A 144179-nucleotide genomic window follows, 5' to 3' on the forward strand; every position below is an offset into this window, starting at 1 on the left:
TACCATTGTTTCAGCAATCACTAAGAAGATATATTGAGGCTGGCAATAGAGAATCAGGGTTGTCCACGGTAAAAAGCAATCGTGAGTGTGTGGTAGGCAGCAAGGAAAGTTATAATGTCATATAAACCTTGTAGCTCTAGTGAATCCATGCTTTTCAAGTAGCCAGTAGAACAATGAATTTTTATTTCCAGGCCTGTGTTGAATGATGATGTCTCTCTTGAGCAACAGTATTAAGAGACCAAAAGTGTTCTCCTACTGGTATCTGAATGTTAGTGTCCTGTATTGTTTTACTTCTGAGTTTGCTCTAGGGAACAGTGATTACTTGGTTTCAGTGAGGGGAGAAGATGTGTTCCATGGTAATACACCTCCTAGGGTCTCTGTTTGTGGGATCCACACTGGTGGTTGTGGAGATGTGCTGTCCGGTCCTGCATTTATTCCTCAGGCATGGTCAGGTTCCTGGTTTGTAGAAGTTTACATCTGAGATGACTTTAACAAAGTTAAAGTCCCCACTGCTGGGCGGGGAAGTTAGAGAAATTTTCGTTAGAATAGGGTTGTTTTACAGCTAGTTATCAGTATTGGTCTTAAGTTAAAATGAGAAGTAAGCTTTCAGAGTAATGTTTTGGCAACGTTCAAAGTCTTTTTGAGTTCATTAATGTGTATATTTTGACTGTTGTCTTTAGAAAATAATGGAAGAGAATTGGGTATGGCTGTACATAATTTTTTTCTCATGTGTCTGCTAATTTTGTTTGGGTGGGTTTAGTGCTCTACTAATATTTTTTTTCCTAACATGAAGGAGTTTGTAGGCTACCACTCCTTATGATGATTATATGAAGACTTAGAGATTTAGAGACAGTTCTATGAAGAATGCTATTTAATTAAAGTTTGTTGGGAGCTAAATCACATGGAAAAGCTGAAATTCTGGTTAGTGGTTATGTTCTCTTGGCATAGTAGAAGAGGCTATGATGCCGCCTTGGGGAGGGGTACAGGCATATAGACTGGTGACATCCAGGTGGCAAGGATGACATTAATGTGAACGTGAATTAACTAAAATATCATGCAGATTTGCCTACACAATTAATAGGTGAGGCAAAATGGTACTTTTTAAAACTGGTAAGTCATCTGCAGTTGGATAGCAAAGTTTGAAAAACCTTTTTGGTCATATTGTTAAAAAAAAGCCTCACCCAACTGGAATTGCCTTGGTTAGTCATTTAATGATCAGACCCTACAGATTGAAGAACAAAAATTTTTCTGCTTTTATGAAAATTATTTGGATTTTAAAAAAATTCCTGTTATTTTATAGTGAAATTAAAGGTTTTATTTGTTTAGCTCTTTGTATAAGATGAATTGGCACTTACTGATAACAAAAAATTTAGTGAAAACCCAGAGGGTCAAATGAAACCCTGATGTAAAGAGAGGAGGAGGAGGAAGATGAGCACTTGCTTTAACGCTTCAGGTAATATGGAAGCATGTAGGGTGACTGGTACTTAGCAAAGGAATTAAAGTATTTTTACAGACCTGGGTAAATCCATTGCTGTACCATAGCTGATATACACAGAAGAATGAACCTGCTACCAAACATGCGAAAAGTTTAGTTTTGTACCCATAGGCAAGGAGGTGTGCTGGCTGTATTTTCAGGGCCTGACTAGAATGACAGTAGCAATTATTTCTCAGGGATTGTTTTACAGAGAATTTAAGATGTATGGTATGTGTATCATATAATTGGCATCTGTATTGCCTCAGGACTGAATCAATGTAATCCAAGACTGCAGCTACATAAACTTCCCCTCTTATATAAGGAAAAGTTTTCTTTGGGTGATGGTAGTCTGTAGAGTCAGGATGAATTGGATAAATATCAATTTAACTGTTTCCAGGCTGAACTGGATAAGAAAAACTTCATTAATTTCAAAGGTATTTTAAAAATTTTCTTTATTTTGTATTGGACATAAAGATGGAAAGAATGAGAAGAAAAATAGGTGTTCCACTGATTTCTGTATCACTCTGGTACTAAGAGATGTTTTTATAGCAGTACTTCATCTGTTTCTCTCAGATGCAGATTTACAAGGCATCAGGACCGAAAAAGTGGGAAAAAAATGTTGTAGGCACAGCCTTGTGCAACCTGTGTGCCCTACATCACATGAGGCAGTACTTGTCACAGGCATGTCCCTACTGCTGTTTCCTCATTATCAAAATAGCTCGAGAAAGTAAAATAGCTGGAGAAAGTATAAGATTGCTGGATTCACACCAGAAGAATATTTTCCAATTTTTCCTGTCTATTAGGGAAAAAACAGCAGATTTTAAGTAGACAGTGAGGAAGGAATATTTGAATAGGGCTTGAACGTCCATTGCATAAGAGTGAACTTAAAGAACATCCCTGAAGCCAGTGCCTTGAAAGCACTCTTGCCACAGCCAGACATGCATTGTGACTTTCAGAGTTAGCATCTTCCGCATTTCACGTGATGTCGACCTGCCCCTTCCTGCTTGGTGTAATACTTCTGACTCCATTCTGCTGGTTTTCTACACCCATGTCAGTGCTCTTGTTCTACCCCATCTGTAGTCCCTTGGCTTCCGTAGAGCCAAACACTTTGGTATGCTTTGTTCTCCCTCCTGTTAACCTGGGAACAAGCTCCACCAAAGCTGGCCTGGTCCACTGCTGAATACCTTCCAGTGAGTGGTTGCAGCACCTGTTGAGCCAAGCTTGCTCATGATGTCTGTATTCAGAACCTGCCTCTCTCCCAGGCATGATTACCCTGATCTCTGTGCTATTTCTAACTGCAGAAATCTTTTCTCCCTCATAAACCAGCTTCTCAAATTTAGGTCTAAAAATGGCCTCACCTGAGCTGATGGGCCTGGACAACTGCACAAAGAGGAAAAGCAGACTTTTCTGCAATTCTGGTATGGTTGCACAAATTCAGCTGCTCGCAACGGTTCAGCTGACCATTGCCCAGGCATGAGGAATGGAATTAATCAAATCAATCAGATAGCTGTCACCATGCAAGCAGATATTGCCTTTCGACCCTTTCCCATCTACCCATCTCATCTCCATGTACCTACTGACATAAAATAAACACCACTCTTCTCCCATGGCTATCAGAATGGAGAAAGCATTCAACAGTGGAGATGAACAAGGTGGCAACAGTGTTTCTGAGGCTTCTCTTCTTCTCTAAGAGGTATTAGCCTGCATTGTTAGGGACTGAGAGTCGCTGCTCTAAGATGAGTTGAAATATATTCAGTCTTGCTTATTGCCTTATTTTGATTCCAAAATACTAATATCAAAATATGGCTTAAACACCAGCAAAGCAGAACACAAATCCATGGATGACTTAATCTGTTGTACAAGTGTTGGTTCATTTCTGTTTCACAGATTTCAGTTACTGAAATAGGGACAAGAAAGATTTAGTGGTGAACAACTCTTGAGAGCATGTGTATATTAAAGTTAGTTATTCCAGTAGCATCTTATACTAGAAGAATAACAGTAAATTTGATTTAACAGCAGAGATAAAAGAGGCAGGTGACTACTCTGAATGTGGATTGCTGAAGGAGGAGAGCTGAATTTTCTCCCCTCTGGTTGCTGAAGGTTGCCATGTTGAATGCTAGGTACGTTGAGGTCTTGGTAGTAATTTTGCTCATTTCGGTCCATGATGTCCCTGACTTATGTCTCAAATTTGAAGATTTCTAGAAAGTCTTCATTAGGCTTGCAGGTGTTGCCAATCAGGAGAGTCCTGGGCACAAGCATATGGCAGATGTTAAAGAAAAATTAAGAGGATAATTTTTAAAGTTCCATTAAACCTCTGAGAAGCCAAAGATACATCAACATTCAAAGGTTGGAGGAAAAGGCAGGATGCACAGCCTCTTTACGGTGATTACATGATAACTCATCAATAAAAGCCTCCTATTAGGTCCTTGACACTGGTTTTGTTCTGTGCTGTAAGATAATCCCAAAACTAACTCAGTTTTAATCGTAAATCAAAGGAGAACACTTGGGGAGATGGAGAGGAGGAGTAATAGTTCAAGGAAACAGAATTCTACAAAAAAACAATTGTTAGCTTGCATGAAGAATCTGTATGCACAGACATCTTCTTTGAGTCCAGAAGCATCTTGCAAGAATCTGCACACTTTTTTTTCCTTAAATTTGAAAAATACTGGTGTCTTTTTATAAAAAAATTCTTTATGTGGATGATCTTAAAAGAGGGATCTGATCATTTGGACTCAGAAACAAGCTTCCTAGGTCAGAGAGGGTTTTTAATTAACCTGATGTTCCAGTTATTTTAACTACCTTTGTAGTTCCAGGTAAAGGCTATATTCACTGCTTCCCAGCTTCAATTTAAAAGCACTGATGCTTTGCACATTACACCACAATGCTTCTGTTATTCCCATGGCTCAGGAACATATTAAAAAAAATTACTGTAAACATATGTTTAAACTGGGAAGTATTTTGGCATTAAAAACAGTATGGAAGAGGAAAGTGTGGTATTGATCTTCCTCTCAGGAAAAAGGAGAAGTACCCAAACCCTAAAATAAAGTATCAGTGAGTATTACCAGAAGTCCAGCTTTACCACTAAATGCAGCCTTTATAATTGCTTGCTGAATGGGAGCAGGACATCAGCACTCCATCCTATATAAAGGGGATGTCTGTGCACATCGTTTGCCTTTATTTCAAAATGGAGAGTCTGAATGCAATTTGAGACAATCTGAGCCAAATAGGAGGGTCAATGGCTCAGATGACAGTCTGGGCTCAGCATAGCTGGCCTGGGTGGGGTCCCTCTCTGAGCAGGGAGCTGCCAAGCGAGATCACTGAGTAAGCAAGCCACGTTGTGAAATAAGTCTTCCAGGCCTTCATAGGCCATATACTCTCTTCCATTAAATAACATACTGAATTGTCCCTAAGCCAGTCCTAGAGGGTTAGTGGTTTGGTAGCCAGCCAGCATCTTGTTATAAACTTTCTGGCACCAACTAGTAATATTTGTAACAAATTCTATGGATGTGTTAACGTAAGGAATTTGGAAACATTCACTTAGATATCCCAAAAGAGGATGAATTCCAGTACTTTCATGACTTATTTCAAAGAAGATCTTTACCAAAAAAACATCAAGTCAAGTCTCGTGCTCAAGAAATAAACCAGAAAATTGTATGTTTGATTAATGCTGCATGTTGTCTTTTTTTCCAGCTAGTGGGATATCCATAAGCAGGTCACGAATGTCCCTTGTGTATATATGATAAATACTTTTCCTCTGGTTTGATGATAAAAGTTTGCACTCAGCATAGCAAAATTCAAAGATTGTTGCTTAATAGCAAATTGTAATGTAAGTCACAGGGTGCTTTTTTCTACATATTTTCTGTAATTGCATGGATAAAGAAGAAATTTTGAAATGGCCATTTCTAGACTAGAAACAGGCTTTCTATCCATAAACAGATGCCTTACTGGATGCCATGGTGTCCTTATAACTCCTTAGTGGAGTTCAAGAGGCTCTATACAGTGGTAAAATCCATACTAAGGCATACAGCTGTATTCTAGTGCCATTGTCTTGAAAGCTTGGTTTGGCAAATTCTTGTAGATATGACTGAAATTTGGGGGTTGTGCCCCTAAAGCACCGGTGGCTGTGTTTCCCCAAAAGAGGAGAGAATTTTCCTGAAATGAAGGCATATTATAAAGTGTTCTCTGGGATTCTTGGTACAGTAATTTCTTATGATTAAGTAGGACAATTATTCATGTGGTGTTTGGAGGCCACCATGAACATTTGAGCTCAGGTGTGTTCTAAAAGAGTCAGGATCTGAGGTTTTGACTTCTTTATTTGACTAGAGACCTGGCAGGTGTCTAGGCTCATTGTACTTTGTAAAAGAAGGCTCTACAAACCCAAATATTTTGCTTTAGAAATAGTGTAGTAAGGGTATCCAGAATATCTCATGGTACATTCTGAGGCAGCTGGAGAGCTTCAGAAGGGTTCTTATGGACTTATACAAATCAAACAAGGCTCAAATATAACACATAGAAATGTGGTAGCATTTGCTAACATATATTAAGTGTACTGATTTATTCCACAGCAAAGACAGGCAGTTCTCTTTGTCATCCTGTTAGTCAGTTATGGTTAATTCTTGATATGGTGGAACTTTATACGATTTATATATTTATATAGTTTTGTTGTTGTTGTTGTTGTTGTTTTTTTTTTGTGTGTTTTTTTTTTTTTTGTGTGTTTTTTTTTTTCTTATAGAGGTCATTAGATGAAATTATTTGTGTGGTTAATTAATGAGTAATTTTTTAAGAGTCAAGGATGATGGTTCACTTTGACGAAAGTTATTAATAAAATAAAATTGGTGCCCAGCACCATATTTTAAGGTCCTGGAAGAATCAACCTCCTTCCACAAGGAAATGTAATGTGGTAAGTCCTTTCCTAGGTTAGCTGTTATGCCAGAAGAACATCATTCATAGAATTACCCTCTATGAACAAGTTAATGTATGAAGTAAGAGAAAGCTTTAAATAAGAGCTGACTTACACGATACATGCCGAGGGATGCCTGACCTAGTGACGGTGTCTGGAAATAGTCTTCTCTCTATTTTTTTTCCTTGTTTAGCCTTTTCCCCCTCCCCCCTGCATTGCACATGGGCTGCTTATAGTCTCAGGCTCTGGTTATGACTATTCAGAGTATGGACAAATGCAAGTGCCTCTCCTTGGACCTGAGGGCAAGCAAGGCAGCTTTCAACTGGCTAAGAGTTTCATTAGTGCAATGCTTCTGATGGAATGATTCATTCTTTCTCCCCATGGGATTTATTTGTATGGGGTATGCTGTTGCCCCTGGGATGAAGCAGGGATCAGTCTGGAGCGGTCAGACTTTGGACAAAGTCTGTGCTAGTCCATATAGGTCAACTTTCTGGGCTCTTGTGTGCAGGGACTGGGTCGTGTGCTGGAGGTGAGTGCCTGTGGGTGCCTGGGTGCAGCCCACTGAGGAGCTGCACAGACCTGCCTGCCAACTAAAACTGGAGGGACATCTGGAGTGGACCTACTACACTCCTGCTTTGTGATGGCCAGGCCAACATCAATACCAGCTCAGATATCTCAGAACCTGTCCACCAAAGTGCTGCATTGTAACCTTCTAAACCCAGAGCATCTCTGTGAAGCTGCACGGGCAGAAGTACAGCCAGCGGCCCACAGGATGTGATCACTTCCTGTAACTTGGTACTGGGCAGAGGTCAGTTGGAGCACTGAATCCAATTCTGTTTTTCTCAGCACAAGAAAAACACCAACCACCTGGAGCAAGTCCAGTGGAGGGGCCATCAGAATGGGGGTTGGACTGAAGCAAGTGATGTAGAAGGAGAAGCTGAGGCAGCTGGTTTATTTTAGCCCAGAGAAGGAACAGATGAAAGGAGGTCTCCTGGTTGCCTGCAGCTACCTATTGTGAGGCTGTAGAGAAGATGAATCCAGCTCTTATGAGAGATGCACAGTGAAAAGGCAAAAGGCAACACACACGGCTTGGAAGATGGGAAGTTCCAGTTAGCTATTAAGAAATTTTTTCACTTTAAGAGCAGGAAAAGGTGGAGCAGATTGGCTGGTAGAGGTGCCAGAGCCTCCGTCCTTGGAGATGCTCAGAACTCAAGAGGACAAGTCCAGCGTAAGCCGATTTAGTGCAACTGATCTTGGTGATATTGGATTAGATGAACTACTCCAGTTCTTTCCAACATAAGTTATTTTGTAATTCTATTTGTGGTCTACTGTAATTCTCACAGTAGATCAACATTGTCTCAAAAACAGCCTTGTACTGCATAGACAAAGGTGTATGACTACTACTGCCTTCTCAGAGACCACTGAAAAAGTAGGAGAGGCAAAATATTAAGGTAGATCTACTCAAACTCTTTCTTTAATGGAAAATCCTAAACTAACAAACAAAGAGAACTCTAAAAGAAAAAAACTTCCAAAAGGAAGATAAAGGAAAAATACTTTAAATTGATCAACATTTTGTACAATTCAGTATAGAACTTGTTAGTCTCAGGTTATGTTACCTTTTTCTGACCTTTTTAATTACCAAACATAGAACCAGTTTCCTACATTAAAAATGCCATTTAATGCGAATACAGAAATGTACTGACATGAAAATATTGAAATAAATATTTTACTTTATATTTCTATACCTGTTTTAGGATCACTGTGATGGAAGCTTAGGCAGGACTTTGAGACATTATCTAAGCCATCCTCTGAGGCTGATTTAAACTGTTTCAGCAAATGTTCTTCTCCCTGGTAAGTTTTTGTCAGAAATCTGCACGGAGTTCTCTAATTCTCCTCATGACACAGTAAACTTTAGTGAAGTCAATAGCTACTCTGGCAGCAAAGTAGAAATGAATGAGACTCTCTATTTTCAGAGCTCTAAAATAGCCACTGAGCCATCCTTTGGAAAACACCACTGTCAGGGAGGTCTGGTGAAGTGATGTTGGATTTCCAAAGGGACAGAGAAACAGACAACTGTATTCTTGAGCATTTCATGCTGACTTTCTGTGAAGTGACAAGGACGGCTTCCCTGGAGGGCCGGCTAGCTTTAGGGGTGAGATTAAATAGCTGACTTTACCCTTCCTAAGTAATGTGCCAAAGATATTACTACTTCTCCTGTTTCAGTGCCCAGTCATTGGAACTTCTGCTGGCACCAAGGTCTGGTTAATGTGGTAGCAAGCCCTATCACCAGGGTCCCCTGCCACTTGAAAGTACATATTTAAAGGCAATTTTGAATCCGGAAGGGAAGAAGGAAGAGAGTGTAATGCTGTGCTGTTTCAGCTGCTAATTGTGCCCAGATTAGTTAATTAGATAATTAACATAAGAATGCTCTCTTTTCATATTAGAGCATCATACATTTACAATAGAGCTGTTCATAAGTAGAGCGCTATGCTGTGGGAAACACTAATTAATTTTGCAAATTTGGACCTTTAATTGCTAAAGTGCTCTGCTTTCTCAATGTTTGTTTTAGGGTAATGTTAACTGATTAATGCCTGTTTGGAGAAGTATTTATTCTCCCTGCCAGTTGGACACATTCCTCTTGCTGTGCGACCAGAATTCCAGTTTATTTGCAATATTAACTGCACTGCACTTCAGAGGAGCCTGCAAGAGATGAAATTGCCTATAGGCCCAGATGACATTGGATCCACTACTTGCAGAAAGCAATGCAGCCCATCATTTCCAGTTAGGACTCATCCTAGTCAGATATCTCTGCTGCCTGCATACTCGATTATTGGAACAACATTCATCCTGGCTTGAAAGCAGAATCTGGAAAAGCTGCAGCTGGCAAATGCAGCACCTGCTTCCTTAGCAGTAGTTCTCAGAAAACATCAATCCATGTACCAGGTACTTTGCTGGCTCCCTAATGATCTCTGAGTCAATTTTCAGGGCCTTGTGCTGGGTTCTCAGAAGCACTTATGTAAGTTGGGGAAGCGTCAGCAATGTCTGCACGGTCTTGATGGTCTCCTCCTTGGACTCCAGCTCCTGCCACCTTGAGAGGAATAGATCTATGGGTAACTCTGCAGCACTGGCATCATCCCCACCTCTTTTGGAAGCTGTGCCACTGCTCAAGGATTAATTCAACAGTTATTGAACCAAAAAGAAAGCAAGCCTCAGCGTGATTCTCTTGCGCAAGACTTACATTTGTTTGGGTGAAGGGACACACGGGCTTGCTTCCTGCTTCTTTATGCAACACTTGAAAAATTTTGAGTTAGGAAATTGGAGCATAGATCTTCAGTATCCTTGGTGGATAATTCTGCCACCAAGCTAGGTCACCAGTTGTGGTTGTTTTTCTTCTAGTGTGTCTACGGAAGTGACGGGGCATTCCCACCTGCGTCTATCTGCACAAGGAAACAGAAAAATATCTAAATTAATAAAATGTCTATGATGCTCTGTCTGTCATGAGCACCTTAAAGGTGAGATTTAAGACATATTTTTAACTTTTTCTTCTGGCTGACAACTGCAGTAGAGCTGTGGATGCCAGTCCAAAGTACTTACCATATTGCACCAAGGGCTTAGCTGCCTAGCTCAGGGATGTTGGGTCTAATCTGAACACAAGATGTCTGTGTTACTTTCTAAGCACAGCTCATAGTTCTTACTTCAAATCTTTTGGTAAGTGAAAGCTGACTTAACTGTATAAAAGTCTTACCTGTGACTAATCAGTAGCTGAAAAGCTTCAATTTAGCCACTCAATGAGCAAACCTGAGTCAGCAAAACTGAGATACAAAGGCTGAATACAGAGATGAACTTTAAAGAAATACTTTCAATCTTTTCCACTTGTTCAACTAACTTTTTCAGTACCTCAACCAGCTTCAACAGGGGAAATAGAACAGAAAACAATAGAAATATAGGCTAAATAGATGCATGTGAGGATATTTTTAATATGAGCTCGGTCATTTTGAGAAATAAGTGAAAATCTTTCCACTGTGATATTGCTGTCCCCAAAAGCACCTTGAACCTTAGCTGCATTCCTCGAAGAAGGAGAAATAAGAAGAAAATACCTCATTAATTGTGGGATGAAGGGTGTGGAAAAGGGCCTTTAGTAAGGGAGGGGCAATATGGCAGTAGAAATTACATGATACATTTATTCGTTACTGGTATTTTGCTTTCTGCTGCTGTGTTCATTGCAGGCTTTAAGTTGCTGCAATCATTCATTGAGGCAACAGAACAAAGCTGCCAATTTGAACACAAGACTTTGCTTAGTAGCAGAAAAAAAATGAAAAATTCAAGGGTAAGTCGGAAGATTACAAGGACCTTGAAAATCATACAGAAAATAAACCTTTTAATTTAAGTAAGAAAAGAAATTAAGGTACAGATTTTGCTCTCTGCCTGCTGGGTTAGTCCTATTGATTCCAGGTAGGCCACACATTATTAAGTACCATAACAGGTTTTAGATAATTACAGTATTCATCCCTTGGGTAGCATACTTTTTAGGGTTTATGTGTTCAATTTTATCCCCTAGATTATTTCTAGTGGTAGGAATTTTTTAAAGCATGAAAAGACTGTATGAAATGTTTCAAAGAAGCATCTTCAATGCTTTTTTCGAGTATAATTATTTGGTCTTATATACCTCCTTCATCCAGTGAGATCCTCCAATTCCTTCTAAGCCTTTATATTTCTGAAACAAGGTTCACGTTTGCTCAAGTGAGGTGCAGGATGTAGGACTTATGTACTTGTTTCATTACATTCTGAAGATATGTCTGCATCTAATAATGCAGTTTCTAAATGACTGCTTTCTTCTGACTTTTCTTTTACAATATTTTCCCTGAAGCAAAGCTCTTCACTTATTCCAGCTCAGTGTTTACTGTGCTGCCCAGTAATATTTTCCAGCGTTTGTTAGGATTACTGTGCTCATTTTGTTTCTCTGAAAATATCCTCCATAATCTTTGGAAGCTTGTGCTGGCTGTGGTAAAGTCATCTTTACCCACAGAGGTCAGAAAGAAGCAATGTGCAGAAGACAGCCCTTCTATTTGTATAGCAGTCCCACCAGGCAGCAGATGAGGGAGGTTTCTCCATCTGGGGATGTCCAGCTGGATTCCAGTGCTTCAACCTCTGCAGTACTTACTGCCTGACTGCAGTAAGGCTCGAAGAGAGGATATTTTCTCCCTCGTGCTTTCTCTCTCTCTGTTTCTTGCAGGTACACACACATGTGCACTTTCTGTTGAAGCAGGTAGTTCAGCTGGTATATGTGCAAAAGGACCAGCCTTCTCTGTCCTGAGATTGTTTCCTCATGTGCATAGGCTGTTGTGCGTAGCAAACGATACTACAAGGTGCCCTATTTGTATTGATGCTCATAGGAGACATTTTTTGTGTTTACCATCAAGGGTGCCTGGGAGAGAGAAGCAGAATTAAAGCTGCTGCTTAACTGAGGCCATGAAGTCCCTGCTTGTGTTGAACTACTGGGTTTGGGTGTAAGTATTTTTCCTCTCCACCATTTCAATACTGTCAAAAGTACTAGTGTGGACTCATTTTAAACTAGCAAAAAAGTCTTTGCTGTTGTAGTTTAACTTTTGGGGAGGAACAGGCAGAAGCACATCTCTGTCAACAGGAGCTACATCACTACAAAGAATTTCCCATCTGGTAAGAGTGTTTTCCACTTCCTGGTGTCAGTGAAACTTGAGTGGGAGTCCTGCCATTACTGTGAGAGTACGGGGAAAGATGTAGCCATGGAATTAATAAGGTGTTAAGATGGAAAGCGTGTTCTAGCAAAGGATTGTCAAAAGTATTGATGACTGAAGGTGAAAATATAAGACGACTCTGAGTTAATATTTTGGCAGAACATTTCTGTATGAGATGCAGGCTATTTATGGCAGCTTCTCAAGGAATTAGTGACCTTTGAAATGGTGCTGAAGTGGCAGAAACAGCAGAGTAACATTTGTTTTCTGTAGTACTAATTTAGACATGCAATGTTGACTTTATCAAGACAATCTCTTTCAGTCTAGATTACTTGATCACGAGAGTGCCCAGGCAAAAATATATATATATTATATATATAAGCATGATAAAGAAATGCTTTGAGAAGCATTGTTTCCTAGCCAAATATTGGACATGAGTTAGATTCTACTTTTTTAATTCTGGGAATCTCTTTGACTTGAGTGGGCTTTGGCTCAGATGCTGAAGAAATGAAAAGAAGCCCACTTTGGTACAAATGTGTTGATGGAAAAAATTGCCACTCTTGTGTAGTCGCCACTGACTGCAGTGGTGATTACTGTCACCAGCAATTTCCCAGTTAAAGTCACTTAGGCTATCTTAATTGATTTTTCCTGAAGTAAATTAGAGTGCTCTGACAGCCTGCTTTGCCAGCCCTCTGGTGGAGGCTGTAGCTTCCAGAAGAGGGGTGATTGAGCAGGCACATATGGGTCTATAAGAGGACTACTATCTGTCCCCTGCAGAAAGGAAGGAAGTTTGCTGTTTGTCTAGACTGTATCAGACAGTAATTTTGCCTGGGAATAGCTTGCATTGGACTTCTAGATTTTTTTAAAAACTTTGTTGTTATCTCCAGATTATAAACAACATAATGCACTATGCTTACTGTGGTTTTTTTTTAATGCTATGTCCACTTTCAGCTAAAGCAAGAAATAATTAATATGGTAACACTTTTTTTTTTTTTTTTTTAATACTTGTCCTCTGGAAATTGCTGTGATGCTGAAATCAAAATGTCCTTCAAGACAATATTGATTTGAATGAGACCTGGCTGTGAAAAATGACTTAAATAGAGTTGGTATAATGTGTTATGAATTTTCTGGAATAGAATAATGTAATTTATCATTTTAATATCACTTTTTGAAGTTTACTTTCATATTTGTGCTGGAAGAAAACATTTTGATTAAGGAGATGTGGGTTGACCCAAAATGCCTTTTTTTGATTAAGAAGTTTCAAGTAACAAAATGGCTTTTTGCTGATTTGCTGTTGGACCAGTATTACAAATTACAGACTTACCATACTTCTGTAGCAATGTATCAGAGTAGGTAGATAGTGTAGGTGACCTCTCTAGGCAATCTTGAGTTTCAAGTCCCAAAAATGAATACATTAATTTATCAGGATGGATACTTTGATAAAAATTCTTACATGGATTCTGTTGTGCAAGCATTTTTACGCTGTGATGTCATTAAATTACTTTCTTGTCATCATAGTTCCATTAGTAACTTGAATAAAGGGGCCTACAAGAAAGCCAGAGAGGGACTTTTTACAAGAGCGTGTAGTGATAGGACAAGGGGTGACGGCTTTAAACCGAAAGAGAACAGGTTTAGATTAGATAGAAGGAAGAAATTTTTAACAATGGGGGTAATGAGGCCCTGGAAGAGGTTCCCCAGAGAGGTGGTAGATGCCTCATCCCTGGAAGAGTTCAAGGCCAGATTGGATAGGGCTTGGAGCAACCTGGTCTAGTGGAAGATGTCCCTGCCCAGGGCTGGGTGTTGGAACTAGGTCCAAATAGGTTTTTAAGGTCCCTTCCAATCCAAATTATTCTATGAATTTACTCCATCAGTAAAATCCACTGATAAACCTTCCTAAGTGTACCCAAAGCCTATGTGCCTGAACAAGGACAGAAAGTTTGATTCTGGTTCCATTTTTTGGGGTGAAAATATAAATTAATGCAGTTTTGCTCACTTTTTAGCCTTATTCCCTTGTAACATGATAAAGTGAAAGACAATGAAGTTCAGATGCAGTAAAGTTTCTTTTACAGAGACTGAAAGAAAAGCCCATATCATTTCAAGTCCTCCAAAGGCACAAACTGCTGCTCTGAACATGTTGAACCCTTGTTTATTGTGAACTTCTCATAAAAGGGAAAGGAGTGTGGGACTGGGGATCCTGCTGTGTGAAAGGACAACACAAATGACTACAATACTGAGAAAACAAATGAGCATACAGAAGGGCATATCAGTAATTGTGACCTCTCATTATTAGGCACCGTCCTATTCAGTACCATAATTTTGGTAGTAATTGCTACTAATTGTTTTAATTTCTCCCTCCTGAACTTTCTTAGAGCTCATACCATGAGGTCAGTTTTCCTTGGCTGTCTTCAAATATGATAAATGTAAATTTTATTTTTATACCTGAGTCAGGACTTTGCGGAAATGCCTTCTTCCTCTGTGTGTCAGTACAGAAAGGAAGCAGGAGAAAATGCTAGAGGGTCCACTGCTTTGCTTTTATTTTCTTTCTCAGAGTTATTAAAAGTGAAGCCTTTAAGTAAACAACTGTGAAAATTAAACCACTACATGGGGCTTATAGGAACTTCAGGGTCCACTGTAGCAGCTGTCTGACATAGTGGTGTTAACTTCATCCTCAGGTTAGGGCAGGAGGAACAGCAATTTCATCTGCACAGTGTTGTGATGGGACACATTAGCTCTATCCTGTGCCTGAGTGACGCCAGGCACGTGCTGTGCAATGATGCTATTGCCATATCACTTCTCAAGTCCTGACTGGCATGGAGCTCCAGCTCTCCTCATTTGAGTATGGAATCTGGGGGAAGGACATACACTGCTACCAGGGGATGGTTGGCAGCAACCTGCTGAGGATGAAGATGGATCCTTCATTCCTAGGTGTCCTCCTGTCAAGGTGAAGGACTTTCTGAAATGCATTAATCAACTAAGATGAACAAAGCCAGGAAAGCAAGTGTTTCTGGCCCTCAATTTAATAATTCATGGGGGGGGAGGGGAAAGGGAGCTAGATGAAACTGCAGAAAACTTCTGAATCTTATTGGTAAGTTTCTCTATAAAGGAAGCTTAGAAAGAGACTTTGTCTTTGTGTTTCTCCATATCCACAGTTAAATTGGATGTTTCTATGACATTCTTTTTCACTACAAAGTAACTTTAATTAGCTCTCCTATGGTGTAAACCTTTTGAGTTTAAAAAAATAGAGTTACATTAAATGTCTGTGTTCTCAGACTTGCAGCTGCCCCACTTGTGAAGCAGTCATGGAAAAAGAAAAACACAAAATTGAGGTGGGAGGAAGGTTTTGATTTGAATCCTTCCTGGTGGGAACAAGTCATAAAACAAATGTTCAGTTTCCAGATTTGGAAGAATTGCAGAGTATTTTTTGCAGAGTTGCTTTAGAAGCAACTGAGTAAGAGCATAGTATCTCACCAATAGGCACTGCCTTTGAATTTTAGAAGAGGAAACAGTAGACTATGACTTTGAGAAAGTCAGATAAAGGCCAAAGGCAGGTTTTGGCTTGCCAAAGAAAAATAACTCCAATCTAAATGGCATGGAGTCCTTTGAGTTTTTGTTTTATGTTCTCTTTTCATTTTTATTCTTTGAAACAGAAATGAAGAAAATCCCTAAATCTGTGGACTGGCAGAAAAACAGCACTTGCAGGCAAAGGAATGATATTAGTACATATGGGTACTGCTGATTTGAGTATGACTGTTTGGTTCAAACAAGGACAAATTAATATCATCAGTTTTTATCTTTGGTGCAACTAGGAACTCCTGGCCATCTGATTATGGGCTGGCAACACTTTTATTGAAATTTATCAGCTTGCTTTGAAGTTTTCTAAGCTTCCACTTGCATAGTGAACATATTGATAAGAGGCCTCATGGTACTATGTTCACATATCAAAATTATGCTCACTGTCAGAGCAGTGAGGCTGCAGTTTAAAAATTGTGATAACGCAGCTTCAACCTGAGCTCCTTCCCCTCACCACATTAGGGCTTCTATGAGACACTTTGTGTTTCCCAGGTGTCTGGCAGTTGCTAGCAAGATCAGAGCTCTACTGGATATCCTTTAATGCATGAGTACCCATAGGCAAGCCCAAATAAATGAAAATGAAAAAATATAATGAAAAAATACAAGAAAAGGGTAGTCTTTGCCATTTATACTCCTTTTCAAAATCCCGAGTTCCACAAAGGGTTTCTCTTGCCTCAGAGACAATGTACTTCCGAATTTCCTGAAAGGTTAGTTTTATAACCATGTAGCTGAAACAGAAAACCATCACAACAGAAGGTTTGCTTTTACTTTTGATGGTCACTGCCTTCAAAATCAGCGTTGTTTTTATAGAGGAGGACACACAAATGCCTGGAGTATGGAAGGGATCATAACTGTTCAGTAGTATTGGGGACATTAGTAGAAATGTATATATTTAGAAGACAGATGTTATCTTATGATGCTGACAACATGAACTTTACTGTTATTAACAAAGGATCTTTTTGGAGGCGAAACAGAAAGCTTTCCTAAACTAACACAGATATTGGCATCTTAGTCCATTAATATCCCAGGAGTATCCCTCTAATTTACTGTGATATAGCTATTCCTATTATCCTGATTCTAAACTATATCTTAGATTGCCTAATTAACCAAAACTCTGTGAGAGTGAACAAACACATCATTCTACTGAAGTCTGCGCAGCTGACGCCTGTAACTTCTAACCCAAGCAAACCGGAGTTAGGGCAAATTTGGACATTGCTTTTTAGGGTAAAGCTCGCCACAATGGAAATAAATTTCTCACTTAAAGTTAAGGTCAGTCTAGTGTGTTCTATACTGGGTTTTAAAATCACAGAATCACAGAATATGCCATGTTGGAAGGGACCCACAAGGATCATTGAGTCCAACTCCTGGCCCTGCACCAATTCCCAAGAGTCACACCATGTGCCCAAGAGTACTGCCCAAACGTTTCTTGTTGGCTGGGGGGAAGGATTTCTTTTCCTTCCCTTTGCATATGCTCCCAAGGCACTACATGGGGTCACTTGGAGCCCAGGAAAGTCCCTGCAGAGGCCAGCACAGGCTGCTGGCAGCACCAGCTCGCACCAGCCCTTGGGACCACAGCAGGCATTGCTGACCATGGGGATGAGCAATCTGTACTGAATAGTGATTGAGTCATAAACATGAAACAACACTCAACACACAGGTGGGAATGAAAAAAATGGCTTTGTTGTTATTGCCCTATTCAAATGTACTGGCTTGGATTTTGGGTTGTGTTTTGGCTGCAAAGCTTTGTAACTGAGGAAGGCACTCGGCAAGAGCTGGTGTTAAGATATCTTTAAGCCCTATCAGTTCTGCCTGGCCAGTCTCTCTTCCAGCATTAGACCAGTGTCAAGAAATCCTGCTTTCCAGCTCATCCTGGCCCTGGAGAGCAGTTCTGGGAACTGTAATCTGCTATGCTGTGGGCAGAGAGCCAGGCAGAAGAGGAGCCCAGGCATCTGCGGGGTGTGTACAGCAAGTAACGTGGCAGGACTGGAGCAGAGAGAAGCAGTGTTGAGGGCAAGAGGGGTGTACGGGGGGGGGGGGGTTTGGTCTCTCCTCCTGAGGGGACAAAATGCTGGTTGGTGGGGGAGCCCATTGTTCTGCTTCACTGCACAGCATGCAGCTCCCCCATGACCAAACCTGCCCTGCTGGGTGCTACCGAGAGACCTTCTGACAAATCTCTGCCCCTGGTCTCAGCTGCAGATTGATGGAGGCTCCCCAGGATGCTTTGGGACCAGATCTGCCACCATTCAGGGTTTGGTTTCGGGGTTTGGTTTCTGCTCTCTGTCAGAGGCATGGAAAGCTGCTGGGGAGAGGAAGGTTGGTTCTCATTTCTCGGTTGCCAGTCCTCCGATTTCTCCTCATACATTGAAAAAGTAAACCCACTGTGATATAGACTATTGTTATTCATCCAAAAATGTGATTGGAAATGGTACATCTTTGTTTAATTTGAAAAAGTACCAACATTTATATCTTGAGACATTTATCAACTTCTCAATCAGACAGCTATCTGCATGGCTTTACTTCCAAGAAGTCATGAAATATTACATCTTAGAAAAATCCTGTAAGCCTGACTTCTGTTATTTTATTCCTAGATAAAGGAAATAACTTCTGATTCTCTTTAGATTATCCCAGTTGACAGTATATCAATGAACATGTCATTATCAGATTATAAATGTTGTGATTTTTGTGACTCTTGCAGTCCTGTTTCTGCCAACCAGCACTGCCTGTATCTCAACTTACATCTCTGCATTAGCTCTGTGCCTTCCTTACCAGTACACTAGATGCAAAGTTTTGTAAGTGCCTTTGCTACAGCAGCTGTTACCAGGTTTATTGCCCATATGAAATGATACTCTAGGATGTATTTCTTTACCCCGCTGCAGAGATGTCTGCACATGATGACTACTTGGAGACAAAGAATCACGTCAAAAATGAAGAAGCAGCTTCAGAAATTTGTGGAAAAATGCAACTTTGCTCTCAGCAAAGACTGAGTTTAAAATATCTAACTGCTCCATGTTGAATACAAGATAGGACTGCTTCTGGAGAGGAAAAACAGTTTAGTCCATACAGTAGATACACAAGCCCTTAAGGTAAGTAGACAGCTTATGGATCTGACTCTAAGGAACCAGAAAACCCACAGCAATCACACACAAGATTTCTGTAAGGTTTTCCATCTTTTTGGAATACACAGTCTCTACTATCCCTTTAGTATAAAGAGAGATCGAGCTTATATTTCAGAATGCACCAGAAACACCAAAGTTCACAGATATTAAAAAAAAAATATAGAAGCAAATATATATATACATATATAATATTTATAAATTAAAAAAATCTTTGTAACCCTAGCCAGCATTTAGAGTAGATTGTCCATCTTGACATTTGAGCTCCTGAGCACCTGTGCTTTACAAAGAACAATTCCCTGTTTCCATGCGTCGACCCCTTCTTTGGTCTCTTGCCAGGATGGCAACCTTTAGAAATTGCACAGCTGGTTTTCCACACTTTATGTGAAACATTTTACACTTGAAGAAAGAAATTATCTTGTACATCACTGGGATGTAAAGCAAACGTTGCAGCCATGTTACTGGTATAGGTGAAAGGGAAATGTTATTTGGAGTCCAGAAGCGAGGGAGAGAAAGGAAGGGAAGGAGCTTGTGTCAGGCACTGGCTGCATTAGAAAGGCATTAGTGACAGGTGGGGACAGCATGCACAGCAAAGAGAAAGAATATAAAATAGCTAGTCACTAGTTTTACCACAAAGGCCAGGCCTTGGCAGTTTCTGCCAATGAAGAGAATTAGACAGAAACAGTCTCCCCAAGCATCCTATGATGCCATCTGGCTTATTACAGAGGAAATCCCCATTGGCAGTCTGGATTTTTTTTCCCTTTTTCTTCACAACAACCTGAACAAGTGCCAAGATTATTTCTCTCTCTCATGCTCCCTCTCTTTGGCATCAAAACATCATTCTGTAGAAGGGGGAAATATGCACTGCATTGGCTCAGATGAAGGCAGCAATTTAAGGAGCAGGAGCTTTTGCAAGCCTGAGAGGGAAGCAGGGCTGATAAAGGAGATTAAACAAGCTGAGACCCTTTTGATGAACGAACTGAACCATCTTGCTGCTGAAAAAGTAGAGATATAGTCAATAGCTCTGATACACTGTTGCTTGCCAGTAGAGCTATCTATTTGCATTATTAGTCTAAAGGGTGGTATAGGCAATGACGTGAGTCACTGAATAGGAGTTCAGGTGAGATGAAGGTGGCATGAGCAGGGAACGCCTCTTTATTACAACTCTTCGAATCACCCACTGCGGGAAATTACTTTGTCACCTCCATGTCTTTTCTGCAAGGTTTCCTTTTCTGAGATTAGCAATGTGCATGCACAACAGTGGTCTGTGTCTGACAGGCAAAGAGTGGCAAGAAGTGTGGTTAGTTTTAATTATTTTTCAGTGAAACATCCACATTAGGTGCAGAATCGAGCTGATTTAAATTACAGCTTGCCTGAAAACTGTGATTGACCTGCAAAAAGGTCCTACCATGTTTAAAAAGATGATTACACTGGAGGAAAATGTTGAATATTTTCCCAGACACTGAATATTAATTTCTTATCCTAAATACATAGTTTTATGTGTGTAGTCACACATGTATATACACAGAGCTAGATTTTGTATATAATGTATTTTTTTAACTGTTAAATGTCTTTTTTTCTAGATGAATAATTACTTTTTGAGTTCCTCATAATCTCAGTAGTCTTTTGAATGCCAAAATCTTTGTGAAGAGCAGCAAACTGATATTTTTCTCAACCTAATAATTTTCATTTCAGCTTGAAATGTTAATGAATATTTTGTAAATAACATAATATAAATATAGGACATGTATATATCATGCATGGAAGTCTGGCCCTTATTTTTATATTGTGGTGAGGTAGGATACTTGCTCAGTTCTGGCCCTGGTATGATATATCTCTCCTCAATCTTTGTTATTATCAAATCATATTTAATCTGTGGGATAGAAATGGGACAGTCACATGTCCCCCTCTCATTCTGTTGTTTGTCCAGTCATAAAATTGGAGTTCTGTCTCTCAGCCACTCTGCTTTTTAAGATTATAGTTCAATTGCATCATTGTTGAGTTTTCTCCCCTCTGTCTTGCAGTATGAAAGACACTGAAGTATTTGCTCTAAAAATATAGAACTTGTTCAAAGTGGTTATGTTGTGGGTAAAATGACCTATCAATACTGATATATCCGGGGAAGGAGGTGTTTTACAAATATAGGAAAAAAAGCAGTACAGTCAGCAGGTTTGGAAAAACTGTATCAAATGTTTGCAAAGCAACTGTTCTTATGTTAACACTAGTGCTTCCTGGCTTTGAAGTGTACTGGAAGAGCATGAAGTTTATTGCCTAAAATCTAAGGGTTTTTTGCACTTTCTAATTCACAGTGAAAAATTCTGTTATTATTTTTATCATATAGCCATTTAGCCACATCTAAATTCAGAAAACATTATAAACAGTTCTGCAAAGAAAAATCTATATTTTCTTAAAGAAAAGAGAGAGAGACTTTCAGGTATTACCAAGAGCATCCTACTGCTCCATGGAAAGAAAAGCAGTAGAAAGGGGAAGAAATTAAAACGAGAATTCGGAATTGTGTGTAAATAAGGAAAGATGAGTTATGTTGCCTCCTGACAGATTTGGGGTTTGATTTAGGTTCCACCTACTTTGTGTATTAAGAGTGTTTCCTACTGTTCTAAAGGTTTCTGGCAGTGGATTTCAGCTCTACACTGAGAAACTTCACCTGCCTGTGAGGGGCCTGGCTATACGCACATAGTAAATACCTCAGGCTGAAGGTATTCAGCTTTACTGAAGTCGGCTGAGTGGTACTGGCATGCAAGTGGTACACCACCACAGAACTGAGTGAAACCTGAAACTATTTCCAGGCAGAGAAACTGAGGTCAGGATCCAGAGGTGTCCTTGAGGAGATACCCTCTATGGCCTTTGTGCAACATAACCTCACAGAGAAGGGACTGACATCTCCTTACTGAGACCTGCCCTGTGCAAATCTCAGCAAATTGTGATTTAGTGATCTCAGCAAATAATGACTTTGTCTGCGGTGTGTGATTTTCCACCCTCTGTGTGGTGTACGTTGCCACTATAAATGGCACTGACTGCCTTGGGTTTGTGCTGCTCAGAGCCAGACCCTCCAATCTGCATGTCCAGGTGTGCAGCTGGAGGGCATGGAAGGGAAAAAGGTGTGGGCAGAGAGCACTGGGGAAAGACCAGGGTTTTTGAAATAAAATCCTCTGCAGCCTGGCCATTCAGCTTTATGAGGGTGGCCTCTGGAAGGGACTGTTCCCCTAGACCTCATCCTCAGTTTTTCAAAGGGAAATTCCCCAGGCAGAGCTTGTGAGCAAACCTTCCACTGATGAAACAGGGATGATCAGTCACCAAGATCTGGAAGCCAACTGAGGAGCTGTACTAGTTGATGGTAGAGGTGTACCTAATAGCAATAAAGACTCAAGACCTTTATTAGAGATTTGTTACTGTTTGATCACAGCTAGTCAATGTACCAGTCTTTATCTGAGTAACTCTTTCCAAGAAGTCTGAAAAATGAAAAAATAAAGTAGCCAGAATCTAACCTGACAAACAGTAGGTCCAAAGCTAACCCAACAGTTAGCTTATTCAAATCTAATGAACTGCCTAGTTGTTTGAACAGTGCTGATAAGTTTTTGATAAAAGGCCTTGTATTATTGCTTTTGCACAGTTACATCACCCTTGTAAAAGACAAATGGGTCTAAACAGAGGACAAATGTACTTTCTTAGATGTGTCTTCACAGAAAATGTGTACAAAATTAATGAAATAAATGAAAAAGAAACATAAAATAAACAAAAGAATGACATTTATGTGCAGAGGCATGTAAAAATTGCCTTTGCAACAGAAAAGACATCTTGATTGTGAAATTGGCTGCAGTTGGAGTAGCACAATTTTAGTAATCTCTCTATCCCAAGCACAATATTTTACTTCTATTTTCCTTCAAATCCATCACTCAGTTTTCTTGACTATAGGAGTTTCCATCAACAAACATTGTACCAAACGTATCAGTAATTTATATCTGATAAGAAATGAAAATATTCATGGATTTCTATGCGCAAACTATGTGCTGGAAGTGTGGCACAGAATGATGAATAGCCCTGAATATCTGAAGGTATTTATGTCTTCTGTTATCTTTAAAAAGACAGGTTTTGGAAACACGTGAGATCCAAATTTTTTACTCTGTTACAGTAGTCTTAAGTAGTGCAGTTCATCTTTAGGAAATAAAAAAAATATTCAGATGCCAGCAGCAGCACAAACTCATGTTGTCCCATTCTCCTCTCCTGTAGAATAGGAGGTCTTCAGGATACGTTTGCTCGAATTAGTGAGTTTCAGGAGTAGTTTTGCATTTTCATTCAAATACTGGGCCTGGAAAATAGGTGGAGAAATTAGGGACTTCTTGGTCACTGGAGTTCTCCTCAGAACAGACACATATACCTTATTTTCATATGTAAGTCTGACCCATGCCGTAGCCAAATCCCCTCACAAGCTGTGCAAACTGCATCATCATCTCTGCCCCTGTAAAAATGCTAAATGCCATGGTTTAGCTTGCTGTAGTTTCTAGTGCAGAATTTGCACTGGAGTAGGGCAGGCCAGAATGCATTTGGTCACTTTGCAATGGCAAATGGACAGATAATTTTTTTTCTCAGAGGAAAAACAAATTGGCATATGTGCATTTCTTAACCTAAAGGTTGGATGTTGACAGAGGGATGGATGATACCAAGATCTGATATGCTGCTGGGTCCTTCCCTGCACTGCTTATTCCAGGAAACACTAAAGGTAGACCAGCTCTTGGTGTCTTCTGCAAATCCAGCTGGCTGGAAAAAAAACCCGTTGTGCTTCGTTGTAGCTGCTGCTGAATGGGGAGTTCCAGGACAGTTCTCATCCTTCTGAGTGCAATCACATTAAGAATAGTTCAAATCTTTCTCAGCAGTCCGTGTCCAAATATTTTGTATGTACTGTAGCTTAGCAATGCCTCCCAGGAAATATTACTCTGTCAGTAGGCAAACAATTGCTTAGCTTGAAAGAAGTGTAATTATTTAAGGCATGCACAAATGTTTTTGGCTGCATGGTGCTGTAACATTATTAACTGTGGGGGAAAAGCAAGCTAGCTCTATTTTAGAAACTATATTCCCATTGTCCTAAAATGCAAAATAGCTGTAAGTCCTATCCTGACCAGAATTCCACATTTGCTCTTGATAGTAGATTGGATTTCAGAGTAGGATTAAGTAAATAAGTCATATTAAAATGACAAAATGGGTAAATAGAATATAATGTGAAATGAAATGTAAATTGGATTTAGGCAAACACTTTTATACAGACCTCCCGTCAAACCCTATCACACTGCTTCAAATTCCTACTGTGATTTCTGCTCGCAGTTCTATTACATGTTGCCACTCAAGGGCATTTGATGTTTTCTCTCTCTGGAAATTCATTTGCATTTAAATGATTTGAAATAATCATAAAAGCCAAGTGCTATGAAGTTTGAAATTAGTTACTGTCTATAAATTGCGATGCCATTAAAAGATGATTTTGAAGAGCTTTGCTGTCTCAAATGTATGCAGATTAAAATCTAACAAAGTACACCTTGTTACAAAACTGTAAAGAATGGTGTGACATGGACTTAAATTGATTTATTCTCCTACCAGTGCCTATAAACTTTACATACTTGGATTTCTTCTGAAAGTGGAAAAAACCCTTTCATTTGCCTGCTGAATCTGAGCCAAATTCTGTTCTCAGATGGGGTTTCATTGGGTGTATCTGACACCAGCGCTTGGCCCTCAGAGTTTAATCTATACGGTCTATTAAATTTCTGGAAATGCTGTATGAATAGCTGGGTCTCATAATTTTTTTATAGAGGGAATAAAGGAGTGGGATCAGGAACAATGGAGGCCATTTACAGTTGGCAGTGTGTGTATGCGCATTTATACCTATATCTGTTCAGTTTTACCCCATCTCCCTTGAATTCCAATGTTCTCCTGGTAGGTGTTTCTACAGGGTCTTCTCTCTGAGGCAGCTAATGCTCCTTACTCTGGAGCCAGCCTTGCCTTCTTGACAATGGAAAGGTAAAACCCAGTTAGGAGCACAAACACATTTCGAAATACTGAAGCCTCCTTTGAAAGAGAGCTCTTTTTTCCATTCACCTCTAGAGGAGCTTAGGCAAAATAGAGCCATCACCTCATAAACTCGTCTTCCACCTCGCCTACCCTAGCACTATTCCCCTTTTAACCTACTCCTGCTCTTTGCCTGTGAGACCTTGTTGCAGTATACTGCCTTATATAAATTCCTACTCTCTGTTTATACCATTGGGATATTGTAACTTTACATTTTTGGATACCAGCAGTACATTCCAAATATATTTTCCTATACCCAAATAATTTTAAATGGACTTAACCACAAATATATGTTCAACTATGTCTAGTTGTATAATTTGATCTTAAGATATTTGTAGCCAGGAAAGAAGAGTTGCCTTGTTTTATAGATCTCAGAACCCAGGGATGGAATTACCTCCTTATGAACATATTTATGTGTGGATTTTTATTATTCAAAAGAATTAAAGAAGTGTGGACAAAATATCTTAAAGAGCAAGAAAAATGTTTCATTTTTGTATTCCCAGTGGTTCAAAAATTCCTAATATAGTTTCCTTGAAGATAACATTAGCTCTAAAATTCTTACAGTTTCTATTACAATAAAGACTCCTATATTTGTTTGTGTATGAATCATAAAGCAAAGCAGCTGTTTTAACTACCTCTTTAATAAAGAGCCTTTTTTTCTGAAGTTGTCTCAGTAGCTACTGCAAACTACCAGTAAATCCTTTCTTAATTGCAGTGTTCATATTCAATGTATACACATTAGTGTGGAGACAACACCTAGTCTCTTGAGTAGGGTTCAGGGTTGCTGTAGTGTCAGATTAGTGATGGGGAGTGGGGGAAGTGAGACAGGAGTGAACTGACAAATTGAACACATTATTGTTATTCTAGCACGCCACAGGCCTCTTATGCTGGTGTTCTGGTAGAGTCCTGACTGACTTATCAGAAGAAAAATCCTGATAGGTTCACTCTGTAGCTCAGGCTAAATAGCTCCAAATAAAGGATGAATCTGTCCAGTTCTGAGCATTCCCTGGAAGTTCAGCCTAAAGACAGTGGATTTTGCTCAGGAAATGAGAGGTGGGCTCCTTGCCCTGGGCAGGTTTTCATTGCAAAACCAACTTTGCTTCTACAGTTTTTGCTGAAAGTTGCATTGCCCGAAGTATTGATCCAAGAGCAAGCATTCTTTTAGTCCCAGATGGTTTCATCCAAGCAGAACTAAAGACTACCAGCATCTCTTTCTTTCATGGAAATGACTTGGCCACTTTGCTAACAACCATTGACTTCAGCCACTTTTCACAGTCTGCTTCAGGAGCTCAGAAGAACAGATGAATTTCTCCCAAATCCATCAAGGAAGAGCAAAGCCCTGGAGCAGCAACACAGAGAAACAAGGGATAGTCCCTGATCAGTGGATGAAAGTGAGAGAAATTGCTGAGATACAGCAGTAATTTGGACAGGGATGAAGGATTCACCTACTCACTGTTGAACTGACTCAAGTGGTTAGGTACCTGCTTTTTCCTTGAGAGAGAAGCAAATGCTCCTGAGAACAATGGATAGGCTATCTTTCAGTAGGAAATCCTTTTTAGCACACTGTGTAGAAAAGTTGGAAAAGCTTTTGTTTGAGCATAGTCCTCCATCATGGCAAGATTTACTTAAATAAATTAAAAGCTTATGAAAAGACCGTTTGTCTTGATGCCTCTTTTATATATGCCTTTTTAAGAAAGATGCCCAATAAATGAGCCATGGTCATTGATTCTGTCCTGCTTTAAACCCATATACACAGACAACTGGAAAGTTTTGCAAATCATCTGGCTTTGAGAACTCTTACTACTCAAAACAAGATCTGGCAAGATAGATAAAAAATTACTCATAACTGCAGATGAAATTGTGGCAGGAGATTTAACTGAAAAGTATAACATTTTATGAACTCAGGGCAAAACAATATCTCCCAGAACATATTGCAATCCGATCTTTGCAGATGTTATTAAAATAATGCAGGGTTTGATAAAAATGCATAAATTATACTTTATTGTTGTGGATTATAAAATGTATTCTGAAAGGGATGGTAAGCACAGCAGGCATTTTGCTTTATCTAGTTTGACAGCATTTCTTTGCCATTAAATGAGAAGGCATAGCTTTACAACATTTGCAAAAGGCAGAGGAGGAAAGGGCCCAGACCAAAAACTTTCCAAAGATGGGACTGTCTTCTTGTGTGCTTACACAGTGCTCAACACAAAGACCCTTGAGTGCTCAGTGCTCTCCCTGGCACAGACACTAACATAAATAGCAGGAAAAACCTTCTTCTTTGTTCTAAAATGATAATGTTTTCTTTACACTTTCAAAGCCTCATGTTCTCTCACAGAGCTTAAGTGCCCTTTTGCTTTCATCTGCCCTTTTTTCCTAACCACTCCCTACAGGTATCTTTTTTAGCTGTGCTCTGACCTATGCTGGGGAAAGTAAAGTTTTGGCTCCCCAAACCTATGTTAAGTTCAGTATTGCAGCTCAGACCTGTCACTGCACAAGATGGGTTTGAGGGCCAGAACTGCAGCACTGAATTTAAAACATAGTGGGAGGTAAGCCCATCTCCTACTAGTGCAATGACATTTTTAGTTTTAGGGGTTTTTCCCCTCGGGCAAGCATTTCTGAATGTTCTGGAGTGGAAACTAACAGATGGATTTCTTTAAGAAGATACAAACCGCAGCTTAGGGTTTCAATCTGATTTTTTTTTTTTTTTTTCTACCAGAAGGTAGGTAATTAATGATTCAGTGTGCAGGCACCATACACTGGAATTTAAGCTGCTGGAAATCTCATTTATAACCATAAGAATGCAAAGGGACACAAAAGGCTTGATGTGTTTTTGTGGCTTTCCTGAGTTAAAATTAAACCTATTACCAAGAGCTGACAATGTCATATTGTTGCATTAAAGCTATGTTTATACTTTTTCATGCAGAATGTTTCCTGTGAATAACAAAATACAGAATTTGTGGTATTTTTTGAAGGCAGAGGTTAAAGTTATTATTCTAGTGTTGTAATATCTTTTTGTAGCCACACATGCTGTGCCTACTGCCTGCATATTGTCTCTACTGCCTGCAGATTTTGCAACCCTGATCACTGCTGTTAGTAGGGATATTAGACATTCACTAGACAATATAGTTCCTGTTAGCTATCCAGCAGGAGACTGCATTTTGTGAACATACTGATTGTGTCCCACATTTATCTTGCTTTAAGTCCGCTCTCTTTGGAGCTGGTGGGTTGCTCATTGCACCTCTGTTCTTCTCATCCATTTTTGAAGATGTTGTGTTACGGAGTTCCCAGTTCCCATTTAGGCAGCTGTAAACAGGAGGCAACTGCTCCAGAGGAAAGCAGTTGTGTAATTAACACATTGATTTAAATTTGTTTAATATAAACATGGGAATAAATGTAAATAAAGGTGAAATACAGAATACTTGGTTTGTCCTCTGGAACTTGCTTAACACAGTGGAGAAGTGCACTGGGGCAAAGACGTATCGTTTCCTTGCAGAGACAAGAGCCTTGTGCTTCTTTTTACACTACCTCCAAGGAATGAAATGGCCTCCAAGAACACAGCACTAGTCAGAAAGGCAGTAATAGCTTAAGTCTAGAAAGCATTTAACAATTTGCTTAACTTTAAGCATTTTTTTTTGTTTCCATCAGCCTCAACAGGCTTTAACAAGGTACTTAACATCCTTTCTGAACAAGGATACTTTCCTGGAGTTGGCCTTAACGAGGGAACTCACTGCTTCCTTTTGCTATGCATTCTAATGCTCTTTGAGTTCTACCTTTTCTGCAACACTTCTAAGGAGCTGACTCCGCTTTAGACAGGAAAAGAATAAAGGTAAAGGGCTAAGTAATTGGTTGGCATCATATCTTTGCATGCCACCCTTATTGTCCCATGGCTGGTGGTTTCTCTCATTCATCTTCCCTTGGATCTTGCCTGGTAAATGATGCAGAAGGTCACACTTGGGGTCCAAGCACCTGCACCAGAGACTGACCACACATAACATACCGCAGAAAAAAGGAAACGAGCAGGGAGGGGTCAGGTAAAAGGTAATTCAGAGTTGCTAACTGCTTCCCTGCATAATTTTGGCCAGTTATTTGTCCATCTCTAATTACGCTTTTACTGTTGATTTAAATTGTAACACTACCAATATTTTTGCATGGTCTTTGCTTGGGTGGAAAGTAAGCAGAAAACTGAACACTGATTAAAGGAAATGAAAGCAAATCTGTTTAGTGATAATGTATGTAGCAACACTGAGACAGGTAAATGGTACTCAGAGATTGATTTCTCCTCATGTTTATGATCTTCAATATATTTGTGCATTTCTTATTTGCTGCCCAGGCAAAGTTTGCATTTTGAAATTACAGATGTATCATGAAAATTTTTGACACAACAAGGTACCAAATTCTTTCATTCAGCAGACCTATGCTGTTACTTAGTAATACTTCTGAATGTGATTTTACTGGCCTCTGTTCTCATTGGAGAATATACTAAAATTCAGATTAAAGATGAATGCCTTCTTTATGCACTGGAGTTTTTCATAGATCTTCCTCAGAGAAGCTTTTCTTTCCCTCATTTCATCTTGAAAGGTCATTTTAGGAACTAAAAAGCCCTGTTGCCGACTTTTAAAATAATTATGATCTCCAATAAAATGCCATCTATTTTTAACATTGTACTTTTTAATGTGTCTTTTTTAAAGACACAAGTAGATGACTTTTTCCATGAATAATGTATGACTTCAGAGACTTTGAATGCTATGACATAAATTATCAACTACTTTTCCACTATTTGCTGATAAAGTGGGGGTGTTTTCCGCGTACTCTGTAGTTAGCTCATGTTTGGAGTCAGCTTCGTTTTGTTGCTGTATTTGAATGATGGCATTTCATCATAGTTTATACCACTTGATTGCATAAAATGTCAGGAGGAAATTATCATAACACTTCTGCAGGTGATAAGTATTCCCTGCCTGTACTCCCTGAAGTAAACCATGGTGCACTATGTAAAGTAAAAGCAGACACCGTGGCAAAGGTACTGGGATTAGGAACACAGAGTGTGACTGCTCTAGCAGAGGAAACATCTAGAAAACACCTTGTAAAAAACGTCTGTTGTCTCTTAAAGATTTCCAGGGATGGGCAATATCAATAAAAGTCAGAGACAGCCCTGTAAGCTGTGTGCAGGGTCTGGTGGAGTACAGAGGTTGGACTTCATGATTGCTGGATGAGTGACCAGGGCAGAGCATCCAAGGGCAATGCAGAAGGGTTTCAATATTCCTGTTTGCCAGGGTCAACAGTAGTTGCAGTGTATTTAAACTGGTAATTCAGACTTGAAGTAGAAAAACACTGGAAGGTTTGAAAAAGGGAAAAAGAAAAATTAAGTATATGGGTGAGGCTGTGCTGTGGCAGTTAAATATTCAGCTGGCTTAATGTGATTCAGGAAATAGTGATGTTTAGGATGAAGAGAAGAAGAAAATTAGTGGGAGTAGAGAAAACCAGATAACATTTTTTCAGGCAAGGAGCATATTAAAGCAAATAAAACACTGGAGGGGGAGAGTCTGCTGGGACCTGGAGCTTAGCAGAGAAGTGGTAAAGCAAATAGTGGGAGTTAGAGAGAATAAGAGAGATGGAAACTGAAAGGTGAAAATAGCCTCACAGCACATGGAAGCAAAATATCTGGAGGAGACCCTGGGGGACACTACTGTGGATTTATGTCCTGCAATTATAATTAGTGAAAATGAGGGGATAAAATGAGATTTTGAATTTTCAGGAGCACAGAACTATTTCCAAGTTTTACAGTAAGTTGTATGTTGTCCTTGTCTGCTAGTGTCTCTCTGAAAATTCTCATCCATTGCTAGTCTTCCCAGAAAGCACCTTGTCTGTGATGCACCCTGGGATGAACTGTAGTCATTGGTGGAAGACACAGCAGAAAGAAAATTCTGGAGAAATTGCAAGATCCATTTGTAACAGACATAATACAATATTAATAAATTGCATGGTCAGAAACAACCAACATATAAATAGGATGTGTCAACTGGAATGAGTTTATTACACAATGCTCATCAAATGCTCTGATTTGCAGTGGAACGAGAGTATTTATATTTTCAAAAATGCTTTATGGCTGTCAGCTCCCTTGAAGAAGGTTCTGGTTTGCACTGAAACTTCATGAAGGAATTGGACAGGCAGAACAGTGAACCACTCTCATACTTCAAAATCTAGAAATTTATGAATCCGCTGGCAGGCTCTGGATGCTGAGAAACAATAAAGCAACACTTGTTACATCTATGTGCCTTTTGGTGAGGAAGCTAATAGAAATGTGAAGAATTCCTATCTCTGAGTCCACACGTCTTATGGATGTTTATAAGATCAAACACTTATTAATTTAGAATGGCTGAGTTTTAGACTTTTGTTGTTTCTTGTTTCTTTGGAAATCACCCAGTCAAAATCATCAGGAATTTTTCAACACCGAGTAATTGGATATTCTGAAAAAAAAATCTGAGTAACTTTGAGGCATGGACAGTCTTGGATAATTCAGAAAAGGTGGCTGAGTATTTCAAATATTTTATTACAAATAATTCATTGTAGTCTAGCAGCAATAATGTCAAATCTGGCTAATAGCACAATAACTGAGGATTCATAAAGTGTTTCTGGGAATCACCATGTAATTACCATTGTCTCCAGTGGTGGTACAGGAAAATAATAGCAATATTTCAAGATATTTAATTAAGTAATGTCAGTGAGTTACCTTGAAGATAACTTCTATCACCCCCATATGACAGACTTGTGGATGACTAGCTGATGGATGAGTCCCCTCAGTATGGAAGACAGGTGAACTGAGGAACATCAGCGTGATATGCAGAACTCAGGACGATAAAGTACGTATAATTGTTATTTACTCTTTAAAGGAGACCTACATATACAATGCTTTAGGGGAATTTTTTTGTTGTCTTCTTAAAATGTAGTAAAAGAGTCTACAAAGTTCTTCTGTAGAAACTGTAGATTTTTTCTTTCCATAGAAATTCTTGTCCACTTTGTTTTTCCCCAAAGGCCTCTGATCCATGAGGTAAATAACAAGTTTATGGTATCAGATAACAAAGAAAAAAAGATGTTTGTGTGAGGGTAATTTCTTATGTGGTCTGCTTTGGATGTGGGAGCTGTTATGAATTCATGTGTGGTTCACTAGTAATGTCAACAGCAAAACCCATCATCCCTGTCTTGAGAATTGTAGAAAAACTTGTAGCTTTCATGACAAAAATGTAATATGAGGTCAGTGGAAAGACAGAAAAGAGATGAAGTTAAAGAAAGATGGGTCTCCTAATAGTTATTCCTGTCAAAGTAGTTAAGGAACTACCAGTTTCTATTTATGTTTTTTAGCATAAATAGGGGACTTTGTGTTCCTTATTCAAGTAACTGCTCTCTTACAATCTGTGGGATGCATTACCTTATATTTTGACTAACTGCACTTTTTCTCACTGTTACCAGACAGCTGAGCCGATCACAGCTTTCAGTTTGGAAATCCTTGCTTTTTACTCTGATCCTTGCTTACTAGCCCATTTGTCTTCTACTCTATCGGTGCACTTCTCTGTGGACCCTAAGGTGATAATTACATTAGCTGTACTTCATCACAAGCTTGTTAGGGCCTGACAGTTGATTTTGGCTGACTATAATCGGCCTTGTCCCCACTTGTCATTGTCCCTTTGTGCAGTGGCTGAACATGACTCTTTATACATTAGCAAGTAGTGTGCTCCATTAGGAGTGGATCTGCTGAGTGAAATAACCTGCCCTGACCTCTGCACTACGTGTGTTTTTGGGGACTTCGTGCTAGCTACATTCTGGTCCTGTAGACTGAGTGCTCGTTAGTGGCCGAAGCACATCTTTGGGTTTATCTTCAGCTGAAAGAGGTCTGGTTTGTGTGCTCTGAGACACGCCTGTTGTGCGAATCAAAGCACAGTGAGGGGGAGATAGTTGGGAGATTTAAAACTGCTGATGAAAGTGCCTTTGCTGCTTGCTGATGTAACCAGTGTAGTACTGCCTCAGCTGGTCTAAAGCAAGACAGGATCCCTAAGGTTTCCCTGGGTTCTGGATCAAAAGGTAAGAGAAATTATTTTTGTAATTTTTCTACAAATAAATTCTGTGCTCACTTAGCAGAGGACAAATGCTCTTTTTCTCATTGTGTGCATCCTGACAAAGGCTAATCTTGGCTTATTCCTGTGGAAGTATCTCAGTGTGATATGCAGCTGACTTCAGCTGATCATCTCAAAACTAGAACAGGTGGGTCCTCTTGTCCCTTCTACCTCTTCAAGATGTTTGGGCCCTTTTTTATTTCCTTAGCCTTAAATTTGGACATGAAAAAGTGAATAATTACATGCACCTACACTTCCTCTCCCTCTACTTTTTTGTATATATCAAAGAACTTGTTCTGTGTTGCTGAAGTCCATGGATCTCTCATCTTGGACTGTGCATTTAATTAATTAATTATTAATAATAAAAATAACTAATAATAAGAAAAAAGTAGGATTTAATTAAATTCTGTCAGTGAGTGTAAATTTAAAATAGATGACTGGAGTTTATTGAAAGATCCTACACATTATCAAGATTAGGTGTGGCTGAGACAGTTGACAAGTAATATTGTATTTGAAGAAATGCTTCACTTATTTGACAGGAATAATTATTTAAAATAAGATTGAAAGCAAGGGCAGAGTCTACTTTTTGCAGTTGTTGCACCCACCAAATGCTGGAAGTAAGGCAGGAAGTGTAGGAGTTGAGAAAACTTCTTGTGGTGGATTTTGCATCCATCAGCCATGATTCATATGCTGGGAGTAGTGGTGTGTCCATTCTGACTCTTTCACTGCAAAACCCCTGGTGAGGGGTCGTTGTTATACAGCATTTGGTTCAGTGGGGCCTTAATTCATATCAGAGATACCATAAACCTGCTCAGTACACAGTGCTACTATTACTACTACTGTAAGAGAGAAGGCTCTCACAGATGCAGTATTTGCTCATTTTTCTGTGATTCTGAATGTGACCTTGCGCAAAACACATGCAAGTTGACTTTGAGTAAATGATTATTTTATGAAATTGTGGCGTCATTGTCCTAAACTCTTTCTTTTACATTTTTTTTTCCCCTTCCCTTTTCTTCCAACCAGAACTTCCATGGAAGATCTATTATCTGATTTACTAAATTCTGCCTTTTTTCCCCCCAAATTTTTCTTAAATAAAACTCTTCTCTTTTTTTTCTGCATTGTAGGTCAAGACTAGATGCAACGATGATGCTCCTTTTTTTTTTTAATGCAAGCCTATGCTTGCGAAGACTCATAAATAATTTTAATGCCAATAAGGACTGTTCGAAACTTGTTGACTGCACAGGAGACATACTTGCAGACAGAGTGAAAGCATAAACAATGTGTTATCATTCTTTCAATTTAAAAGAAAGTCAACACTAGGTGAAAGGTTTATGAGCATCACCAATCACAGAAGTATCTTGAGAAGTTAGAAGCTAACAGCCAGATCTTCAGCTACGAAAAATGGGCACAACACTGCTGAAGATTCTGGAGCTATGGCAATTTATACCAGCCTGTCCTGGCCTTCTGATTTTTATTCTGCATTTTGCACATAATTTTTGTCATTAATCTCCATTAATGTCAATGACAAATGCATATTTCAGGCAGTCAGAAGAAGACAAAGAGGAGCATTCCTTGTTATAACCAATATATTAGTGTCTTTGTTCAAACAACTAGCATTTACATTCACTGTTAGAGAAGGAAAAGCTTCTTAAAAATTTATAAGCTGACTATGCAGGTTAACTTAAATGTGCAGCCGTACAGTGTTGACTCAGAGTTAAATTTAGGTGCACTTTGCAAAACTAGTGGAAAGTAGAGCATTTGTTCAACATCACAGACTTGCAAATGGTTGAGCTAAATATATGGTGAGCATTCAGTCACAGGTCAGGTTCAAACAGTGTGCTCAGAGTGCTTTCCGTGCATCGATTGGTCTAATTTTAGAGATCATTTTGTGTTTTATTCAAAACTAGACAAGGCTGTGAGGAAAACATGGACCTATGGGATACAGAAAAAGACTGAAACATAGAGCAAACCTGATGCTCTGCTTCTCTTTGTGTGCCTTATGCAGTCAATGTTGGGAACAGTACTCGGCTATCTGGGGCCAGGTCCTCTCTGAGCTGCCTGTGAGTTATGCAGGGCATTCCCAGCCCATCTGACATCAAAAGGATTTTAGTTTATCAATTGTTTGTTCAGAGGCCTCCCCCAGTTCTTTGTAAACTTGGACCTGGGCTTTCAAACCCAGACGTGTACCATGTGAGCAAATGTGTAATATATATGTGTAAATGCACATTGTGACCACATAAATCAGTTGCTCTCATCCACGGCTGACCAGGTTGCTGCCCAATTGGCCATGTTCCCATAAAAATACCTTATTTAGAGACAAGCATTAGGCATCCATGATATGTGGATGTAACTGTATGCCCTTAAACAGATTAATGGGAAAAATTTTTTTTCACCCTTTATTTGTTTCACATTCTCCCATCTCCCTCCAGCCTCTCTCAGGACATAAAACACTTTGACAGATCCACCCAATCTTTTAGATTATAAATTCCTCTGGGTAGGAGGTTTGCTTTACATGTTTTCTCATATGAGCCTGGTGTACTCTCAGGCATTAGAGAGGTGCTTGAGCACATGCCTCTACTTCTAAGCAAGGCCAGGGTCCAGGGGCCATGAACTTCACGTGCCAGCCCATCACCTGTCTCCAGGGTTGCCATAGAGTCAGCCTGCACACAGCCTGCTGGTGCCTGGAGGTGTCCCAAGAAGCTTTGTCCTCAGAGGGTGTGCAGAGGTTGTAATCCCACATGTTGAGCTGTGCTTCCATGTCCCCTCTCTGAACTGCTTACGTGACTGGTTGGCCTCAGAACCACTGGTAGCTTGCTCTACCAATGTAGATACCATGCCCAAAGTGCCTTCAAGAGGAATGAGAAGAATCTCTGCTGGTCTATCTGTTTGAATTTTCTGGCCAAAATTTTGCTTCATTTACGCTATTTGTTGTTTATCATGGGGAGAAGACATTGAGGATTACTGGGTATTGACTGTTATAATGGATGTAGAAAAGAGGAAGTCATTTGTGAACTGAGAAGCCACTCCAAGGAGGTTCACAGGCTGAGATTAGTTTAGATTAGGTTTGTTGAAAAAAATAAATAAAAAAAAAACAAAATGAAGACAATACCTGAAGACTCCTTTTCCCTCCTTAAGAAGGGACTTTTTGACACAGTGTGCTGTTGGGATAGAGTTCCATGTATTCTTAAGTTGAATGATTTCAGCTCGGAATAACAATAAATCAGATTTAGACTTTTTTTTAAATAGAACATGATCATCTAATACCTGTGCATTTGGAACATCAAGTATCTTTAAAGTCATTAAAGAATGAGACGAGTTCAGCTGCAAATGTTACTTGAAAAGGAATGATCACTCCTCTCTGGGTGTAGGAAGCCTCTGATATGCTACGAGAATGGCTGCAGAGTCCTTTTCGAATTTGTTATTTAGCCAATGACTTGATGACATCTGAATCTGCATGATTTACTATGAATAATTTAAACCATAGGGAGCAGAAAGTGTGACTGAATTAAAAGACTGAAAAATGCTTGAAAATGCTTTCATGATTCTTTTTCTTGCTTAAAACTTGAAGATCAAACGAGAAAAAAATTGCAGTTTAGGATTACTTCACACTGTACAAGAAACCAGCAGAGTTGCAGAGTTGAGCTCATTGGGTATATCTACTTTAAAAGGCATCTCTTTGTAGTCAGTCAGGAAAAAGCTGTAGACATTAATAAGGAAATATTAAACATTTATTTTGAGTGTTTTGGCTTGTCTTCAGAGGATCATTTTGTAAGCAAATTATGTTACCAGATAGGCTTTATTCCACTATTGTGTACAAATTACCTGTTGCTCACTTATTAATACTGCTTTTCTGTTTCCCTTTCAAGCCAGTGTCAGAGGTTCAGAGCTTGAAAGAGTCCAGAGCAATGTTGGAATATGTATTTTCTGAAGTTTATTGTGTATATCACTGCTAGAGCTCTTATGCTAAATTAGGAAAGTTTGAGATTCTTGCAGCAAGCTTTGTTGTGATGAGGATTGCCAAACTTGGGGTTTAGATTGCAAGTTAATAAGCAGTGGGGGGCAAAGAAGAACAGTGTCTCTCTCCTCTCTGAAGCACCGTACCCTGGTGGCAGCAGATGGTTGGATGCTGGGATCAAAGAAATTATGTTCTCTTTCACTGTGATAATTGCAACACTCCTTGCTGATTTCCATGTTTATGATCACGGATAAATTTGATATATTTCAATAGAAAAAGGTCCAGGAAGGTGTATTTCCTGTACAGTAATCAAGACAACTATAATCCTGGCTAAAATACATGCACACAAGGTGGTTAACAGTGAACAAGTGCAATGACTGCAGGGCTGGATGAGGCTGTCATTGCTCTTAGCTTTGAGAAGATGTTCCTTTGCTGATGTTGTGGGTGAGTGAGTGGAGTTTGTACAACCCATCCCTTCAGGAGTCAAGAGGTTACTCTCATCCAGGTGAAGAGAGCTTTGCTTGTGCCTTGTGGTGAAGGATAAGCAGCTGGGAACACTCTACATAGGCAAGTGTTTTTCTGTTAGCTGGCTATTTGCACTTATCCAGCCTTTTCTAACTACCTTATAGGTGTTTTGCAGGTCGATTTTTATGGCCTGCTTTGATGTATGAGGAGGGAGACTGTATGAGCTGAATATTTACTCCCATATTTTCTTGGGACAGTCAGTACTTAACAGTTGAACTGTGCAACAATGTGTATTTAATCCCACCCAAAGGCCATTCAGTCATAAATATCTTTAGATTTTTGAGTACATAATTTGAAATATGAAGTCACTAGAGTCCATATTCCACATGTGGATGCAGGAAGTAGCCAGGACACATTTCTTGAGCATGCCATGCTCACATAGAGGTCATACAGCCAAATGACCATGACTCAGCTAGCAGTGAATTAAACAGCTCCCAGAGAGCACTTATCCTCCAGAAATAGAGAACTGGGCCAAGCCGTGATTGCGAAAGTGTGTAAACAGCACTTATTTCACTCCACCACTGTTATTCCAGGACCAAGAAAGACAATAAATGAGGGTGCTTGTACAGCAATAAAATTTCCTATTTGTCGACTTCATGTTCTGCAGTAGCATTTCATTTCATTTTGGTTTGGTTTGGTCTTGGTTTTTTGTTGGTTTTGGGTTTTGGGTTTTTTTTCATTCCCCAGGAATTTATTGTTTTTAAAATTCTCTGTGTAACTATGATTTCTTCTAGAGGATCATCAGGAAGACCTGTAAGCTCCTTCCTAACAGGAGATTGAGAGAGAAGAGAAAACTGTTAGCAAGAATGCTGTCTGCTGTCTGCTGTCTGAATTGCCCTAATTCATGAAGGGACATAAAGCTTAGACAAAAATTTATGGTGCCTTAACCCTGGGAATGACTCGGTTGTTTAACAGCATGTTTGTGTTCACACAAGCATAGATCTGGGCTGAACCAGAGTGTCAGGCTGGAGTGCTGCCATGGATGGATAGGGGTTCTTCAGGAAGGACCATCCAGGGGAATGCAAGGAGTGCTATCTGAGAGCAGCACGGATGCTTGGAGCTCTGCCCTGGGATGGATGATGAGACAGTTCAAAACTTGCAGGTTGGGATTAAGGGAAGTAACAATGTGGGTGACTTTGTACTGGGTGCCTGGTACTGACAGTTTAATCAGGAAGAAGTAGACGAACCCTTCTGCAGACAGCTGGAAGCCTCCTGTTTGGAAGCCCTGGTCCACATGGGTGGCTCCAACCACCCCGATATTTGCTGGATGTGACAGAGCAGGACACCAGTGATCTAGAAGGTTTCTGGAGCATGCTGATGGTAACTTCCTGACACAGGTGATAGAAGAGCCAACAAAGGGAGACACTCAGGCAGACCCAATACTTATGGTCCAGGCTGTGAAGGTTGTGGGCAGTCTTGGCTTCAGTGACCATGAGAAGTAGAGTTCAGGTGGGAGCAGCACAAAGATCAGTGTCATAGTTCTGAACTTCAGAACAGATTTTGTCTTGTTCAAAGGCCTGTTTGGAAGAATCCCATCGGACCTAGCCCTGAATAGATGAGCAGTCCCTGACAGAGGGCTGATTTTCAAGATTCTCTTCTCCAAGTTCAAGAATGGTCCATCCTGACAAGTAGGAAAGCAAGTAAAAGTGGCAGAAGGCCTGCATGGATGAACAAGAAGAGCAAGGAAACTTTATCCTCTGAAAGAGGAGTAGGGCAGAGAATATTTAAACAAATTGGGCACACACTAATCCTTGGACCTGAAGGAATTTGAAGGAATTTGCACAGACAAAGAGGATTCTATGGTCTAAGCAGCTCTTCCACCTTTCTGTGACATATGAATTTAGTTTTGTTCTTCTGAAAAAAATCCACTGGAAGCTGATTTACTTTTCTCAATATAACCACTTCTCTAACCTTGAAAACTTACTTCATAGCTGCAAGGTGATAATAAAACTGTACAATGCTCAGTTTAAAACAAACAAACAAACAAGCAAACAGTTATCAGGGCAAGAAATAGAAACAATAATTGTAAACAACTTAATACATCAAGTGATCTAACTACAAAATAAATAGTTTATGAAATGTACATAGTCAACCACTATCTACTAAAACTACTATCAAGAGTAAACCACAAACAGGAAAAAAGGGCAATAAACAAGGTAGTATATCCTAGGAATGAGTGCAGGCCTAAGAGTTGGACTCGATGATCCTTATGGGTCCCTTTCAATTCGGTATATACTGTAATTCTGTGATCCTCATTAATAATTTGACAAGCTCTAGAGTTCAGCATTTCTTAGGGCCATATTGACATATTTATATATTAAAAAAGCTCTGAAAGTTGCCCTGAAATTGTATTATTTGTCATGCCTGTTAATTTTTTTTGTGTCAGAATCTGTTAATTAACTATGATGTTATATTTTGTTGAGAGATATCAATTTCTCCAAGCTGCTGTTCCATTTCAAAAGATTTCAGAATAAGATCCTTCACCTATTCAGCTGAAAGCTAGCTATCCCACAGAGCCATTCTTTAATCACTTCAATGCATGCCTTCATAGAGAGCAGAAAGGGTTCTTGACTTTATTAAAATACATTTCTTCTTCCAAACTGAACGCTAATCCAAATTCAGAGTCAAAAGATCATCTGGCTCAGTTCTGAAAGGTTTTTTAATTTTTTGTTTCTGATGTTAATAAGCCTTAAAAGTTTGAATATTGTTGGTGGTGTATACTTTGATCAGTGGATTTGAAATGTAAGCTCTTTGGCCACGGCCCTTATTTTCATTATGTTCAGGCAGTGCTGAGTACAATGGAGACCAAACTCATTTGGAGGCCTCTTAATGCCAATAGCATTACATAGTAATTATAGAAAGAATATTTATAAGCACATAAGTTTTAGTGAGACGGGAGATATTTTTGATTTCTGTCTCTTACTTGTTCTGTGATTTTTGACCTGAAGTCCTCTGTAAGAACCAAACAGGATTTCCTAAGAATTAGTGTGTTTGTCCTCCTGCAAAATGTGTTTCTAAGCTGAGTTGGGGGAGATAAATGTCCTCTTCCCAGCTGCAGATATATCTGTGGGTCCAGTGACTTTTGCTTTTCATGTTCCAATAAGATAGCTTTTCCCATATGTCTGAGCAGGTCTGTGAGCAGCACAGTCAAACAGATGAGGGTGCTGCAGCTGGCCATAACCCTCTCCTCTCCCAGCCTCTGTTAGATGCTTTTGAATACATTCAACACAGCTTTACTTCTGGATCTGCTGTAAGAGTACGTTTGGAAAAAAAACTTGAAAAAAACAAAAGCAAACTTGAAAAATCTTGTAAAGACAAGTCTTCATGCCACTCTTCCTCCACACAGTAGGGTGCTTCAAAATGTGAAGACGTCTGGTTAGGAAGTGATCAGCCACTGGCAAGTGGCATTGGTGATTGCTTTGTTAAATTCAGGACAACAAAATGCAGAACAAGAGTGCTCTGAGCATGCATAGCCTGCATGCTTCCAGCTTTGACAGATACAGAGCTCCCCATGTAGCTGTAGGAGATGTAGCAGCTGTAGCAGCTGCAGGATCCAGCAGCTAGGAAGCTGAGTAGCAGTTATGCAAGCTAAAGACCACTTTACTGGCTTGGCTCATAATTTGTTTTCAAACCCTACAAATGTATATTATAACTTCAGAAACTATAGTAATTGATTTGGGTTCTGGTTTTGTTTTCTTGCGGACTACAAAGAGCATTATTTTAATAGAGTTCTGCTTTACATTAAAACTTCATTATAAAGCATTTTTTCTATCCTCGCACACTGCTTCCGATCACCAACATCCAAAAATTCACCTCACCTAGATGAAAGATTGATCTGCTTCATATTTTCAGGAAAAGATATAATGAATGATTGGTTGTGGCTTGAAAACTTGGATAGCAGGTTCCAAAATGAACAGCATTTATGGCTGATTTATAAGCACTTAAAACATAGAATGGAAATACCAATACAGCCTTGACTACCAAAGAGACTTTATAAAATCTCCCTTTAAATTATAATGTCTTGACTTTAATGCATTTTAATGTTCTTAATTTTGAATTAGAAAGGAAAAGGAATTAATGACATTTGCACTATGTGGCTCTGCTATGGAAAGTCATAGCATCTCATAATGGCTTAGATGGCAATAATAAATAAACAAAATGGTTGTTAAAGCAATTTTTTTTCTCATTTGTATGCACAAAGATGTCACAAAAGTTGCCTGTTTTCTCTTTGTAATGGTAACACAGTCCTTGTTTAAAATATAGTTGTCATAAAAGTCAGTTGTTATCATCTTCCTAATATTTTTTATTATATGGTTGCACTGCTGAATCCACAGTATCTCTTGTGCTTGCTGTTGAGATGTAGTTGAAAATTTAGACAGAAGTGTGTATCTACCCATCTAATGAATCAACACATTAAAAAAAAAAAAACCCTATAGTTTTAGCCATTCTGTACTGCCCTTTGGTTTTCAATGTCATAAAAGACCCCACTGATGGAAGCACAGTGAACAGGGGTGTCTGAGTGGGATTTGGCCTTGGTAGAGGATAAAGAAGTTGTATTTTGGGGCTAAGTTAACTGGCCTTTTTTGTTGGTTAGTGGTTTATTACGTTGCACTTAATCACTTGTAGGTACACTGGTTTGATTGCAGTTCTTAATGAGAAGTTCTAGTTGTCATTTGTGGTTTAAATGTAGTTTTGTATTTGTGTGGGTTGAGAGGTCAAAAGCCTTGTAGCTCAGGGAGTTAGGTTTCCTGTCTTTAATTGCTGCTAATGAATATTCAACTGCTGAAAGGGACAGAAAAGCATTAGAAATCCAAGTGACTAGTGAATGAGAGAGTCCAAAGAGTAGCAAGCTACCGAACTTATCTGGAGACCTACGTGCTTGGGTTTTTATATATCAGCCATGTGAATAAGCAGCAGACTTGTGATGTTCATGAAGGGTTACCTGAGGAAATAACTTTTTTTCGTGAAATGATATCTGAAATAGTTACAGAATCACAGAATCAATTAGGTTGGAAAAGACCTCTGAGATAATCGAGTCCAAAATATGTCTGAACACCACCATGTCAACTAGAACATGGCACTAAGTGCCACATTCAGTCTTTCCTTAAACATCTTAAACACATCCAGGGAAGGTGACTCTACCACTTCCCTGGGCAGTCACCTTTTCTGTGAAGAAATTCTTCCTTATGTTTGAGCTAAACCTCCCCTGGCCCAGATTAAGGCTACGTTTTCTTGTCCTGTTGCTGGTTGCCACCTGGCTCCAACCTCCATTCAGGTAGTTGTAGAGAGTGATAAGGTCTCCCCTGAGCCTCCTTTTATTTAGGCTAAACACCTCCAGCTCCCTCAGCTGCTCCTCATCAGACTTGTGCTCCAGACCCTTCACCAGCTCCATTGCCCTTCTCTGGACACATTACAGCACCTCAATATCCTTCTTACAGTGAGGAGCACAGAACTGGACACAGGACTCAAGGTGTGGCCTCAGCACACCTTGTACACCCCCTGAGTACAGGGGGACAATCACTGCCCTAGTCCTGCTGGCCACACTGTTTCTGATACAGACCAGGATGCCATTGGCCTTCTTTGCCACCTGGGCACACACTGGCTCACGTTAAGCTGCTGTCGACCAGCACCCTCAGATCCTTTTCCACTGGGCCATTTCCAGTCACTCTTCCCCCAGCCTGTAGCGCTGAGAAAATTCAAGACTATGGATAACAATGTAAATCAAAAGAGTTTGGAAACAGCAAGGAGAAAAATGTAGAGGAAAACTGCAAAGCAGGTCGAAATTTGTGGGTATGTAGTGTGCTGGACAGCCAAATGCCCCCTGAAGAGATGCTTCATAGAAGTACTTACCCTTAAGGCCGAGGAAGAAATAGAGCTTGGAAGAAGTAGGATAAGGAAGCAGAAAGAGAAAACAACATGGCAGGAGAGAAAACAAGAATAGAATCCAGTTTCAAAAGGAGAGAGGAAAAGAAAATAGAAATAACTAGGGATAAAGACTCCAGGAGAGAACAAGATGACTGAACAAAAAGCAGAGAGTACAAACAGATGAATGGGTGAAGAGAGCATAGTGAATCAGTACAAAGGAAGGTAAGTGATGTGACACTTGCTCAGTGTTCAATAAAATTAAGTTTTCTTTGAAGGTGGCAGCTCCCTGAGGTCCAGAGCTATAGACTAAAGCTCAGGAGCGTGCAAGGGAATTGGAACAATTCATGGCTCACCTTTACATCAGGACAGATAATATTACCAGATGATCTTGGGACCAAGAAAGTGATGCCTCAGGTCACTTTTAGCCCTGGGAAGGGGGTGAGGTTGTGAGAAGATAATGCAGTTAAACAGGTAGCCCAAGGCAGATGCTACAAGGTCTTGGGATATTTGGTCATTGCAATATTAGATTGAAGTGGACCTTTGGATCAACAAATCCAATCCCTGCTACTGTAGAGAAACATATTTTGTATTCTTTGTGGAATCACAGAAAACAGACTTTCCATTCCTTAAAAGTCTGATTAAAGTATATCCCAGTATCAAGACTCCTGCAGCTGACAAGAAAAATGTAGATAACTAGGAAGCAGGAGGAAACAAAGCTGGAAGAGGTTCATAGTCACCCCTCATGAAGCTTCTACAGGAGGACAGGAAAATGGCAACTGTAAGGGCGTGTAACTGCTCTCTAGCAGGTAGAAATGTTACTTGGTGTGAATTGTTGGGAATGGTGAGTCCCAGCTACATCTCAAGGTAAGGCGAAATGCCAGAGTCTGGAAAAAAAAAGGGAGGGACTCACACTGCTGTGCAGTATGGGACATTGAAGGTTCAGAGGCTACAGAAACCTGCTGGCATAGCAGTCATGTGTGAAGTACTAGAATTGATGTGCATTATTGTTCAGAGAGGACAGATATTGAAATAACTAATCTTAACTACTCTGTCTGTGATGGACTGGAAAGTCTCAGGAGCAGCTTTGGTCAAAATCCTTCAGACATAAACAAAGAAAGTGGTGCAAAGGTAACTTTCTGGCCAAGATTCCAAATTTCAAGAGAGAACTCAACATACTAAAGGAGTAAGTGAATGTAGTCAGCCCAGACTGAGGAACTTGGGAACTAAATGCAAAGGGCTCTGGGAATTTCTTTCTGTCAGAAGAATGCAAACTATCTAAGCTAGACTCAGTCCCTACAGATCAGTAAAAAGATTAGAAATAAATGGAGAACGTATATTGAGGAAGAAAACTAATGAGTAAATAAAGCTAGCTTTTGCAAAGTTAGAACTGGGAAAGGGTATTAAAATGAATAGAGGAAAAAGGTTTGCTTAGCTATAGGAAACTTAGGTCAAGGAACTTTTGTCTAAAATGATCCTCCCGGTGTGATCAAAAAATATTATTTTGCACTGGTAGAGCTAGGATTATTTAATTTGACACAATGAAAACCGAGAAGGGATTTATGAACACTGTCTGCAAATACATCTGGGTGGGAAGGCACTGCGGAGGAATAAAAGTTCAATCTGGAAACTGGAAGAAAGTTTCTGACCATGAGAACTGTGAGGTTGTGGAAAACCCTTCAAGTAAGAATAAGGTGGAGCTGTCACAGTTTGTGCTTGAGATTATCAGACAATTATCTATGACAGCAGGAATTTTCACTGGGTCATCTGGGAGTCTCCTTCCACTGCAATGTTACTCCTAATTTTGGGGCAAGCATAGCAAGTCCTTCTGCTGAGCAAGGGAAAGACATTGCTACAAAAAAAAGTTTAAAGGAGATGTTAGTTTGCATAATGACAGAGATGGGAAGTGTGACAGCAGTTTTAATCATCTGAGTATATACTTATTATATGTGGCTTATTATTAGCCAGTATTTTTGGGGTCCATGTAGTTTTAGAACTCCCTTCTTTAATTATGATTCATCTGTGGCTCATGGTATAATATTTCTTTGGATAGAAATGAAAATAGAAAGGTCTCAAGAAAACAATGAGTATTTTTCCTTCATGATATGAAAATACTTAGTTTAAGAATGGACAAAGCAAAATTATTTAAATATAATCTCTTCTAATAACCTACCAAACCTTTTTCCCGAAATTGAATTGAATTCAATTACCTTTCTCCTTTCCCTTTACTGAAAGCTTTTCAGGAGACTCTTAGAAGAGCACTGGTCTGCAGTTCCTTTTCTTGCTTCCCTTGTTCTTTCTGCATGTCACTTTTTGCAGTGAAAATAGTACAATGATTGGAAGACATATCTTGTTGTTTCAGCTGTGGGAAATATCAGTAAGGATTTCTTACTAATGATTATAACATAGAATAGACATATGTTTTGAAAATACATTGTTATGGCCCTCAAGCTATATGGGATAAGAATAAAGAAGATTTTAACTAGAGCTATGGTGTGAAGAAGCAGCTCTATTAGCATTTGAAGAGAATATTTTTAAAGTAATTTGTGAATAAATAGGTGGAGAGATTTGCAATCTCCTCTGGAAGAAATAGGATGAAATAGATCTTGCCAAGATTCCTCAGCAACCTTCAATAGCAGTCAGTTGTTAACAGGCTACATCAACATTTTGCAGCTATTTAGAGATGCAGCACTGCATACCCAAAGGGTAGGAATATGTGGTTTGTAGTAGAACAGCTGCTGCTAATAATGCAAGTGATGAACTGAAATGAGCAATGGATATTAAGTTTTTAAAGTTTCTCTAGTATCCTCTGGCTGTGCTACCTATTACAGGCATTCTTTGATTTCATACCATAGTATATCATGATTCAATGGGAACCATACGAGTCAAACGAAAATGAAATTCAAATTTCATTGTTTCAATTTCATTGTTTGTGGGAACAAATGGAATAGGATCTAAATCTTTTGTTCATGTGTTCTAGTTTTCTTTGCAATTAAGGTTTTTTTGATGCATGAATAAAAATAATAAAATTTTTTAAAAAATAGATAATCTGGGAAAAACTGTTTTGCCAATTAGAAGAACCCCAGATCTTTCTTGCATGTTTTATGACAATATTAGGTTTAAATTGAGGGTTGCCAATGCTGAAATAGGTGATTGAGAAATATGTGAGACTGCACAGAAATGCATAGTTTGTTTTATGCAATAATAATTCACTCAGTTATGAAACAAATTCCTAAAGCACTTCAATTGCATTTGTGAGAAAACTGTTATTACTGAAGGCAGAGGTTGTTAGGAGCCAGAAATAAAGCATAGAGGTCAAATTCAGAGATGTTCAGTCATGATGAGGTTCACCTTGTTCCCTTACTTGACCTATTGATTTTACATAAGGTAAATCTGAATTTAGCTCAGTTGTCAGATCTGGACTGAATGAAGCAGGACTGAGGAAATGCCGTAGCCTAGTTTTTTGCAATGCATCTCTTAAATTTTGTCTTTTTACTTTTATCCATTTTGTTCCTCCTGAAATATTTGCAGTTTTTGTGGCAACTTGTTAACTTTCCTGTGTGCCAAGTGTTGCTTGCCTACAGCTCACAGGAGCTTGAGAAACATCTTTTCTGGAGAACAGAGGCTAATTCGGATTGCCACTATTCTGTTTTGCGTTTAATTCCAGTTTTTCAGTTCCATTTGTCTTTTAAATAGTAACCAAAAATTTTATTCTTATAGTGCTCTATATTATTGTCGTTTGCTTCCTTTTGATCTTTCTTCTCTAAGGAGTTACCGTTTGCCTCATCTTTTATTTTATACACACCTGTAGATTTATTATGTTGTGTCTAACCTTCCTGCTAAAATTGTACCAGAAAGAGGGAATGAGCTCCCTCCCATGCCAATTATCCCTGGAATCTTATGCATCTCTACTTTAGTATCTGCTTCAGTATGCAAAATAATTCAATAAATTGGTTTTTAGTGTAATTGATTAGAAGATCAAATCCCATTTTTTCTCTGAGAACTCTTCTTTGTCCACTTCCACGTGAATTTTTTTATGATGTGTGATATGTCCCCACTGAAGTGAAAGGTCTGTGTTGTGCCACTACAATGTACTCTGCAGAAGTGATAATGCAGTTCTGACTCAATCTGTGGACATTTCAGTATGTTTAGCAGTGTTTATAAGAAGTATAAGAAGTCACTTTTCCAAATGCAGCAGAATCTTAAACCTCTCCAAAAATAGAGTTAACTAGTTGGATTCAAATGCAAGACATATTTAATTTCTTTTTAATTCCATGTCTTCTCTGCAACAAAGTGAATGTTTAATTATTGCAGGATATTTTGTATTTTATCTTCTTTTTTCCATCCTTCTCCTTGCCATGGCTATTTCTTTAATGGCTTGTTATTGAGAATTAAAATCCAGAAATGTTTTTATCTTGGGTGACAGCTATTGAGCTGGTGGCATCTGCAAAGAACAATTATAAAGGAATGAGTCAAAGGTAGGGTACTGCAAGTCCTTTTGAACATATGCAGGAAAGAAGTGCAAAAGATGGAAAAAGGGACTGTTTGGCTTGATTAAATGCAGGTGTTATGAACATGGAGCAGAAGAAAAGACTTTATTAAGCTCAGGGGTTATTTAAAAATTTATGAGCCTATGAAAAATACCAGTTCTTTCCCAATTAAAAGAAAACCACTACCAACAAAAAAGGATCCTACTAGCTGTGAAAGAGCAAGAGGTAGCACACTAAGAAAATCTTTTTTTGCTTTACTTGTTTCCTTAAAGGGATCTGGGAGTTGACTCAGCCTTATGGCAGCCTCAGTCGTTCCCCCGAAACCCGGGGTCCATCTTGTTTGAGGCATCGCTGCTGCTGCAGTGTCTGTGTGATCTCAAAGCAGCCTTCTTGTCCCAGTCACGTTCCCATGATGCTCTGAAGCTGAAAGGTGATTTATTAGTACTCATCACAGCAGTTGTCTGGCTTGAAAATTCCTTGGAGGGGGGTCACATCTTCAATTCTGGGTGGCCTCACAGAGTTTCGGTCACTTTTTATAACCTTTGTGATAAAAAAATGCATTGAGTTAGCAGCATGATCTGTTGATGGGAGCATACCTAGGAGTTGTTTCTGCTTGCAGGGAAGTGGCTGCTGGATTTCCTCCTGTTCCAAGTGCTCTGTCATTTGTGACTACAGCACAGAAAGGCAGTACACTGCCCACTCACCTCATTGTAGCCTTGGTGGCTGCTGTTGTCACACTGGCCCTTTCCACAGCATGACTGTGTTCCTCAGGCATGATGTAACAGGGTTTCTAAATTCCCATACTCAATCTTCAAGGTTGGGGATGTTGTTCTCTGCCTATACTACTCACTGCCTGCCTGCCAGAGGAAGTGATCCTGCCTGGTCCATTGGCAATGGAGCATGGTTTACAACTTCAAACTGTGGAGACCCGTTCCTCTCAGACTCCAGTCTCTGGGGGTATCCAGTTTGATATCAGTGCACAAACTGATGCTGTTTTTCCAGCATCATGGAAGGGATTGAGACACCATCTAAAAATATCAATTCCATGATATAATTTAATAATTTTTTGGCGAAAGAGAGACTTCTGAGGGTGGTAAAAGTACTAGTTACAGGTGGCAACAGTGCTACCTCTAAAACTAACAGTTTATTACTCTTCTCCAGAGTAAGAACATGGCCATGTCAGAGCTCAGCTGCCCTCTCATTTCTTGTCCATCCAGCAGAGCAGGTTTTGAGAACTCTGCAAGTGTTTTCCAGGCATATCTACGATGTGCAGTGAAGTCTGGTATGAAGAAACTTGAAGAAAGACTGTCCTGAGATGTTAATTCACGGCCAGAAATCTGAGATAATTGTGGGATCCAGGACACACTGGGATCAGCTCTTATTTCAATAGAATGGTATGTGCTGAGAGTTTTATGAGTCTCTACTCTTTCTTACAGCTATTTATGGAAGAAATTTAGGAACTCTTTTTGTGTCTGCATGAAGTGATAATTGTAATATTTTCCTTAAAAACACCAGGTGAAAGATTGCCCCTGTCCAGTTCTGTATTCTTGAAGTGCATGGAAATGAATTGCCTTGAAATTGAACATGGAGTAAAAATTGGCTAAAAAAAGAAAACTGAACAACATTGAAACAGTCCCACTTACAAAAAAAAAAAAAATCTTTTAATCCCTCTTACACATTTAATGTGGAATTAGCTGCTCATTCTCAGCACTTACCCAATCTGTGTGTCTCATGTTGCAGAGTATGATTGCAGGATATTTATTTTCTAGGGAGTTAGCAGTGTTAAATATTGATATTACAGTGTTAAATCCATAGCAGCAGCAGTAACATTCAAGAAAATTCTTGCTGACTTTCGGCAAAGATTGAAGAGCTTGCACAGAATTTGTCCAAATCATGCTGCAAATCCATGTCTCCCAGAGTAAATGGCACTTCTTAGTACTTGGAAATTACATCTGGAAGTACTATTTTCTATACAGCCTAGAAAATCTAGTCTCTCAGCTCCTCTGGCTCTCCAGTCTCCAGAATTGCTGCTTGAATGGATATATTGTGCAAAATCAGATTGATTTGGCATACAACAGGGTGCTCTCATCTCGTCGCACAGAAAGCCAAATGCTTCATTAAATATTTTGCCACTTCTACTTTTCAGAAACAGCACTTAACTGCACAGTTACTACAGCCATTACAATCCATCGAAGTGCTGCAATAAATTGCCTGTCACACAAATGGAAAAGTTTACATAATAAAACAAAATACAAGATTTTATGCTATTTGCCATTGGAAAAAAAATACATTTATACAGTTTGGACATTAGATAAAAACTGCTGGCATCACAGTGCTACAGCCAGGACCGCAGAAAGAAAGTAATATTAATACTCCCTGTCTTTCTCAAAAAGGGTGCTTTTAATTTTTGTTTTAAAAATGAATATTGCTACTTCTGAATCTGAGTACTTCAGTGAAAATGACAGGGTCCAGTTCCTTTTCCCACTGTCCTAGGAAGTAGACACTAAAGTAGTGTAGACACTTCTATCTAAATATTTAGATAGAAGCCCAGAGCCTGACCTCTGCTGCTGCTGATTTTTACCCATTCTTCTCACCCCAGTGGTCTTTACATGGACCTTCTTCTGAAAATGCACAGTGTGGAAAAGGGCTCAGGAATTAATTAGAGACACCAACGTTTTCTTATTGCAGAGAGGTATGTCTGGTGTCTATATATGAAAAACATTGCATTCTAGAATACATAATGGAAATAATGAGGCTGAAGCAGTGTTTTTTTCTTTTTTTTTGTTGGAGAGAGGTGATTTTCACAGCAGACAGGTAACAAAGTAATTAGAGCTTCACAGGTCAAAGGTAATGCATTCAGAAAAGCCATGTCTGCTCACAGGGCACAAGTACTGCATTTTCGTGGTGAGGTACTGACCAGTGGAGGTGATGCTGAGAAAGAGCTCCTTTCCAGCAGGTTATAGCTGGAACATGGGCACTGCAGCTTTCAGGTGGCGAAGGCTGCAGCTGTGGAGGCAGAGTCTGCAGGCAAGAAAAATGCCCACCTGCCTCCTGGCCAAGCAGGCAGTTTCAAAAGCAATCCAGGTTATGATGCTGTTCACTGGAGATGTAGAAAAAGTTGGGATGCTTTGGGATGCAAAGAGTGGGAAGGCGATGTCAGTGGGTAGATGCTGCCCCTGAGTGGGATAACTATGGCCTCTAAAATTCAAAGACTGGTGATAAATAGAATTTAACAATTTTCTTCAAATATAGATTTTAAAAATATGCATATATTTATACAAAGACAACTTCTGTCATGGAAAGTATTTCTTCATATTCATTTCTAGAAGTTCTTTTGTTGTCTGAAGTGTCTGACAGGACAGTGGTCTGGGCAGGTCCTTATAAGTCTTGCAAAGAAAGGCTAGGCACAGTACCCTTTAATTTTCATGAACAAGCTTGGCTGAGTCACTGGAGAAGCCATCAGCGAGCTATTCATAAACAGGGACTTTTAATGTATTATGCTCTTCATCTATATTATGAACTTGTGTAGCCCTCTAATTACCATCCAATCATCAGAGCGTCAAAGTGTCTTACTTTATTTACAGTCCTGAAAAACCAGAGTCAGGTTTTATGAGCCTGACAATATATCAGGAAGCATCCTTTTTTGTTTATATTAAATGATTTTTTTTTTAATCACATGAGAAGAAACTTTCTACCTAATCATTGCAATAAACCTTTTGTGAGACTTTCAGAAAATTATTTTGTACTTGCCCTGCTGAAAATGGATGCTGGGTCCTATTTATATGTTCAAAAATAAGTCCTTAAATCTTTTAAAGTACAGAGAGCTTGGGGGACCTCCCTGTAGGTGCCCCTGTTTATATTGCCAAAGTTTAGCGAGCGGTTGCAAAAAAACAGCAGCCAACTTACTAATGAGCTTGCTTTGACAGGACTGCATAGGTCATTGCTTATTAATTCACTGTGTTGCTGGCTGGATCATGCAACACTTTCTGGAACTGTAAAAGTGATTCAGGGGACTCTATCAAAACCAAGCTGCAAACATAATTTGGAATCAGATTCACTGGATTCCAGTTCAAATGTTCAGGGAAGGACTGCCATTTTCCCATGCACTGCTATTCTTTTCAGCTCAAAACTTTTAGAATCTTCAGTGTGCTGGGACAAATTTATCCTGGTGATAACTCAAATGAAGTGAGTGAAGTCACACCAGGGATTCATTTGGCTCATTACTAACACCATGTCTCCTACCAGCATGCTCTGCATTGCTCAGCTGACACACTGTGCTGTGATGAGGACAGAAATGGTCAGCTCAGCTTTCAGGCTCCTCTGCCTTTTCCATGGCAAATTGGTTTTTTGATTTTTGAATGAGAAGAGTGTAAGTGTTATGGGCTGAAAAGAGTTTAGAAATGAAGCAATATCAAAGTCATAACAGGGAGAATTGCAGAGATCAGCAGGGACATGCCTTCCTCAAACTGTTTCATCTTATGATACTACGTAGTTGAAATTTTGTAGTGTAATATATTTTGTTAATGTACTTAGGATTCAGTACTTGTAACGTACTTGTTAATGTACACAGGAATTATCCTTTTGACTTGCCATGTAACTTCCTACGGAATTTCCCATATGCAGTATTTCTGGAAGAGTCCTTTTCCCTGCTCTCTTTCTAACTGAAATGTATAGAGATTGATTGACATCAATCATCATCTATGACAGCAACAATCTCTGACAAGCTTGAAGAATTGATCCATTTGGCCTGGGTATTAATCTGGCATTGAAGTCTCAACATTGTCTACTTGAGGATGACCTCAGGCATGTTTTGCAAAGAGTCTTTATTAATTTAGATTTAGAAACCTCCAGAGGAAATACAGTAGCTGTGCTTTATTCTTTTATTCACACAGAGGGAAACAATAAAGAGAGAGTGGAAAGTACAAAAATATTCCTTTTAACTTTTTTGTTAAAATACTTATGATATTGTGATTGCATTAGATACATGCACATGTGTGCACATGTGTAGATACACAAAGAAATATATACACCTTCCTCCCTGAGGTGGCATTTGTATCTCATTGATTATATGGCATTGTCCTTAAAAAACATGGGGAATGTACTTAGATTAAACAAAATTGTCACTGTAAAGCTATAAAAAATATCTTCAGATAACAAGAGTCAAGTCACACTTCCAGTTTATGGAGGAGATAAGAAGAAGCCAAAATTACACAAAACTTTGTCAGTACATCTCTGCCAAGACAACATAAGTCTGGAGCTACATGGCACGGTGTCAGATTGAACCTCTGAGGATCAAGACTTGAAAAACAAAAAAAACCCCCTAACTACATACTCATGCAGTCCTTCTGACTGATTGGGTCACCTCTGGGACTGATGGGGGATTATTACAGTGGATGAACAGGACACTCGAATTCTTCTGGGTTTGAATCTCTTCATACCAAGACCTCCAGAACATCTGGTTTGTGTAACTCTGATACATGCTTCTTCGGAGTTCTAAGAAAATTATATTTATCTACAAGTCTGTGTATCCCTCTTACTGTATAGATGGGCTTGTCTAACCTTCTCTGTGAGTGAATTTTCAAGAGAGAGATATGTCAATATGGTCAGAAATCATCGATATGACTAAAATCTTGTCTTTCATTTAGAGACCTCCCACAAATGATATTGGAGTTACTTGGATATACCCAAAAGCCAAACTTGGTCTTAAGTTCATAAAAGTTAATAGTAACAGTAGAATACTGTAATTAGGAGATCTCCTACACTTAGCAGAACAGTAGAAATTAATAACTTATGATATGATTTCAACTCTGTTAGATGTTCATGAGATTAGAATAAGCCTTTGTCTTTTCCATACAAAAAGAACCCGCAGAGACTGGTTTTGCTCTGAATATTTCATATGATTTATTAAAAAAGACTTTTTTTCTTCTGTGAAAATGAATCAGAGGAACAACTTTTAAAAATATTTCAAGTGGTTTCAGATTTGCTCTCTGTGTGCATGGATTAATTAGAATAGTATTCAATAAGAATAGGAGTGCATCTAAATATTACCTTTTTATTTATACTGCCAAGTATTCTGCCATGCTGTGCCCCTGTAAACTTTCAGCAATCATTGTTGGAATCAGAAACAGGAGACTGTTGTATGCTGTCTTTGGCTTTATGATAAGACATAAATGTTTTTGTTTCAGTCCATGTTGCTTTCATTGTTATGGAATTTGGCTTTAAAAATTAGCTTTGAAAAAATAAAACATCTCAAATTAAAGAAAGCTGACTTAAAAGAAAGAAAAATGTGCATTATGCTGCATACATTTTTTGATTTATTATATATTCATATGGTATCCTAAGTACTAAGAGCTCTTCAGCCTTGGTTGAGTTAAACAGAAAACTCTTTTGACTCTTAGTGAGATGCCTGAGAAATATTAATTTTTCTGTTTTTGTTGGAAGCCTGAAAACTGCCTACATTTCCTACAATTTTTTCCCTGTAAATGTTTGATTCTGGACCAATGAGGTAATTATATGATCTTTCACTCTCCTCTGAAATAAAAAGTATTCACATAAAACAAGGCTATTATTAAGTCCACTGTGACTTACAGGATTCTTCAATGCACACTAAACATATCATGTTTTATCTTACTAAAAGGGGGAAGGAAGTTTCAATGCTGATAATGTTTAGATCATTTCTGATCACCTATGCTAGGAGTAACTCATCTAAATTTTACCACCTTTAAGGCAGGGGTCTTGTTTTAGCTAATCATTACAGCTTCAGCTATTCTAAGAGAAGTGAGATGAGCCTTGTCCCTGTAGTAATTGATACTAAAGAGCTGGAAAGGATTTAAAGAGTACTGAGGAGAGATGTTATGGAGAAAGATGTTAGAAGGAATCAATATGCGAAGGAGGGTGGGATAACCCAAAGGGGATGAAAGGAGAAAAAGGGAGACTTTATTCAGCAAGAGAAAGGAACGTTTAGGACACACCTCATGAAATATTTTCATACTGTAAACAATAAATAAATGTAGGGTGAGAAGCTTCTCTCAAGGGAGGCAGTAGTTGGTTTGTTGCTTAGGAGATTTAGAAGTACAAGCCATCTGGGAGAAAAACGTAGACAGCACAGAGGAGGGGTTGAATTCCTTAACTAATCTGTATTTTTCCATGTAAAGACTAACAAAATTAAAATGATCATTGATAGAAATGCATTTATAAGACTTTCTCATTCTGTGGAGGATGCATTTAGAGTTCTTCATCAGAAATCCTCTCCTCCTCAGGAGACCCATTATGATGGTGTGCTCCAAAGCAGGATTTCCTTTCAGTTTCTTCTGATTATTCTTTTGTTCCATAATGTGGATTTTTCAAAGATTTCTTTTAAGCTTTATTGCTTTTCTACAAACAGCTAAAGCACCTGTTGCTATGGTGGTGGCTTTTTCACTGATCTACATCCATTTGAATAACTAGTTTTGATAAGAAAAAGGATACAATTAGGAAGAAATTCTTTGTCATGAGAGTGTAGAATAGTTTGCCCAGAGAAGTTGTGGATCCCCCGTCCTTGGAAGTGTTCGAGGCCAGGCTGGATGGGGCTTTGAACAATCTGGTCTAGTGGAAGGTGTCCCTGCCTGTTTCAGAGGGGTTGGAAGTAGATGATCTTTAAAGACATTTCCAATGCAAACCATTCTAGGATTCTATGAAATTTAACACTTGTAGGTTTGAAAATTAGAATTGGAAGATGGTTCTTTTATGGGTGTGTTTTATGAATACTTGTCATGTTTTCTCTGAATGTGTTTAGGTGTGTACCATATAATGCCCATGTTTGCTAAAAAGTTAGGAGGTGTATTTAGGTATCTTTCAGCACCCTATAGCATAGAGATGTTTGGAGAAAAGAACATCAATAGCAAGAAAAACAGAAGCATTGTAAAGTAATAAGATTCCATGAAAACCTCTTCTAATGAAGAATATGCTTTTTCATTAAATATTTCTGCAGCTTTATGACACTTTGGAGCAGATGCAGCCTATGAAAACAGGTAGCCTGTTGATACAGAGGCCATCACATCTCAGCTGCTTGGATGGGAGGGAGAGAAGCATCTGTTTAGTGGAAGTATAGAAGTCTATGAATAGACCAACCTTGTTCAGAAACGGCCACTTCCAGCAAATTGATAAATGCTGCAGTAATTTGTAAAATTAGCAACAGGAACACATCAGCACAGAATTAATTATGATTATCAGTATAACCTCAAATTCCTCTCTTCTAGTCTTCAGAAACTTTAAAAAACAAAGTAAGAATGAGGTGAAGACATCTGATGTTTTTAACACAAAATGCCCTCAGAATTAGACATGGGTGCTGCTGATAGTTTGATAAATTCTCATTTATTTTTTAGGTGCAACTGAGGTACCCTTAACAAAAGGCTTAAAGAATTTCATGAAAGCGTGGTTTTCCAGATGTACAATATTGCTAGTTTGCTTTTATATGGCCGTCATGAATTTCAAAGTAAATTTAACCTTAATTATGTTGAAAGTCTCTGTAGATTTTTTAAGTAGCTGCAAATCTTCAATGCTGAATATGGAGCAACAAATTTCCTATTAGAGAAACATATTGTTAATTTGTTAAACAAGTCACACCTGATTGCCACTTACACTTCATTGGTATTCTGTTAAGACAAGCCCCTTCACATTTAGTTAGGCATTGTTTCAAACAACTTGCCGGCAAAGATTTTTCTTTGGATCTTGGAAAGCAATATTTTACACATACGCAAAAACAATAACATTTGAATGACAGGTATTTTCAACTTGGGATTTTGATAAAGACTCCTAATTGTTATTCCCAGACAAAAATCTTCATTAACAGGTAGTCTGGGTTATGAATATTTATCAACTACCTAAGGGAAGAATCCTTGAGAGGAAAAATTATTTTCTAAATAATTCAACCTATAAAAATTAGTTTGGGAATTCCTCAATAAGTTTACATTTAAAACACATATGAAATTCCTACAGCTCTTGAAGCTTGACCTGCTTCAAATCCTGATTTAACCACTGCTTTGCCACTGTCCTTGTCCCCATGCACCTGCCACCCTTGGTCTTTATGATCCAGGTTTTTTTCTCTGAAGACAAGGAAACCTGATATTTTGGATATGAAGGCAGTTTATCTGTAGTTTGCTTCTCCTACCACTATGAACCTATAACATGCAAATTAAGTTTCCTTGAGCCTGTCCAGAGTCAGGTTATGTCACAAGGTGGGCTTGGCTGTGCTGGCATGTATATCGCCAGATGCTGTGGTGGGAAATGTGTCTCATATCAGACCCCATGTGAAGGCTTGGGACAACAAGTGTGTGACTGTCACTCTGAAGTGTAGGAACTGATGGCTCTGGAGTTACCTCCAGTTAGACTCATGTGTCATCCTTTAGGTACTAGAATCAAAGACTTGGTATAACCAGCTGCTCCTGAGGCCACAGAGTGATAGTTGGATTTGGATGCAGTTAAAACAGAGTCACTCACATGGGCTTCTAAATTTAATCCCCTCTTTTGAGCTTGAGGAACTACTTCTTAATAGTGTTTCTTTGTTCCTCCTTTCTTTTTTTTCCCTCTAGAAATAAAAAATAGGTGAATAAAGGAAAGATCCTAGAGTGAGCAGATTTATGAAAATCACAGAGCAAAGGAAGAGCCAAACAGAAGGAAGGAAAGCATGATATCTTCTCCCTTAGTTTAACCTACCTCATCACATCATGATCAAAAGCAATGGATACTGATGGGGCATAGTTTCTTTCAAAAAAAAAAAAAGTGAGGAGATAGAGAATGAAACAAGTTCATCTGAGGATGCTGGATTCTTTACATGTAACTCAGAGGATGAGTGCAGCACTGATTGAATCACAGAGTTTCCAAACAGGATATTAATATTTCATTATTTTACCTTGGTGCTTTGTTTGAACTGTATTATTTTAGACATTGAAGCACAGTACAAGACTTTAACACTTCTGATCCAACCCAAATATATGAAATGGGTAAAATTCTCACTTAATGAGAATGGCAAAAAACTGACAAATAATTTTTTTTATAGAACTGCTGAAACACTTCATCCAGAGTTGCAGTCCAGTGAAGCCTGTAGCTTGTCATTGTTCACTGTGCTTTAGAGAAAATGTCATGTGAATTCTTCTCTGCTGCTGTCCAACTAAAGTGAAACTGTTACGTTAGGGTAAGAGCAGGAAAATGTAACTAACAGCCATGGGACTTGGTGTTGCCTGCGTGTTGCACAGCTGTCTCTGCTGGCTAAACCACAGGTACTACATGCTTAAAGACCAGGCTCAGATTAGATCACCATTTAAACTTATATTCATGATAAAATACAAGTTTCTATCAGCTATAGTTGCAAGGGAAAATTTGGCGAGATGAATGTAATTGCAAGCAGGTGCACGCTGGAGTCTGCGGGCAGCCTGAAACGTCAGCCCTGAGAGGAGCACACAATGCTAATTCAGGAGTCAATGTTTCGTGAAGCTCAGCTAGCATCACTCCAACAGAAACAAAGAGAACACAGGAGGCTTACACTAACCTATGTTGCTTATTTAAGCTTCCCAAATATTGCCTGCAGGAAGGACAAGATGGCAAGCTCTGCTCTCAGGGCTGGGAGGAGGTAAAGTGCACTCTTTGCCTCTTGAAATGAAAGGAGACCTGAAGCATGGTATTACTTCTGGTTTGCTTTGGCTGCTCAGTAGAAGCAATGTTTGGTGGCAATAAGCTGCCACACACACTAAGTACTGCTGGTTTTCTAGGTAGGGAGTTGCAGAACTATTTATAGTCCTGACCAAATGTCAAAAAGTGGGTACATTCTCTTCTGATCCTTACAGTTTTATCCTAATAGACTAAAATCCTGGTGACAGATGTCAGTCGCTGTGCAAGTATATCTGTTTTACTGTGTGTCTAAATTTTAAGGCTTGCTTTCAGGAATTAAACTATCTAAAGTAAATATGTAACAATACACTCAGATTGATGGATATTTTGAGACAGTGCTGAAAATGCATTTTCTGTGCAATGGATGGGTTATTGCACCACAGTTGAGTCAATATAGCTGGCTGATGCTTTATTCCCAAAGCTTCCCTTTTGCATTTGTTGTCTTAGTTGAGCAGGAAAATCCTTAGTAACTGACTGCTAGGGTTATATCTTATAGTGGGAAGAAAAGGAGATTTTGTTTTACCTTTCTGTACAAAGCAAAGAAACCAAATTGACTGACTTATACAAGGGAGAAGACTGCCAGCTCTTGGAATCCATCCTGTAGTCATCCTTTGCAAATGGATTTCAAAAAGCATTGTCTGTCACGGCCAGAAAAGTACTAAAGGCACTAAAAATGCCAACAAGTTTGGTTCGGGGGCCCTGTTTGTGGTGGAAAAGATGCTTGTCCATCATTGTTAAAAATCTAGTCCATTTTTTATGAAGTAACTTTGAAAACAGTGTGTTAGCAGCAGATTTAGATAGATGTAAATAGAACAAGTTGTAATAACAAACTGAACATATGGTTTCCTATGTAGGGTGTCACTAATTTGCTTCATAATTCATGAGAGAAGAAGCAAGGAGTAGATTTAAGGATTGCACCATTTTGTGAAGCTTTACTTCAGAAACATCATAGATTATTAAGATCCAAAAGTTATGTTCAGACTCTCTAGAGTGAGTCAGTTCTTGCCTTACAAAATACGACAGGTGAATTCTATGTGGCCTGAAACCATTTGACGTTTCTGTGCCATCTACTGCACTGGCAGCTGGACGACAGCCATGCTGTCCTCCCAGCCCCTCTGCTGTGTCATCCTCTAATTCCTGTCTTGCTGCTGGTTTCCCCACTCTAACATTTAGGTAATTCATATTGAAAGTATTTGACTGTTCTTTCTTTATGGAAATACAGCCACTGGAAACATAAAAGCAGCAAAGCAGCTAGGCAACATTTTTTTTTTTTTTCAGTCTTTAAAACATTCTGCTTTCAATAGCACAATATTTGGAGGAACAAAAAGGATACTAAGCAGAGCCGAATGTGGATGGGGAGGGAATTGAATGGGTTGAAAGATAAATGACAATATGCCCAAGGGTTATGAGAGCCATCTAGCGATAAATACTCTAGGAGTGAAAAAGGTCACTCTGAATAAGTGAGTGCAAAAAGTAATCAAGCATTAGAGAGAGGGACATGCCATGTGTAAAGAATGAGGTACTGGAGTTAAGAGTATAAATACTGATAAGGAAAGGAAAGTGGGAGAATGAAAGCAGATTGCCCAGGAGCTTTGGAAAGTTGCATAATAAAATTGGCTTCAAGAACATCAGGACAAAGAGGTTGGTGAGGGAGAGCACAGAGCTCCTGAAAAAGGCAGGGACTGCCATAAGGGAAGGTCCAGCCAGGCAAGTCAGAGATGGGGTGCAGAGTGGTGCAGGTGGGCACAGCTCAGCCTTTCTTGGGAAGCTGTTGTGCCCAAAGGCAACCTCTGCAGCTTTGGGGCTGCTCTAATGGAGAAGAACAGTGGCTGCAAATGGGGCTGGGGCCAGGGGCACAGCACAGATGTGTCCCCGGCAGCCCCGCGCTTGCCGTGCTGCACTGCTGATGGGAAAGGCAGAAGCTGTGTGCCTGCAGGAATTGCTCCGGGCTGGTCATGCTTGTTCTGTAGTCAGACTCTGCACAAAGCCTCCGTCTGGCATTCAGGGAAGATCTACCCTGACATATAGCAATGATAGCTTGCTGGGAATGTTTTTTACTTCTACGAGACTGAATCATATGCAGAGCCTAGTCATTTCAACACCCACCTGCTTCAGTTTAACACAAGACTTATTTCTATAAATTTTACAAGTCTTCCATATGGCATATACAGGAGATTAATTTTGGACCCCTACTGCATGTTTACATCTTGATTCTGAGCACTTTAATATGTAGTTAATGATGGAAAGAATCTCAGGAAAAAAGCCTCTGTGTTTCTTGCCAGCTTGTCTGACTAATTCTTATCAGCCTGTCTCCTGGGCTGTGAGAGAGCAGTGGGCTTCAGGCTTTTCATCTCTGCATGCCATGGACAGCCTGCTGGGTAAGAACACCAAGAAATGGCAGCTACGATGCCAAATTTAGCCAAACAAGGTGAATGTATCAGAAACCTGGTCTCACCTGAGGGATGGGATGCCATCCAGAGGGACCAGGACAAGCTTGAGAAGTGGGCTTCTGTGAACCTCATGAGATTCAACAGGGCCAAGTGCAAGGTGTTGCACCTGGGTTGGGGCAACCTCCAGCATCAACACAGGCTGGGGGATGAACAGATTGAGAGCAGCTCTGCTGAGAAGGACTCAGGGGTGCTGTGAGCTGACAATGTGCACTTGCAGCTCAGAAAGACAACCACATCCTGGGCTGCATCAAAGGAAGTGTGGCCAGCAGGTCAGTGTGCCCCTCTGCTCTTGTGAGGCCATCTGGATTATAGCATCCAACTCTGGAGCCCTCAGAACAGAAAAGACGTGGACCTGTTGGAGCAGGGGAGGGCCACAAAAATAATCAGAGATTTGGAGCACCTCTTGTGTGAGGACAGGCTGAGAGAGTTGGGGTTGTTCAGCCTGAATAAGGGAAGGCTCCAGGGAGACCTTACTGTGGCCTTTCAATACTTACAGGAAGCGCTTAAAAGAAAGATGTTTAAAGACTTTTTAGTAGGGCCTGTTGCAATAGGACAAGGGATAATGGTTTTAAACTAAAACAGAGTAGATTTAGGTTAGATATAAGAAAGAAGTTTTTTACGATGCAGGTGGTGAAAACCTGGAACAGGTTGTCCAGAGAGGTGGTAGGTGCCCCAATCCTGGAAACACTCAAGATCAAGTTGGATGGGGCACTGGTTGAAGATGTCCCTGTTCATTGCATGGGGAATTGGACTAGAAGACCTTTAAAGGTCCCTTCCCACATAAACTATTCTATGATTCTAAGAAACCAAGAACTTGCTTGACCATTCAGATAGATCTGAGTGGCAGATAGATCTTCACAGTATTGGGAAAGTTGTCCAGCCCTCTTCTGCCTTAATATAAGGACTGTAGACACAATAATAGTATGGGAAGTTAGGAAACTCCACCAATGCCTGATGAATGGGTGTTTGGTAGTGCCTGAGACACTTGAAAGGTCTCACACGCTGTTCTATAGTTTTTCATTTGTGGGAGCCCTTGGCTCCCATTGCCTGCTCTGAAGAGATCTGAAACCAGCATCACCAGCTGAGGAACCCTCCTAGACATAGCAGGGAGGCACAGACTACAAGTGATGCTCTGCGATTTTGGAATAAGCATTGCTAGAGAATTTTAATTGCTTCCTAAAAGGAAGGGAGAAGACCTACAGTGAAAAGTTGTTTATGACTTTTTTCTCCAGAACTTTCTTCTCTTTCTCTTTGTGAGTGAGAACACAACAAACTCTGAGGTTTTTTGGGGTTTTTTCTTGGTTTTGTTTTTTTTACTGTTTTTTTTTTATTTGTTTGAAAGCCTGTTCCTGACTGCCTTATTCCATAGTTATTGAGTTGTGGTTTTAATGTGAGGCAATCACTGAAATAACATTCAAATTGATATATTCCTTGCTTATTTCAAAGGAAAACTAAGCAAAAAGAGGGAACAATCCAATACAGAATTTCTTTAAAGATGATTGATTTCTACTTGTAAAGAGATATTCTGCATTTCTTCCTTAAAAAAACCCCAAACCTTTGTATACTCTAGAGTAAGCTCAAGGCCTGTTTTGAAAAGATTAACATACACTGCACTGGGAGCAGCCAACATGAAACAGAGTAAAGAAAACTTCATAGTAATGTGTAACTGGGATTACTGGAGGCTGTTTGTGGTTGATTATAATGAAGATGGAAACACAAGTTAAGAAAATCTCCAGTCTGTAATGTTTAAAATAAAATTAAAATAGATAGTATTCCTGCTTGGTCTGGTCTTCCTGGGAGGTTTACTAGCTCACACCATTATTGCTTCTGTTGGGAGCTGGGGATATCTTTTTATACCCATGAGATGTATGCCCAGCAATACAGAGTTATGGAAGAGATGTGTCTCTCCACCATGCAAGAATAAGTGTGTAAGAAAGTTTCTGTGTCTGCAGTGAAGCAGTGGCCTCTCAGTGCTGCCTGGCTTTGAAAGCTAAGACATCCAAGCTTGTGCAGTTCTAAAAATGACGGATGGCTTGACTCTAAGCCCAAGAGTCCAGCACTGGCCATGAGAGATGGATGGTCTGTCTTTCTGGAAGGGATCCCAGTGCCCAGGTTGCCTGGTGAGTGGTTCATTGGTTTACTCACGTATGAGACTGTGTGTATGTACGCAGAGGGCAGAATTTTCCATCTCCATGAAGGAAACATGAAGGGGACTTTGCAAGGAGTTTGTTCCAGAATTTTATTTATGCTCTTCCTAAAGGCACTTAAGGGGACAGATCTGTCTCTACCTTTTTTAGGCTGAGCAAAATCCATCTGGCATAGCAACAGGACAAAATCTGAACTTACTTCCCATGTAATAAGAACAGAAATATTATCTTGACTGAACCCCATGTCCCACTCACATATGATGGTTTGGCACAAGGTGTGTCCCCAAGAACTGGATAGTTGTTTGTTGTCTTTGTCTGCTTTTAGGAGTTTCATTCTCATCCCTTCAGCTTTAAACAGCTTGCCTCTTGCCTGTAGTATGGATAATCAATGCTGCAGTGTTTATAATCAACACTGAGTGATTTTTCATGAAGCCAAACACAAAGAGTGGCCTTGCTGAATAGGCAATATGAATGGATTCAATTTATATTTCATTCTTAACCATGTGGATACTGACCCCATTTCCCCCATGACCATAACCTTTCAGTATAGATGATACAGCAGAAGCATGCTCTAGCTTGCCTCATATTAGGCTATATTCACAGCTGTTGATGTTTCATGGATCACACCCGAACAACTGAGTTTTCGTAGAGGTCTCTGAATCTTATATTGGTTTTGCAAATACAAATACAGAGAAAGAAGCTGAGAGAAGTATGTTACAGTTCTGTGGCTAGGGAGTTTCATAGGGAGCACTTCTTAGCCTATGCAGAATTTTTCGCTGCTGGCTGTCTTCAGGTCTAGTACTAATATCATGTCACAAGCATTTGAATGTCAAAGATGTTCTATCATGTTATTTCATTTGCTGATAATATGCACCTACATCCATTCCTCTTCTTTGTCCTTACACTCCAGTTATTATAACACTTTAATATTCCCTATAGATCTTGTTTAGGCAGCCTATACATATTTAATACAGAAAACTCCTCTGAGGGAGGCAGTACTTCTTTCAGCACCCTCACCAGAACAAGTTTACATCTTCCTTGAATACAATGTGGAGGCATACCCTTGGAAAACAAATTATTTTAGAGAAAAATATCCTGGGAACATCATGAACTCCTCAATTCCTAATTTCTAAAAATGACACTTTGATCTTCTAAAGAAGGCATTGTGCATCATGCATAGTAGAACTTGGAGGCAGTGATGAATTGAAAACACAGTCTTGCCTCTGCTGCCTTCTGTAGCTATATCTGCTGGAGGTAGCTTCTCTGGCCAGTGGAGAAGACACACATGGACTAAGATCCTCCCTTAAAGAAAAATATTTGAGGAAAAAGTTGATGAGAGCATTCCAGCCAAGTGTCTTTGGTCTTAAGCATTATTTCTTACTTGTGTCTAACTTCCACCTTCCAATGTTAATTTCCATCAGGGTCATCCTTTTCAGATTTTCTGCTTCTTATCATCAGTGCCTACAAAATGAGTGATTTTTCTCATGGATGGCACATTTGCAAGCAAATTTCTATTTTCTTGGCCTCTTCACCTGTGCTGATTTGCACAATATTCTTGTCCCTCATCACTACATAACATTATTAGAAAAATAAACTGATGCAGTTTTTCCTTCTTTAGGTCATTTATGTTGATATTGAGACTGGACCTAAGGCAGAACTCTCTCTCCTGGAGAGAAATCACCTCCTCTGCCATTAGCTGGATCTTTCTTCCTGGTGCATAAAAGGATTCAGGGACGGATGTACAGCTGACTTTCCTCTGTCACGGTGATGACTGGCTCTCCAATGAAAGCATCTCCCCATTCTTATTGTTCTATGAAAATGAGACATTTTTAGCTCACTTTGCAGACAGCAATTGGCAGTGACATTCTGCCCTTTTAGAAAAGTAAATTCAGTCACTGAAAATACAAGTCCCAGTCCTGCAAAGAGATATGTGTGGGTAGTCTGTGCCTCTTTGCTGATCCATATTGATCAGGGATAAGGGTCTGTCTCTGTAGATAGCTTTGAAGGTTCAAGGTCTCTGTTGTGGCAACATGAGCAGTTTGCTGAGAGCCTGTACATAAAAGGAAACTGGGAGATGAAGTGGAAAATCTTGTCTCTGGCCTCCCTCCTGACAGCATGGGAGGAAAGAATGTCAGCTTGGGCATTTTTCGGCTCTAACTATGAATAGCTTCAGTGGAGTTAATGATACTTAACTAGTGTTTCTGTAGACAGCTAATCTGTTCTTCTGATCCTCCCAAGGCTCTCTGCCCCCTTTCCCCTTTTTATTAAAAAATGAACCCAGTCAAGACAGAATTTTAATCTTTCGTGACCGGCAGTTTTCATAAAGAGCTGGTTGGACAGGAGCAATCATAAAGTTTCTGTATCTGATGGCATTGTTCTGAAGCATTTGTTGTGCCTCCCACTTGTGGTTTAGCTGATAAGCACAGTTCAAAGAATAAAAAAAGCATTGTTGATTGTCAATGGGCATAACAAACCCAGATTGCGTTCTGATGATATTTTAACAGAGATGTTCTTTAAAAAATGTACAAAAATTTGACTGTGCTGTTTTGGATAAACATTTTCTAAATGTACAAATTACAGTGGGAACAACAAAAGAAATGAAAATCCTTAAGATAAAAGAGATCAGACAGATTTTTTTTTCAGTCCAGTCTATTCAGTTGTCTCAGGGATGGATTATGTGCTGTAATTATGGCTATAAGTGCACCTGACTTAAAATTTACATAATTAGTGTATCACTAAGTAGCTTTGAAAAGAACTGCTACATGTATTTGTGTATATATATATATATATATATATATGCGTATGTATGGTCAAAAAGACCATGTATATATCCATATATGCAAATTATAGATATAGTCAAAGAAAGGCACCTGATGACCACGGGACTTTCTTCCTGTCATATTTCAAAAACCAGCAGCTGAAAAAAAAATGAGAAGCTGGAAATCTTTAGGAGGAGATTGTAAAATGGTTTATAATTGAATACAGTAACAGGTAACCCAAATCTAAGAATGGTAGCAGCTCTGTGTATGAGTAACATTTGTGTGGTGGTAGGATACAGAGGACACTACTGGAAGTTTTCCCGTATATTTTTAGGTCCTTTATGCCAAAAGTCCCTCAGTGAGGTGCAACATATCATGTGGGCTCTGATACTTGGAGTGAACTGCTGAAATGCCATTGAGAGAGGAAGTTTGAGATCACATGAGAAATTTTAATGCAAAGATTTTCCAGAGACAGCAGCTTACTCAAATTCAAGTTCTAAATTTAGTCTCTCCTCTCCTCTCTTCTCTCTTCTCCTCTCCTCGAAAAAAGAAATATTTATTGACTTTGTAATGGGATTAAGGAAAATTGGAAGAGAGTATCATTAACCCAAGGGATAAATGTTATACATGCAATCACTGCTATCCAAACTGTTGTTCATCTGGAAAACCAATTTAAGTTAAGCCTTTTTTAATTGCTTCTCTGTGTATATTTACTCAAATCAAGGAAGGGGCAGAAATATTTATTTTCTCTTTGTTGTGAATGTCTACCTTTTTTTATTTTTATTTTATTTTATTTTTTGGATACTTCTTATGAATATGGATTTGAACAGAAATGTCTGCCTGAGAGTCAGAATATCTCTGTACACTGAAGGAAAAAGGGTCTTATACTGCAGAAACAGGGTTTGGGGTGCAGCTGAAAGTGTCTAGGTGAGATTCAGGATTTCTCAATACCATATCATAAAAAAAAATTCATGGCACATACGTGGAAAAAGGAGCACATCCTGCTTCGGCTCAATGCACCTACATGTCTGCCACCACTTCCTGTTCTGTATGTGATAATATTCCAGAGAGAAATTATGAAAAAAAAATCTGCTGTCCCAACAACATTTTAAAGGCTAACCTCTGGAGTGGGAAATTCTGGTAATTTTTCTTCCTGTACCTCAAAAGCCTTCTGAAAGCAAATCTATCCTGCTGCAGTTACTTTTCATTCTCCTGTCCTTATACCCTTGCTTATGCTCCAGCATCACAGTCTGTGCACTCCAGCAGATAAGTAGGTGGGGTCACAGGTTAACTCAGGCTTGAAGAGACCTCAGGAGGTCTCTAATTCAGCCTCCTCTCAAAGCAGGGTCAGCCATGAGGTTCGACTAGGTTGCTCAGGGCATCATTCATCTGGTTGATCAGTTTGGTAATATGGTGATGACAACAGCTGGTTGTTCAAAGTTCAGTACAGGAACAGCAAATCTCAGAGCATCTATATGTGTCTATGGCAAAGGAGGCAGAGAGGGGCAGTCCTGAAAACACATGTGTTGTCAGTAACAGATTCAGACACAGACTTGGGAATCTGTAAACTGAAAGGCAGAAACCTAAGTGGAAGTGCTGCTTTATATCAAAATCATACATTACACATTAAGCTGTTGGAGAGCATTTAGGAGAGGGCCACAGGATGGTGAGGGGTCTGGAGAGGAAGCCATATAAGAAGCATCTGAAGTCACATGGTTTGTTCAGCCTGGAGAAGAGAAGCCTGAGGGGGCACCTCACTGCAGTCTTCGACATCCTCATGTGGGAAAGCTAAGGGGCAGGAACAAATCTCTTCACTGTTGTAACCACTGGTGGAACTTGAGGAAATGGCATGAAGCTGAGTCAGGGTGGGGGGTTGGGTTGGATACTGGGAAGAGGTTTTTTCACCTGGAGCATGGTAGAGTGCTGGAACCGGCTCCCCAGGGAAGTGGTCTCAGCACTAAGCCTGCCTGAGTTCAAGAAGCATTTTGACAACACTCTCAGGCAGATGATGTGACTCTTGGGGTGTCCTGCACAGGGCCAGGAGTTGGACTTGATGATCCTGATGGGTCCCTTCCAGCTCTGCATATTCTATGATTCTCACTTTTCTTTGGCTGGGGAAAACATGAGAATTTCCTTGGAAAACTTTCTACTTCCTTTTCTGATTTTCTGATGAACAAAAGCATGCAGTTTTACTGCAGGATGGTAAATAGATGCCGCAAAGGGTCTGCATTGCGATTGTAGCTATTGCTCAGGCTAGTTAATGGTTCCCTGTTTGTTCAGAGAGGAAGAAGCTTTGACATGAACTGGGCAATGTAAGTAGGTATAGAGGATTAGTTTAACGTTTAGGACACTGCTGACTGTATTGCAATATTGACCTTGAACACCACCTCCTCAGTAATGTATATATTAAGCCTTTGAGCACCAACATTATTTTATTAATGAAGTAACCTTTTGCTTGTGGTAATACTGGGAAACCATTACATATATTTCAATGGAATTTTTCTGTGTGAGAAAAGAAACAGTAAAAAGCTCAATTTTACCATTTTATTTTAGGTGCAAAACAGTCTACAAACCTCTGCATAAAACATTTTCCCTTTGTCAGCATATCAGAAGGTAAATGCTCAGTGCTAAATCTTGGCACAGTGTGTATATGGAACTTCATGGCATACCTGTCAGATGTTCTGATTCATTTTTAGGACTTTGAAATATCACAGCTATAAAAGATTTAAAAGTTCAGCACAGATTCAGCTGCTCAGTTCAAAGAACTGTGCTCATTAACTGTTTACCTGCCCTTTGCATACCCTCCAGGCTCAAAATGGGAATTGGCATCTTAACAACAAGCAATGCACCAGCATTGTGCTAATGAGCTGCTTGGCATATTCACTTCCATGCCACCCTGAAGAGGTTCCTTCACTTTCACATACCCACCACACCTGTGCATAGAGAAGGCAGCAACATGAGGGCAGGTAGGGAGCCCAGGCAGATGAAAGCCCCAAAGTTCACTGAACATGACATCAGCCCCCTTCTCCTCCCTCACATCCACAAGCAAATATATATCCACCAATGCAAAATGCTGCATCTTGTTCTTGATGCAGATTTCCCTACCAATCCTTTTAATCCTTCTTTCATTTCACGCCACTTGCTATCGGCTGGAGGAGTGTGGACACAGACAGGTGGTTCCTGCCTTGGAAGATCTCCCATGTACTGACAGCAAGCTGTGGAACAAGTCTTTCCTAACTTCATGGAACAGTTTTCAAGGCTGTTGCATTCAGGGTTGTCCAGTGTACATTTGATCCCCCTATTCACCAACAGAGCTGCTCTGAAGTCTTCATAAGAAGTGAAGCCATACTGTACCTAATAGCGCTTTAAAAAGATGTAGATTTGCTACTGCCCCAACCCTTTTCTCTTCAAGAACTGTGTCTATTTACTGGAAATTTTTTGCAGTCACAGGATGGTGAGTACCTACATGTTTCAGTGCTGCATTTTCTTTGCCGGGAGATGCTGTGGAACGTAAGCTTCTCTAATGACAGCTCCTTCAAGACCTTTTCAGTCTTGTCAAGTTTCCTTATTAATAGAAGAGAAGCAATCTTGCTTCTTTCAATGGCAGCAACTCTCTAGGCAACTGCTGAATTTATAAGAATACGGATGGTGCCTGCCATTTCTTTTTTTTTCAGTACCACACTGCATTCCTCATTAGACATGTAGACATGTGGAGCTTGTTTGGTACCATAATGCAGCAGCTGGAGACACTTTTCTTAGAGGTAAAAGCAGTTTTGCTTGCACTTTTGTTGGCAGCATTGAATTTTGCCCACCTGCAGGCAACATTAATATTTTTTTCTCTTCTGAGGTAGCAGAGCTCATGATGGTGATCTGATTTGAAATATTTTGGCACTATGCCTTTTCTTCTCTGCTACCATAAACTGATAGAGCTAAGCACCTCTCTCCTTCTAAGCAGCAAAAAAAAAGGCAAAAAAAAAAAAAAAAGCAGGTAAGCATCTAGATAAGTCTGTACACAGCATTTGAAATGTTTAAATGGAAATGTTACACTTTGGGCTCAATCTCTGGCAAATGACAATGCTAGATTTGAATTCTACCAAATTAAACAAAAACCAAGGCTCTTTTATTAGAAGAACTAAATGGAGATAAATGCTATATAGCAGGTGTGCTTTGCAGTTCAGGCTGATCTTTCCTGACAGACTGTGATGTGTTGATGAATGCACTGAAGCAACCCAAAAATGGACAGAAAGAGGAGGATCTCATGACTCAAGTGCAAACATTTGTTAGTCATAGGAAGGATGACCATGTTGTAACCTCTCACATAGTTAACTGGTTTCTAGAATATTTCCCTATTGTGTTTGTAAACAGCTGGTTTTGGGGCAATTTGGGTTTCAGACTCCTGCCTTTGTAGTTTTAACTCCTCTGTTTCTTAATAGCTCTCAAAGCAGTCTGCTGGTCCAGTATATATAGCACAGGTGAAGAAAATTAATAGACCCAGAATAAAATGGCATGTAAATAGGTAGGACTACAGTACCATTTCTGATGCTTTAGGTGATGCTTCTAGCAACTGCCCAGCTCCTGACCTTGTTGGAGTGCTCACCAACTCAAATTGCCAGGCTTCAGCTCTGTGCTACTTGGCAAAGATTTGCAGTTGAGTTTGGGCTCACTACCAGTTCTCACAGGCAAAGATTGAAAAGAGTTAAAAAAATTCAAAGAGTCCTTTCAAAGTGGAGTAATAACTCCTCCTATTTGACATATTGTTAAAGGTTTCTTCAGGGTTTTGACCCAGAGTACTTAAGAGAAAGTATGAAGCTAGATAAAGGCAGACATCTGAGTGCAAGCAGTTCACCTTAGTTTCTGAGTTCAGATACTGACACCTGACAACTGTCCTGTGTGCAGGCAGAAACTCTCATTTGCTACATGTATTTACCATTAGCACATTGTGAAAATATGGTTCCAATTGTAAATATCAACAGACTTCTCCTTTCAATGTGCAAGCTGTATTCTCCAGCAGCAGCTCAGTCAGATATTTTCTTCACTTGTTCAGTGTACTGGTTTATTGAGATTCATGAGGTAAAAAACAAAGCAGACATTTTTTGTGCGAGTCACTTGGGTCTTGAAGTGAATTACAAGATCAGCTGTTCTGACAGGCCAAAAAGAATATTTTTAGTTCTGCAGTTAGTAAACCAAATCAGCAGGACATGACTTTGTGTGTTCGCTGTGAAAACCAACTGTTCCCTAGTGCTAGAGGTGAAAGGGTACATTTTTCCTTTGGCACATGGAATGACTGAATTTCAGCCACTTCACTGTTCTAGAAGAGCTTGTTCTCATAGGAAAAGTTGTTGGGTAATTAGAAATATCTGTAAAGGCAGCTAGAACTGCGTCTCCTTTGGCCCTTATCTAAAAGTGTTTTTAAAAAGTAGCTGAATAATTTGATACCGAGCTGTTGTATATTATTAATATATATTATATTAATATAAGACACTGAACAGAAATGTGGTTTTGTGGACTGTGTGATGCTTACATCTCGTTTCAGCATCAACAAGGTCCTTGCTGAAGCACAGGCATCCAGAGGCTCGGCAGGCAGATGTAGAGGTCTGGGATAACAAATTAGTCTTCTCACTTTCATAAAAACATAGAAGCCTTGAATGGTTTGGGTTGAAAGACACCAAAGATGAGCTTTAAGTCACCTAGTTCTGAACCTCTGTCATGGACAGGGACACCTTCCAAGAAACCAAGCTTCTCAAAGCTTCATCCAACTTGGCCTTGAATGCTTTCAGGGATGGAGCATCCACAACTTCTCTGGAAAACCTGTTCCAGTGCCTCACTATCCTCACAGTAAAGAATTTCTTCCTAATATCTAATCTCAACCTTACCTCTTTCAGTTTAAAGACATTCCCCCTTGTCCTATCACTACACACCCTTGTAAAAAGTCTCTCTTCAGCTCTCAGGAAGGCTCCTTTTAGGTACTGGAATGTGCTTTAAGTTTCCCTGGAGCCTTCTCTTCTCAAGGCTGAAACACTCCAACTCTCTCAGCCTGTACTTTCCTCTTATTTACAGCAAAAAAAAAAAAACAACAAAAAACCCAAAACAAACCACCAAACAAACCAAACCAAAAAAATGATCAAACAAAATATGAATGGAATAAAGGGAATATTAAAGGGAACTAAGTCATAGAGCAAAAATAATAAACTGGATAATCCCATTTTCCCTAGAATTCTCTAGGCAAATAGCAAAATTACAAACATTATGTAAAAGCAGCAAACCCTTCTAGTAAAGGCGCCTGCCTCCTTGTGAGGATAAATTGGATCGGCGTGTCACAACTTGTAAAAAGAGCTAATGAAGGATACTACAAAAATGTGCAAGGGACAGAAAAAAGCAAACATGGAAAAAATTATTTATGATTTGTCACAGTTGCACTAACTGTCTTTTAATGCTTGCATGACTTGAGCCTATCTGGAGAAGTTTTTGCCTTTTTACCACAGGATATCATGCATGTTAAAATTGTAGATGGCTGCAAAAGGCAATTCATGGAATTAATGGGGAAAAAAAGATCCTTGATAGCCGTTAAACACAGAGGAAGACACAGTAACTTGCTTAGGATACTGTGATTTATGACAGGTGAGAGGATACATTAGGAAGAGTATCCAGGTGTGCTTGTGCTATTTCAATATTCTTTCCTTATACATTAATGCCAAGTTTTGATCTGAATACACTTTTGGTCTTTCAGTTTCAGTATTGCTAAAAGCAACTTCTGCTGTTGAAGGAAGGGAGGAAAAGGTTCTAGCTGATGCCTGTTAATTAGTGTGTTGAAGTATTTTCTTGCTTCCCTTTCATCCACAGAGTAGTGATTTCAGTGGAGATGGTGTCAATTCACTGAAGTTCCAGCAGTAATAGCCAAAGCAAGAGGAATCACCCAAACCTGGGGTCTTAATTCTCCTCAGTAAATGGTCCTTCTCATCTGTGTGAGAAAACTCTGAAAGAGTTTAATAGTGGAGCAAACCCAGTAATTTAATAATTAAGTCAAAGTTTAATTTATCATCACTCACCTGATATTTGTTTTTTTTTTTTTTTTTGGTTTCGTGTGTGTTTGGTTTTTTACCTCTTAGGCTTCCTAAAACTTATCTGTGCCTTTCAAAAAGCATATTTTTGGGTGAAAAACACCTATCACTATACACTATACCTACCATTGCCTTTAAACTTTATCTGTATATGAAAATGTAATACTGCTGGCTGAATGAAATAAAGTCCTTATTTTATAGCTGAATATTTGATATTGAGGTTTTCCTATTGTTGCACTACCATAAGTTTTCAGACTGCTAGAATCATCTGGATAGAATGTCTCTTATTTTTAATATTCAAATAAATGCAAAATAACTATCTAGTATTGTCATTAATGTTTAAAATAAAATCCTCTTAAAAATTAATATGAGCTTTTTTGATGTTGCAGATATAGGAGACAGATGTAAAACAGAGCTGTGAGATGACTCTCCTTGGTCATAGAATCATAGAATCATAGAATCGATTGGGTTGGAAAAGACCTCCGAGATCATTGAGTCCAACCCTTGGTCCAAATCCAGTCCATTTACTAGATCATGGCACTCAGTGCCACGTCCAATCTGTGTTTAAAAATCTCCAGGGATGGTGAATCCACCACCTCTCTGGGCAGCCCATTCCAATGCCTGATCACTCTCTCTGTAAAGAATTTTCTCCTGATATCCAACTTAAATTTCCCCTGGCGGAGCTTAAGCCCGTGCCCCCTTGTCCTATTGCTGAGTGCCTGAGAGAAGAGCCCAACCCCCACCTGGCTAGAACTTCCCTTCAGGTAGTTATAGACGGTGATGAGGTCACCTCTGAGCCTCCTCTTCTCCAGGCTAAACAACCCCAGCTCCCTCAGCCTCTCCCCATAGGACTTATGCTCCAGTCCCTTCACCAGCCTTGTTGCTCTTCTCTGGACCCGCTCCAGCACCTCAATATCCTTTCTGAACTGAGGGGCCCAGAACTGAACACAATACTCAAGGTGTGGCCTCACCAACGCAGAGTACAGGGGAAGGATCACTTCCCTGCTCCTGCTGGCCACACTATTTTTGATACAGGACAAGATCCCATTGGCCTTCTTGGCCACCTGGGCACACTGTTGGCTCATGTTGAGCTTCCTGTCAATTAGTACCCCTGTCTCTGGACTTTGGTGGTGACAAACTTAGGGCAGCTGTAAAATCTTTCTAATTCCTGGTCTGGCTTTAGGGACTTTTCCAGATGTTGAGCCTGTGCTCTTGGAGTGTCTCTGTTTCAGCTCTAGCCCACCTCACCGGCCCACACAGGAACCACAAGGCAGGTTATTAACAGCTCTGTGATTTGCCTTTGCAAACCAGCAGAAGAGGATGACACAAAACTACCACTATCATTATATGTATATGATACTCTTAAGGGGAGGCTATCATAGGAACTTTTAAAAGGGATTACTGAAAAGCTAAGCCAGTTTCTCTGTTTAAGACCCCTGGCAGTCTTCGCTTGGTGTGAGGACACAAGTCAGCCAGGTGTGGGGTGGGACAGGTTGCTGCAGGCAGGGGAATGGCTGCAGTGTGTGTGGCTTCAGTCAGGTGCCAGGCATAGGTGCTCTGACTCGCACAGGCACTGCACCAGCACCACTGATGCTATCGATCCGCTTGTCTCTCAGCTGTTCCCTGTCTGCTGCAGTGTAAACCCTTCTGGCAGGGCTTCAAGCAAGGCAATTCTTTATCTAAGGGCAGGAGCAGAGCTCCATGTAAACCCCTCCTTTTTCTTTATTTTGTGGGGGGTTTTTTTTGTTTGTTTGTTGGTTTGTTGGGGTCTTGGGTTTGGGCTTTTTTGTTTTGGTTGTTTTGAGGGTATCTGTGGGTTTTTTTGTTTGGTTGGTTGGTTTGGTTGGTTTTGGGAGGGACTGTAAAATAAGGTCTGGAAATTATTCATAAATACATATCTGTTGTTCTCATGTTGCACATGTACACTAGTCAGGTACCTAGAGGGAGGCTGATGAAGAAACTAGAGTGCTACCATGTAGGACAGTTGCTAAATTGTTTTCCACATTAACTAGTGACATTTGAGTTAAACTAATGAGAAGCATGTCTGCTGCAATGCAGCGTACATTTATTCATGGAAACCGCTTTTTTCAGCTTATTTACTCTTTCACCAACACTCTTAGCCACCATTACAACTGATTAATGATGACTTTCATTAAAAGGAAACTATTATGGACAGCCTTATTTGATCTACTTTGAAACTTTTTTATTTCTGTTCATCATCTTCTCTCCCTCCTTTCTCCTCCTTCTCATCTTTTCTCAGAAATGATAAGTGAGGCAAGAGATAATGCCTTCACAGCCTTTGATCAAGTGCTGTACATATGGCACATGATGAAAATCAGACAAAAAAGCAAAGTGATATTCTCGATAAAACAGGTACTTCTACATTAATAATTTGCCATCATCTAAATTGCCATAAAAACCTCAGCTAGATTGATATAAGCCTAATGCCTTTTGCACAATAGGCAGGTTTTAAAGTACAAAGCTACATCTCTTCTCTGATATAATCTGTATTCTAATGGAACTTGCTCTATAAGGGATGGCCACAGGATTTCTACAGCTAGGGTATTCAGCTGCTTGCTTTAGGCTTATATGACGTTACCTGTTTTATATGTAGCTTTCTGCAAGGAGTTTTCAGTAATAATAGAAGTGCAAAATACTCAGTTCTGATTTTTTTTAACAAAACTCCATGCATTTGTGTTCTGGATTCTGGAGACCCATGGATCTACTGAATGGAGAGTAGCAGTTGTGCCCTCATCAGGGTATATTTACTTTTTGAAACCAAGCTACACCATTTGATTTTCTGTACAGATGTCTCACTTTATACAATGAAAAGAAAAGATTTATTTTGGGGGTATTTCCCATTTTGTTGTAGAAGTATCTGCACTCCTTGGAGTTTCTCAAAGCAACTAAGTGGAATAGCAGGTGTTCCTGGAAAAGCAAAGTCAAGACACTTTCTGGCGGTTTGGCACTGCCTTCTCTCTGGTGTGACAATATGCAGAGGGCATGACTTATTCACACTCTAACTCCTAAATGTTAACCAGTTGCAGAACAGCTTTGCATGATTGGGAAGGAGGAGCAGAGACCATACTACAGAAAGACAAGAACATTTTCAAAAGAATGTGTAGATCAATTTTGTCTACATATGTTCATAAAGAACATATTATCCAGCTCATAAATTCCTGAAAAATATTCAACCTATTGCAAAGACAGCACCTTAACACTGTGTTAGAAAGGTGAGGCAATGAGGAATAACTCTCTTTTTCTTATAGGTATCAAGTTCCAAATATTTTTGCACCATGATTCACAATCTATGTTTGACTTGTAATTTATCTACTCAACTTACTACTATTCAGTTCTCTGCCTTCTACCACCCTGTATCCTAATATTCTTGAGCAATATCGTACTCCTGGGTTTGATTTCTTTTCACCCAAACTCAAAGAAAATAAAGAGGTTTAGCAGCACGCCAAGGGAGCATCTGGACTGAGAAAAGAATGAGAAAGGAAAAACAGCCAAGGTTTTCATAGATGTAAGATCTTGACTGAACAATTTTCTTCCATGGTGGGAGTCTGCTAGGCCAAATATTTTTAAATGCCTCTTTGCAGTGGTGCCACACAGATAGAAACACAATCTCTTGTGGAACCATTATCTATTTCTCTGTACCAACCACTGTTATACTTAAACCCTACAGGTAACTGTTCCTTTAGCAAATTTTTCCAATCCTTTAAGCATCTCATATGTTTGTCCAATACTGAGGATGTGGCTGTGCACTCACAACCCAGAAATGCTCAGCAAAATGTTTTCTTAAAATTATTCAGTAATACGTAGGTATAGCATGTTTTCTCTTTGAAAAAGGAAAGCTTTTTACCCCTGGAATTGAAACTACAGTATTGTACCTGTGAGCAGCTTCTCGAATATGACGGAGCATAGTGCACGAGGAATTCAAGTACAGTAAACGGCTTCTCAAGAGCAGGAGCTGTTTGGAGCCTTTCTCACCAATAAATACTATTCCTATTACCCACCAAAAAACCTGTGGTGATTACTAAATGTGGAATATGAGAAATCAAGTCACAAAGGTGTTATGGAGCTCAGTGGACTATGGTATTAGAAATGTGCTTTACTGAAATGGCTCTGAATTTTTATTACCATTATTCAGAGAAAGAAACAACATGATGCAAAGGGGCTTTTTTTTGTGATGTCCAAAATGTTTTTAAACATTTTTAAACTTAGCTCTTTGTGAATGTTCTTAATTCCACAACTCTTGAGTGCTTTGTTTGTAGACTTCCCCCCTCCTTACCATGCGTTAAGGTATTAAAGCCTGTTACGAGATATGGACTTCGGAAAGTTTGTTATGATCACAGTAAATACAAGGAAAAGGTCTGTGATAATATAGTGCTTTGGTTCAGTACATGAGAACAAGGTCAAGAAGCAGTACATTGATGAACATTCAGTCTGAACTGAGGTGGAAGGAGTAAGACATTTAAAATTAATGCTGTAGCCAAGAAATAGTGTGTGTCCCAGTACTGGTTTACCTCAATTGCCCTTTACATTCTGTGAGGACACCCTGCACTGCTTGGGCTGTATTAGCATTTGCCTTTGCTTAACAGTGGGAGGGAGCACAGATTTAAAACTAAAAAAGACAAAATGTATCAGGGATGCCTCATTCACAATCCCTTCCAATCACAGGGGACCCTGTAGTGTTTGAGATGACATATTGTCCCCCACATTGCCATTTTCCTGGCTTATCAAGTCTTCAAAATTCCTTATATTCATTGCAGAAGGCCCATTATAAATTATGTACAATTATGTTCAGCTCTTTACTCAAAGATTTATCCTTCCAATTTATAACTATCAGTTGCGGCTTTGAACACTACCTTATCTACTCAGTGCCTGATTATTAAGGGAATAACACAGGACTTGCTAAAACAGCAAGTGGTGGCAATGACTTTAATGTAACCTTAACACAACCTTGTTAATGCTAGGGCCAATGCCTCAATCTAAATATCTACTCAAATACTCTGATTGTGGCTTATTTTGTTGCAGAGAACCTTGTCAAACAGCAGAGTTGTTTACTGCAGATCAATAGCAGCATAAGCCTAGTCTGCTCTCCTGGTCTTTTCTGGGAGATTAGTTTTTGCACCAGACATCTGCTGGCAGCCGGTAAGTGATGTGTGGTAGACCAGCTCGCTAAGGTCCCACACACCTCTTTAAATCAAAGTCATCAAGGAAAAGAATTGAAGTAAAAATATCTGTATTTTATAAAAAATGCTGTTTCTGTTATAGCAATGTCGCTAAAGCATTCTTTTCTACTGGTAATAGAAGAAGGAAAAACCTAAATTTCTCTTAAAACATCCAGTTTGACCAAATCTAACCCTAAATTCTACCTGCTGATGCTTTCAAATACTGTTTATGTGAAAGATCGAAGTAACAAATAGAAAGAACCTCAGTTTTCTTGTAAAATACCATAAATGTTACTGATCTTGATCTTCGTGCTATCTTGAAACACTCTGTAACTTTTACTACCTTTGTCTGTTTAGGATGTTGGAAATAATTTTCTTAGCATTATTTATACTCCCTTCACATTGTATAATAACTTTCATGATTTTTACTTGAATGTTTGATAGGAAGTTTGCATATAGAACTATATGTATTTATTCTCTTCAAAAAACCAAAATATACAGTAAATTTTTAGCTGTGGTACAACACAGATAAAGTTAAAGGTCTCAGGTCAAATCTTCAGCAGGCGTAAATAAATGACATTTCATTGACTTCAGTGGAGGTACCCCAGTATATGCCAGTGAGGATCAGGAATATGAAAGAAAGCATTACAAAAGCCATGAAGAAAACAAAAGCATTGAAATGTTCTAATATACTCTGATTGTGTGTGGATCCCCAGAGAGTTGCATTCTGGAAATAGACCAGGAACAGCAATTACAGTGTGGATAAAGAAGGACAACGAAACCATCTCATTCATAGGGTCAGAAAAGAGAAATTGCCTGACATATTTTCCCCCTTTTGCAAAACCCATATATCATCAGGGAGGGAGAGCACAGCACTAAAAGCAGAAGAATTTGCTGCATCGCATTTAGAAGCTTTTAGAAGGGAGTATTTTGGGGTGCTTACGGAAATAACAATGCTGATTTAATTCTGCAAATGGAGTTAGCCAGAAGTTTGAAGTGCTGAGGTGAAACCTGAAGTGAAGCTGAATATTTACAACTTCACTCTGTGTTAATCCTAATGCTGCAGCATGAATACATTTTCATAATCTCTATTCTTGTGAGTCATCCTGGTGTCCTTTGCAGCACAAATTCACACTGGGCTATGTAATTATTTTTAGAAAATAGGAACTTTGTCATCTTTGCCATGCAGAGGGATTGGGTGATGCAATTGGATCCCCATTGCTTTCCTGAACTTGTGACAATGAGGAACAAGTTCATACCAGTGATTATTCATGAGCTTTGTTATAATCAGGATGTGTATATGTAGATACAGAACTACTGGGAACGGTTTCAATTAGAGCTCTGTGTGATTGGGAGTAGTGATGCTTGCTTCAAGCTTTACAAGCTGGTGAAAATAACCTTCTAAATATGGTATCTCTGTCCTCAAAAGCCTGAGGGGCTTCCCATCCTGAAGGAAGGATCTGGCAAAGGGAGAGAAATTGTGCACGTGATCGAATTCTTTCTTTCCACACATAAAAGTGTGGGCCTGACAAAAAGTACTTGGGATTACTGGACAGCTAAGGGACTGTGTAACGAGATATGGATAACACCTTTGGGTCACCTGTGACATGAAGTCATTATCATCTCTCGGCTATTTAGTGGTCTACGTCAAATGAATGTTGTCCTCTGTTGCCTGTGAGAAACATATACAACACACAACTGCAGCCAGCCAAAGTGGCATGAATTGGCACGTTTCAGAGGACATCCGGAGGACCACTAAGCCCTCCTGTAATGTCGAGGATGAACTGACTCCCCTCATTCATGGTTGTTTCCCTTGAGCATATTTCCTGCTTTTCCTTGAGGTTGACCTTGATTATAGGATTATTTATGCTGCTTGATGTCCTTCACTTCTCCCCATCAATAACTATTTAATATAAAATGCTCAAAGAAATTTGGTAGTTGGAGCCAACTCCCCTGCAGAAGAAGGGCCATTACAACAGCCCTTCTAGTTCAAACTCGGAGTGTGCATAATTCAGCATCCTGTTCTGAGTCAAAGTCCAGGGAAAAGCATGATAAAGAATGTAAATATGGAAATATCCTTCTGTCCATGTATCCTAAGATGCATATCAATGCATCTTCCCCAAGCAATCAATGATTTGAAGACTTTTTGAGCAAGGTTGTTCCTGCCTTTGTACTGAATAGCTCCTGATGGACTTATCATTAAATTAGGCTACTCCTTTCTGGAATGCATTTGTATTTTCTCTCTCTGCAGCGTGACAGCAGAGAGTTCAGAGTGTTGGACTCCTTCCTGCAAATTACCTTGTCTTTTCAGCTCTGTCAATTTTCCATGCCTTCCTCAAGGATCACAGTTTCAGTGGGAGAACCAAGTATCCCACCTGAATCACAGCCTGACGGTCAAGGAACTTTCCAGGGACATTTCTGGGCATGTCTTGACATTTCCCAGGGAAATGGAAAAGGTAATTTGTCCAATGACTGTGAGGGACCTAAAATCCCAGTCTTCCCAATTTTTGTATACATATTTTAACCCTTACTTATTAGATGTAGGAAAAAGAGCTGCAGGTGGCTATCCTCTGGGCAGTCTAAAGCAAGGAGAGGGAGAACCATGACACCACCTTATAAGGCAGTGAAGGCCTGGCAAGGCTGATCCACCCGGGCTCAAACCAAAAAAGTGTGTCCACACTGAGAACTGCACCCAGCAACCTTCTTCTCATGCCTTGCTTTTGACCTTTCCCTGCGCACAGTGAACTTATGAGGACAAAAGCTGTGGTGGATTTCCCAGAACTGAGGCACTGTATACCTGGTTTCCCTGTTTGTGCAATGCTGTCCAGATAGCTTAGGTTTTAAAGGAATCTAGTAAGATGCTAGTTCTTTGTTGTGATACCATCTCTAACAACCTCAGGTTGTATTTGTGCAGTGACATCAAATTATGTTTTTGCCCATAGATTTGCTATTCATCGCAATTTGTGTGTCAAGTAAACTGGACCTTTGTAATGTCCAATAATTGCAGTATGCTTATGAACGACATAACAAGTCTTGTAAAAATATAAAATGACCTCTGACCACTATCTCCTTCTTTTGGCATTGTGCTAAAAGTAACCCCTCAGCCCAAAGAAATGCTTAGACACACATACACACACACACACACACACACACACACACATGCACAGAAAGACACACAAAAGATCTCAGAAAGCGCTTACAGGCACAGCTATTCTCTATGATGAATATTGCCCTGCAATGTTTGCAAGGACTGAAAACTCATACACAATAGCTTGTAGCGTGCCCAGAGAGTAAATTAAAGAAATTGATTGAAGAGATAGAGATAAAAAATAAGAAATCAAAGGCACACTTCATAAAATCACAACTCCATAAACTCCACTACAGTGGAACTCCCCTGTAATGAAAGGTAAAACTCTGCAGGACTTCTCATACTCTCCCTCCTTATTTAGTACATTGCTTGGGTTTTACACTGCTCCTGACAAATGAAAACCATCCTATTGTTGCCATGGACTACACTTTGGTAAGGGCTTTCCAAAGGAGTAACCTTACAGGTTACTGCACAAACACAGATTTGATGTATAGAGCCCCTGACTGCAACACTGTGTTACTGAAGATGTTTTTAGGATGTCCTATAAATATTTCTGAGGCAGATGCAACAGTGTATTACACACTGACTCATTATGCTGTGTCTTGATTCAGGGACACTGGAAATGTAGAACATCTATCCCCTGACATATTTAAGAGGTAACTTCTAGTGAAAGCAGGCATTTAAATGTCTTTGACTACTGGTGTCTAGAGCCTTAATGAAACTAATTGTAATGCTTAGTCAGTGATACTACTTTCTTATGCAATTAAATAAAAATAACTAGAAAAAGAAAGTGGACAAGACCACAGTGTTTTGACCCAGTTCTATAATTTTTACAATTTAGTTCTTTTTGCTTGAAGTCATCTCTGCTGACAGCATTATTAGTATAAGGCAATGTGAATAAAATCATTGTTGCATCATGAAATCAAAAAGTATCCACCCAGAGAAAGCATAACAGAGAAACACAGTATTTGTTGCCTTGAGGTTTTGCTCTGCCGTGTGAGCCCCAGAGATTTTAATCTGAATGAATATTTTGAGAATTGCCTATTCTAAATTTACCAATTATGCTTGTAGGAGCCGAACATTTTCTGACTTAAATTATATATTTTCTTCAGATAAAGAAAATCCTACCTCATAAATATTTAATTAGAAAAATGAAAACGTGAGCTTGTTTTACAGATAAGGCGTCAAGCTTTTAGGAAAAAAATTGCCAGGGAGGTGTTTTCAGAAAGAAAACCAGTGAAGAAATTAAGAGTAAACTAACTTGCTTTAAGGTTAAAAAAAATACATGGTATGCACATTTATATACTTAGAGAGTTTGTGCAATTCCCATAATTATATGTGGAAATAACCAAATGTTAGAAACTGCAAGTGTTAATGTGGTGAGTAGTTGAAAACATGCACACACATTTTAGTGTAACAGTATGTTGAAATCCATAGGTAGATTGATATTTATTTTTCTATTTGCTAATTTACAAACAATATTTTGTCACTACTGTATAAATAAGTGTGTGTGCTTGTAGAAGTTACACTAGATTTTACTATAGTAAGTTATACTATATTTTAAAATGTATTTATTTTACAACTATATGCAGCAAAAAATGCTTGAACTATTTAAATATAAATTCAAATCTACAGATAAAAATGCATATTACAGCAACTGTTTGGAATTGTGGACCTTTCTCAACACATTACCATTGCTAGTAATGGGATGCACTTTGTGAAATTTCAACTTTCTGAGTCAAGGGGTTAGCATTTAATCAATAGTTCTCACTGTTATGAGCTCTACTGGGAAATACGAGGTTGTGATATACGCTATGCATCATGAAGCAGGAGCTAGAGCTTGGTAGAAAAATAATCTGATTGCTGAGTTTCATTGACAGTGCTCTACTTATACATTTTCTGTATGTCATTATTTTCCATAAAGTCCACATAAAATTGCCATGGTCTTTTCCATTATAGTGTCTAAAAGATGTTACATACCAGAGTGTTATTGTGCTCCTGTGAAAACCCATGCTGGGTTCCCACTGGGAGTTACTAGGGGCTGTTAATAAATTGGAGTGTAATGAACTGGTGCTCATTTTTTCTAGTTAAACAATAGGTATGGGGGTTCCTTCCTGACAAAACTGGAAAAACTGTGTACATCATATTAAAATACAAAGACTGAACACAAGAAAAATCCTTGATCTAAATATTCCAAAGACTTTACAAATTTTAAATCCAGGGTCATAAGTTATTAGATTTTGAAACCAGAAAGGGCAGCTGTGATTTTTTAACATGGGAAAAGTAAGAGGTGACAATGGTAAGATGATTCTTTTTAATAAGAACTAGTCTGTTTTCTGAGTTGGATCCCAAGGAGTCATTCCTGAGACATGTCATGCAGTCTTGGCTCTCCAAAAGACAATGGGGTCTCACAAGCCTCTACACATAACCAGCCTGAAGACTGGACAATATCTGGACCAAAGCCCGATCATGGGCTGATACAGTGGGATACACTTGAGAGCTTCATCAAGCCATTTGCACTTCTGCATGCCCTGATAAGGAAGGTGTGGCCATGGCAGGGAGTTTTGCTGAAAAATACACAAGAAATTTCAATAGTTTATGTGAAAGAGCGGATTTTTCTTAAAAACCTTATCTTCAGTAAAAATTTAATGATAGCATGTATCCCTTCTTCCTTCTCTCTGAAAGATATTAACACCTCCCTGCTGCTTCTTAGGAGTAATTTTCATGTTTTATGTGCAAGCCTTATGTTTTATGAAAAGCAGACATCTTCCTGTTGGGTCCCTCTCATCCATGTGCTCACAGGAGTCAGCAGGAGACCTTATCATGCCCTTGGCTTGGCTTTGTGGAAGGTCTCCACGCTCTAGGAGGGTTTGCCGACCACTGTGGACCGTGAGCAGAGATTACAGACCATCCCATTTTCCTAGATGATAATAGCAGGTAATGGTTGTCCAGTTTATTTCTGCACTTATTAGCTGACAGCTACTTTACAAGAGTACTGAGCAGATAGCAGCAGAAAATGGAATCTTATTTATTTTTTGTTAGGATCCATGCTCAAAATTTTTGCTGTCTCTAAGCTGCACTTCAATCAGAGCATATCCCATCAGCAGACTCATGTGTTTCTTTTTACACTAAAGCTGTTTTACCCTTGGGTTTTATAGACAAAATGATAGCACAGAAGAATTGTGTGTTATTTGTGTGTTATCTTTAATTATAAACATTCTTGTTATTCTCCTCACAATTTTAGAAGGACAGTCAGCTAAAAGAGAAAACAGATCCCTCTTTCAGTATGTTTGTTGCAATTTTTATACTGTAAAGAGCAATGGCAACTTGCAGTGTATCTGTTTACAAAGTGGTATTACACAACAGTTTAGTACACGCCACTAAAACTAGGCATCCAACTTGAAGGAATTATTATTTAGCTTAAAGGAGACTAGTCCCTATAAATCAACATGCACTATGCACGTATATGTTTATTTTTACTGCCTGTGGGGTGAATTTATAGAGTAGTTCTCCAATAAATTACTTAATTACTGAAATGTAAAGCCTGCAAATGTGTTCCAGTGCAGTAGTGCTGTTCTAAAACCAGACTACATCTTCCTTACAAGAAAAATATATGCTTGAAGAAATACTGTATTATTAGGTTGCATGGAAATGAGCTGCTAAGGAGTACAGAAAATTTCTTGTTTCCATACAATAATTTATTTTTTACCATACCCCTACATTACCCACTTCAATTTTCCTCCATTAAAATATGGGCTGCAGGTAGCAGAAAGGGGATGCAAATGGAGAAGAGATGCTATCCTGTGACTGTTCAATGCATCTTTTTGGCAGTGTTCTCCTGACCCATGGAGTGTGAGACTCTTAAAAAATCAAACCAAATCAGCGTGCATGTGGGATGACTTGACATAACAACGTATGGTACACAAAAAAGCTTGGAAGTAGGGAAGAAACAGTTCCACTTTTGGACAGCTCTGCCATTCTAACCTCTATATAGCTCTGCTTCAATTGAGAATTTATACACATGCCCATCTTCCTCTCTCTATTTTAGTGCCAGTGTCAATAAGTATGAATTAAATTTTATTTTAGTTAGTGAGACATGCCTGGTCACACTGATGGGCTATGGATGATGACTGCAAGTGATTTGTGTCTCTAAAATACCTTAGTCTGTGAATTCTCAAGTGTGTAGAATAGAATTCATGGAGTACAAAGTAACCATATGTACTTTACTGAGCTCATACTGAACCATTTCCCAATCAGTTAATGCTTCATATTGCTTGTCATGTGATAAACATATTTGACAAATCTAAGCAATTAATCCAGCAAACACAGCTTAATGGCATGTTAGACCAGGGAGCACAGGTTCAGTTCCTGTACAGCTAGATCAGCGTCTCCTCCTGCCAAGGAAAAGCCACGATGTGTCAAGTCTTAATGCATCAGGCAAAGCCCAATGACAAAGCTCCCTTTGACACTGATGATGTCGAATTAGAATATTAAACACCAATGCCCTGATTGCCTCTCCACGGGCATCTGATGTTTCTCTTTGGCCTTGTGGTCATCTTTCTCCTTGGCATTACTCTTTGTAAACAGTGTTCCTTCTTGTTATTTCCCCTGACCTCAGGGGGAATTTAACTCCACAGTTTTGCTCACTAACTTACTCCAAGTACGGAGCACAGAATACAATCTCACCTCAGAATATGATCCTCACATTCCTCACCTTATGCCATTTCTAGCAGGACACAAATCACAGAAAAAATTGGCCCTATTTGATGAAGAAGAGGTTGTCATCTGAACACATTACCCAGCACTAAATGCAATTCACCGGTATTTCTTTCTGAATAGAGTAAGACAAAACAAAACAAAACAAGCAGATTCATGTGATAAAGATTCAGTACAATGTAGTAATTTACTTCAGCTACTGACTATATTCAATTTGATTTAAATATCTTAATATTTAATTATCTACATTCATCTTACTGACGCACATAAAGGAACATCTTCAAAGAAATTAGCTTTGAACATTATTTACAGACAAGGTGACAGCTGTCTAATTCATTTGCTTGCACCAGGGGAGAACAGCAAAGTGATGTAAAAAGGTGTTGAACTGTATTATTTAACTCACATAATAAATTTCAAGTAGAGTCATGTGGTAGAGTTCTACGTGGTTCATGCCTTTATAGTGATCATCTCATTAGATGTTTGCACATCTACGTCTGGCCGGCCTAAATGATTTCTGTAGCTGTGTTGAGTAAACTTGCAATAGCAAAATACTATGTTTTTCCAACAGTGTGTATTTCTCTGGGGGGTGGGGGGTGTGCAGGTACAGCAGGAAATGTTCTAAAAAGCACAGCACTGTTTTGAAGGCCTTAAGGCGGAGGGATGTTAATGTGGTTGCTTTCAGTGCTGATTGTGTGCTCTGCACTAAGGAAGTTCTGTTCTTCCCGGAGTCACTTATTGACCACAGCTTGATGGCAAATGGCAGGAAAACAATACTGCAGGTGGGTAGATAGATAGACCTCTTGGGGTTCTGTTCAGTCATGATGGGTTGCAAACAGTATTTGTAGTGAAAATTAAAAAAAAAACTAACACTTTTGGCTTTGATTCTCTGCATAAAACAGAGTTGGTAGTGCTGTGCTCTGCAATTTCTATAATCCTGTTAGCACTGAGCTGTGTAATGCTGGTCTTTCATTAAAATACTCTAGAGGATAAGGAAGAGCGGATATACTCCTGACCTTACCAAATTTAGCATTTTGGAGAGAAGATTCAAACTTTAATGTCAAATAGCTGGTGTGTCAGTCCAGAGCACATAAGTGAAAAGAGGACTGAAAAGCTGAGATGTAAAAAGGTTAAAAACTGTGTTTCAGCAAAAGGCTCTACAGAAACCAATTGCTCTGATGTAGATTAAGCTGTACACTGACCTTTCAAAGAATAAGCATTTTTCTCAACTGTCACTGTATCAATGCACAAAACAAGCAGTATCATTAGGGAAGGCACCCAGGCTGGCAGACTTGGAAGAGATTATGTCAATGAGTCATGACCCACCCATTCAGCAAATGAAGTGAAGGTTAAAGCTCCTGTGTATAAAATAAATTTCACTGAAAAACTGCAATTATGTTTGTCTCTTAAAAAGTCTTGGACATAAAATCTGGGATTATTGAGCTTGTGTCCTCAAAAATATATTTTTTTAAAAAGGCTAAAATCAGATGTTGTGAACCTCTCCAACCTTTTGCACCTACATGTGTTTCCTACTCAATAGGAGACAGCATTCTTAGCCTATGAAAATTATTATTATTTCAGATATTTTGCATTTGGCAAATGATATTGAAGAAATACACTCTGCAAAACAACTATCTTGTCAACAGACAAGACTTGAATCTGGAACTTTGTTCTAACCAGATACCACGTGTTTAAGAGATTTCTTGGGAAATGTTTTCTTGTACCTCACAACCTTTTTCAAACATCTTAGTAAACCAACAGTTGCTGAAAAAATATTTTATGACAGTGATTTCTCACTGGCTCTGTGTTCACGATATTGGAACCAAAGCCTGATTTTAGGCAGGAACTCAAAGAGCTGGTATTAGCAAGTAGGTAGGTCTACAGCTAAGTTTTTGCAGACTTCAGCAAGTACATCAACCCAGCTGTATCCAAAATGGAGGTGTATCCTTCATGTGAGAGAGCCACGCCCAGTCATTCTTAACACTTATTAAGTTGAACCAGGTTCAGCCTGGAGAAGAGAAGGTTGTGTGGAGTCCTCATAGCAACCTTCCAGTATCTGAAAGGGACCTACAGGGAAGCCAGAGGGAGTCCTTGAGAGGAACTGTAGTGACAGGATAAGGAGTAATGGGTACAAACTGAAAGTGAGGAAATTTAGGTTAAATATTTGGAAGAAATTCTTTACTGTGAGGGTGTTAAGACAGTTGAACAGGTTGCCCAAAAAGGCTGTGGATGCCCCAACCATGGTAGTGTTTAAGGCCAGACTGGACGGGGCTTTGAGCAACCTCGTCTGGTAAAAAGTGTCCCTGCTCATGGCAGGGGAGACTGGGACTAGATGATCTTTACGGTCCATTCCAACCCTTAACATTCTATGATTCTATGAGATAAACCTCAAATGAGCTAGTTGTTCAGGTTAAAAGTATTTCTATCCTGCAGGAGTAAACTTACATAGCAACAGGTGTAATGAATGCACTGTTTTCTGGTGCACCACCAAGTTGGATTCAGTCTAACTACACAGGCCAATAAGTGAAGGGATGGTGGCACGAATTTCAGAAATACTGAGCAAGCCTTCCGGAAAGCCTCAGCTCTTGGGGAGCTGAATGCATCTTTGTGTAAACGCATCTTTGCTGCATCAGAACACAAATCACCAAGATTAAAACTATATTTTATATACTTATTCACATTGTAGTGAGAACAGACATTGCTCTATGTATGTGGGTTTGGTGTGTGAGCTGTTTCTGGCTGGAAGGATCTAATTTGTTGAATGTCTGGGTTAATATACCAGTCAAGCAAAGCCTCAGACTAGAAGAGCAGCAAAACACAGGCAACCGAAGCTTTTATTCCATGCCTCTTATGCAGCTGGGGAGAACTGGAGAATATACATCTCTCTACCAACAGTCTTTGCAAACAAGACAGATATTTCCACTCATAAAAAGCACAAATAAGCAGAAAAAAATTATTTTCCTTATCCAACCCCTTCATCTGTACATGAGACTCAAGATCAGACTAATCCCTAGTTGATCACAGCTCACCGAGCCACTTCACATATGTCAGTCAAGGTTATGTAAGGCACAAAGTGCAGACTGACAGGAGAAATTTTACATGCTCGACTCGGTCTCTTTGAAAAGTGTCATTGATCTGGGTGAAGCTAGCACCAGTCTTTGTTCTACCAGGTTTGAAGAGAGCAGTAAGAACTGGGAAGGAGGGAAAAAGGGTTGTGGCTGTGCAGGCCCCAGCTTCAGCCACTTCAATGAAGCCAAAGAGGCAAAGGAATGATATGGGAAGACACCAGTTGTGTCTTCCTAATCACTATTCACTCATTCACTGGGGCTGGGAGACTGGGTGCTCTTCACTGACTTTATTGGGCTTTATCAATATGCTGACATGGTAGCAAGTTGGATAGAAATGTTCTCCCTATTTAAGCCTGTCCCCACTTAGGTCATGCTTTTCTGTAGACATGGGCTATTTTTGATGAGGCCTATGGGAAAATTATTTTTCAAGGTTAATTATATGCATAGCTATCAATGACACAGGCCTAACATGAGAAAGTTTTTGTAACATAGGTGAATATTTAGAGCTAAGATGTCTGTACCCTTCATAGCCCTAATTTGTGTGAAGGAGAAAAATATAGCAGAATATATATGTATAAATCCTTCTTGTTCACGTGTCTGACATTTGAAACTCCTCAAAGTTTCATAATGAATCTGGAGATCACTGATCACAGAACAGAAGTTCATGGCCTTAACTATTACATTTCTCTTCAGTTAGGAGAGGGTTATGGCACCACTGTCATGTTCTCAGGAGTTCTGGTCAGGGGGGAACTCTTCTCGTTCACATGGGCTAGTGATACTCATGATGATATCTAATTTTGTGCCTGCTCACTGGCTTTGAAATAAACGTGTCATTAAATGATGCGCATAATTATACTTGTATATCCATTATATATATATATACATATTATTTTATCTATTCTGTATAATATCTGCCACATGACATTTTAATGTGGACTGTTGTTAAGCAATATTTATTTCCATAAGGGTCTTCTGTTAAGAAACTCCAAGCTTGTGATAAGTTCATGATCTCTGTCTTCACTAAGTCCATTATTCATGCTCCCACACACGATGCTGTCTTTTCTCTTTTTCTTGTTTTTGATTTCTATGAGAGACACAAATGAAAGCAGCTTATGCTATTACATTCTGACATTTTAAGCCTTCCTAATAGTCCATCTTGCATACAGACAGTAACTGTGTTTACTTTCTCCTGGTCCACCTCTTTTACATTCCCTGTTGTTTAATCATCATTGACTCACGCCCTTATGCAAGGCAAGAGCCTTTCCTTGATGTTCCTCTTGGTGTAATGATAGTCTCACTGTCCTTTGCCACTTTTGGTGCCCCTATGACTAAATCTGAATTAAAGCTGAACTTCATGCTACGCAGTCCTTGCCTACTTTGTTGCAGAAAACTGAACATCTGAATCTGCATCCCGAGGTGACTAAGGATCTCTGCCAGAACGTGATACTACATTGTTTCACCAGTTCAGATAGCCCAGAGAACTAGAAAAGGCCTTTCAAAGGCTGAATTGTCATTAAATGTAGACTCATTTCAGTTTCCAAACTGTTTCACCTGTTTCACCATGTAGAAGTTCACTGTTCGCTCCTGTCCTTGTAGTCCATCAATCTGAAGTTTTGTCCTTCTGGACTATGTGGTCCAATAAACAAGGACTTGCTCATCATATTATATACAAGACTTGCTGAAGGGTTTTCAGAACTATGACACTTAAGAAAAAGAGTTTGCACTCTGCTGAGGTTAATAGCTTTGCAGAACTCAAAAGCATTCACAATTGTTCTTGACTGAATCATCATAACAGCAAGCAGGTGCTTATATATAATCATACCTTTTGGGAGCTGTCTCAGATCATTTGTCTGCCTCAAAGGATGTTCCCCGCAGCTATTCAACTGAAAGACATAAAATGACTCAAATTGGCCACTTGGCTTTCATTTCTACCAGAAACAGTGTACAATTCAGGATTACTTTGTTGTTTACACATCTTAAGCGAGAGACATGGAAATGGCACTTTTATATGTCAGAAGTGGTTTCTTTTATGTTAATGAGTAAAAACCCTATTTTACAAAGTCTATTATGTGAATTTGATCTTTTTCATGGATATGTTGGACTGAGAGCATATAAATGTTTTTTTTTGGCCACTATTGCTTTTCAACTGACTTCAGGCACCCTAACATATAATTCATTACCGGTAAACAAATCCATTGACATGAAAGCCAATGACCTTTTAACACATACGGTGATATTCTTTAAAACAATAGAAAGTCTTAACTTAGTTGCATGATTTTAACATAAAAGAGCTCATTCTTTGCTTTAAATGAATAGTGAGGCATAATTAAATGTTTCTCTTTCAACTGTCCATGTAATCATTGAAGAAATCTCACTTATACTGCTGCCTCTGGACTTATATCTACATGGTTTACATTCTTCTAATCAGTGTTTCAACGATTTTTTTTTTTTCAGAGGATAGTAGGCAAACCGCCTTTGAATATTTTTAGAGCAGTTCATGAAAAAAGACCCCCCACAATTCCACAACTGCTTCTCTTTTCATAAGATACTTTTTTTAGTTTCTCCTGCTAGAGATGTGCAATGCGGTGAAAGAAAGTCTAGGATTTGATTGATACTGTTTACAGCTCTTTGCTTAGTCAAAGTGTAAAGAGAATGTAAAATCAGTGTACAATACTATCAGCAGGAGTGTAACAGCTTTACAACTGCTTTGCGGGTTTTTTTTGCGCAAGTCAATGGTCACAGCACAGCCTGTGATGGGGTCCCCTCAATCCTCTGAGCAGCCAACCCTACTGCATCTCCTCCTTCAGATTCTGAAACAGTAAAACAGTTTGCTACCATAAAAAATATATATAAAAATGTCATGAACAAAATGGAAAGAATGTATGGCGTCCTCCTGAAAATGGATCATTTTTATTGTGGTTTTTTTCCATTTGTTCCTTTGCCCTTAACACCTTAATACCATTACCTTGCAGCAAAGAATCAAACTGCTGAAAGAAAATCTTCCAGGACTTGTTTCCAAGTCTCCAGGAGAGGCTGAACAGTCATCAAGAAAATGTCTTGGTTTCTTTATGACTTCTCTTTTTGCTTTGGGATCATAGTTTCATTTCAAGGTGCCTCTATAAGGTTATATCTAAAATCTCAGTGAAAAACCTGTAAGGGCCCTTCAATTTCAATGAATTGCATGTGAGACCTAAAAAATACTGTGTGCAAAGCTGTACGAAGAATTGTACATTGATTTAGCAACTGAAACAAGACTTACACGATTAATTATGGAAATTATTCTGCAGTATCAAATGTAGATTTTTGTTATATTAAATCAGTAGCACAAATCTGGTAATTCATTGATTTTTATTTTTTTTCTTTTGTAGATATGTGCAGTAGAAGGCAGATTTCACACTTTGAAAGTAGAAAACTCTAGTTATAACAACTTTTCTCAGTGGAAGTAATTGCCTTTGGAAGGTGAGATATTCTTATGTCTCTCCACAGATTAATTCTCTTAGATCTTATCAGCAGTTGCACAAAAATGGAACTTCTGTCTCCTTTTCTGTAATTTAGGCATGCCTAAGCATTGCAACCACCATCTTTTCTAACCCTTTAAGGATAAATTATCTGGTGGTAAGGAGATGTTAACCTCATTTGCATTAGGTTTCATTCAGTACTGGTGTTTCTACTAGGTGGAAAATAGTATCTTGTACTGAACTTTTTAGTAGGTAAAAAGCTTCCAACCTGCAAGTTTGCAACTTGGAGAAAGATTTAGGCAGCTTTCATATTTTCTTTTCTCTACTGGGATAACTAAGACACCAACAATAATTCACCCTTGTATGTGGCTTTTTTGCTATATACTGTTCTGTTCATATTCATGATCCAACTAGGGAAAGAAAATTTAGCCTATTATTAACTATTCATGGAATTGTTAATTATTCACAGTGGAATCTAATGTAATTGTGATGTTGCTGGGCTTCTTACCCTCAGGGACAGGTTTTCTCCTGCCCTTTCCAGACCCAGATCTTCAGCTGACCGTGCAGTCAGCCTGCAGTCGGCCATAAGGAAGTGTTCTGAGAAACCTGGAGCAAGTCAATAAACACCCAGAACTGAACCTGCACACTAAAGAATCGGATAGCTCAGGGTAGTGCTGCAGCAGTGATGCCTGAGCACAGCAACCCAATTCTTCTTTGTAATGGATGACCAGAAGGGAAGTAAAACAGATGCAGAGCAAAGCAGAAAAAGAGAAAAAAGTTCTCCAGAGACTGGGATGTGAGATGAATGTTTAAGGGAACAGTCACAGTACATCTTGTTTAACTCGAATTAAACTTTTAAGTCATTCCCTAACTTGCACTCTGCTAAGAATGACTGATTCTCTTTATTTAGTATCATATTGTAAGATATCTACTTAAAATAGCTATTAGTTGCGGAAGTATACTATAATTAGCTTTTACTGAAAAGTACTAATAAAGATAAATATTTATATACTCAATGTGTTGATTGAAAGTTTAAGGAGGAGAAAGGCTCAGTCTGATATCTGCAAGACCAGTCAATGTCTCTTTTATTATTATTTTGGAGGGATTTGCACCACTTGTTTTTAAAAAGTGAAGTGATCTGTTCCAGTCATTAATCTAGTCACATAGACTTAATCTGTACTCATCTCTGTAAGTATCTCAAGAGCTACATTTACCTGAACTGAGTTTTCTTTGTAGCTTTCCTCTAGAGACTGAAGTGCCCTGCATAGTAAGAATCAATATATAAGACATCTTTCATGAGAACTAGACTTGCTAGAACATTTACTAAAAATTAGTGTCTGGAATAGCAGAAATCTGTCCTTCACAGCGAAAGCTGAGGAAATGACTTTGCAAATGGACTGCAATTGCTTTAAGGATTGTGCTGACAAAGCAGTTCCACAAGACCCACTGGCTAAAGCCAGGGCAAAGCCCTAGTGCCCTTGAATGTGCAAAAAAGGAACAGGTATTAGGAGCTGGAAGGTGCTTTTGCCACTTCGCCTTGTACTAATTGTGCCAAATTGAGCTGCTGAGTTTGGTTTTGGATCTCATAATTTAAAAAAAGTGCTAAAGAAATTTGATGCATCTCACCTGTGGTCCAAAAGGTCTTTTACCATAAAAAACATAGGAATTTGCATCTCATTAATTTTTCCAGAGGATAGCAATATAAGCTTTGATTTGATGGAATTCACTCCATTCTGAAGAGAAAATAGTAAAGCTTTCTAATCTGCTGGAGAAAGGCACTGTATGAACTAACAGTTAAATCTGCAGATCCAACCAGAAGGAAGGCACACAGGTGTTCAGCATGCATGGGAAGAGACTGCTGAAGGAAGTGCTGAATTTTTCATTTCTTGAAGCTTTCATATCAAAACTGACTGCCTGTCTGGAATTGCCTGAGTTGAAATCACATCCTTGTGTTCAATAAAGGTATGCCTAGATGTAATGCTTGATCAAGGATCTCCTACTAAATAACCTAGTGGTCCTTGTTGACTTTAAAATCAGGCAATCTATTTCTTCTACAGGCTGAGGAGAGAAGAAAGAGATAAAGATTATTTCCATATTTTCATTTTGGGAAGGTACTCAAAGAAGTGTGATGCTGCAGTATATATATAGATAGATGGACAGATGAGAATTGATGACTTCTTACCTTGAAAAGAAAATTCTTATACTTGCAATATAATAAAAGAAACATCAAAATAAAACCAATTAATTTTGCCTTTAATTATCACAGTTTCTACAGCTGTTGAGCAAATTATAGCTTCTTTAATATGCCAATTTTGAAAGTACTTCACATTATAACCAGCAGATAACAAGGGAATAAGAGTAATTGGAATTAAATTTATACAGTGGAGAATTCACTGTTTTAATGTTGTCTAAATGGGTTTTAACATATTGAAACTGCCAGAAACTCACATGTGAATAAAAGCTGTTAAAGAAAAAGAAGAGAAAAGTAGGATATCAAGTAAATATAGCTCCAAAAAACTTTTGAAGTAAAATAGTGCTATGTAACTTGCAGCTCCCATGAATTTCCACTACCCTTGATCAGTTCTCAGTTAACATAAGTTAAGAGCCAGCACTGATATGGAATAGATAAGGCTTACAAAACATGATTCTCCTGGGTGACAGGTTATTTTCCTCCATGACATTAATCTTTTATTTCTTGTGGGATGAGAAACTTCAGAGGAAGCTCAGAGGAGAGGCAGGAACAGCAATTCTCTCAGAGAACAATCTATTTTGATGTTGGTATTTGTTCCAGGCCAGCACCAGTCAAGCTCAGAGCTCCCTGCTGTGCAAAGCCCTAGCACAGAAGCATGGAAAGTGACCTTACACAGTTGATCTTACAGCTGAAATAACAGAGATAGGAAGTGGGCAGTGAATGAAGCAGAGGCTGAGGTGACTTGCTTGAATACCTATCACAAGTAGGATTGAATTGAGGCTCTGGGACTCTCAACACAGTGCTGTTTGCTGTCCCTGACTGTGATAACTGGGATGTGAATTACAGCTCAGGTCTAAGGTAAACCCCAAGAGCACAGCCTTTGCTAGACCTACAGCATCTTCCTGCTGGGGTGTCTGGGGTGTCCTCAGCCAGCCAGCCACCCATCACATAGAACAAGCACAGTTTCATGAACTTGTCCTTTCTAGTTCTTTGCACACTGAAGGAGATTTTATCTTTGGTGTGCACAAATCCTGGGCAAAATCCTGACTGCATGAATATCAGTGCAAAATGTTCTGCTGGCTTTGATGGGAACAGGATTTTACCTCTCAGGGTCATGGATCAGAAAAAAAACAAAGATGCCTTTGAAGGTGTGGCTTTTCAATGGCATCAATAGCAAAGGAACCTTTTGCTGGGCTGTCAAAGATACTAACTTTTAGGGTTTGGCCTAAATACATAGATAGAAATAGTCGTCTTCTGCTTAGACATCAATGGTGGGTGCATCTGCATTAGCATTTTATTTTCATTCTAGCATGTAAGAAACAAATTTGTAAGCAAATTTTCTGATTGCCTCTCAATTTTTGCACTTGTAATCACATCAAGGAGTGGTTTTGGAGCACATGAACTGGATGTAATATGGGTCAAACAAAACCAAAATATGGGCTTGGGGAAGGTCCTGCATGTGCTCTAAGTACTAATCGATGTTCAGTCCATGGGGCTAGAGTAGAACTACTCCAAAATAAACCACAGTTAAAGTGTTTGTGGATGCTGCTCTACATCATCAAAACTTTTGCTCTGCAGATTTGGTCCTGTTGTACCACATTCCTTGCTAATACCGGCACACCATATTTTTAGCAGTTATATGTCCAGGTTAGCACCATATTGATACTGGCTTTTACACACCATCTGTTTGGACATGACCTGAAAAATTTAAGTCAGTGCCCACCATTATAGGTCTTGTACCTGAGGTGGTGTTTAACCTATCTGTGACCTGTGTCTGTGTAGGTTTAGGAATGGCTTTAATTCAGGTTGCAACCCAGATTGATTCCACAGATCTTCTGGATATCTGGAAAGTCAGATCCTCTCTAAACTTAGGGTTCCCATAGCTCTTCAAAGCACATGATCCCAAAGTCAATGAAATAATTGATATAGTCAGAGCAGAAAGACTGCAAGGTCTTGCTTTTTTTTCCTAGGCCAAGACAGACAAATGACAGCAGTGCCTTAATCCGTGGTGGGTGATAAGTACATGGGGATCTGCTAGTGCCTGGTTATACCCATATTGTGCAGAACACATGAGATTCATCGTGTCTGTAGGCTGGCCCAAGGCAAAACTCTCGTGGTTTATCAGAAAAAAAAATTCAACTGATACTATATCATGGTATAACCTGAGGCAGTAATGAAAGAAACCTTCCTTTCATGTGCTTTCATTTGAATCTTGGCTTCTGAAAGAATGCACTGAAACTAGATGTTACCCTGTCACCAGAACATGGCCAAGATTTTCCCAACACAAAGGCCTTCACACCTTGCTTTGTAAATTGCAGGGAAATAAGTTCTGTTGCTACTAGCTTCAGTATTTAAAATTCTGTTACAAACACAGAAAGCTAAGAAGGAGGTAAGTTCCCTGTATAGACAGCAATCCCTATGTGGGAATAATATAGATGACTAATACATAGCTGAAGTGTATAATAATGGTTGTATCAATCTGGACTGCTGGTTTCTATGTCCATTTCATCTCTAATTTACAGTCAGTAAGATTTCTGAATGGCACAAAAGTGCTCCACTTAAGCAAGATGATTTCTAGGTAGCTGTCGGATGTCAAGGTAAAGATGACAATGCCGCCTGGAAGACCCAGAACACAACATTCTCTAGAGAGTAGAGAAGAGATGATTTTATGACATTACATTCTGACACTGTGTGAATCAATTTTAATGAAGGATATACTTGCTTTGTTTTGCAGTGATGAAGCTGGAAATATTTAACCCTCCAGGCCTGAAGGAAAAAATGTCATTTTAATGGAGTAAAAATGTGCTATGTCTTTGTATTGAACATGAGTTTGAGAACTAAACCTATATAAAAAGACTTTTGTTCCCATATTTTTCTCACAGAAACCGAATAAAAGCAAGACTGTATACTTCATTTTTCTATCCTATTGCATATGGTACTTTACTCAGATTTTTAAAGAAGGAAAAGATTCCACTTCCCAAGCCATCCCAGTTTCCAAAAGGCCAGACCAATATTTTTTCAGAACTATGAGCTAACTAAAATTATCTTACAGCCATATAATTTAAAGATCAAAGGACTTCTACATATATATGTGCAAAGAATGTCCAGGAGTCTTTTAAATCCACTTGTGAAATGAAGGTGTTTCTGCAGTGAGATGCAACAAGCAGTTAATAGTAAAAATACATGATAGTTTGAGATAATAGGTGAATCAAACTTCCTCCTATCACTGCTGTATCATGATGTAAGTAGAAAAAAATGCAATTATCCAGTTGGAATGTGAGAGGGAAAATGTAAATAACATAATTGTTTCTCTAAAGGAAAGGGGGCAATTTACATGTTACAGAGGAAACTAGAAAGAGACTTGCTACATAAGGGCTTTTGTTTTGCTTCCATTGAAATAAACCAACTTTTCTCACTTGGGAGAAAGATTGGTTGATAAACAACTTGAAAATTCACTCCTAGCACCTTTACTTCTAAATTTGTCTAACTAATATCATCCTATGGATTCTGTAATCATGTTCTCATTGATATTTAAGCATTTCTCTTAAGCAAGAACAAGTCAAAATGACACACTACCTGTTCTTTCTTGTAGTAATACTGTCTGTTGTCTTTACTTTCAACAGTGGATTATTTCTAAGTTTTGTATGTTCTTGTAAGTAAGTAGACTAAGCTGATTATGTCTATTCATTTAATGTGGTTTGTGGTTTCCTTGGTGTTTTGCTATGCCTTTTTAAAGGTAACGATGGCTGATAAGATACTCTCCATCCTTAAGTTCTTGCCATATCTCTTTGAAGACTTTTGTCTAACCTGTACAGCAAGTTTGGGGTTGTTTGTTGGTTGGTTTTTTTTGTTCGTTGTTTTGTTTTGGGTTTGCTTTTGTTTGTTTGGTTGGTTGGTTTTTGTTTTGTTTTTGTTAGGGGTTTGTTTTGTTTTATTTTTTTTCTCAGTTGAGTTGTTTTCTGCCCTGGTTTTGTATTCTGTTCAATTAATTCAATTCACATTACAGTCATCACCATTATTGTACCATTATTGTGATTATTTGCTGAAATGAAGGACAACCACATCGTCCCAGAAGCTCACACATTGTATTAGCTAAAAAAAAATGGTATAGCACCACAGACAGGAACAGATGGAAAGATAAATTGTGTCAGTGTGACAGGAAGCCTCCTTAGTCTCACAGTTTTAATTTCTTTTTCTGCAAACATCAAGGAATAACATGCAAGGTTTTTGTGCTATTTGAAAGCTGCTATTGCTTCAAATGCCATCCACAGCTAAGGCTCTATAAGTACCTGACTCCACCGTAAGCATCATATGCATTAACAGAAAAGCCGTTTATTAAGCTTTTACAGTCCTTAATGTTAATTACTGCAATTAATGACTGGAACTGCAAGTAGAGTTCAACTAAGGGTTTTCTAAACTATTAATGGGGTCTCATTAATAATGTTCATGACTGTCTACTGGGAATTATTCAACAGCCATGAGACTTATTAGGTGTAGGACCTCAGTTTGAACTTTCATGACTCCTCTTTAGATAAAATAATGATGTCCCACAGACTCATAAGACCACATCTTATATTGGGTTTTTTTTGGAAGAAAGACAGTTTTAAAGCTAACTTTGCAGCCAACAAAACAAAATAAATCTTTATGACTCTGAATATATCATGTTAAAATCTTCTAGGTAAGAAAATTTACTTTACTTTTTGCTCTGTAATGCAGAATCCCACTTGGAGGACAGACTACCCTGCCACTAAACTCAAGCTTCAAGAATAAAACTGCCATACTCTTTTAGGTCACTACAGCCTCAGAGAAGTATCACAACAGTAAGGTAGATTGTGTCTCATCTTTTCAGCTAATAATGTTCCCATAAATTTGACTTCTTTATGAGCATTCCCACTATAAAACTGCATTTGCTCTTGGAAGGTCTATGTCTGGTCCACAATACAGTAGCACAAGCATCTTAAATGTATGTCTGCAAAAGCCTGCATACATATTTGTCTTCAGGCTTGCCTTTAAATTACTTGATCTATCAAAGCTAAGCCTGTGCTGAAGTGTCTGCCATTTTGGGTCCCTAAACAAATAGTGTTGCCAGGGGCACTTTGGCCGTTTCCTGACTTTTCTTTGAAAATGGGACCCAAGTCAATTTGATGCACTCCCTGCTCATAGCTCCCTGTGAAAGTGGCTCAAACTGCTACTCAGCTCCTGTTTTTCCTCAGGAGACTCATTTTCTATTTTACCTACAGAAATATCCACCTTATGAGCACAACTTGATGTGCTAGGCACATAGGTTTTACAGCAGCTTTTTGGCCAGACTACACTAATGATGACCATGGGCTTCCTCAAATTGACCCTTGCAGCAGATATTCTCCCCATAATACACTCACAACAATGTTTTTCTTTCAAAACATTCCTTTCTTAAAAAGTCACCTTCATTCATCTGGTTTCATATTTTGCTTACTGTAAGTTTTCAGTGGTTTCCATATGAGAACTGGCAGAAAAAAACTAGAATTCCTATCACACAAAGGTACCAATATTTCAATATACAGCTCATGAGTTCGTGAATTTTAATGAAATCTGAAATCTCACAGGTTTTTTTACTTAACTTATCCCCTCAAAAATTATTTCAGTGTCACAAATATGATTTGCTCAGTAGTCACTGTTTTATCTGCTTTAGGTTCTCTTATGAAAGTGAAAATTATAAGGTTGAAATAATGTTTCAACAAATTTTCAAGTAAAATGCAACAGCATCTGTGCATTCCCATCCAAAATTTTGAAATTTGATTTCAAAATTTCATATTTATTTATTCAACTTATATTTTAATGAAAAATCTAGAAAATGTAGTGCTCTGAACAAGCTTTAAATACAATGAAATTTTCATGGTGAGATGTGACCTGCACTTGACTTTGCTGGTATTACATGATGGACACATAACTAGGGGGGGCACATTACCAAGTGTGGCTTTATTGTTCTTGGGTAATAATGAGTGGTCTCTTTCAATAACTGAAGTAAGTAGTGCTCAGAGATGCCTGATTCAAGTGTAATAGGAAGAATCTATTCAGAGTAGGTCCTGGCTGTATGAATGCTGACACTGAGTTGATGTGACAATGCAAGAACTTTTCTTCCATTTCTGTGTGTTTATCTGCACTGAGCTGTGTCATGTGGTAAGTCATGCCAGGTGAAGAATGCAGAGATTTCCCAGATGTGGTGACAAGGAGATAGAACAGATGTGGCACCTTCGTTGCCTGTAATGCATACATAAATGCACTAGCAACCTGCTAGCAAGTCTTTACCAGAATTATATAAAAAAATAAACTGCATCAAAATAAAGCAGAAAAGAAGGGTAATATAGTCTAAGGACAAGTAAGTGAACAGACCCCAGGGTTTGATGAGCTAAGTTACTTGATTTAGCACAGCATATTTCCAACAAATTTACCATACACTGAGAATTCTCTCATAGTGCATTTACTTCTCTGCCTGTTCATTGCTTTTCTTTTTTTTTTTAGTTTCTTTGTTTGTTTTTTTCTTTTTTCTTTCTTTTTTTTTTTTTTTTTTTTTTAAACAGCAATGATGGTTAATGGGCTGCAATGAGGATCAGGAGATCTAAACTTAAGCTCCTGGTCTGCCATGGATTTCCCCAATTACTTCAAAAAGTCTTTGTATTTTTAAGACATCTCTGCATTGAGGGCTGTAGTTTGGGGATGCCAGTAAGTCTGAAAAGATATTGCAGACAGTCTAGCTGTGATAGCACCTGCAGAAGTACTTGTTTAGAAGTGTCTTTGATATCTTTGCAATGAATGGTTATCTGTAGGACCTCCTTTCAGCAACATTCATCAGAATTTTTGTAGTGCTGAACCAGGAAGCTTCTGGGGTTTGTGAGTCTACTAAGAGTCACAAAGTATGTATTGTTTGCTGGAGAAGGGTAAGAAAAGAAGAGTCTATTGATTACAACAGGGTGTGACTCCAGGATAAACAATTGATTGTATTTTAAGCACTATGAAAGAAAGGATAGTTTTCTGGGACCATGCAGTGAAAGAACCAGTTGGGTTGATTCACCTGTTGCTCTGTACGGAATCAGCATTTTCAATGCCAAGATGGAACCTGCAAATTCTTTGCTGTTCAAAGACAGAAAAGGACATTGACCTTGACATTTGGAGTACTTATAAATATGCAAATTTAGGTGCCTAATTTTATATGCTCCTTTAAGTGTATGGGAAAAGGTTATAGATAGTGCTCCCATACTGATACAAAGCTCTGACTGAAAGTAGTAACATGCATGATTGAAACTCTTGGCTAAATGTTCAGAAAAAGTGGAAGATGAGCTGAGGGCACACAAGAGAATCTCTTCAGTGGCAGTAATTACAATGCAACAGATAAAGTTTACCTGGGGCTGAATTTCCCATGGATCAGTCATGCTGACTATCTTTTGATACCAGAGTACAGGTACGCTAGCATTGTAAACAGGTAAAAGTGGTATGAAGAGCAGATACAGGGTACAGTCTAATATGTTATGCCCAGCAGGCACTAAATACTGAGGGGGACAAGTTGAAAAACAATTGTCTTCAAATACCATGCACAAAACCACTCTGTTCTCCCTTACCAGCAACAAGTCCATTTAAATAACAACATTTCAAAGCACAAAAGCAAAGTAAAGCCTCATGAAAGTCTGTTTCAGTGAGGACTGCATCACCCCAATTCTTTTGCTTTGCCTCTTCAAGGAACTCTTTTTCCCTGACATGGAGTTGAAGAATTAATCATCCTGTTACATAAAATGCATACTCCATGGGGAGGATCCATAAAGCACGCAAGAGACGGGTGGATTTTTTGTAGAGTAAGGTCACCCTCAGGGGGTGAGAACACAGGGAAAAGTGCTCACTGAGTAATTACCATTTCAGGATCCTCTAGAGAATTGCAGGCTTGATACCATCTGAAAGAGCCTATGATTTTCAATTAACTCTTTGTTCCTGTAGATTGGTAATTATCTCAGTATATGTTGGGGTGCTGGCTTGCACTAATCTCAGCATGGAGCAGGGGAATTGGAAGTGGTCTCATTTTCCTGGTGGTCAGTGTCTGCTACAGGTGTGAAGCCCAGGCAGGGCTTTCCTGAATTGGCTGTCAAGAGCAGGGGATTCTCAGATTTTGGGGAAGAAATCTACTCTAAGGCTGGGAAGAGAGATGGGTAGAGAGCAAGCCTCCAGCTAATAGTTTTCTTATCTGTTTCTAGCTAGGTTTGAAAATGCCTAGCAGTGTCCTGCTCCTGCTGACCAGATGATGCTGGCAGCCTGGATAGCCCTGGGCTCGCCCTGGATAGCCCTGTGCACTGAGATTTAGGTGACATAGGAAAGCATTATGTAAATTTGGTGCCTGTCTAGGCAGCAGGTAACATTGAAGAAACTGAGATATTACGATGAAGCAAAATGAAAGACAGGAAGACTTTTGAGTTAAGAAAAGGGGTGGAAAAGAAGATATTTTAAAGTGTAACAGGTTATAAAGGCTTCACTGTGTTTTAATTACTGCAAGCTAAATCTCTGCAGTAACTTTTTAGACACATTCTACAATGTTAATTAAGTAATTAGGGAGTTTGATGAAAAATACAACGATTTTAGAATTTAAAGTATTCTGGAGAGTCTATAGGCAGGGGAGTCTTTTTTTTCAGGTGTCTCCATATTATATAATGATTAACCTTGAATGAAATGTTACAGGAAAGACTGAGAGCTTTTATTCATGAGTCACAAGCATAAAACCTGACCCAAAAGCTCTTTGTAAAAACTCTGCCAGTGAAAAAACTTTGTCAGTGTGAAGCCTGTAGCACTTAGGTCAAAATATGCATTCAGGGATCAGGTAAGGTGTAGCAGAACAGCATTTACCTCTTAGAAGGACAGACTTAATGAGCAATAGCCATAGAAATAAGCAGAACTTCTGTGTTACAATGTGTTGAACAGATAATGCAGTTGCATTTAGGTTATGTGTGACATTAAGTTTCAGATTGCTCACAGTAAGGTCTTGAAAGAAATGAAAATATAGTACAAGAAAATTAAAACTGCTATCCTCGTAGCTGTTACTTCTCCCATCGTACACTGTGTAAGGTTATGGCCTTATGAGTGTGATGTCACAGGATTTTCATACAAAGGACGAATACAACCCTACAGGAAAGATATATGATGCTCTCAGTCTCTTGAGCAGCTGTTGGATTTGGTTATGGAGATGGGAATCCCAAGGTTCCCAGGTCAGCACTAGTGCAGAATGTGCCTGTAGAAGTCTTAAGGTCATGTTCCCATAATTAAGTTGTTTTAAAAAATACTGTTTAAAAAAACTGTGTGGATATGTTATTGCCACACTGAATCTCAGTATGTCTTTCTCAAGAAATAAACTTTTCTCTCCAGCCACCAAACTGAGGTTCTGAATCTACATTTCTGTAACCTTCACTTTGAGCAGAAGTGTGGGTTTGATGGTGTGTATATTCACTGAGGTAATTTTTTGCTTTGATTAGTATTTGTCACTATGAACCCATATGCCAACAGTCTATTTATTGCTGCAACACTGAACATGTTCTGCTTGGGATATCAAAAAAACCTTAACTAGTACTTCCAGGATCTGCCCATCTCTCCCAACCAAAGTTCCTAACTGTTGTGAATCAATTACTTCATGAAAAGTATGTCAGGTGTTCCTTGTCTCCAGCTCTTCTCTTTGAGAGGTGTTCTATTTTATATAAATGTTTGTTTGCTCTTGCCTTCTTTTTGTAGTGAACCAACCAGTTTTATCTGAAAATAAGTAAAAATGTAGTTTTGGGGACAATTCACTCTCATAAAGGCAGAATGGATGAGACTGCACCTGATTTAGTTCTGTGTAGCCTATATGGCCCTCCAAGAGTGTTGCAGAAGTCTTTACATACTCCAGCACCCCGCACATTCCCTCACTCCAGGATACCCATATCTACTCTTCACCACCTCCATAGAAGGCTGTAAAAGAACTTTGAGCTGAAGCCTGTTTCTCCCTAACGATATTTTCATTTTACACAGTGAGGGCCCAGAGGAGACTCAGTGTAAGTACTACTTGACAGACACATGGCCAGTCTGCTCTAGAGGAATGTATCTCCAAGCAGTGGGGCTCAACCTTCTGCTTGTCCATCAGGCCCAAGCCACACTTGGCAGTATAGATTCAGCTTGTAAAATGCTTCTTGTTGAGGTCCCAAAGCAAGCACCTCACCCCAGACAAGATGGAAATCTGGGATGCTGCTTTACAAAATAATATTTTTATAAAAAATTTTGTCTTTGTCCTTATGAGGTCTTCTGGGAGCTATGGAAACTGCATGGGAGGTATTAACACTGTTCAGAGGGAAGAGTCCTTCAGCTTTTTGAGTTATAAAGAGTAATTCCATCATGAATAACATAAACTACCTAAAATCTCTTCAAAAGCATATCTACTCAAACATATGAATACTGAATAAGCAATATAAACTCTGTGCTGATAGCATGCATTTGGTAGCAATCTGGTTTGTTATTAATGAATCAGTATATTTTGCTCAGTGGGGCACAAAGACACATTTAATCTTGAAATATCATTTGTGTTGTGTTATTTTGTGGCACATTTCACCTCAAAGATTGCTGCATTCACTTCATCTTGAGTAGAAGGTCTAATCCATCAGTTAGTGCCATCTCATTATAGTTCCATCAGAGGCACCTAATGACTATGGATACCTAATACAAGTTTGTGGGTGATTTCAAAATGTGGCTCAATGCATTCGGGAGGCATGAACAGCTCTCTTATATCTGAGAAGACTAAGAAAAAATGGAGAAGGAAAGAGGAACTAAAAAAAAAGCAGGAAGCAATTAGAAAGAATAACTGTGGCTGCTGGAAGAGAGTATTTCAAAATGGCAATATAAGTAAATCCTTCAATAATTAAATATTTAAATATTTTTTATGAATGAATATGTATTTTCTGTTACAAATATGAAATTACATAGTAATTATAATTATCTCTACTTATATCTATCTCTATATTATCAATTTTATCCACAGATCCATGTTTATATATTCTATATACACAAAGATATGTGGATATAAATGTGTGCATTCTTAGAATCCATGAGAATTGTGTTTTTTCATCACTAAATACAGACAGTTCTATGTTGGAATTAATTTTCTATTACAGCTGCACAAAAAGCATTCAGAGAGAGAGGAATTCACTATTGAGCCAAGGAAAAGGCAGAATGTTATACTGAAAAAAGATAGACTGCTATGGTCAAAGTACTGCAGAAATGTCAATGTAGTTACAAAGAGACTGACACAGTCCAGTTTCTTAGTTTTATTTGAGATTACAGTTCTGCATGAGAAAAATCTATCTCTGTATTGCAGATTTTTGTGGTTAGTCTGGGCTAGATGTTAAATCAAAATAAAACAAGCAGAACTGCTGGGAGTTTTGCACTTAAATGTGAACCCCACTATCTAGCTTATTTGGGGCATTGGTTGGTTTTTTTATTCCTTCTGGTTGCAGTTTCCTGAAGACATGAAACAGCCAAGTGTCTCCATTTAAATTTGGGAAATGATTATCACTTCTCTGTCACAGTATAAATATGTCTGACTTCTGCTACAAACTCTGTAGTTTGAGACCAAAGCAAGTTACCCAGAAAAGCTATGTAGTCTCCATCTGTGGAGGTTTGCAAGGCTTAGCAAGGCAGCAGCACAGCCATCCTACTCTCGGGCTGGTAAGAGACCTGTTCACAGCAGAAAAATGGTCTTGAACACCCAGAGAGGTCCCTTACAAACACAGTTTCTGTGATTCCATAAATATGTTTGACTTGTGCTACAAACACTCCAAGTACTGGGAAAAAAACACCCCAAACTTGTTAAAATATTATAATAATTCCAGCCGGGGAATTCTGACTGTTTTCAATTTCTTGTTAATTTATTCCTGTGCTATGAAGTGTTTGAAAACCCTGAAAATAAATGTCTGACTCACAGAAGACATTTCTATGAAAAATTACCAAATTTACAAACCTTTTTTTTGAAACTAGGAATTTTAGACCAAAATGAAAGTAAACGCTGTCATAATTTAGGATGAATGTCAGTACTATGCCAGATTGCAACATAAGTGAATAAATGGGGGATGATAGCAACACAGCAACAGTATAATTAACTCAGTTTAGCATTTTTAGGGTTTTGCATCAGTAGCTCTAGAAGGAAACAGACAGCTCTGCTTTTTGGCCACATCAGTATGCAACCAGAGATCAGCAATAACCAGTGAGCTGAAAAATACAGTTTTTCCATGCACACATCTGCTAATCTGAAGCAGAAAGTGTTTGGCTTCATACCTATGGAGTTTGGTGTGAGCTCCTGGTAGCTCTCAGAGGAGAACGGCCACCCTTCTCATCACCTTTGTTCTGCAGCATAAACCTTCAGCAATTGTTTAGAAAATGGATGTGAATATCTTAGTCTTAGGAAGAGCTAAAAGAACATTGATCTGAGGGTTTATTCAAGCCTTTGGATACGCAACACTTCTTTGCAGTAAGAATGTCCTGAAAACAGAGCTAAGGACATTTCCAATGATTGCTTTTATATGAGCCAAATCATGGTTTTGTAACAAACTCACAGCCTAGAGCAGCAATGTCAATGTTTGAGGTTTTTCTTTAGCAAAGAAGCCTACTCTAAAAATGGTAGGAAAATAAATTTGTAAGTGGGACTTCAAACTGCTTTATTGTGCCCTGTAAGTCTTAGAATCTTTACTGTTTGATCAATGTGTAAAAAAAAAATAGTCTGTTGAGGTCAATGGGATGTTTTCCTAAGCAGAAAGTTGGAAGGATGGATGGTGCAGGACACCTGAGAGCTTTATCCTTAAAAGCATTGGTGTTACTGAGGATCCTCAGGATAGGATTTCAGATGCCTTAACTGAGACAATGTTTGGTGATACTCATGTGCTATTCCTCTAGAAATTTAGCTTTGTAACTATGACTACTTACTACTTAGAGAGAATCAGAGGAAGATGGAATCCATTTGCATGTAAAAGTGGAATAAGGTCGTTTATTTTCATGAATTTGGAGTAACTATAAAAATCACCTAGCTTGCTGAAGCTTCGTTAGTCTACCACACTGTAGTGGGGTTTTGTGGCTGGATTTTGGGGGGGCTGGGCTACAGGAGTGGCTTCTGTTAGAAGCTGCTAGAAGCTTCCCCTGGGCTCCAGGATGGGCTTCCTGACACTGACCAAGGCCAAGCCTATCAGGAGTAATAGTAACGCCTCTGTGATAACATATTTACGAACAGAAAGGTATTGCACAGAAAGAATTCCAGCCAGGGAAGAGCGGAGTGAGAACATTTGAACAACGAGGTAGACACCAAAGTCAGTGCAGAAGGAGGGGCAGGAGGTGCTCCAGGCACTGGAGCTGAGGCCCCTGCAGCCCATGGTGCAGATCATGGGGGAGCAGCTGTGCCCCTGCAGCCCATGGGGGACCATCGGGGTGCAGAGACCCACCTGCAGCCCATGGAGGAACCCATGCTGGAGCAGGTGGATGCATGAAAGAGGCTGTGATCCCATGGGAGGCCCAAGGTGGAGCAGGGGCCAAGGTGGTCCTGCTGGGGACCTGCAGCCTGTGGAGAAAGGAGCCCACACTATAGCAGGTTTTTCCTGGGTAGGACTTGTGGTCCCTGTGGGGGACCCACGCCAGTACAACTCATTCATGAAGGACTGCACCCCATGGAGGAGTGACCCACGGGACAGCAGTTTGGGAAGAGCTGCTGCCTGAGGGATGGACTTATGCCAGAGAGGTCCATCAAGGACTGTCTCCTGTGGGAGGGACCCCCAGGGGAGCAGGGGAAGGACTCCTCTCCCTGACAGCAGCAGAAACAACAACAGACCATAACCCCCATCCCCCTACACCGCTGGGGGGAGAACACTGAAGGAAGGAGGGGTGGGGGGGGAGGTGTTTTTAAGTTTATTTTACTTCTCACTCTTTTGCTCTGATCCTCTTAGTAATAAATTTAAGTGATATCCCCACTTTGAGTCTGTTTTGCCTGTGATGGTGATCAGTAAGTGACCTCTCCCAATTCTTATCTCAACTCATGAATCCTTAGCTGCTTTTTTTCTCTCCTCTGTCCAGTTGCAGAGGGGAGTGAGAGAGCGGCTTTAGTGGGTACCTGGCATCCGACCAGGGTCAACCCACTACACAGGTTCATAATACACTGTATCACAGCAAATTAGCTCATAAGTCACTCAAAGCTCAGCTCAGTATTACTTGGCTGACCACACTTCATTAGCTGCAAAATTCTTTTATTTGTTTTGTGTTCGTTTTGGTTTTTTTTTTAAGAAATTTGAACAATGATTTGTTGGCAGATATATTTGTCTCCCAGGGCCGTGAGTTGCATGGGTGTAAGTGAGGGCAGAGCTTGGCTCTAAATGACTAAAACGCTATGCTCCCTTGGCTGTGAGATGCCAAGGCAGTATATAAAAATAACACAGAGCATGAAAACTTCATAAGAACAGAAAGAGGGGTCTGAGCTAACCTAGCGTGTCTCCTCCTTCCGGTGGGCCTGCAGAAAGGTTTCTGCACCTTCAGCTGGTCTTGTTTAGTTGGAGTACACAGACCAACTCAGAGGTGAGGGTGCACAGCTGGGGAAGGTGCCATGGTCAGAAACCAACAGCAGTTCCCCTACTGACCAAACAGGCTTTGCTGACACCTTGTATGGAGAAGGGTGGGATGGACCATGTATATGGGGGTTCCCAGATCATTGCTTGCCACCTTTCCAGGTGTTGTATCTATGCTCACTGCAGTTTTCCTGCAACATGGCAAGCAGATGGACCTTCTACATTTTGGATAAGTTATAGCTTCTGTAGTATATTGTCATGGTAGCAATCAGATGCCCTCCCTGAACAGTACAACTGTACACACTGCCTCATAGAACATTTCTATTTTCATTCATTATACCTATTGAATGTTTTAGAACATGTAATTTTTAGGTAAACTGAAAATGGAAAAAAATACAAGTTAGGTTCAATATAGAAGAGAGGCAGTTTAATGAGAGAGAAAAGCGAACACTGCAGTTTTTAAAGCACAGGGGAAATTTAAGCATGGAGTACTAGAAATGGGATTTCAGTCTTTGTTCTTAATACGTGTTGCATCTAAAAATTCCATTTGTTCCACTGTTCTTCAGTGCCAGAACTAAGCAAATAGTTTGCAATAAATAATTTAGCCTTTGAATTTAACCTTCATCCCTGCTCATGGAGTCCCCATGTGCTGGTTGTAGCAAACTTATTTGTAATTCATGATCATGCAACTTTTAGGGGTGAGGGAAGTTGGAGATATTTATTATTGTGATGTGCCAGTGTGATATGACACTCCCAAATGATCCCAAGGTATTGCTTGTCCTCCTTGATCTGATGGTTGCAGCAGGATGGTGAGGACACAAAGTGAAAGCAGTCATTTTGAGATGAAACCTGAACTTCTCCTTTTGAAAAGATTAACATCTTGATGGTTTTTGCGTGGGAAGGTTGACATGAAGTTACTAGGAGAAACAGACAACACTATTTATGACTGAGTCTGTAATTCTGACTTGCTCCAGGGTTTGCATCTAGAGGGGACACTTGGAAACAGGGCACTCTGAGACCTCTTCCAAAATAAATTTCACCTTTTGCATTGCATTGTGAAATGGACCTTTATGTTAATGAGGAAAGTAAAGGATTTCCTGATGCCTCTACTACAAAGACAGGTCACTTTGAGTTGTGTTTTTTGTCAGTCTTCCATTCCTTGCTCTGGTAAAACATGTAGCTATGATCTCACCCTGAGAGACTGTTGACTTTGCCTCAGAGAGAGACAATTTTTTGTCATAAGGAGTTACAAAAATTTAGCTAAGAAAATGTCCCAAAATAGTTTCCCATACTGCAGCTCAAAGCACACAGAAGTAAGCTGTGAAGATTACTGCAGAGCTCCTTTTCCAATGAGAATGAGAGAAGAGCAAGCTGTATATATTTGACATCATAAAATACTACTATGGCAACAACTTGCTGTTTATCTTCTTAACATCAATTTGTAAGGAAAAAGAGTACAAAAATGAGAAATCAATTTATATTTTATCTGCTGTTCTTTTGGTGGGTAGTTTTCAGAATTAAAAGGGGAAGGTTTGGCACTGCCAAAGTACAGAATCAGTGTTTCTCTGGATGATTACATTGGAAAAAATAATGCCTTGCTCACCTTGCTGAGAAACTACAAAGTTTTGAAGGATCCAAATAGTGCATAGAAACCTGATGTATCTTCCTTTCAGTTTGGAGATGGGAATCAGCAATATTTAGAATGGGTTTGCAGAGTACCAAAGAAAAAAAAGAGACAGAAAAAGAATGTATTTTAATTCTACATGCACAAGGGAAAAAGCACTAGATTAAAACAGTAATAAAATATTATCAATCCAAAAAACAATGAAATGCCTAACACAGAATTTAATTGATCTCTCAGCTTGAAAAAAACATGTAGGTTTTTTTAATCAATAAGCACTAAGTGCTTAAGAATTCAGGTAGGTTTCTTACAGGCATCCATAAGAAATTTCCCTTTAGCCTTAGTGACAGATAGGTATCACAATTTTCTGGACAGTGAGGATTGAAATCACAGAAATGGGTCTTTTTATTTTTTAGAAATCCAAACTCAAATGCCATGAGGTATTAAAAATTCCACTATTTTTTCTTTTTTAAAAAAGTAAGGAAGTACTTAGACCTTAACAAAAGCTTGAATCCTTTTTTAGAGGTATGAAATAGCCACTTAAACTACAGAAATGTTTTCCTTGTTTTTCTATCTTTATGGCCTACAGTTTTCCTTTTCTAAAAAATGTGAGATGTCTTTTATTAATTGCTGTCTTAAGTTTTCTCTCTTCATTTATTTTCATCCTTGGCAACAACATACAATTAATTTTCTAGGAAAATTGGACAATGGGAAAAAGGAAAATTAAAAACATCCGCACATTTTAATGGAGCAATACTGGCATATGCAGAAGCAAATGCCAGGCTCAATGCACAGTTCGAGGACAATCCTTTTGTGTACTACATGAACTTGTGAAATCATTATCCCAACAATTAACCAGCAGGATTAATGAGACAGGGGAAAAAAAGAATAGTTGCTGGCATTCAGTATGTGCAGAATCTAAATGTCCTCTGACTTCATTTATTTTACTTTACATCTTGCTGGAATGTCTTCAATCTTTTAGAAAGAGAGGCTGCCATGATTCCTGGCCCAGCTATTTTTGTCTGTAGCAAATATTAGATTGATGTTGCCATACTGTCCCAGCTACCATCCTCTTTTTCTTTCCAATGAATGCACTAGGCTCTTATTAAATAAATCAAAATTAAAAAAAAAAAAAAAAGTGGGGGAGGGAGAGAGGCACAAATCAAATGAAGCTGAGTGGGCTCTGTTTGCAGGCTATAGCCTTGCTCCCACTGGGCCCACGCAGCACGTGCCCTTTTATCTTAGTGCCTTTAAGCTATGGTGGTCTGTTCAACCTTCTGGGGCTACATATGTCTCTGCGCCAGGATAATTGTTCTCAACAGCATGAGCTTAACTCTATCATCCCTCCTGGCTCTTGACTTACTGTAAATTAAACAGTGGCTCTATGAAAAAAAATGAAGCTGGGAAGTTTTGGCAGCTTTTTAAGACTATTTTTTTTGAAAAACAGAACTTATGGGTAGTGGGGAATATTTTTCTGGTTTCTTTGTGATGAGATGGAATTAATTTTAAATATATCTTTGAATTTTTTTTTTTAACTCTGAAGCAAAGAACAATCAGAGAGAAATTAGATTAATGAGGAAAAGACTAGACATGGACAGAAAATACATGCATGGAAAACATGCAGGAAGCCAAATTCCCATTTAGAGTTTGCCAAATTACCCACAACTTCTCTTTCAAAGCCCTCCTAATAACTCTCTATTGTATGCAAAGCTTATAAGAATAGAGTTAATAACAGTGTATGAGTATCAATTACACATTACAGATGTAAATCTTACAGGCCCCCTCTACTTGGTAGGAAAGGGGCTGTTTTTGTGTAATGAACAGTTAAGATTGCCCTGTCAGCATGGAGAAAATAATAAAGAATAGTAATAACAGGCAGAAAGCATCCTCAGTTCATCTAGTTGCTTTTTAACTATTTTTTCTAGTACTCAGGCAAAACAAAGTTTTCACAGATGTTGTCATCCTGATCTGTACTGCAAACGTTCTTTAACCCCTTACAGTCCCTTGAATGTCTTGTTCTTTTTACACCATCTTTGTCTTTTCAAAAAGAAGACCAATCAGGAAATTTTACAGTTACTTTGCCTTCACCCTAGTGCCTTTCCTAGCACCTATTTCAGTATAAATTAATGTATTTGAACAAACTTATGTTTAGTCAGATGACCTTTTACCAGCACCTTTTAATGTTGGCTTCCATATATTCTTCTCTCTCTACTGGAAATACCTGCTTTGAATAATTGATTTTATTTTTTGGTAAAAGCCAGAAGGAAATATTTTTTTTTTCAGAAGAATTCAAAGAATGGAAATAATTGAGCCATAATTTTAATGTTCTTTACTTGAATCTGTCCAAACTGGGGTTTAAGTCAAACCAGCTATCATCATGTGAGGTTTTAGCTCTGTCAGCTTAGCAATGGCAATTTCATTGTATACATTAGTGTATTGCTGTGTGCAGGGGTAACAGTGCTGTTACTGCTCAAGATTTTAAGTCTTTCCTGTAGAACAACTATGATCTCTCATAAAGACTTTGTGTTTTCTGTATTTATGATAATTGTTTTACTTAATTTACAACAAAAAATGACTTAGTTTGAAAAAACACAAGTTTACTTCAGAAGAAGACGTATTAAGATGCACAGTTATACTGCAGCATAGTAAGGTTCTTTACCAAACAATTTTTCTTTCCTGATTATACCCTGGGTCCTTTGCTGGGCTGCAGAGGCCCCATGTGGAATTTGGACAATGTATAAGTGGTGCCTCTATGTGTTTCTTTGAACTCAAGACTATCAGAAAGTCAGTGTGTTCTTTTCAGTCTTTTTACACCTGAGATTTGAGGTTAAGCTCCAAAGGGAGCTTTACCAACAGATCTTGAAGGCTGTAAGAGATTCTTGCCCAGGTTACAAAATTCTTAAGACCTATTCACAGTTTGAAACTTTTTTATCCCCCAGGTCTTAAAAAGGGCTGTGTTGGTCTAAGCATCTACCCTCCAGATCTTAAACAGTGTTACATAAAACCTAAAATACTTCTGCTCACAACGTGAAAAGGTCTTCTGGAGATGCAGCTTCTAATTTTAAGTAGTGGCTACTAACCCTTCCTATCAAGTTATAATTTCTTTATTAGTCATAAAGACTAAAAGTTCTTATGCTGATCTCTGTAAAATCAATGTGTTTCATTACCAGGCTTGTAGTAGAAGCAGTAAAAACTCTGTTTCACTAATTCACTACTATCATAGTGGCATTCACTATAGAAATCTGCTGTAGATGTTTACCAAAACATATCTTTATTACAAGTATATACATACTTACTGAAGTATGTATATGACAGTATGTCCACAGTTAGTGCAAAATAAACTCTGGTGACATGATATGTTAGTAAAATATCTAAGTCTACCACGACTCCTGCACACTGACAAGCTGACCAAGTTGCGGTCTCCAGACACTGATGATCCCAAAGCTGCATAGACCTTCCTCTCCCCACACCTCAGCATTAGTAGCCAGCCCCACACTCACATATGTCTGAGAGCGACCTAGTGTGACCCCTTTGTGGGACTTTCAGAACAGGGTGTCGGGACATGCTCCTAAGGGATTTGAGGAGGAGCTGCAAAACACTTTAAAAAAAACTGGAAAAGGTAACATGACATTCCTTTGGGCCTAAAGCAAGAAGGTAAAAGCAGGACTCAGCCTCCCCTGTTGTCATAGTCATAGTTCAATATTTGTACTATTTGTGTGCCTGGACGTGCAATCTGAGCTGACAGATGCTCCTTGCTCCTCTCCATCACAACATCAGAGATCATGCAAGCCTAGCAGGAGGGCACACAATCTCTCACGTGTTAGCTGAAAGACCAATCTTTTGCCCCTGTCTTATCACTTATCGCTTATCACTTATCACTTATCACTTATCACTTAATCAGAGCAGATGAGCTCAGAGATCTGCAATTAGATTGATGTAGGTTTCCTCTGCACTAGTCAAGCAAAATATTCGTGCTTAGCATGTAACACAGATCGGTTTTACTCTGCATATTTTCTATAAACCGTTTTTTTTCTGAAGAAACATTTGGCCTCGTAACTTCACACTTTGCCGTATGCGTGGAATTTGGCGATGTGTCCTGCGTGTAGTCTCTTTAGGTCCTCTCAGTTGGCTTTGTTTAAGTATCTGATTCACAGAACAACTTTGTACTTTTGGGCCTGGTGCAAAACCAGTTTAAGTCAACACTAAAGTAAAGCAGGCCTTTATATACTCTGCTTCAGGCCTCCTTTTCCCATGTCTCAGTTTCTTGGTCCTTCAGCGTTTTTGAGGTATAAAGTTCCCCTAATAGGCTTTCTGGTCCTATTGAGAGCCTAGTTTTTAAGGACTCCTTTATCACTTATTTTCCTGAGATAAAAGTAGACAAAGTGCTATAGTTGGTGTGTTCATAATATAAAATGCACTGAGCAGAGGCCAGCTACAGAAATGACCAACACAACCTGGAAGCAACTAGAAGAAAAGGGAACAAATCACGGCTTAACCTATCCATGGTGAAAGCAATCCTGGAAGACCCCAGCAAATGGATTTATTAGTTTCAGAAAGTGGAGCTGAGGGTCCAGCAATCCGTGTTGTTCCCAGTGTCTGGAGGCAGTGGGGGCTCTTGCTCCTTGCTTGACTATCAGGTCCTGTCACCCTGGCTCAGGCTGAGGACCCTACCCTGCAAGGGAGCCTAAAGGGCTGCACAGACAACAGAGGGACCTAAAGCAACAACAGCCTTCACGTGCTATATAGAGACATGTTTCTTCAACAATGCAGAAGTCTCCATGGTGCTCTGAAGATATACCCTGAAGATATACTCGGGGGACTTTAAGTATTGCAATTCATATGGGAAATATTTTTTAAAAAATCTGGCTTTCTGTAAAACATGGTGCAGGAACCAGGAATTTCTAAGGCTTGAAATGCTTTATTCATGTTCTGTCACAGGTGTTTGGTGTACGGTGAGACGATTCAGTCCAGTGTAGTTGAAATGAGATTATGTGCTTACTCCTATGGACAGGATTTAATCGCTGCCTTTGCCTTCAGAGGAAGTTTTCCTCCTCTGAGTCAGTCTCTTTATGGGGGGTCTCAGTATGGATTTGTACATGATGTTTTAGGCATTCACATTAAACAGCTTTAGCCCAAATCCTTGTAAATAATAATAGTTTTTTAGAGTATAACTGAAGTAGTAAAACTTATATTTTAAAAGCTATCTGGGACTCAGCCAAAGTACTAAATAAATAAATAAATAAACATTTACACATTTAACTATTGACCATACTGAGCTTACTGAGAGGCTAAAAATGAAGGAAAACATCCCCATAAAACAAAAATCCATGCTAGGCCAGACAGAGAAAAAGAGGTTGCAAAATTGCAATACGGAGAAATGAAATAGAGACTCAGTGGATAGTTAAAATGCTACTCTTGTCTCTAGCAAGAAACCTGACTACACAGCGGTAAGAATGCCTCTTTATTTCCAGAGCTTACTAAAGCTGTGATAGATGTGTATCTGGAATATATTTCTTCTTGTGTGAATAGGCTACATATCACTATCATTAACAGTAACTCAGCATGTTTATCACAGTGCATTTCAAGAAGGCAGGAAAACACACAGGTTACTGTTCTAATTCTGAAATAAGTCATGAAACCATCAACTTACTCATTGTTTTTAGTGTAAATTTCATATTTCACAAGTTTTTTTTCTCCTTAGAAATGGCTTATGCAAAACGTAATAGAAATACATTTGAATGCCATGCCTGAGTCTTGGTAGCATTTCTACAGCTCAGTCCAAAGCAAAGAGCATTTCTTCACTTGAATATGTTGTGTTGACTGAATAATGTGTTAGTGCAGTCAAGAATACAGTGTTTGTCATCCCCGACACTTTGAGAAGATATTTGCTCAAATAGAGTTCAGCCTAGTTCTGAAAAATATTTATTGCTAGGCTCATATTCACTATTTGTGGATAAGATTGGATGCCTCTATTCTTTTTGAATTTGTTTCCTCTACTGCACTGTTCAGGAGTCTCACTATTTTCAGCATCCAGATTTCATATCAGTAAGTAGTAATTACCTCCCTGAGAAAATCCCCTCTTGTCCTGATTGAGGCCGTGTCATTGCAGCAGAAATGTTATTCAGCAGCCACTGGGCATCCTTGGTAGTGACATCTGTTTGGTTGTCTGGTGAGGGATTGAGGTATAATCAGTCATATAGGTGTTGAATAGTATTGGCTTTCTGACAGACCATCAGAATGGCCATAGAAGCAGTTTAAAAATCAGCCTGTTTGTTTCTGCCACCCAGTGATGTCTGGCCATCAGTTTTACTTATACTATTGTACAAAGCAGGACAAGAAATTACTTCCAAGACAGAAAAATAATATGCTAACAGGGGAGAAAAAAGAAAATGCTTTGCCTATCGGATTTTTCTTTATTGATTTATGAATGATCAGATGACTAACTCATCTATGGCATCGAGCAAAGAGTTAAATCTCCCATCTTTTCTAGAATTTCTAAATGTGATTGCCTAAGATGTAGATGAAGGTAAGGCAGAGCTTACAATTCTATTGTTATCAGTTAGTGAATAAAAGATGAAGATTAGCATGATTAAAGAGAAATGAAACAGGGGTTCAGCGGTATTAACTCAAGGGAGTAATTCTCCTGGACACTACTGGGACTGTGTCCATGGCTGAGGACAGAAGAATTATGCTCTAAGGAAAGTAAAAAGCAGAGCCTGTCTAACCAGCCCTCCGGGGGAATGGGAGTGATTACAGGGTGTGCTGTTTTCTCTTGGTTTATGGGCATAGGCAGCCACCTGGAAAACATGTGAAGGACCCAATGCAACTGGCATCAAATCTAATGCAGCCGAGTTCAGACTAGCAGGTGAAGATTATGTCTTAGTATTTGCAGAGCTGAGAGTGAAAGCGAGGACATAGCTACTGATGTTTTGTGTCTCAAGAGCAAGACCCACAGCAAAAACAGGGTTAGTACACTTAATTTTCACAGAGGGAAGATAATGTGAACAAAGGAAACTGAAGTAGGGATTTGGTGGATACAGCCTTGGCAAGAAAGCAAGCAAGAAAAATTTGGGGGGTTCATCTCATATAACTGCAGGCACTACACTACAGATGGCTATATTTGAGTAAGTCATCCAGACTCCCTTTAAAGTCAGTTGAAATAAATAGTTGCTTTTAGAGTGTAATTCATCTTAACTTCAAGTAAACGACTAAAATGTCTGAGATTGATTGTGCCCCAGAAGTGTCTGTTTCTCTGCTTTAACCATGCAGTGTTGCTCAGATGAGGCTGTGCACACCATATATTGAGATATGGATCAGCCCATGAGGTTTCAGAGGGACAGCAGGAGCAAGAGATTGACACTGCACTGCCCCCAGAAGGGTAGTGCTTCCCCATTCAGCTCTCCATAGGCAGATATGGAGGAAATCTGCAACTAACCCGGCATTTCTCCAGAAACTTTAATGTTCATCTTTACTATCATTTGCTCAGTACCTCCACCTCTGCAAACTGTATATAGTGGAAAACAAAACAACAGAAAAGCATATAATTCCTTCTTGAATATTATATAAGAAAAAAACTCCCTTTAAAACGTAAAGACAACTTCTAAGCAAAACAGCATTTCAGTACACATTTTTTTAAGTTAACACGATTTATTTACATGTAGACCGGTGAACGCAACAGCCTTCACTGCTACAAAAGGGGCTGGGCTCAAGCCACAGCCTGGAAACAAATGTTTTTGCAGTCGGTTCCAATGGTTTCACAGCAAGCTTTGCCTAATGAGTTCTCCAGACTTACTGCAAGCACCACACTCAGCTGAGTTGGTGTCCAGATTTTAAAGCTGCTGGACTTGAAAAAGTGCAATAAGATCTTAAAGCAAGGAAATTCAACCTCCAGCAGATAGCTAGTATGATGTATTTATTGCACAAGTACAGTTAGGATCCATTAGAGAGGACTAAAGAAATGGCAGAGGAACTGTTACTTACTTGATGTTATGAACAGCATAGGCAGTACCATACACTTCCAGAAATAGAAATCATAAGAAATTTATTGTTCTTTTGGTAACAGGAGAGCTAAAAAAATGTTTTTCTGACACGATTTCTGAAGGTATTTCTGGATCTGCAACTATATGTCAGACAAACCCAAGATATTACAGGACCCTTGAAGTAAAACTACCTGATGATACCATTAAGGAAGATACTATACTTCTTTGCTGTCCTTTTCTCTACCACTTGAGTTTAGACTTATCTATTATATAATGGCAAAGCATTCTGAGTTATATAGTTCAGATGTGTTTTCTGTGACTGATATAAAGCTTCTGTAAGTGATAAAAAACTGGTGAAGCTGACATGACAAGTAAGAAAACTCTTACATGATACTTTCAGAAAGTTGTACTTCACTGCACAGTGGATGTTACTTTCCCTTCAGTGTTTGTTTAAAAACAAGTAAGGAAGCTGTGATTCTTTGGGCCTTGTTTTACTAGATATTTAGCAAGAACTTAAAAACCAAAGGTCTTTTCACTCCTCTGTTACTGTTCTGTGAGAGGTAGTAATGTGAGACAGTTTCAGCCTGAAACAGTACTAAAGAACTGAATATTTATCTCTTCTGAAAGAATTGAATATTTAGCTCTTCTGACTTAAAGGGAACAGGAATATTTTAATGAACACTGTTACGAGAAAGAGAATTAAAATGCATAATAATAAAAGCTAGAAAGAAAAATATCACCCTCTGAATATTCTAATCTTAAAAGTTATACTGGAAATTATGCTCTCCAGCCTTGCCTTCCTGCTTCTCAGTAGTCACTTGGAGCCTAAGCTGGAGATCACACCTATACTGCTGCATTTAAAAGCCAGTCTAATCCTTCATGAATTTATATTTTTGGCTCTCATAACTTCCTTCAGCCATGATTTTTACAATTTCTGTGTTGTTCAGAAAAGTACTTCCTGTTTTTAGGTTTAAGTCTGCTGTCTAATAACATTTTGTATGATGCATTGTCAATACGTGTTACTTCTGCAACTTTTGCCTGGTAAAACCTGATTTTATAGACCTTATTATATTTCCCCTTACTCATTGCTTGAAGAGTCATACCTTCAATAAACTGATTTTCATTGCTCTTTTCTGTGTGTTTTCTAGCTCTGCTATATAATTTTTGTAATAGTGGGACCAAAAATGCACATAGGATCCAAGAAATGATTGTGCCATTGATTTCTACAGTGACATAATAATTTTTGCTCTGCTTTGCTCTTCATTCCTGTTCTGACAATTCAGATGATGCTTTTTGCTCTTGTAACTGTCACTAGGCACTGAGCTGACATTTTCCAAAAGCATTCACAATGAGTCTAAAATCTCTTTCCTGAGGCTTATTAGGTAATATAGAGGTTCTTGAAGTATATATCCAGTTAAAATTGTTTTTCTCACATGCACTGAACTTAGTGGCAACAAATTTAATCTCATGTTTAACCACTTGGGTGGTTGGTGCTGTGAGATGTAGCTGCAACTTCTCACAATCCACTAAAGACTGACTTTACCATCTCACTATCCTTGTTGTTTTTCACTGCTCCATCTGTGAAACCTATCAATCTCTGTCTAATTTACCAGTGCAGTTAATTTTTTTATTAGCATGGCTTATCTGAGGTCTTGGTGTAAATTGCTTCAGGGATTCCTTTAACATATCTTACTTTACATTGTGACTTTGCCATCATTGTGTGTGCTTAGTCTTCTGAGATCAGGACAGGAATCGGAAGACCTGTTTGAACATTTTTTTCTTTCAGTAATTTTTTCTTTTTTTTTTCTCAATCTTTTTTATTTTAAATCTTGAGTTGTCATTTTATGAGGCAGTACCACGAAATATAAAATAATAATATGGGCGTAAAATCCAATAATTCGTGAAATGGTTGGAGCATTTAATAAAGAGGAAAGTGAGTTAAATAATGATAGGCTGTTTGTCAGAAAGCAACTAAAAGATGACACCAAAGTGTCTTCCATATACTACTCCTGGCACCAAAGTTGTAGAAGAGAAAACAAGCTCCAGCTTCCCCCTAGAAATAACCTCCACTGACAGACAAAAAAATTCCTCAGAACCTGCATAATGGTACATAACAGAAGCATTTGCTTCATTCCCCCCATGAACAAGCAGCTTCTTGTACTATAACTTTGAATTTAAAATTGTGAATATATCCAAATTCTCTGAGAATATGATTTTTTGAGTCAAAAAACCTTCTTCCTGATGAACTAGGATTTGTCTGAAACCTGCCATTCATAAAAAACTGAAATTTGCAGGAGTTTTTCAAAACTGAAATGTTCCTTGTTTGCTGTTCTTGCTGCTGTTCTCTCCTTGTCAGCTCTGGAGAAATTTTGAAAAATTCTATCTCCTTGGTTCTGATGTAGATTATAGAGTGGGAGGTTTTGGTACTGCAAAAACAAAGTCATTGCTTGCCTACACTATAATGAAAGCTACTGCATGAAACATGACTATCAAAATTGATGATGGCATTATCTGCGGCATTTGGTTTTTTATTTAATTTTAGTGACTGTACTGATTATAAAATAAAGAGTTCAATTATAATTATATTTATGCATTCAATAGGGAAAATACTTTATTCACTGACACTGTTTCTTTGTTTTTGCACTGACATTTCTGAATCAAAAAATAGCTGTGAATTGTTGGGCCTGATATTCTTCTGTATGAGAAATTAAGAATAACTCAAGAGAAGTACATAAAACCGATATAATCCTAATTTATCTCTCTGTCTGTTCATGCATATTCTCATTCCAATGATTTTTTTCTTCCTTTCTTGTTTTTACTCCCCACTACAATTCAACTTGGGGCAATTTTGTATACCTATAACTAGCAAAAAGAAATTATCTCAAGTATTTCTAGGAAAAAAATATGTAACACTACATCAAGGAGAGAGAGCAGTCTCATATGGAGGTAAAGTAGATCTACATTTCGTTCTGCTCTAAATCGCTCTCCTCTACAAACAGCGTTTTCCAGTGGGAAATTAGCAGTGTAAAAGCTCAGTGGTACTGAGCTTCTACATAGGATCGATTCTACCTCATCTTCCCTGTTCTGTAGTGTTTTGGTTTTTTTTCCAATGTTGATGATAAAGTTTTCAGAGGATGTTTTCAAGTGTTTCTGCACTGTGAATATCATGTTTCTAACAGTGGAGATCTTTATCTCCCCTCTTAATTTGCTCCTTCATGTGGTCCTAATGTGTTCTCTTTCACTGTCTCTTTTTTGTGTGATTCCACACTTAGCATTTTTCTTGCAGTTTCAATTCCTGGATTATGTGGCTATAGGAAAATATCTTTTGTGTAAATAAAAAGCAAAATTTTTTATCAGTCATACCTGGAGAGAAGAAATGGAAACATAATTCAGGTACATCTTGAAATGTCAAAACTCCCAACTGTTTTTGAAAGTCAGCAGGTTTTGGAAACATAATTATAAGGCAAATTTCATAATTTTGAGAAGTGGGTGAAGATATTGAAAGAGGTCCTTGGACCTGATTACAAAGTAACTGTTACAACTGAACTGTTAACCATCAAGAATTTTCCAGTGTTTTACTTCCTTCCCTAAAGGGACTCTAACTCCAAACCTACTGGTTTCGAAGCAAGGATGAGTGTAGGGAAATTCTAAGCTTTAACCCATCATTTTATTACAAGATTCTAAATGTTAAGCTTCCTAATGAACACAAAGGTCGTCACACTACTGTATGAGGTGTTTTTTGTTTTGTTTTGTTTTATTCTTCAGCTGTAGAGTATAAGACTTTCATTTTTAGAAGACAAGAAACACAGAGGGCATTTTTCATCCAATCAAAAGGATTGAAACACTTTATACTGTCACTTCTGTGTCCGTTCAAGTTTTTCTCTGGTATTGCAGTCTTTTATAGGGTGCTTTTTCTTTAGTCTGTAGTGGGGTAGCTTCCCAAATGTCCTTCCAGTTTTCCATTTAAGAAATGTGTGGGATGAGCAGATTCTGTAGCTGCTAAAGCTATTTATTGTTTTCCTGGATGTGGATTATGTTTCTTTTGTTACCTGTAAGAAAGCAGTCATGGAAAGAGATAATATCATCAATTAATATTTATGAACGGATAGTTTTCTTTTAATGGTGAAATCGATACTTGTCCCTAGAACAGTTTGTTTTACTTCTAAAACAAAACAATGAGCAGGATTGCCAGGTAGCTTTTCAGATTCCATAAATGAAAAATATCTGCTTATTAGCTCTGGTTTTTTTTAATCTAGCTTTTGTATCTTGTTCTTGAATCAGTTACAGAGTGTTCAGGAGAGGTTACTCAGTAAGTTTCTAGTTTTATCATATTCTCCTTGTTTGTGCAATTAAGTTTAAAACCTATTCCATATTTCACTGAAGGCTATACATATAGATGTGGCTATGGATATGTGCATCTGTGTGTATTTATTTATGGAATTGTCAGTCTGCTGAGAATTGCCTGTGACGTAGACAGATTTATTTATCTGGTTATTTGGAGCATAGTTTCAAAATAATTGCCAGGTGAGACTGAGATTTTATTGCTAGTCCTCTCTATTTCACAGCTTTGCTGAAGTGGTTTAATTATCAGCTATTAGAGGTGATAATTCATGCACCAAATCTGAAGAGATCTTAAAAAAAAAAAAAAAAAGAAGAAAAAACCAAAACACACAGTGCACCAGCAGTGCTGGAGAGAAGAGTTCTGCTTGCTATTTACACCCCTTAAACTTGCTTTTGCCATAGCAAATAAGCCATGCTATAGTGCTCTGCCTCTTTGGTAATTTCTTTTTTTTTTTTTTTGGTCATTTTGTCCTTCAGGTTGTTGCCGAAGGTTTTGTCAAGGGGCTGTTGGCTGGCAGGCTGTGTGTCACCACAAACGGTGCTGCAGTGGAGACGGGCACACTGCCCCACCCGACCACGGGGCCTCTGGGCAGAACACGGTGCCACTGGTGCCTGGCAAAACACAGGCCTGTAGTACTAAGGCTTTACACAGGGGATGCCTGTTGGTGCTTTGTCTCAGTATTGATGAATACATACAAAAGTGCTGACCCTTAAACTACTTCAAAGATAAAGTACTTGGACAAGTACAGCTGAAGCTGTTGGATATGGGCATGAAACAGGGGGAATGCCACCCCCATGGTAAGATTGTCGTGAGGAATACACAATAGATCAGGAATACAGCTGTACTTTGAACAACTATTTTGAAATCATGGCACCAATGTTTGTGCATGGAACTATGTTGGTCTGATGCTTATGAACTTAAAAATAATGCCACAATCTTAAGACATTGTGGCTGTTATGACGTGCAGACTGATAGGATAATACATGTGAATAATGACCTTTCTTTTTGTCAAAAAAGGAGAATGTCTTTGCATCCACGGCTCCTCGAACCAGGATGGCCCACGTACCTTGGCTTTCTGTTGTTAGTTTTATAAATGTGCACATTCCCTGAAGCTGCATACTGCTCTTTCCTCCCTTGTATTCTTTCTCTGCTTTTCTCTGTTTACAAAACAAATGAAAAATTTTTTTGAGAGCTAAGGAGCGGGGTGAGTGTCTTTGTAGATTATAGTTGCTTCAATTAAAATTATTTCTGTGTTAAAATAATAATGCTTTGCATAAGAAAATGTCTTACCTGGAGAACAGTTAGTATTTTTTCTTTGCTATAAGCATTTTTATGTAACCTTACATAAACATATAATCAGATAACTGTTGTGGTTAGTATCTTAAAATTCTTACCTAATTTTAAATGAAATATCTTCCATTCTAAGCTTCCATTAAAAAAAAATAAAGTTGAACAGTCTAAATCTCAGACAGCATTCTCTGAGTTGTCCTGGAATTTCAAATATTCAAAAATATGAACTGAAATAAGAAGAGAGAAAGAATACTAAAACAAGATCAAGAAGTATAAAAGCTGAAATTGTTTATACTTACACAATAAAATATTCTAGTTAAGAAAAATAAGATGAAAAATAACATAGAGGGAAGAGAATAATAAAGATATGTAAAAAGAAAAACATTTTAAAAGACCAAGAAAAGAAGCTAAAGTATTATTTATATTAAAAAATAAAGTAATTAAAATAATAAAGCCAAGAAAAATCACATGATTTCAGTTTTAAATTTATTGATATTATGTATTGAGTTACCTTGGGTTTTTTTAAATCATACGTATTTAAAACTCTCAATTCCCTCTTGTGTTTTTTTTTCTATCTTACAATGAAATGATATCTCCCCTCTGAATCAATCTTGTATTATATTTTAACCTATGGTTTAAAATAGCATTCTCTATTTCTCAGTTTTCAAAGTCATAGTCAGTGGAACAGTTTGTTACCGTTTTTTGTACTTCTGACTAGCATTTGAGAGAAAGGGACTGTACTGAATGTCCTAATGCTTCTTCAGTAACACCAGTGACTCCATCATCCTGGAGTGGCAATTGAGGGAATTATCGACAGACTAGAGGAAACACCACAATTGACACGTTTCTGTAGTATTATTGAAGACAATGAGGCAAATTATGCCCTTGACATTAAACATAAATTACATGCTGTGCATTTTTTTCTTATAGCAGACAGTGGAATTCGCTAAAAACCCTGTCCATATTGGATGATACTGCTTTGAGTGTGTTGTAAAGGGGTAGGGAAAAGGGAAGCAGGGAAAAAGGAGGGAATTTTTAGAGTGCTTCTATGGATAAAAATACAGTTTTATTGACTCATTTTACCTCAGATGAGTATGTTGGGAGGATTTTTAGTTTAGCTTCTTACTGCAGCAGATGGGGATCCCAGCTGCTTGTTTCTTTCCATCCTGACAATCTGGTTACATCACTTTTCTAGCAGCTTGCATGTCGAAGGCTTTAATCACAAAGAAAGAGGCTAGAAATATCCTTTCTTTAGAAAACAGAACTGAAGATAGAAATCAATTTCCAGCTTTTCTTCCGATTGGGTCATTGGTAGTGATGATACCCGCTAAAGGCATAGGCTAGCTTTGTTAATAGAAAAGTGATCAAAGTATGGACACTTTGCTTCTCATTAATGTCTATAGACCTCTTCACCTACAAAATATGAATTACTATCAGTCCAAGTGCTTTTCCATCGGACTGGGACAAGGCAGCCTTTGCACCTTTAAGTTCCACCTTGCAAATTCGCTCGAAGGTAATTGGACAATGTGAAGTGTACAGCTCAACCTCTGAACCTCTTAACCCAAAAGCTGTAATGACAATTTATTTTAAGAGAGCACTGATATTAAATTGCAGCACTGATGGCTGTGACTCCCTAAACAATTGTGTTGAGAAACTTAACTTTTGCTCTTAAATGAAGATGGATTTTTCTTAACCTAATGAGGAAAAGTCTAGATAGTATTGAATCGGGAAGGACAACCTGAATTATGGAAGGATTTTGAAGAGTGAAAGAAGAAATGGACAATGAATAATTTTGAAAAACTAGATACTCCAGTTTAGAGTGTTTTCTCTGTTTGGAAAAGAAGACATAAAAAAAAAACCAACTGCAAGACAGTAGACTGTATTTTCATGAAGCTTTGTGGAGCAGAATTTCAAAGTATTATAGGCGAGGTTTTGAACCGTTCTTCAGCTTCACATATGAAATGTAGTGAATAGTCAAAGGAGTGAAATCTAAAAGGTTTGTTTAATGAAATTTTTTCTGTAGGACCTTGACAGAAATGAGAGGAAACAAAGCATAAACTGCAGTAAGAAGAAAGATATGAAATTAAGGCACTTATCTACTGATACCAAGAATCTCTGTCTGTCTCTTTCATTACATTCCCTTTTCATGCTAAGCAAGACACTCAAACCAAACCTTTTACAGTAACTTATGAATTTTTTTTAAAAAATCATTTTTCCCTCCATTTTCGAAACATTAGTTGTGGTAAAGCATCAGAGGTTTGCTTTATGAAAGTTCTGTGGAACTTTCGTGAGTTAAATTGACAAAATCTGTTTTGTACGTGGCAAATGCTATATAGTGCCGCATCTTCTGAAAATAACAGGTGTTAGGTGCCTTAGAATGGGCACTCAAGGTTGGTGAAGATTTTGACTTCTATACCTCTGTGCTGCTCTGTCAGTGTGTTTAGCTACCCAGCACTGAGCACCGGCTGGAATCACAGGCGGAAAGGAGCAGTCCTCTCTCCAGAAAATGTTTGAATAGTGTGCAGCGTGGGGCCACATATTAAACAACTCTCCATCTCCATAACACTGCTTCATCTTCTCTGAGAGGTATATTGGGCTTTAACTGGATGAATGCTACTGCTATGAGTGCAGACTGAGTGCTAATTCCTGAGGGGGCTATTGGTAGCCTCTTTAGAGCTGTAGTAAATAATGATTAAGTCCATGAATTATACAGTTAATGCACTGAGGCTTGTGTTCTCTGTATACCTTGCCTTGCATTGTAGCTGCACCGTTATTTACTATACTACTCTGTAGTTTCTAAAAACGTTTAGGCAGCCTTTTACTGTGAAGAATCTCACAAGTGCTCTGCCCAGTTTCCTGCACCCCAAAGTGTGGACAGTTGCCCAAAATTTGACTGATCTATTCCAACATTCTTTACTTTTTCAGCCTGGGAAGAAGTCTCATGGGATCTGCTTTGCAGCAGAGCCAAGGTTAGTTTTCCTGTGCTATTTCACCACTTCCAGTTCTAACCTGAAATGGAAAACATGTCAGTACATGAAAATTTGAGGATGCTTTCCAAACACTTTCTCACTAACTAAAAGGTGCAGTCTGAGCTCAGATTAGATTCCAACCTCTCTGCTCATTTGTCTTAGTTAAATATTTGTCTCTTCTGCTAGCATGATAAATCCCTGCAAAAGACAACATAGTCTACAGAAGCAGGGTATACCTACCTATGAATAGGGAATCACCCTACCTAATTTTTCAGTTGATTCTCTTTTCTTGATAAGTCGTCTATGTTCCGTCTGCAGCCAAAGGAGAGAGAGGAGTGTTTCTAAAAGCTGATTCATCCCATTCCGAGTGTTTAATGTAGGTGAGTAAATTGCCCTCTGGAAGTGCCTGTCGCTCGCTTCTTCTCCCTGCACAAACTCTGGAGGGAACCTAAATAACCAGTTTAGACTAGACAATTTTTAGATGAGTGAAGATAAGTGTGGTGACTCCTATCCTCAGGTGTGCATCTGCATGAGAGAAAAAGTATAGGTGATGGGAGAGATAAAACATGGGCACAGTTTAAACACAATATGAGTGTTATCTTACAGTCTCTCTGTATGTGTTTGCATGGCTACTCTGTGTGTGGTTTTGTTTGTTTGATTTTCTTTTGCTCCAGGATAACCACAAAAAGGGGATTCAGAGGAAATGACATTTCAGGTATCAGCAACAGGTATCACTGGCAGCCATTTGATACTGCTGAATATCCATCCAGAAGATCATCACCTTGGAAATCTCATGAGTAATACTTCAAAGCACAAACTGCCATCTTGATGCCTTAAGGGTTCAGATGGTTTAGAAGTGAAATGGCTTCCATAATTTCTGTGATTTACATGTGAAATTGATTTCATTGGATTTATTTGATCAGGAGGCACAAGTGTTTTCCCAAGGAGTATAAATAAACATGTTACTAGAAACTGAGTAGATGTGATGAACCATAAATTCAGGAAGCAATGGATGAATATTAGCAGATTTTACAAAACTGCAGCTATTTTATAGGGTTTTGATTTCCTGTATCAGTTCATGGTAAAGAAAGACAAAACATTTATAAAGGACAAATTGGATGAAATTTTGGTGGATGCCAAATTCCATCATTTTCAGAAGTACATTCCTGTTCTTGAAATCTATTAATATTTTGTGCTTGAAACCTAGGGATGTTGCTTCCTTGGACTGATAATTTTCTTTGAAATGTTAACATTAATTATTTATCAATGCTTCCCATTAAAAAGCCCGCTTTTCTCCTTCAGTTATGACAGAGCAAAACTCAAAACTATTACAGTGAAGCCTGTCATCTTCAGCACCTCTAATTGCTCAGCCATGGCCTATATCTCCCCATGCAACAAAGTGTATATACATAGACAAAACGAAGCAGTATAAGCTGCTGATGCACCATGTGGCCTGAGTAACCTACAAGGCACCATGTGGGGACATCACAACACTGGAAGTGAACTCATTGATCCTTAGTGTGTCACCTCTTCACAAACATACACCCCCTGTCATGCCTGTTGTGACCATGTTATTAACTTAAAGGTCCTGAAAATTAAACATTTTTTTCCCTTCACAGTTTATAGGGCAGGTAATGGGAACTTCAAATGCCCACTTGTTGAGGGTTCTCATAATGTTTCTGTGGCTTCATCCTTCTTTAAATCCCATCAGCTCTCCTGGGGTTGCAAGAAGAGGCCAGTCTCAGGGGTCACTTTCATGCAGACCTTGCTTCCAGTGTAAGAAAAAAAAAAAGCATCATCCTTAAAAAAAAAATAACTGCTCTCACCTAAATTTAGTTGGTAAATGTTAGGCTTCTGGTCCCAGGCTGTCAGCAAGATCCTTCTATGGTCAGTGGATCCTTCTATGCTCTTCCAGAGGCTGATTTAATAAGACAAGTCTTGTACATGTTTCTTTGTCAAAAAAATTGTATTCCAATTTTTGAGATAGAAGTAATTCCTTTTAATCATAGCCGTCTAACATTTCTAGGTGCAGGATGATAAATTGATGACAACCACTATGAAACAATTAATCAACCCAGTGTTAGTTCTTCTAGATATAAAAGTTCACTCTAAGAAGAAGACAAACTTTTTAAATTTTCAGTGCTACACTAGTTCTTCAATCATATTTGATGAACTAAACCACAGGTAATTAGAATCTAAATTATCTCATTTAATATTGAAGATGAAATGTTCTTTTTTTTTTATGTTTAGATTTTCAGCTTTTGGGAAAAGTGACTATTATCTGCAAAGTCCAAAATCAAGGATAATGTAGCAGGCAAAGTAGAAAATTCTACAATAAAAAGTTGATACAGTAATTTATTTGGAAGACTTTTGTTTGGAGAAGTATCATTATTTGCATATTTTTTTCTATTCACATAAACACGCATATTTATAAGCATAAAAGATTCTTTTTAGCCATAATGGAGTCTCCTGACATAAGAACTGATATTACTCTGTGTGGTTGTTACATTTGCAGTCTTTAATTGGTGTATGTAGTTCCACTTGCTCTGGTAATAGGAATGAACTTCATGGGGTTTGCTTTGTGCATGGAGTTCCCAAATAGAAAGCAAATTTCAAAACAGGAAAATGTGAATCTTGTGTTTATTCTCAACACTAAATTCAATGGTTTCACTGATTTCAGCGTCACTTGCCATGGAGACTCTTGACCTTTACACAAGAAGTTGAAAATAACTCCTGCCTCATATCAACTGAAGGCAATTGTGGCTGCTCAGGTCTCAGGCCATGCCACATCCTGGGTCACAGGCTGTAAATCACTAACTGTGGTCTGCATATATATGGAGTAATTTCTGACTAATTAATGCTTTGAACTAGAAGCATTCACAGCATTTTACTTTGTTACTCTCCTTTAAAATCTTCCTTCTCTTTTACTCTTTCTGTGCCACCAACAGTTTTGAAGAGTAGACTGCTGGTCTGCTGGAAATGATGCTTCTGAGGGTCCATGCCACTGCTTCTTCATACTCCTGTGACTCTCTGTCTAAAGCCACGTGCTCCGTCTCGTCTTACACCTCATTTCTAAGCTTTTGAGGTTCTTTGCCATGTCCATCACTAAACGTTATGAATTTCTGGTCCCCAGCTAGAATTTTGAGACAATATGGATGTAAATAATAAATGTCTTTTATCTTTACAGAAAGACACTAATCTTATTGTGGTCTTTGCTTATCTTCAGATCCAGCACTGCCTCATCTATCGAAGTCTTACCTACCCTGATGTTTAAAAGCAAGACACACAGAAAACCAGTCATCAGTTAAACCCCCTCTGAGAAACGGAATGACACAAGCCTCACAGAACCACTGGAAAACAAGCCCATAGCTTTTGCTGAGTTTCACCTATACTTAGCATTTTTGCCGTGACTAATCCATTCTTTCTCCCTAAATTTGCCATGGCAAAATGACACGCCTGGACCTTTATATAGAACACCAAACACAACTAAACCCTTCATGCATGCTATCAGGGAGCTGCTTGCTTTCAGCACCAGAAAGGTCATGCCAGAATGGTCAGAATACAGAACAACCTGGGATAGAAGGAAGTGGCATATTGTTATGCAGAAATCACTCTTTTCACTTGTTGTGTATGAAATTACAATGTCTATGTGCATCACTCTCTAAAATAAGACCAAAATATATGGAGAGATTTTAACCTCCCTCCCGTAGCATAATTGCATTACACCATTGTAATTCTCTTCCAGTTACTGCAGTTATGTGCCCAAACACTCTGCAGTGTTTCTTTACCTATTGTTTAGCTGGGTTTTCAGTCTCATGCACAGTTCTATAAGAATAATATCACATCAAACTCCTTAAATTTGAACTGGCAAACAACAATAGGAAGATAACATTTAACCTCTTACACACCCATGATAGAAAATCAGAAAAATTATTAAATGTGGTTACTTGGCCTTCCATCTGTTTGATGCTTCCAGAAAAATGAAAGCCACGATCCTGAACACTTCTGTGGTTGCTTGATTTCACATATGTACCCAGATTTTGTGAGAGAAGGCAAAGTACAAATGAAGTTCATTAGACTGTCTCCTTTGCCCAGCCCATTTCTACTCAGACTATGGAACAAAGAACCTCTACTCCTAATACGTAGCAGAATACCCAAGCCAGACTTTTGCAATGTGTAGAAGTTTGGACCTTTTCTGTGACCTTTCTCTTTATTAAGCTACTGTGATTATAATGAGAGAATAAATCACCTCTGGTAATTATGAAGTACAAGCAGATTGCCTAGCTTGTACAGCAGAACAGAACAAGAACACAGCCTAACTTTTCCTGTGCTTTGGAGACACTGTCAGCTCCCACCAGGACTGTGTGACTTGGCTGCAGCCCCTTATGGGATGTGTTGTGCTCCTCCATAAGAAGCTCACCTTTCCCTACTGGCTATAACTGCTTCTGGGGGCTGCATTCATATTATATGTTGTGATAACTTGGAAAATGTACGGCACCTTTAAAATATGCTGTCAGAGATGGTTCATTGGACAAGTCTCTTGCCCTGGCTCACAAGCAGAGGAGAAATTTATGTTTCCTACATTTTTCGTATAGCTGCTCAACAGAGGTTAGGACAGAGCCTCAGGCATGTTCTAAAGCTTCACTAATGTTTTCCATATCTGCAGAAATAGGGCCAAATCTGAGCCCTTTGCAGTCTATGGTGAAACTCACTTTGACTATGGGGACAGATACTTGGCTTATGTTCCTTAGTTTGTGTTATTTTGTCTGGTAGTCCCTTGTGCTTGAGGAATAAACCATTAAAACTGGATTTATATATCACCCAAGAAAGAATGAGAAGTAACTCAGAACACAGAGAAAAAGGAGAAAAAAAGAAGCCAACCCCCAAAACGCTTTATCATGACTCTGACAGCCTACAGAGGAGAGAAATAGGATAGCTGTGTTGTGCTCTTGGTCCTGGAGGAGCTGGTGAGGGAATTTGAACATCAGGCTTGGCAGAGCTCTGTGTTGCTGCGAGGCAGGGTGGAGCATCCTGCACCGGGTCACAGGGTGAGCGGGACAAACTTTTAAACTTCTTCCTCCTTCAGAACATACCAAACCAGTGAAAGCATGCATGGCCTTAAGCTCAACTGGCCATGGCAGTGAAATGCTTTCTGTGATAGTTTGCTTTGCTTTCTTCACTTTTATTTCCTTTCCTGATGGTAAGTTTCAACTTAATAAAAGATGATTACTTTTATTTAGATTGTATAGTATGCAATTTTATCAATCCCCCTTCTCAAGGGGGTGGGAGAATTGATAAGGTACCACTTAAATGGCCTACTGCTGTAACATATCGAAACTGGGATCATACTTGTGCACCAGAGCAGCAAAGTCAAGAACATGCTGCAGGACAGAGAGCTTATTCTAATAAGAATCTTTTCTTGAGTTTTGGTGTGTTTATGTGAATAGAAACAAATAAGCAAATAATGATACTTCTCCAAACAAAATCTTCCAAATAAATTACTGTATCAACTCAGGAGATGGGATTTTGAAGCTGCCAGTATCCATCTCCCTATTGGCTTCCCTGAAAGCTACGAAGTGTGATTGGTTTATTTTCCATAAAGGACCCTCTGTTCCTTCCCATCTTGATTAAAATACTGCAAACTGGGGTCAGAAATGTGGGGGTTTTTTGCGGTTTGGTTTTGCTTTTTTGTGTGCATAGATTTATCTTCTGTTTGGAGCTGTATGAGCTCACTCAGTGTGAATTCCATTCTAAGAGGTGGTTATCAGGAATACAGTAGGGGATTTCTGTTACTCCTAGAATTGATTTGTCACCTTCATTTGCCCAAGTAGTCAATCCTATGATCCAACGATAATGATGCTGCAGAGGAAACTAGGAAAATAATTTTTAGGGTTTCTAGAATGTGATCAAGCTATTATAACCCTCAAGATGACTGGTTCCTCCAAAGGCGTAATTTTTTGACCTTGACTTGTGAACTTAGATGGTATGTCCTGGCTCAGAGAGGGAAGACTGCCCAATGTGTAAGGGCTTCTCAGGGCAGGAGGTGTCCCCAGACACCTAGGACGGTATCTGAGGGTGCCAGTGGTGTGGCCATGTACCCATGGAGCACTGCCCAACCCTGAGCTGCAGCCCCTCTGACTTCACTAAGTTTCTATCAACATTACCTGCCAGACTGTCCGAGTACTTCAGTTAGATCTATGTGGGCTGAAAAGTACATGAGACTATTTTTTTCCCTTTCTTCAAGTGTGCATGTTATTTTGCATTCTTGTTAGAGAAGGCAGATGGAAAGATTTACACCTTGCACTTGAAGCTGAATGTGTTGCCATTTACTGTAGATCTTAGAGACTCTATGTGTCTTGACAGTCTCAGACTAAGCTTCAAAGAAGTTCTTGCCCAGATAATCTTTGCCTCCTCAGAGAAAGTTCTGCTCCATTAGGAGAGCAGAGCTATTGTCAGAGCTGCCTTTCTCTCTGAAGTTTGTACAAAGCAAGCAGCACAAATAAGTCAGTACTCCCAGAATCAACCCTGCCTGTCCCAATTAATTGAATCATAGAAACATAGATTGTTTGGGGTTGGAAGGAACCTTAAAGATCATCTAGTTTCAATGCCCTGCTGCTGGCAGGGACACCTTCCACTAGACCAGGTTGCTCAAAGCTCCATCCAACCTGGCCTTGAACACTTCCAGATGGAGTATCAAAACTTCTCTGTTCCAGTGTCTCATCACCCTCAAAATAAAGAATTTCTTCTTAATATCTAATCTAAACCTACCCTCTTTCAATTTAAAGCCATTCCCTCTTGTCCTATCACTACATGCCCTTGTATGAAGTCCCCATCCAGATGTATTTTCAGCTCCATTTAAGTATTGGAAGGTGCTTTAAGCTACAAGAGCCTTCTTTTCTCTAAGCTGAACAACCCCACTTCTCTCAACCAGTCTTCATTGGAGAGGTGTTCCAGTGATCATCTTCATGGCCCTCTTCTGGACTCACTCCAGTAGTCAGTGTACTTCTTGTACTGAGGACTCCCAAGCTGGATGCAGCACTGCAGGTGGGCTCTCACCAGAGTGGAGTAGAAGGGCAAAATCACTTCCCTCAACTTGTTATCACCCTCCTTTGATGCAGCCTGGGATGTAGTTGGTTTTCTGGGCTCTGAGCACACTGCTGGGTCATATCCAGCCTCTTATCCACTCATATACTACTACTACTACTTCTTCTGCCACTACTTGTGCTGCTACTACTACCACCCACCTACCCACACTCAAATCTTTCACCTCAGGGCTGCTCTCAATCTTTTCTTCTCTCGGCCAGTATTTGTGCTTGGGATCTTCCTGACCCAGGTGCAGCACCTTGCACTTGGCTTTGTTGAGATTCCTGAGGTTCACATGGGGCTACCCACTGGAAGGCTGTCAATGAAGATTCTCTCTCTTCTCTCTGCTGATGTGCTGCATCCCAGCAATGTCAGCTTTACTGTGGTTAATATTTGTATGAAATCAGCAGATTTCCTTACATGAGGTACCTCTGTTATCAGTTGAAAGCAGGCAGGGGTATCAGCTGTGAAGATTTTCCTATCAGTTACAGTTCTGATTTTATTTTGCAATATGTATCTCTCTAAACAAGAAGAGAAATTAATTTTCATATGTGAAAAGATTTACTACCTGCAATATTGTATTGAAATAGTAATATTTTTTGACCACTCTTGGAGTCAGTGTTTTTGTTCTTATTTTTAAAAACTGTGAAAAAGCCAGAATCATGGAAATAAAATAAAGCTGTTTGTTAGTCAGAGCATAATATTATTAATAGGAATATATCATAGATAAGGGAATATTTCAGTCATGGTACTAACAAAACATGCCTGTGTCAAGGACAGGACTGAGGTGAAGGTGGGTTTTTTCATGTTGGTTGTGAACTTGTGTATAGACATGTTGAAACAGGAGTTTGTATTGCCTGTGAAGATGGACATGGAAACAGGCCCAAGGATGGGAATTGATGTCACATTATGCAGCTGTGCTGCAGTCTTATCAAGTCTGCTTTTATAGTATTAAATGAAGTTGCCCGCAGCTTCTCCTCTACCACTTAGGGCAAAGAGCCTGATGTAACTTGTTTGCATGGCTGGCACTTTGACTATTGCAGAATAGGGTGGCCACCGAGTACCTTTCCCGGGCTTCAGGTTCCCCACTGCCCTTCTTCCCCCCAGAATTGCCTGGGCCAAATGGCAGGTCAGTGTAGTGCCGGCCCTGGAGAGCAATGGGCAGCCTCTGACAACCTCATGCCTGGACCCTCAGCCCTCTTCCATGTGCTGATATAGTTATTTTGAACTTTCCAGAGTACTGGATATTGATTTCTGCACTTGTTTGCTATTTGGCAATAAAAAAAGCCACTGAACCTGTGCTTTATTTGTATCCTCTTTTGAACCATTGCTGGTGATCTATATGTTATATCTTGACTTTCAACATGTAGATTATGTAACACAGATTAATTTATGCACTGGAATTTGCTTTCAGCCACAGTTCTATGATGTGTATTTACAAAAGCCACTTTTCTAAGTTTAAGTGTCCCCCTGCAATGTGTGCAACAAGAGGGAAACAGACACAGAGGGTCTTCAGGAATAATAAAAATAATAAAAATTGGGCCATTGCTCTAGGTTAATGGTCTGAATGAGCTTATCCTTCCCCATTAACATAACAGAGAGCATAGGGAGGTTGACCTGGCTAGCTGAGGTTAACCACATGTCCTGGGATGCTGAGCATCCCTCATTGCTGCTTTCCCTGAGATTAGATTCACAGTTAGAATAACTGCTGTTAGCCACATTTTATGTTTCATATTTCACATTACTGTTATTTTGCACTTATTGGGTCACATTGCCAAAATTAATTAATAAACTACGGTTCACAGCCTGTCATCTCATGTGCAGCTCCAGCTGGACTGCTCTCTTCTGACACTTGCCTGTGGAATCTGTAGTGTACTTCTCCCAGTGTAAATAAATGAGTTTACTTATGTGAAAAAATGTTCTCCAAAGGGAAGAAAAGGTTCACCGTCAGACTTTTAGTTTATCATACGTGCTTAGAGTGAAGTACATTGCTGAATAGAAAGAATCTTTTTCTCTTTTCCTGAAGAATTTCTAATTGTAAAATATTTAATTCCGTACCCTCCAGGCCAGTTATGCATGTAGCAAAGTAATTTAGAAAAAACAGTAAATCTGAATGTAAAAAATAAAGCAAAACAGTAAAAGAGTGATTCTCATAGAAGGAAAAAATATTTGAAAAACTGTTTCACACACTTTTTACAATGCTCTTGTAACTACCCATGACCTCCTCTTTTTTCAAGAAGAGAGGTGTGACATGATACGTAGACAGGGACATCGTTCATTCAGCGTGACAGCTCAGCCTAAAGATGAGGAAGAGGATACTGTTCAAGTCAGTGGTATGAAGCTACATCTCTAAACTGCATCACTAAAATTTCCCGTGGTGGCACATGGAGAGGATAACCAGCTTAATAAGACTGCATAGCCTTCTCAGTCATACCACCTTTGACTTATTGACATAACTGGATGTCAGCCACTGAGTTGTTTCTTTAAGTTTCTCTGCATATGAGCACGTGGGATTTCTGTGTGTCTTCTTTTATCTGAATGCTACTTGCATTATGAGACTTATGAAATCCTATGGATTCTAAAGTCCTGCAGTTAATAGGATTAATAAAGACTGCCAAGAAATTGACATTTTTTATTGGCTCAAACCCAATTTTATAGATTTCCACTTTATTTTTATGTCTGACACTTTCCATGGCATGATGGATAATGTAATGGTGGCAGTAAATAGAGCTGACAGTAGAAAGACTCCTCATGGAAAGCAAGTTTTTTTGTACGGCTCATCTGTTGGATACCTCTCCAGAATTGACTACAGGATGTAAGAGTCTTCACATTATAACCAGAGGGTCATGTGGACTTGATTTTACCTTGCAGATTTAGACTACACAGAACCATAATGATTGTGCAAAAGTGATGTTTATTGCAGTCCTCTGAAGAATTTTTACTACATTCTGATTTGGGGGGGCTTTTGCCTTCAAATTTGTTTTCCAGTAGTTATTTGCAACGGTTGTAGGTGTTTCATTTGAGGCAGCTGAAAACCAAAGAAAGAAGTCAGTTACAGAGAATACAGAGGTTCTGATATTGAGCAGTAAATGAATAATAATAGTAATAATAATACAATTAATTATACGGTAGAAGCTGCCCACCTTAATAGTTTGATTTTACAGGAAGATTTACTTTGCAGTAACCAACCATGTCATAGTGTATTGCCTGTATCCAGGTGTTTGGGTGTCACAGTAATGAGTGCCAGGGAAACACAGAAAATTCATATTAATTTGCAGTGCAAATACAGGATGAGAAAAAAACTCTCAAGAATGTCTTTTCAGTAATCCTATTCCTTATTCTTTGCTATGGGGTTGCCTGAACCAGTCTACATGGGAGACTGTAGCTGCCAGGACCACAGAGAACTAAGCCTAAAAATTTGCAGAATGGAGTAGATTGAAGATATCCTTGTGAAAGTGCTTATTTGTTCCTTATAAACTGATGTGTAAACAAAAAGGTCCTGGGAATAAATGACTATACTTCTCTTTATTGCAGCTGATTTAGTCTCAGCAGACAGGGTGCCACATGGATGTTAACTCAAGGCTTGTATTAAAATATAGTTGAAGGAAGCTTGGTGTATTCATATGTAAAAATTATTAGCCAACACTATGATGATTCACCACACTGGACCTGCTGTTTTACAAAGTTCAGCTTGTGACCTTTTCAGTGTAAATAAGATGCAATGGAAATGTACAAGACATCTATATTACACCTTGAATTCAGTCATTTTACTTTCAGCTACAAGTTTGATGAGTTTCATGAAAATTTCAGTGCTCAAGGAACATGCACATGGCTCAACAGTGCTCTTCACACAGGCACAGCTTGCCAAAGTGCTCTCTCTCCTAAGTTCTGAGCACAGCTTCTAGGATTCACATCTTGGTATAAATCCCCAAATGAACTTGAAATACTGCAAATTGGTTTTTTTTCATAGATATTCTTTTTGCTTAAATTCATATTTTTGTTTAACTGGCTACAAATAACTTCATTTACTAGAATTAATGGAAAACAAAGGCCAAAGAGGTCAGAGTGTAGAAACCCAGGCAGTTTATGAGGTGAATATAGACCTTTTCTCAGGGGGAATTTCTTTGTGAGTTTCTCTAACCTGCACACCTGCTTAAGTAATTCCATCTTAAAAGTTTATCTGGGTTTATTTGGTTTTTTTGTTGGCACTTCTACTTATTCCCAAGGAATATTTGGCATTTGAGAAAAACTTCAATTTAATGAAAATTTCTGGGAAAAATTCTAAGCTTACATACACCGCTGTGCTGCTGAATTAACTAAATTTATACTTTATAATATCCTCATATTACATAGATCAAAATGTCACCTATTCCTACTCAACTGTGAGCTTGACTTTTTTTTGTGTGCAAGTTAATGAAAGTTTTTCCAAAGAGTCAAGAGAGATATTGTTTTAAGCCTATATATATGTGTATATAGGCTTATATATATATATGTAAATATAAGAAAAAAACACTCAAAAAGACCTTCTAAAGCTGCATTATTCTGATATTAGAGGTATCCTTTTCCATTAGTCATCACAATTATTTACAGTTACAGCCACAGAAGGTTCAGCATTTGTGATATATCCTCAGCAGATACTCATAACTTCCTCAGGACAATGAATTAATTTTGCATCATTTTCCCCTTGACAGTACTTCTGATATAGTGTCATTTGCAGTAAGACCTCAGAAAGTTCCAGCATACACACACTCATGAATTTAGGCTATCCCACTTTCCAGCCACATATTAATTAATTAATTATTCAAATTTTATTTTGTTTCTGTTCCTCTTTATCAGTATTGCATTTTTAAAGGACCAAAACAACTAAATACAAGTAGCAGAGGTTCACAAGTCATTAACACTTGTTAGACTAGCAGCAGTTTTATCTAAATACAAGGAATATGCCATTATTTAATTGGATTTAGAATCAGTGAGACTGAAAGGAAAAGGTTAATACAATCTAGTGATCAAAAATCTTTTAGATCTCTATTTATGAGCAGTCTCCTTAGGCTTTTTTTTAGTATTAACTCTAGTTGCTGAGTTGCTAAATCTGTTTTGAAACACTTGAGTTTAGTTTTCCTGTACCTGAAGTCACATTCTGATAAAGACTTGTCTTCAAAAATTATAGGAATGATGTACAAGGCAGAGGCACTGCAAGAGCTGAGAGGAGTTCCCAGCAGCACCACAGCTGGTAGGAGTGCTTTTCTCAGGTGAAGTGGTTTGTGTGATGACACTGTAGACTAAAGGTTTTTCATTCCTAAGTGGGATTTTGGAGAGTTGGGAAGGGGAGACAGAGCTCTTCCTTGGGATGGTGCTTGTCAGCCTTTAGCTGGTCACAGAATGTAGCTACAGCCTATTAAGGTGAGAGTGAAGGCACACAGGAGGCTCATTTAATGCTGGGACTTGCTGAGCAGAGGAAAGTGAGGAGCTGTGTTGTCATATGGGGAAAAAGTAGTCCTGTATCTGAAGGGCAGTTTGGCTGATTGTTTTCAGGAATTTTTTGTGGTCTAAGAAGGGCTGAAAAATTCAAAATACTTCGTGTTTGGGTTGTTTGCTAATTTACACACTTATTCATGCCTCTTGTGGATAGCATAGAGATCTTTTAATTATCTGACGTAAATGCCTAAGCCTCTAACGTTTCTCTTGACTAATGCCTTGTGTCTGCACTTGAGAGAAAGGGATGACCTAGAAAGCAGTAGGATAGATGTAGATGGTCCTGCCCTCCCTGCCCACTCTTGGTTTCCAACACTTACTAGCTAGGAGGCTTTCAGAACCCGATCTGGCTTCTCTGAGGGCTCTGCAATTTGTCACCTAGGGAATGAAGATCCACCTCCTTTGTGTGAAATTCAGATTCTCATTGCTCCTGGACACTTGCAGTGGAATAAAGAGTGAACAGTCAATTCCTAAACACCCATATCAGTAATGACTGTAAACATTATTATATTCTACAGGCTGAAGACACCTAGTCTATTTAGACATTCCTTACAGAGAAGTGATTTTTCATTATGTTTTTCTCAAAACTTTTCGTGGTTTTATAATCTTCTTTTTAGGAACTAGAGACAAGTGTAAAATAAAATACACAGGCAAACAGTGGATTTATTCAGCAGGATTTTCTAAATACTCTTCTTGTACTCTTCTTGTTCTCTACTCCTCACCTAATCATTCCTATATTTAGCTGATTTGCTTGATTATTATTAATCAGTGAGGTGATAGATCCATGAAATTACCTATTATAACCCCACAATCCTATTACTAATTAGCATCAGTCAGAAAAGTGATGTTGGAGCGGATTTCATGTGTGTTTGGTGAGAGTTTTCTCCATGAGCACTTATATTTTTCTATCCTGGTCAATAAAATGACTGATGAAAGTCACTAAGTCCCATAAAGAAATGCAATTCTTCACAGGTGGACCTAAACTCTGCTTTTGTGAGTAATTTAGAAAACTTCCAATCCCTTCAGATCCCTCCAATGTTATTTTCTGTGACCTATGTGGGTAGGGAGACAAGAATATTATTGCACGTGGCTGTCAGAAACAAGAAATCTAATTAAGCCTGTCTTTCTAGGTGTGCATTCTGTCTTGGGGAGGTAGATGTCAAGATAAAGAACAGTAAAAGCGAAAATAACAGTGATTTTTTTCTGGTTCAGCAGCATTCCTAAAACAAACAAAACCCTTTCATCCTTGTGGCCGCAGATACCATCTCCAAAAGCTGCTGTGCAATGACAGCCTGGGAGCAGGATGACACTGTCAGGGCAGCAGTGAGGGGTGCTGGGACACATAGGTGATGGTGGGTGCTGGGGGGCACGGGTGAGCAGGAGCTGTGCCCCACCAGCCATGGAAAGAGTGAGCTGCAAACAGCTCTCATACCTGCAGAGTTTTTCTAAGAATTGCTGTCCATCTCATTCAGGATTTTTGTTACAGGCAGTTCAAAACTCGGTTTCTTGCACATCATCTCAGGAAAGAGCTGTTCAGGAAATTTCTGGCAAATGTGTCTCTGAAATTCTCTTTTATCACTTCAAATTAAATATTGTTCATTAAGACTTCTTTAATCAGTCTGGAAAAAACCCACCATTTTAAAACAATTAAATTAAAGTGCTTCACTAATTTTGGAGCAATGTTTTGGTTTAGTTTGTTTTTTCCATTTTAAGGGGCCATTTCTGATGAAATTTGTTTTGTCTATATATTAAAGGTGTTCAGAAACCTGAAAAGTAGGCTACAGTATTTGTTTTCTGGAAGCAAAATATCCTAATCAGTTTTCACAACTTTCTGACAGCTTTAATCTTTTTTAATCAGGAAACATTGAAATATTTGTTTCCATCCCAAAATGAGAAGAAGGAGAAAATCAAAATGGCAAAATTGTCTTTGTCCTAGCTCATTCCTATACATGAACATTCCTGGCATAGATCCTGAGTTCCTGCTGAGGTTGTAGTCAGCAACTTGAGGTTTATATGGTACAAAAATACTGTCAAGGTTTTAAGGACATTAAGTAAAGCAGTTTGGCTCAGTCTTTTTCCTTGTTTCAGACATTTGACAGTAAAATGCAAGTGTGTTAAAAAAAAAAATAGTAATAAAAGGCATCGTGTAATCTTAACATCATCAAGGGGAAAAAATAATTTCTGGAAGATCTCAGTCACCAAAGGGATATCCAATTTAATCTCTGAGATTACTTATGTTGTAGCTGCTCTTTGGCATTTTATTCTTTGGCATTTTCTTCTTCCAACTACTGTGACTGAACTATTTCAAACAATGAAAGCTGTATCTTTCTGTGGACCTCAATTTAAGAGCAGCCTCTGGATTTTGGATGTTTGAAATAACTTCAAAACTAAGCTAACACTGCAAAGACAGAGCCCTGAGCTTTGGGACTGATGAACAGCATCCAGCAGGCAGAGACGTGCTTGCTGGGGTGCCAGGTGGATGCAGTAACCTTGGGCTGGTTCACTGCTCTTAATAGCTTTCTGCCTGCACCACTCTCCTGCTGTCATCCCACCACTTTACTCCAACATTGCAGGTGACACTAGATGGACAACCTTTGGTATGCTCTCCTGTGTCCCCTGCCAATTTCCTGTAATTAAAACCCCGAAAACTTCCATAAGAAGGTGTTTCAGGTTGTTGTAATTAATTAGGAAATCTATCTATGACGTGCTGAAATACAGGCACAGGAGACAATATGGAAATGACCACGAGGAGGGTCCTTCCATTCTCTGCCACTACCTAAAAAAAAAAAAAAAAAAAAAAATTACTGTAAAATGGCTTATCCCCAACAATGTCCGTTAATATGAAAAAAATTAATCTTATTGTGGTTTTATTTTCCCTATATTAGGATAGTATAGTGTTATTGGAACTGTATTACAAGTTCTACTTAAACTAGAAAAGTGCTTCATGAAAAGACAAGTGAAGATTCAAAGTCAGTTTTAATTTTTGTAAATCATTCTATTCACTGTAGCCTCTGTCATACGCTTGAGTGTTGCAACAAACAATTCAAACTTTTCTCTGAGGAGATTGTTTACAAAAAAATGTATATGAATTTTTAGAAAAAAATTTTGGAACTCGATAAACTTATGATGGAGAGTTATATGATGTGTTTGCACTTAATAGTAAATGGTATAACCTGATACTTCAGATTGTTTCTTGAAATGTACTCTCCCATGTCCTTAACTTTATCTTGAATTAGTTTTTCAAGTGCTGCCTTGTGATTTATTTTAAAGGCCTTCCTAAGTCTGTCAAGCACTTCCTTGTCTAGGCATTTAGACAAAGTGTTGTCACCTGCAAATACTGATATGGCTGTTTAGCTCTTTTCTAAACAATCTTATTAATTGCAGTTTGTAAATAGCTCAGCAATTTTTCACTATAAGTTTCTAATTTGAGACTAAGTTACATACATCTATTTGCTGCAGTTTTGTCAATCACTTATTGAAGTACAGCAGAATATTCACTTTTCTTTCATGATTACTTTGTTTTCCTAATTGGTTCCTCAGGAAATACTTTTTCAATTAAATACATGGGCTTTCAAGTAACTTATTTATGAAATGGTCTTCGTCATCCATTGTTTAACACTCTTGATGCATTACAATAAACTAGAGAAGAACAATTTCCCTTAGTAGAAGCTCTGTTAGCTTGGCCTCGCAGCATTCTCATTTTGGTGATTTTCTACTTATTGTTCCGAAAACTTTTGTGAGTATTCATAGTTTGTAACTCTGAGAATTCCCTGGTTTCCCTTTTTGGAAGGAAAGAGCAATGTTTGCTACCCTGCCATTCTGTGTTTTTTAATGAGCTATTCTGTATTCTTTGTTAGAAACAGCAGCTATGCTTCTAAGAGATCTCCTGGAGGGATGCCATCAGTCAGGTGACATGCTGCTCTTTAATTTATCAGTTTAATTTTCCTACTCTTCTTATTTTGACAGATCAGCCTGACATAATGTGCTCTTAATTTCCTGATAAGGATACGGCTTGGATAGGTATCTTGGATGTATTTTTAATGGTGAAGACTGATATTGAATCTGTGGGGCACTGTAATGCTGTTCCTAATATCTACAACTTAACTTCTTTTAGCCTGTCTTTCTCTATGGTTTATAGACAGGTTCTGTGTTATTCTGTCAAATTCTGATTTGGCCATATGTTTCTGAAAAATCTTTTACATCAGGACCCTATACACTGTCAGGCAATGCAGTTAAGCATCTTCTGCTTTGAAGCTGTTGTCCTCAGTATATGGACACTTAGGGGCTTCTTTCCCAGTATGGGCAATACACCTAGTCTTATTTTTA

The sequence above is a fragment of the Pseudopipra pipra genome, chromosome 4 (genome assembly GCF_036250125.1).
Source record: "Pseudopipra pipra isolate bDixPip1 chromosome 4, bDixPip1.hap1, whole genome shotgun sequence".
NCBI lineage: Eukaryota > Metazoa > Chordata > Aves > Passeriformes > Pipridae > Pseudopipra > Pseudopipra pipra.